General features: G+C 46.1%; 5 protein-coding genes across 5 annotated transcripts; all 5 read left to right on the top strand.

The window, feature by feature from the left end:
- Nucleotides 1-29,901: 29,901 nt before the first annotated feature.
- LOC137367110 (mucin-22-like) lies at nt 29,902-31,134 on the top strand. Its single transcript, XM_068028547.1, has 2 exons — nt 29,902-30,783; nt 30,892-31,134. Exons 1-2 carry the CDS (start codon nt 29,902-29,904, stop codon nt 31,132-31,134), a joined length of 1,125 nt encoding a protein of 374 aa, XP_067884648.1.
- A 12,936-nt stretch (nt 31,135-44,070) lies between these two features.
- Nucleotides 44,071-44,592, top strand: LOC137352343 (P-selectin glycoprotein ligand 1-like; the record flags this gene model as incomplete). Its single annotated transcript, XM_068017638.1, has 1 exon — nt 44,071-44,592. A coding segment is annotated over one exon (522 nt), but the record flags the coding sequence as incomplete, so codon positions are not given.
- Nucleotides 44,593-61,189: 16,597 nt separating this feature from the next.
- On the top strand, nt 61,190-63,078 carry LOC137367109 (mucin-22-like; the record flags this gene model as incomplete). The annotated part of the gene is made up of 2 exons (XM_068028546.1): nt 61,190-61,663; nt 62,743-63,078. Coding segments are annotated over 2 exons (810 nt in total), but the record flags the coding sequence as incomplete, so codon positions are not given.
- Nucleotides 63,079-69,546: 6,468 nt separating this feature from the next.
- On the top strand, nt 69,547-80,917 carry LOC137367108 (mucin-22-like). The gene is made up of 8 exons (XM_068028545.1): nt 69,547-69,942; nt 70,096-70,872; nt 72,205-72,681; nt 72,760-73,551; nt 75,289-75,924; nt 79,139-79,233; nt 79,504-80,069; nt 80,580-80,917. Exons 1-8 carry the CDS (start codon nt 69,547-69,549, stop codon nt 80,915-80,917), a joined length of 4,077 nt encoding a protein of 1,358 aa, XP_067884646.1.
- Nucleotides 80,918-82,670: 1,753 nt separating this feature from the next.
- On the top strand, nt 82,671-126,130 carry LOC137367107 (mucin-22-like). Its single transcript, XM_068028544.1, has 23 exons — nt 82,671-83,336; nt 83,418-83,579; nt 84,210-84,666; nt 85,707-85,750; nt 86,726-86,887; nt 87,518-87,974; nt 89,015-89,058; nt 90,034-90,195; nt 90,826-91,282; nt 92,323-92,366; nt 93,090-93,713; nt 94,237-94,428; nt 96,051-96,674; nt 97,138-97,359; nt 98,461-98,587; nt 102,989-103,587; nt 104,032-104,427; nt 111,656-112,126; nt 112,781-113,041; nt 116,495-116,860; nt 119,715-120,242; nt 122,037-122,280; nt 125,898-126,130. The coding sequence occupies exons 1-23, from the start codon at nt 82,671-82,673 to the stop codon at nt 126,128-126,130; spliced, it is 7,542 nt and encodes a 2,513-aa protein (XP_067884645.1).
- Nucleotides 126,131-144,179: the final 18,049 nt, after the last annotated feature.

Here is a 144,179-nt window from a genome sequence, read left to right as displayed (position 1 = left end):
TAAGTTATGCTGCATTGAAGATGAATATGCAAAGGCTGCAAAATTCAGCTCCTTAGCACTAGCAGTTTCGGTGTTACAGGTGCATCTATATGAGGAAAATTGTGTCCGTGCTACTCTAGCCCACTTCCAGTTGTTGAAGGCATTAGCACAAGTGTTAACATTCATGTGCCGGAATGATACAGAGTAGGCAGATGGTGACTTTAGTGAGCGACTACTGGTGAAGTGAAACCTGATCTGTCATTTTGGACCTTGCTGCTCTAGTTAACGCCCTCTCTTCAACACGGACAGCTGAATATGCATTCAGCAGCATGAGGGACCACCCCCACCCCACCCCGGCCCCCCAACAGCGACAGTAAAAGGCATCATCATTCAACTTGCAGTTCAGTTGCTTTACTTGTTTAACTGGCTCCTGCTGAGTTTGTGGAGGTACTGGCTTGTTGGAGGAGTTCAAAAAAGTTGGTAAAGTCTGCAAAGTGTGCTGCTGGATATTAGGAAGATGCTTGTCACTACTGCGAGGCTGCTGAGTAAACCACTTGCTCCCAGTCATGGGAGGTATAGTTGCAGTTCCTTTTGGACTGCAGCATCAGAGGGAGAGGGAGCAGAGGCAGCAAAGAAGACAAGCTTCTTGCACTGGGAGGAGGAGGGCTCTCAGTAGGAGGTCTTCAGGGAGCACTTCTCCTATCTGCACATCAGTCAGGAGGAAGGAATATGTTCAGCAGCTGAACTTCTCCAAGGAGGTGTTCACAGAACTGTTGGAGCCAGACATGCAGCCTCAGAGCAGAGCATGGATGGCGTTGCCATCAAGGTGACTGTGGCCCTGAACTTTGTCACCAGTGGATCTTTCCAACCTGGATTAGGCAACATAGTAAACATCTCACAGTTCACCATCCATTACTGCATCTGCGAGGTCGCACAGGCTTCATACACCAGAAGAGAGGACTTCATTGTTTTGTTTTGCAGGCCAAATGCACCTGTGGCTTTGCCAGGATCATGGGCTTCCCCATGGTGCAGGATGATATCAACTGCATACATTTGGCTTTTTGGGTATTGCACCTCAGTGAGGAGATGTACCGAAACTGCAAAGATTACAACTCATTCAATGTACAGTTGGCGGCGACCACACCTAGCACATCATGCTGGTGAATGCCCGCTATCCTGGAGGCAGTCATGATGTGTAAGTCTGCTGTTCCAGCAATCTTTCAGACACCACTTTAAGCTAGAGGGTGGCTGTTTGGTGATAGTGGTTATCCACTGTACACAAGGCTGATGACTCACTTCTGCAGCTTCACCACTTGTAGCCAGGGCTTGTACAATGAGAACTATGCTCCCCCAAGGAATGTCATTGAGCCAACCATCAGGGTGCTAAAACAACAGTACCGCTACCTGGATCACGAGGGAGGAACCCTCCATTATTCACCAGAGCAGGAGTCACAATTCTTGGTGTTCAGTTGCATCCTCCACAACTGGCTATCATGAGGGCGTAGCCCTTGCCACCAAGGATTAGACAACCACCTCAGGAGGAGGAGGAGGAGGAAGGGAGGAGGCAGCTGGCACACCCATGTTCCAGGCTGTCTGTAAACACATCATCATACTCCAGTTTCCCTGAATGAAACTCCAAATTCCCATTGTTCAACATTTCCCCACCTTACCACTCCTCTGTAAGGTCTCATCACAAGGTCCCCTTGGCCACAATCCTAGAATAAAAGACACCACAAAACAACCATTCAATACAGACATTATCCAACAGCACATCCAATACTCCATACAATACTCAAATAATCACCCTCGTGCACTTCCTTAGTGCCTGTCTTGCAGGTGCCTGTGCCTGGACAAATGTTCCTTTGCAGTGCTACCCCAGTGACTGGGGCATGGTTAGAAAAGGCTGCTGGTTTTCAGTGCGGGGAGGCTGAAGATTGCTGAGCAGAACACCCTTGAGAATCTCTGAGCCTAGAAGGCCCGGCTTTGGACTGTACTATTTAGGCATAGTGGCAGCAATCTGGGCTGGCTGACAGGCAACAGCAAGGGCACTGGCGGAGTGGCAGTGGTGGGAGTATGAATGCTACCATCCTGAGAGAGAACAGCAGGTTTGTGCACTACAGTGCCACTGTCACTCCCTGTACGATGCCTCAGCAATCCTCGTAACTGCTGGAGCCCAGTTTGCTTGACTGCTCTGAGACCCTGCAAGCCCCTTTGAGCACTGGTATCTGCCATGATAACAGCAGTCTGATGCTGCACGGCAACAAGCTGAGATTTCATGACTTCACTCTAAGCTTCCACTGCAGCACTCAGATGTTGGGTGTCTTCTGCTTGTGCTGCAATGGAAGCTGAGATATTGGTCATCAGGCATTGCATCATGGTTGGATTCTCAAGTGTTCTCCTGGAGTTGGTGTGAAGCCCTGTGCCACTTCAGAGCTGGACTCCTCCATGCTACTTGACAGTGACAAGAGGCTCTCTTGCAGGCCTGCCAGTGCACCAAGCATCTAAGTGTGAATGCCCATCAGCCTTTTACTATATGCTGCCCCATCAAAGGCCTCACCTGAATCCTCTGCAGCAGAACTCATCTGTAACCTCTCCCTCCAGTGAGCTGGCACCCACCATATCCTTTCCCCCTGCCCTGGCTGCCCAGTGACTCACAACATGCAGATCCAGACTCTATACTATCCTCTAAGGTACACGCAGTTCCAGTATCTGAGCTTAAGGCTATGACTGTCAGAACGAGTGACATGTGTTTCTTTCTCCTTGGTCTGCTCTCCCTCTAGGGTTTCAGTCTCCTGCACCACTGGCTGTCCAGGCTGCTGTTCTTGCAAATCTGAAAGCAGGGTTGAGCTGAGGGAAGTGGTGTGGGGGAGTGGTGGAGGGAAAGCAAGAGGTGCATAGTTATACCATCTGCAGCTTGAACATCATGAGAGATTGTGGGAGGAGGGCGAAGTGGGATTTAAGAAGGTGTATTAGGCAGGAACATCCTGTCATTCTCGATGGCTTCAACAGACCATAGGTCTTAGCCTCAGTGACGGCTGCTCCAATTATTTGCAGCACCGTCTCTTCCATGGGGGTGAGCACATACCGCTACTGTCAATTATAGCCACTTGGTCCTGTAAGAGAGAGGGAATGCCAATGATTGTGCTGCCATGTACTTCTTTTTTTATTAATGTGCCTGCCACAGTTGAATAGCTGGCAGTGTGTGTAAGCCATGCGATGTAAGTGTGTGGCTTGCAGCAGTGCTAAGTCTCTGAGGGTTGGGTGCAGCATATCAATGTGAGGTATAAGTCGTGCTTGGTAGAGATTGTTGGTAGGCTGGAGAAGTGGGTGTGGTGAATGAAGCAGCATGTGAGGCTGGTGGTGCATCTGTTAGAATATGGCAGCTGAAGATGCATTCAATGACCTTGACCACTTATGTGAGGTCATTAAACTTCTTACGGCACTGCAACCAGGTCCCCAATGCTAGGTTGTGGCATTGGCCATTAGGGCTACCTGCTCCCACTGCCTTCTCAGCACTTGTCTGGAGGGCCTCCTGTCCTGAAGGAATAAAACCTCTCTCCTCTTCTTGACTTCCTGCTCCAAGGATTCGAGCACAGTATCTAAAAACCTTGGGGCAAGCTCTCTATTGATTGCACCATTTCTGTTCCTTCTTCTAGGTCCTCAAATCTTTGCCAGGCAGTTTCAATCCCTGCTGTAGCCAGAATGTACCTCCCCTTTAAGAGGTGTAGTCTGGCTTTAATTAGTGCAGGCTAGTTTTAAGCGGTATTGGCCTCATACAAACTTGGATGCCCCGCTGAATTCTGCAGCCACTCAACTGCGCATTCAGCATGCTGCCTGCATCACTTTGAAAGGACGTTGGGTTAATTGCGCATTACGATCCCCGCGTCCAATTTCTGGGCCTATCCAATTTTGACCCCGAACAGTCTTAGCCATTGTAATATTTTGAATCACATTTGCCCGAGGTACAGGAAATTGGCAAAACATATTGGGTAAAATAATTTAGAGCAGTGACTTTGCTGTCTGGGAAAGAGAATATATTTTTCCAGATTCTTGAAGTCAGACTGCTTTAAACTTAATGGACTGCAAAACAAGTATATTTTTCTAGATGCTTTTGATTCAAGAGCTTCTTTGGGCAGAATTTTCTGCCTCTCCTCTGCTTTAACACCTGAAATGCAGCAGGTACAGGAGCATTGGGATTGCCTTACCAGGCCATTTACATAGCCCAGAGTCACCCATGATGAAAACCTGCTTCCTGAGAGAGTTTTGCACTGGTAGAAAGAGAGGAAATGTGTGTGTTGAGCCTTTGAGATTGTAATCTTCTGAGTGATGTGGGCAGCCTGGTTTATCCATAAATATCCTGGGGACAAGAGCTTTTTTTTTATTCATTCAGGGGGATGTGGGCATCGCTGGCCAGGCCTGCATTTATTGCCCATCCCTAATTGCCCTTGAGAAGGTGGTGGTGAGCTGCCTTCTTGAACCGCTGCAGTCCATTTGGGGTAGGTATACCCACAGTGCTGTTAGGAAGGGAGTTCCAGGATTTTGACCCAGCGACAGTGAAGGAACGGCGATATTGTTCCAAGTCAGGATGGTGTGTGACTTAGAGGGGAACTTGCAGGTGGTGGTGTTCCCATGTATTTGCTGCCCTTGTCCTTCTAGTTGGTAGAGGTTGCGGGTTTGGAAGGTGCTGTCTAAGGAGCCTTGGTGCATTGCTGCAGTGCATCTTGTAGATGGTACACACTGCTGCCACTAAGCGTCGGTGGTGGAGGGAGTGAATGTTTATAGATGGGGTGCCAATCAATCGGGCTGCTTTGTCCTGGATGGTGTCGAGCTTCTTGAATGTTGTTGGAGCTGCACCCATCCTGGCAAGTGGAGAGTATTCCATCATACTCCTGACTTGTGCCTTGTAGATGGTGGGGAGTCAGGAGGTGAGTTACTTGCCACAGGAATCCTAGCCTCTGACCTGCTCTTGTAGCCATGGTATTTATATGGCTACTCTAGTTCAGTTTCTGGTCAATGGTAGCCCCTAGGATGTTGATAGTGGGGGATTCAGCAATGGTAATGTCGTTGAATGTCAAGGGGAGATGGTTAGATTCTCTCTTGTTGGAGATGGTCATTGCCTGGCACTTGTGTGGCGCGAATGTTACTTGCCACTTATCAGCCCAAACCTGGATATTGTCCAGGTCTTGCTGCATTTCTACACGGGCTGCTTCAGTATCTGAGGAGTCACGAATGGTGCTGAACATTGTGCAATCATCAGCGAACATCCCCACTTCTGACCTTATGATTGAAGGAAAGTCATTGATGAAGCAGCTGAAGATAGTTGGGCCTAGGACAATACCCTGAGGAACTCCTGCAGTGATGTCCTGGAGCTCAGATGATTGACCTCCAACAACCACAACCATCTTCCTTTGCGCTAGGTATGACTCCAGCCAGCGGAGGGTTTTCCCCCTGATTCCCATTGACCTCAGCTTTGCTCGGGCTCCTTGATGCCATACCCGGTCAAATGCTGCCTTGATATCAAGGGCAGTCACTCTCACCTCACCTCTTGAGTTCAGCTCTTTTGTCCATGTTTGAACCAAGGCTGTAATGAGGTCAGGAGCTGAGTGGCCCTGGTGGAACCCAAACTGAGCATCACAGAGCAGGTTATTGCTAAGCAAGTGCCGCTTGATGGCACTGTTGATGACACCTTCCATCACTTTGCTGATGTTTGAGAGTAGGCTGATGGGGCGGTAATTGGCCGGGTTGGACTTGTCTTGCTAAAGCTAAAGATAAAATAAGAACACTTACCTTCCTATCTTTGGCCTGACACTGGGATTTCCGCCAATGCTCCATCATGTTTCATTGGGCACCCTTGCACTTGGATAATTTTCCAAGAAAATGAGACAAGAGGCCAGGAATGTCTACTCTGGTCCCATGATCTTAGATGCCCTCTCAGAGAAGCCATGGAAATCCCAGGGCACTTTGAAAGAAGCCAAAGCCTGGGAAAATGGATCTCTGCCTCTTCTCTTGACCTTTGCACCAAGGTGAAGCGGGTATTCCTTGGGAACAAAGGTCAGGAAAAGCAGCCTCAATTAATTTGTTTGACACATCCAATGGATTACTATTGGTAGCCAGAATTGGTTTCGGAGATATAAACAATGATTCATGAAATAATATTTAAGGAGTTGTTTATGAAATAAAAAGAGGTAAAACTTTTCTGATCCCAGAAATACAACTGATGAATTAATATTCAAAAATATAGAAATAATCTTTACTGTTGGGCTAAATTGGAAAACGTTGGGAAAAGATGAAACTTTAGATCAATTCGCAATGTCAGAGATTGAAATAAATGTGTGTTCTTTCCCTCTACCCCATCTCTCACCCTCTCTCCTCTACTATTGTTGTCCTCTGATCCCTCATGGAGGAGCCTTGATTGTCAGCTGGCTATTCACAAACATCGAAGCCAAGCTCAATTCTGTTCTCATTGAATTCCAGCTGGGGTCTCTAGATAGCAATTTGGAGTATTAATCCCATTCAATCTTCTTCCTCAGGCACTGGGTTAATCACAGCACTCAGTTAAGTCAGAACAGACTTGAGAGGCCACCCTGGTCTGACTCATTCAATTACTCACAATGTAAGGCATCAGGGGAGTCAAGCAAATAAGAACAAAAGCACAATGGGGCAAGTGGGAAGGATAAATGTAAATGGGTGAATTTTCACAGAGTTCCTCCCACCTGTTCATTGTAACTTTGGTGAAACAGCCAGGGAATCCCCAGATAAATGGTATAAATGGAGCTTACGCCATTTTTCCACGTCTTCTGCGGTTCTTTCACCACCGTTACTGCAGACAAGGGGAAACCTCCACAAAAATTCAGGCCTGCTGTCTAATGTCATCATAATTTATTTATTTTTTTAAAAGAACATAAACCATGAATGATAACTACAGTCAACTAGTGGTACATGAATATATTCTTGTGCAAGATACTCCAAAGCAGTATTTCATCCTTTAGAATGCAAACAAGTCTTTATGATGAATTTAAAGGCCAGTCTGTTCTAGCAGCTGGCAGCTGATGGAATGTAAATTCAATTAATTAATACAAATCTGGAATTGAAGTTTAGTCTGAGTAATGGTGCCATGAAACTATCATCAATTGTCGTAAAAAAAAAAATCTGGTTCATTAACGTCCTTTAGGGAAGGAAATCTGTCGTCATTACCTGGTCTGGACTATATGTGACTCCAGACCCACAGCAATGTGGTTGACTTTTAACTGCCCTGTGAAATGGCCTAACAAGCCACTCAGTTGTCAAGGGCCATTCGGGATAGGAAACAAATGCTGGCCTTGTTAGTGACACCCAAATCCCACAAAGGAATTTTTAAAAAGTATGTAATAAATCAACTTTTATAATGGAGATGAAACCTGAACTTCCCTTAGGAAAGCAATTTATTTATTTTTGGGGTAGGGTGGCAATTTGAAATCTTTATAGCATTCTCTTGATTCATAAATTGAATCTAGTATGTTTGTGCAATGGGCAATATTTCTTTCTGCCATACGTCAATCATTTTCTTTCACTAAAATGAAAATATGATGGAAAGGCATGGAGCAAAAATAAACAAAGCAGAACAGAAATGGAAAGACATAATAATGAGGAGAGGCAAAAGCACAAACAGAGCAGAAAATGAACAGGGTATATATAATTCTGACAGCTAGGAACTTTTGCTTTTGATTAATTGTTTATTGGATTATGTCAATGCTGTTCATTGTTGCAGTTTCTGTGCTTCACTAGAGGACAAGATTAACTAAACTGAAGTTTTTCTTGAGCTGCAATCTTCCACAATTAAGAGTTAGATTTTCATTCACAGCTCTTGTTAAGAGTTACTGCTGCTTATCATACATGCAGCAGATCGGGTTCACTTGCCCCATTCCTCTCCAACAACTCTGCAACCACAGCACAGTGAAATAAATGACAAAACCATTAATACAGAGCTGCTTAATTATTTTACTGTTCCAATGGTGTTCATCTGAACCATATATTGATATGATTTAATGTTGATTAAACCGCATTTACAACAATAAGGGCTTGGATTTTGATATATCAAATATAGATGGGCAAGTGAAAGGTGTCACTTAAACCTATCTGCTGCATGTGTGGTAAGTGGCATTAACTCTCAACTAGGGCTGTGAATCTATCTATATCTGGGTATTTCTGGAACAGTAGGGAGTTCTGGGAAGCCCATCACCCTTAAATCTGATCTCTGAAGTTCAGTCAATTGTCATAGATGTCAGTCGCACACCCCACCACATTTAAATGACAGAGATGGGAGTAAAACTTGGAACACCAGCTGATTTTCATGCCTTGTTGCCTCAATAGCAGTGACTCAGGGCAACATCAAAGATATTGTAGAGAGAGTGTTGCAGTGGTAAGCAGGTGAACTTGCTAGAACAAGGGAAAGGAATGTGCTTTGACCATTTCTCTCTCTTTATCTCCTATCCCACCTGAAGCTGGCTAGTTCTCTAGAAGGGCTCATTCAGAACCATCAATCATTTAATTTTGCAAAACCATTTAGGGGCTTCTGGTCCTGTTAAAAGTGGTCTCTCCATTTCCAGAGTTGCAGCAAGTGCTCTGTTGTAAGCACCACAAGATTTCCCCGCGTGGCGGTGGTGAGCAGACCCTATAGGGTGGAGATATCAATCACAGACCACCCCAGAAATGCAACTGACTCAAAATGAGAAAAATGGATAGAATGCCAGTAACAAAATTATGGGAACACTTAGTTTACAAAACATGGAGTTTTATTGTATGCAATTTTCTTAACAAAGGCAGCAAATCATGAAGCACCTATAATAATGATCTGACATCATATTTCAAATTGATAATGAGACACAAAACTTGTATAAATGATGAAATGTTAATCAATTTAAGCGGGAGCGTGCCTCTCCCTAGATGACCCCTTAACAGGCCAGCCACATTGGACGGGGCATGGCTATGAGCAGGAGTCTCACCTTGGGAGTTCTAAGAAGCAGTGTGGACCAGTATACCAGGTGAAACAAGTGTTTCTCAGCTGGACAACAGTTTCATTGATGTTTTGTAAGGACTCATGAGATGACAGGAACTGGAGGGGGTGGAGGTGATTGAGCAGAGGAATTGTCCTCTACCCACCACAGATAAAGGGGAAACGCAAAGAAACCAGGTTCTGCCTCATATTCCAGCGGCTGAATAGTAATCTGCAGAAAAGTGATAAGATGCTATATTGATGCAAGTTTCTTCTTTACATCTTTACATCAGTTTACTGCAACAAATGCAAAGTCAAAACAAACAGCAGTTGTCCATAACTGCACTACAGCATTAAAAAAGAAAAATGTTTAATGAATTCACAGTCATCAAGAATGGATGAACTCTCAGCTGAATACCAGGGAAATGCTCTGTCATGCTCATATGAAGTGCAGTGATTGAAAATACAGAACTCAAATTGAACAATTATAAAATGTTGTCTTTTCCTTTAAAAAATCGGCATTATGCTTCAAAAATGGCCACCAAAGGTCAAACTATATATTCAAACTGTCTTCCTAACTGACAAGGACAAAAAGATACATTATAAGCGAAGAGGTGTCAACTACATCATCCTGAACCCATCAAGAGACATTTTTGAACTGAATGGGTTCTTCTGAAACAAAGAAGGTGTGAAGTAGCCACATCCTGGGCCATTATTGGTCACCACTGGGAGGAAAATGTATGTCTCCCAAGAGAGGCAAGATGTGAGGCGATTTTGATCTGAAAATTAGCTCTCTGGAGAGACAGAGAGAGACCCAGGACAAACATCACGAAAGTCGGTACAGCTGAGAGCTGGGAGAAAATCTAGAAAGCCAAAAGAAAGTGCCCTGCTGTGGGTTCTACACTTCAACTTGTGTCTTCAGACTGAAATTTCAACCAACAAAGAAATCTACAAACAACCCAGGCCTACAACTTTAAAGACTTTTAAAGAAATTGACCACTGAGAAGATTCAATACATTTACCACGAAGCTCAAGACCCTACCTCACGTCAAACCACTTACCCCTTTTCCTCTCTATTTGTCTCTTTTGTGTGTGTGTGCATGTCCAAGTGAGTGCGTAAGTGGGTTCAGTTGTGACAATTTTGGGATAATGCATATTGCTCATTAAATAATTAATCTTCTATTTTAAACCTACAAGCAAACCTGTTTCTGTCTGTTTATTTGACAAATAAAACACAAAGGAGTTAAAACCCTAGTAACAGAAACATTTGCTGCGGTCAGGTGGGAGTTGAACAATGGTAACCACCCACACCCCTCACCGTGCGGCTGTAACAGCGCTGTAACAAAGAAAACTTACGGGTGTTTCATGCTCTAATATTCAAGTTGTGCCATTTCATTGTAATCTGGCATCACTCATGTCAATTGTCTCATACCTTTAATGCATGCTAGCACATTGAACTCTCAATTCCTAATTCTGTGTTCCATTTTACTTACCATTATTACTATCAATTCTACAAATCCTAGGAGATTAAACTCCTCTAAAGCTTCAGAATTGAAGCATAGCATCCTAACATGCAGCTTATGAAAATACTTGCAAAGTGCATCTGTGTTGATTCATGGTCCTGAAAATGTACCACTAGGAAGATATTGTTATCATCTTATGTTGCCTCATTAACCTGGCTTCCCTTAGAGTTCCTTCTTCCTCTGATTATATATCATAAAAAGCAGGGTTCCCTTTTTGAAACCTTCAGAAAGTTGCTCCTTAATTTTCTATAATTATAAGGCTCTCCACATACATTAGAGACTGCAAAATTCCTTGATACAATGGAGAAAACATTTTTGAAATAGTTCTGAGAAATGGCAAAAACACCCAAAAAGCAACCTCACCATTAGTAGGTTCCCTTTAAACTACTACTTCCACATTGAGGAGCAGGTCCTGATTGCTGCACCCATAATTTAGTGCCATATGATCAGAAGGATGCATGGGAAGATGTAAGTTATGGAATTTAAAATGGATGATATCATCCATCCTAACTCTTTAATTCAGATATATCTGTCACTCATTCTTTTGATCATCCTAAACCTCTGTCCTCTAGTTACAGACTCACTGACCTCTCAAAACCTCTCTTAACCATCTTTCTTTCAGCGAAAGGACATTCGTTTTTCCAGTCTTTCTTCATAACTCATTCTAGTGAATCTCTTCTGCACCTTCTCCGCCCTTCCTAAAGCATTCAATGGAATGCAAATTAGATTTATTTCAGAAAATAATATTTTGGGATCCAGTATAGGAATAGTCTAAAACATCACATGGGATAGGAATAGCATGCTTGGAAGGAGCAGCTGACTTTGGAACAGCGGTTCCTAAAGCTCAAAACTATTTGGGTTTTCCTCACATCATGCTCGTGTCTTTTTTTAAAATTCATTCATGGGATGTGGGCATCACTGGCTCGGCCAGCATTTATTGCCCATCCCTAAATGCCCTTCAGAAGGTGGTGGTGAGCTGCCTTCTTGAAACCACTGCAGTCCATGTGGGGTAGTAGGTACACCCACAGTGCTGTTAGGAAAGGAGTTCCAGAATTTTAACCGAGCGACAGTAAAGAAACGGCGATATAGTTCCAAGTCAGGATAGTGTGTGACTTAGAGGGGAACTTGCAGGTGGTGGTGTTCACATGTATTTGCTGCCCTTGTCCTTCTAGTTGGTAAAGGTCGCGGGATTGGAAGGTGCTGTCGAAGGAGCCTTGGTGCATTGCTGCAGTGCATCTTGTAGATGGTACACACTGCTGCCACTGTGTGTTGGTGGTGGAGGGAGCGAATGTTGAAGGTTGTTGATGGGATGCCAATCAAACGGGCTGCTTTGTCCTGAATGGTGTTGAACTTCTTGAGTGTTGTTGGAGCTGCACCCATCCAGGCAAGTGGAGAGTATTCCATCACACTCCTGACTTGTGCCTTGTAGATGGTGGACAGACTTTGGGGAGTCAGGAGATGAGTTACCCGCCACAGGATTCCTAGCCTCTGACCTGCTCTTGTAGCCACGGTATTTACATGGCTATTCCAGTTCAGTTTCTGGTCAATGGTAGCGCATAGGATGTTGATAGTGGGGGATTCAGCAATGGTAATGCCATTGAATGTCAAGGGGAGATGGTTAGATTCTCTCTTATTGGAGATGGTCATTGCCTGGCACTTGTGTGGCGTGAATGTTACGTGCCACTTATTAGCCCAAGCCTGGATATTGTCCAGGTCTTGCTGCATTTCTACACGGACTGCTTCAGTATCTGAGGAGTCACGAATGGTGCTGAACATTGTGCAATCATTAGCGAACATGCCACTTCTGACCTTATATTGAAGGAAGGTCATTGATGAAGCAGCTGAAGATGGTTGGGCCTAGGACACTACCCTGAGGAACTCCTGCAGTGATGTTCTGGAGCCCAGATGATTGACCTCCAACATCCACAACCATCTTCCTTTGCGCTAGGTTAGTCTCCAACCAGCAGAGGGTTTTCCCCCTGATTCCCATTGACCTCAGTTTTGCTAGGGCTCCTTGATGCCATACCCGGTCAAATGCTGCCTTGATGTCAAGGGCAGTCACTCTCACCTCACCTCTTGAGTTCAGCTCTTTTGTCCATGTTTGAACCAAGGCTGTAATCAGATCTGGAGCTGAGTGGCCCTGGTGGATCCCAAACTGAGCATCACTGAGCAGGTTATTGCTAAGCAAGTGCCGCTTGATGGCACTGTTGATGACACCTTCTATCACTTTACTGATGATTGAGAGTAGGCTGATGGGGCGGTAATTGGCCGGGTTGGAATTGTCCTGCTTTTTGTGTACAGGACATACCTGGTCAATTTTCCACATTGCAGGGTAGATGCCAGCATTGTAGCTGTACTACAACAGCTTGGCTAGGGGCGAGGCAAGTTCTGGAGCACAGGTCTTCAGTACTATTGCCGGAATAATGTCAGGGCCCATACCCTTTACAGTATCCAGTGCCTTCAATCATTTCTTGATATCACATAGAATGAATCGAATTGGCTGAAGTCTGGCATCTGTGATTCTGGGGACTTCAGGAGGAGGCCGAGATGGATCATCAACTCGGCATTTCTGGCTGAAGATTGTTGCAAATGCTTCAGCCTTATCTTTCGCACTGATGTGCTGAGCTTCCCCCCATCACTGAGGATGGGGATATTTGTGGAGCCACTTCCTCCAGTTAGTTGTTTAATTGTCCACCACCATTCACGGCTGGATGTGGCATGACTGCAGAGCTTAGATCTGATCCATTGGTTATGGGATCGCTTAGCTCTGTCTATCGTATGCTGCTTATGCAGTTTGGCATGCAGATAGTCCTGTGTTGTAGCTTCACCAGGTGGACACCTCATTTTGAGGTATGCCTGGTGCTGCTCCTGGCATGCCCTCCTGCACTCTTCATTGAAGTGGGGTTGGTCTCCTGGCTTGATGGTAATGGTAGAGTGGGGGATATGTCGGGCCATGAGGTTACAGATTGTGGTTGAGTACAATTCTGCTACTGCTGATGGCCCACAGAGCCTCATGGATGCCCAGTTTTGCATTGCTAGATCTGTTCGAAATGTATCCCATTTAGCACATTGGTAATGCCACACAGGAAGGATGGTATCCTCAATGTGAAGGCGGGACTTCGTCTCCACAATGACTGTGCGGTGGTCACTCCTACCAATACTGTCATGGACAGATGCATCTGCGGCAGGCAGATTGCTGAGGACGAGGTCAAGTATGTTTTTCCCTTTTGTTGGTTCCCTCACCACCTGCCGCACACCCAGTCTCGCAGCTATGTCCTTTAGGACTGGGCCAGCTCGGTCAGTAGTGGTGGTACCGAGCCACTCTTTGTGATGGACATTGAAGGCCCCCACCCAGAGTACATTCTGTGCCCATTCCACCCTCAGTGCTTCAACATGGATGAGTACTGACTCATTAGCTGAGGGAGGGTGGTAGGTGGTATTCCGCAGGAGGTTTCCTTGCCCATGTTTGACCTGATGCCATGAGACTTCATGGGGTCTGGAGTCGATGTTGAAGACTCCCAGGGCAACTCCCTCCCAACTGTATACCACTGTGCCGCCACCTCTGCTGGGTCTGTCTTGCTGGTGGGACAGGACATACCCCGGGGATGGTGTCTGGGACATTGTAAAGTATTATTCCGTGAGTATGACTATGTCAGGCTGTTGTTTGACTCGTCTGTGGGACAGCTCTCCCAACTTTGGCACAAACCCCCAGATGTTAGCAAGGAGGACTTTGCAGGGTCGACAGGGCTGGTTTTGCCATTGTCGTTTCCAGTGCCTAGGTCGATGCCGGGTGGTCCGTCCGGTTTCATTCCTTCTTGTTGACTTCGTAGTGGTTAGATACAACTGAGTGGCTTGCTAGACCATTTCAGAGGGCATGTAAGAGTCAACCACATTGCTGTCACATGTAGACAGACAAGGACAGCAGATTTCCTTTCCCTAAAGGACTTTAGTGAACCAGATGGGTTTTTACAACAATTGACAATGGTTTCATGGCTATCATTAGACTAGCTTTTAACACCAGATTTATTAATTGAATTCAAATTTCACCTTCTGCTGTGGTGGGATTTGAACCCATATCCCCAGAGCAATACCCTGGGTTTCTAGTCCAGTGACAATACCACTACACCACTGCCTCTCTTTAGCCCCTTGTAGGCTAAATAAAGATTCATTGATATGGTGAGTGAACAACTTCATTATCATGTCATATGACTATCAGATTTGTAGAAGGTGAACTAGACCTTGCTCTTTTCTTGACTAGCTATTCTTATGTTCCTAAGGTACAAAGCTCCACATGTACCAGGCTTGTGTTTTCAGTACCCTCCTTTAAAATAAAGAATGGTTAACTTATGAAAGCCAAGAAAAGCTGCTGAACAGTTTCCACCTCCACTGTCTCAGATGAATATTGTGCACCTTTTGGCAAGAGTGCCGAATACGGAAGTACTCCAGCATGCAGAGATTCCCAGCATGTTTGCCCTCTTGTGTCAGCGGCGACTCTGTTGGGTGGGTCGTATGCGCCGAACGGATGACAACCACATTCCCAAAGACATGCTCTATGGTGTGCTTGCTATTGGCACGAGACCAACAGATCGCTCACATCTGCAATACAAGAATGTCTGCAAGCGAGACCTCAAGCTGACTGGGATTAGAGTCGATGTATGGGAAGTCCTTGCTGCTGACCAGAGTTCCTGGAGCATGGCAGTCAGGAAGGGTGTAGAAAAAGCAGAGGACAAAAGAAACGAACAGTTGGTGGATAGGAGAGCATGGCGGAAGGCAAAATACATCAGTCAATCTCGGGCCAATGATATTCATCAGAGTCAGCTGTGGAAGGGATTGCCTCTCATGCGTCAGACTCTATAGCCACAACAGATGATGCACAACTCAAAAGTGACATACACAGTGGGTGCAGTCCATCGTCTTCCGAGACGGACATATGCCTGTTACTAAGGTGTCCAAAACTGGACGAAACATTCTAACTGCAACTTAACCAATGATTTGTATAGATTCAGTATCACAGCATCCATATGCTTTTTTATAGCTTGCCCTGTAACTATTAAAGAATTGTGTCTCTGAAGCCCACATCTCTCTGCTCCTCAACCCTTTTAAAATGTTTCTACCCATTGTACATGCTCTTTCCTTATTCTTCCTCCCTAAATGTGTCACCTCACATTTCTCTACTTAAAATTTTATCTGACAGTTAACTGTGCATTCTTCCTGCAATATTACTTGACCCTTTGGTGTGTGATCTATTGTCAGACTAACAGGACTACTAGTAATAGCCAAAGTAAATATGGGTTTTATTATACTTTAACTGGAACCTGTATATACAAACAGCTATTGCACAAACACATCTAAGCATGTCTTACTATGTTGGGCTCCACCCACAACTAACTGGTCATGTGTGACACAACATCACTTCCTCCAGTGATCTTCACTTACAGCTCCTTAAGGTGATCCACTGTTCAGGTCATTCCGCAACACTTCCAACTTGTTGATCTTTTAAATTCTCTTCATGGTTAACCATGATTTTTGCCCTTTAACCAACTTCCTATCCATGCTGCAATACTCTCTTTAATACTATATATTTTAATTTTAACAACCAGCCCCCAATGCACACCTTACCATATGCCTTAAAATCCACCTACACCATATCCACTCAATATGTATGAAACACATGTCATTTGCACATCTATGGAATAATAGTCTTTCTTATCAAGATATATACTATATGATTAATGGTGGGAACAAGAATGCTTGTATGTGTATAGTCCCTGTACTTAGGCAAGTCACCAATTTAGTATCTCTTCTGCTGGTGGCTCGTGCTGTAGCTTATGTTGCAGGGTGTTGCGTAGTATATTGATTTAGTTAATGAAGTGGCGCTTAGCAGAGCGACAGACCCTAAGATGTCTCTGGAAAGATTTTTGTCATAAACATTGAAACATTGGTTGTGCAGTGAAGCAAATAGGTCGCCCTTGAAGATTTTCTTTGATCAGGCATCACATCTTAGTCACAGGTTCCCTACTGAGCCTACTCATGTTCTGCTCCTCCATCATGCCCAGATAGCTGACTGCTACTGTGGAGCTACTGTCCAATTAATACCTTCTGTGAGTTATGTGCCTTCTATCACCTCTATGTTTCCGGGTCACTTTGTCCTTTTGCTTCTGCTGCATTGAGAATTATCCAACAGTAGCCACTATATAGTACTATGGGAAAGATTATCCTCCGTACTAGTTGTAACAACATTTCAAAATCTTGAGACAATTAATTCCAAGTCTGATCAGGTGTTAATGATCTTCAATATTCACTTTTTTATTATCTGTAATCCTATATATTTCTGTATGAGTTTTTAGAGATTAGTTAAAAAAATCAAATAAACATATAACTCATAAATAAATTGACATAACAATCACAATTATTTCAGTTACAAGACTACAGCTAGATCGTGATCTTGCAATAAAATATCCTATGGGAGTTCAAGCAGCTGGATAATTTAATCCTAAAGAAAATGTCCGTGTTTAGGACTAATCAGTTACTGCACATCTTATTACTCACAGACCATGTGTATCAGTTCTTAATAGATTATCACAGTCCCTTTACTGAGCCTTTCAGTACAAGCTCCAAATCTACACCCTCTCTACTAGAAAACCTAATCAGTTCCCCATTTCACAAAAGCATGTTCAAACATGTCCAGCATTCAGATCAAATCCACGTTATTTCTGCTTGGAGGACATAATTTGTATAGGTGAAAACTAGTGACTTTAGTAATAATGTGAATGCTAATCCATACAGAGTTAGTTTTTGTGTTTGGATGACTGAAGTTTGAGCTTTATAACATTGAACAGTTCTGTAACCATTTTATACCAGGAGTTAGGGACTTAAAATTATGGCAGCAATATTACCCCACCCCCCTCCCCGCAGCCTGGAGTGGGTTGGAGGCGGGGAGGAGGTGTAAAATTGAGTGGGAGGCGGGGGATGCTGCTTCCGCTGCAATTTTACGAGGTGCAGCAGCAGCAAGAAACGGCCTGCCCTCCCCAGGTCAATTAACTGCCACTTAAGGGCCTCTTCCCACCACAACTGATATATTACCAGCAGCGGGTGGGCGGCTCAGGATCCCCAGGAGGTCACTCAGTAAAAGCTGGCGGCCTCCCAGCGGGCTGGGGGAGGGGTCTCCTGATCAGGCACCCTGTGCCCCACGGAAGCCCCCCCACAGCACAACTGACCTCACCGAACTACATCCGACACCCCTCCCCCCCAACCCCACCCAATCCCAACCGACCCTTCTTGCCTCACTGGGGCTGACCGATTGTCCCGGCGAGGCCCCACAAACTTACCTTTTTTTCCGGGGCCGGCATCCCTCTTGCTCCTCTCAATGGCTTCAGCCCCTGCAATACCACCGTGCCTGGTGGTGCTACTGGGACTGAGAGCTGCCGGCCCACTGATTGGACGGTAGCTCTTGGAGGTGGGACTTGCTGCCTCGGTGGGGCGGAAGTTCTGCCCAAGGCCAATTAAGGGCCTGGGCCATGTAAAATCATAGCGTGGCTCCCAGGCCCCGTGGTGGCGAGCTCGCTTCTGAGTTATTGGCTGGTGGGCAGGGCCTCCTGCCCAACGTAAAATTCCGGCCTATGTGTGGGGAGCCAGCGCTCACATACTTAAATGAGTTAATGTCGCCTTGTATAAATGTTTTTTGAATTTTAATGTAATACATAACACTAAAGATTTGTGTGCACAAATCTCAGGAAATTGTTTTGTTTGATGACAGAACTTCTGCTAACTCCCATATTGGTAGATAAATTGTGGAAGGTCATGCAATGCTGTGAGCTCACAGATGATATTCAGCACCAATTGTCATTTCACTCAAGATATGGGGTTTCCTCTACAATACAAATGGTTGCTATAGCGTCCACCTGTATTATGGCACATTGAGAGTAATTCCCATCTTTTCTGAACACTGTTGAGCAGATTTTGACTGAATTAGAGCCTTAATAGCTGCTTGTGGCTTAGCCCAACAGCCATGTTTAAGCCAGGAACAGGAGAGCTGGATCCTTCAAATTCTACATTAATCCAACTATTCATTACAAAACATCACTTCAGTAGCTCTCCTCTTAGTTCACATTTCTACGACCACTGTCTTATAAAAGGACTTACTAATGCTTTAAGTGCATCTTACAGCTATGCATAAAAGCTACTAGCTGATTTTTTCAGTAATGATGCTCATGATATAATTGATTTATGCTGATATTAAAAATATTCCTGCAGCAAAAAATGTCAGTGTTGGCCTGCATTGTCTATGGCTTGCTGACATAACCCCTGCCTAGATTTCTTAGAAACCCATGGCACCTTTTTGACTTACTGTAAGCCATGTGTGACAAAACTTCTTAAATACCTGCAGTGGTCTTGTAACTGCAATGTTCAAGAATCTGTGATATATTAATGTTGTTTGGATGTACTAAGCAGGTTTATAAAGAAATGTAATTCAACATCAGGCACTCAAAGGTTAGTGTTGCAATACAGAGTCTGAATGACATGATGGTGAACTGATAAAGTCCACAACCACCAGTCATAAAATCAATTTTTCATCATTGTTTCAAAAGTCCTCACCTGCTAGTATTCATTGGATCAATCGAAGATTAAAATGTAGGAGAAGAAAAGTGGATTCAAAGAATCATCAGTCTGTGAAAGTAATTGTCTAGTAGTCAGTCCTCTGATGCTTTTCAATTTCCTGTTGCAGCACAAAATTATGTTGCACTATTATTCTTCTTTATCAAGATGCTGAATGATGCTGAAGGACTTTCTTATGGCTCAAAAACTGCCGAGTCTGGAATCCACTGAATATTTCATAGATTTCACCCTCCCCACCCTCTCCTAGCTTGCCAGATATTAACTGTTAAAACAATTATATCTAGGAAAGTGCTAAATTGCAACTGCAATTTCCTATATTCCAGGGGAGGATATTTCCCGTGGAAATTAGTCGATTTGCCGCCACCATTTCGACCACTGACGATTTTGCTCAGGAGGGGGAAGGCGACACCCAGCAAGCCGCCTGATTTGGGTAAGTGGCCAATTGGTCTTGTGAATGAGCTTGTTGTCAGCTCGCCAAGGGCCAGTTTGGAATTTTGGTAACACGATGGATCAGGAAAAGTCCAAGTAGGAGGAGGCAGCAGGCAGCACAGCAGGGAGCCAGTAATGGCTGCTCCAAGCAATTAGGCGGGCCCATAAAAGGGTGCACAGCTGTGAGGGACACTCAGCCATTGGCACATAGTTGCCATCAGGTGAGCAGGTTTAGTGGAGCAAGTGGTCTGTCCGTGCTTGAGCAGTGGAGGGGGTCGTGATCGTGGGGCCATAAGTGGGGGTTCCAGTAATCATTGTGAGTGTGGCTGACCCAAAGTGAAGGCAATAGCTGGACATGGGATTAAGGCAGTCAGAGATAGGGATAAGTAGCAATGAGGATCAACATCCTCAGGAGCAGATGCAGAGTGCAGAGCATGAGGAGGGCAGAGGAGAGGAATAAGGGGCAGGTAGGCAATGGAGGACATACCCTGTTCTGATGAAAGGTCATTGACCTGAAACATTAACTGTTTCTCTCTCCATAGATGCTGCCAGACCTGCTGAGTATTTCCAGCACTTTCTGTTTTTTTTTATCCTCCATCACCATCCCTGAGTATGTCCTGTCCCACTGGCAGAACAGATCCACTAGAGGTGGCGGCACAGTGGTTGGTATACAGTCAGGAGGAAGTGTCCCAGAGAATCTTCAACATTGACTCTGGACCCCATGAAGTCTCATGGCATCAGGTCAAACATGGTCAAAGAAACCTCCCACTGATTACCATCTACCTGCCCACGCTCGGCTGTTGAATCAATATTCCACCATGTTGAACGCTACTTGGAGAAACACTGCAGGTAGCAAGGACAAAGAATGTTCTCTGGGTGGTGACTTCAGTGTCCATCACCAAGAGTAGCTCAGTAGCGCCACTACTGACCGCGCTGGCAGAGTCCTAAAGGACATATCTGCTAGACTTGGTCTGCGGCAGGTGGTAAGAGAACCAACAAGAGGGAAAAATCTTCTTGACTTCACCCTCACCAATCTAATTGTCGCAGATGCATCTCTCCATGAAAGTATTGATAGCAGTGACCACAGCACAGTGCTTGTAGAGACAAAGTCCCTTCTACACACTGAGGATATCATCCATCTTGTTGTGTGACACTACCACCGTGCTAAATGGGATAGATTCCGAACAGAATCTAGCAACTCAAAACTGGGCATCCATGAGGTGCTGTGGGCCATCAGCAGCAGCAGAATTGTATTCAACCATAATCTGTAACCTCATGGCCCAGCATATCCCTCACTCTACCATTACCATCAAGCCAGGGCATCAACCCTGGTTTAATGAGTACAGGAGAGCATGCCAGGAGCAGCAACAGGCATACCTAAAAATAAGGTGCAAACCTGGTGAAACTACAACGCAGGACTATCTGAATGAGAAACAGCAGAAGCAGCATGCTAAGACCAGAGTTACGTGATGCCACAACCAACAGATCAGATCAAAGCTCCGCAGTCCTGCCACATCCAGTCATGAAGAGTGGTGAAGAATTAAACAACTGACAGGAGGAAGAGGCTCTACAAACATCCCCATCCTTAATGATGGGGAAGCCCAGCATGTCAGTGCAAAAGAAAAGGATGAAACGTTTGCAACCATCTTTAGACAGAAGTGCCAAGTAGATGATCCATTTCAGCTTCCTGCTAAGATCCCCAGCATCACTGATGCCAGTCTTCAGCCAGTTCGGAACACTCCACCTGATATCAAGAAATGTCTGAAGGCACTGGACACTGTAAAGGCTATGGGTCCTGACAACATCCCGGCTGTAGTAATGAAGACTTGTGCTCCAGAACTAGCTGTGCCCCTAGCCAAACTGTTTCAGTACTGATACAACACTGGCATCTACCGAACAATGCAGGAACTCATGCATTCAAAGCCCTGAGCCATGGTGATGCACATGAGCTGAAAGGACTCTCCATTCTCAGCCCATGACCCCGCTGTGCCTCAGGGAACTCTAACATTTGGTATACGTCTCACGCTGCTGGTCAGGCAGAGTCACCTTGCTTGTGACTCCCAAGGCCTTGCATCAGCACTATAAACATGGACTGCAATGATGATGTAACTGACCAATATTTGGCTGTATATAATGACTACAGTTATGCCTGCTATGCTGTGAGAATGTACGTAAGACATGATGGGATTAAGTTAAATTGGCCACTATTGAATTTGCTAGCTTGATTTTGTAGGAACACAAAGGGTTAAGGGAGTGAAAATATGGTAAGGAAAACATGGTCAATTCACTTGTGTAAGTAAACACTTAACAGAAATCAATATGGAATGTCCTGTGTGATGCATTCCTAAGACAAGATATGGACAGTAAATGACCAAAAGCTTGTAATTATGGGAAGGTAGGATATGGATAATAAAATGGAGTCTGTAATTACAACAAATTAGGTATGGGTGAGCTTGGAATGTAGAAGCAAATGGAATGTGTGTGTGGGGTCGTACAAGCAGTGGGATGGGGGGATAAGAAAAGATGTTGATCATGCACAGTGATTGATCACGCAGGGAAAGATCCTATTAATGACCCCAGTGACATTGTGCACGAGGGGAGAGTGAGGGTCATAGAGAGAGAGAGAGTTATACAACACAGAAACAGACCCTTTGGCCCATCGTGTCTGTGCCTGCCATCAAGCACCTAACTATTATATCTTGGTCAATCTTGAATATAAAGGGGTCCCTTCCCTTTATCTGGCACTGCAGTTGAGATAGCCTGGCCATCCTGAAAGAAGATCCCTCCTGAACAACTGATCTTTGATCAGTGGGAATTTGGTGAGATTAAAGACAGAGCCTAGGTGAGAGTCTTTGGGTATCATTTGTAACATTGATTTTATGGTATTATTCCCTGGGATTTCAGTTCTAATTTACTGGAATTCTATGTAACCTACATGTAATCTTTAATCTTGCAGTGCATGTTTAATTTTTGAAAGCCATATGAAGTGAAACTTAAGGTACTTCAATGGACTCACAACTCACAAGTGTTGGCATTTATTTCCTTATTGGGTCGAATCCATAGTTAAGTAGGATTAGACGTAATTCTTTGTTTACATTGCTTGTCTTACAGCACCCAGCATTGCAATCAACTTGCCAGAGTGAAGAAGGTCATTAAACCTCTTGCGGCTCTGCACCCCAGTTCCTCTGGATGACACTTCGGCTGCTGATAATTTCTGCCACCTCCAGACTGGCCTGCTTTGCTTGGCTGGGTGGCCTTCTCCCACCACCCTCCAGAAACAAGATCTCTCACCTCTCTCTCATTGCCTCCAGCAGAACCTCGTGGGCTGCATCTATTAACCATGGGGCAGGCCTGCCCTGGGTGCCAGGCCTTTGCCTCTCCACCTGCTGAGCTCAGATTTCCATGGGAAATCAAGATGGCTGTCATCATGCCTTTAAATTGGGCCCACACTTCACAAGTCCCGCCTCTATCCCGCACCCATCTCCGCCAAATCCTCCATCCAACCTATTAGCATCAGGGAAAATCCTGAGCTGTGATTACATCCCCCTTTGAGCCAGTGCAGGGTCGGGACCTGGAAATGGTTTCGACATTGGGTTCCTGGCTCTGGCAGCAAAATCCTGCCCCTCATCTCAAACAATGCAATGTAAAATCTGTTGTCACCAGTGACTCAACTGGGTGCTGGTCGCACTTGCTGTAATACTTCACACCTTGCCATCAATTTTTATTTTAAGACAGTCCTGTACTCTACTTAAAGAGGAGCCTTTCCATTCCAAAGGTGCAACAGTCCTGGTGCGAGATACTGCTGTTCCTATGCTTTCATGGTGGCATATACTTACTTAATCAGTGTGAGATTTTTAAAACTTTTACATCCCAAATAACCCAAACCCACCCATTTGAGGGTTAAAATTACCCCATTTTTATTAGCCTTTAAAAAAAAATTCTCATTTCTTTAAAGAAGACAACAACCTCCTCCATTACAGGAATAAACTAGTCAGAAGTCATGAATCCACAAATGGCACAGCAAACTGCATCCATGGTTTCCACTTTTGATTGCCATATACTGTGTTATTGTCAAATGAGGACAAATTGGGCTCAGCTGTGGATGTCAGGAATACATTGTCAAGGTTCACACATGAATAAGTAGCCAATTGGCCGGAGAACACCAGATGCCTATACCCCACTGAGGAGTGAACACATTCCTACTATTCAAGATAGAGAAGGGGGGAAGAAATTATAATAGCTTTATTATTCTAACTATACACAGCTAGGTTATGTTATTTTAACAGAATATTTAGGCAAAAATAAATGAAATAATAATCTATTTGATTGGCTATTTAAGATTTGAAAACTTCTGAAGGTTCTGAAGAGCCAAGAAACCATTTTTAATTCCATATCAAAATAAAAACATTGGGCAAGGCTCAAACAAATGTTAAATATTTCTCCCTACAACATCTTTTCCAGGAATCTGCTACAAAACTGCCTGTGTGGAGTTTGCAAGTTCTCCCTGTGTCTGCGTGGGTTTCCTCCGGGTGCTCCGGTTTCCTCCCACAGCCAAAAGACTTTCAGGTTGATAGGTGAATTGGCCATTATAAATTGCCCCTAGTATAGGTAGGTGGTAGGGGAATATAGGGACAGGTGGGGATGTGGTAGGAATATGGAATTAGTGTGGGATTAGTATAGATGGGTGGTTGATGGTCGGCACAGACTCGGTGGGCAGAAGGGCCTGTTTCAGTGCTGTATCTCTAAAAAAAAAACTGATGTTCTGTTTAAGCAACTTGGAGGATGCATATGTTTGTTATTAATAGACTTAGCTTTGTTAATCAATTGTAGTCTGAAACACAGATTTAGGGTGATTGGTAGAAGGATTAGAGGGGACATGAGGAAAATCTTTTTCATCCAGAGGATGATGGGTGTCTGGAATTCACTGCCAGGAATGGTGGTGGAGGCAGAAACCCATGATTCTTTTAGAAGATACCTGGACATGCACGTGAAGTGCTGCAACCAGCAAGGCTATGGACCAGGTGCTGGAAGGTGGGATTAGATTGGGTGGCGAGTTTTTTCGGCTGGCATGGACACGATTGGCCTTCTTTTGTGCCATAATTTTCCTATGGTTTTATGGAAACCATCAACTGAGAACTTATTGATTCTATTTGCACAATCATCACAGGTATTTCCTCATCCCATTATTTTCTGAGAGCAAAAGCATTGCCTATTTTTAATTACATTACCGAGCAAAGACATTGCTGCAACACAAGATTTCTGCTCGTTACTATGAGAGGATTTAAAAGTAATAAGCATAGAAAAGACAGAAAGAGTGTGGGGCTAACTGAAAGGGGATCAGTAAGTAAACTTGGAAGCACGGAAACCTGATTACAGTAGCCCAGGAGTCCAGTGAAATAAAAAGGAAGGTCAGCACCAATAGGAAGGATCATCCTGTCAGCACCATGTTCTGACAGCAGGGATCCCCATCTCAAACACAAGCCTGTTCTTCACCCCCTTTCTTGGAAATGCCAGCACACCCATTTTACATTATTAGAGAGATAATGGAAGCTATATATAAGGTCTGAAGTTGTTAATATCAACAATAAGGCCAGAGGGTTGCAAGGTGTTGCTATTGTTCTCCTTTATTCATGTTCTACTTTTCCATAGATCTAATATTGTTTCTATAACTGAGTACAAAAAATTGCACAAAGTGCTCCATCAAGCCATGCACAGATTCATCATCATTTCTTTGCTTTTCTATTTTATGACCCGAGATGTACAACCCAAAGTCCCCAGTGCACTTTTCATGGCTTGTGCCACCTGCAGTTCTACTTTTCAAGAAAAATACCTAATAGTAGAAATGAATCTGTGGACAAAACAGAACAATTAAAATTATAGGTATGAATCCTCTCCAAAATATTACATTTTCGGTGCTCTCCACATATGCTGACTGAACCTTTGCAAGTTATCTGAATGTTCTATTATATTATTTCAAAATTCAGGGAACATCTTTTTACCTGTTTTTAACAAAATTTGTCAATATGTAGCCCTCAAACTTTTGGTTCCTCCACACTACTGAGATTCACACCATTGAGATTCACGCCACTGAGATTCCCACCACTGAGATTCCCACCACTGAGATTCACACCACTGAGATTCACACCACTGAGATTCACACCACTGAGATTCCCACCACTGAGATTCCCGCCACTGAGATTCCCGCCACTGAGATTCACGCCACTGAGATACACGCCACTGAGATTCCCGCCACTGAGATTCCCACCACTGAGATTCACACCACTGAGATTCCCACCACTGAGATTCACACCACTGAGATTCACACTACTGAGATTTACACCACTGAGACTGAAACCACTGAAAATTAGACGACTGAGAATCTCACCACTGAGAATCACACCACTGAGATTCACACCACTGAGAATCACACCACTGAGAATCACACCACTGAGATTCACACCACTGAGATTCACATCACTGAGATTCCCACCGCTGAGATTCACACCACTGAGATTCCCGCCACTGAGATTCCCGCCACTGAGATTCACATCACTGAGATTCACATCACTGAGATTTACACCACTGAGACTGAAACCACTGAGAATTAGATGACTGAGAATCACACCACTGAGAATCACACCACTGAGATTCACACCACTGAGATTCCCGCCACTGAGATTCCCGCCACTGAGATTCCCGCCACTGAGATTTACACCACTGAGAATCTCATCACTGAGAATCACACCACTGAGAACCACACCACTGAGAACCACACCACTGAGGTTCACACCAGTGAGATTTACACCACTCAGACTGAAACCACTGAGAATAAGACGACTGAGAATCTCACCACTGAGATTCCCGCCACTGAGATTCCCGCCACTGAGATTCCCGCCACTGAGATTTACACCACTGAGAATCTAACCACTGAGAATCACACCACTGAGAACCACACCACTGAGAACCACACCACTGAGGTTCACACCAGTGAGATTTACACCACTGAGACTGAAACCACTGAGAATAAGACGACTGAGAATCTCACCACTGAGAATCAGAATACTGAGAATCTCAGCATTGAGATTCACACCACAGAGAATCTCACCAAAGAGAATCACACCACTGAGAATCACACCACTGAGAATCACAACACTGAGAATCTCACCACTGAGAATCTCACCACTGAGAATCAGAAGACTGAGAATCTCACCACTGAGATTCACACCACTGAGATACACAACACTGAGAATCACACCACTGAGATTCACATCACTGAGATTCACATCACTGAGAATCTCACCACTGAAAATCACACCACTGAGATTCACACCACAGAGAATCTCAACACAGAGAATCTCACCACAGAGAATCTCACCACTGAGATTCACGCCACTGAGATTCCCGCCACTGAGATTCCAGCCACTGAGAGTTACACCACTGAGAATCTCACCACTGAGAATCACACCACTGAGAACCACACCACTGAGATCCACACCACTGAGGTTCACACCACTGAGATTTACACCACTGAGACTGAAACCACTGAGAATAAGATGGCTGAGAATCTCACCACTGAGAATCAGAATACTGAGAACCTCAGCATTGAGATTCACACCACAGAAAATCTCACCACTGAGAATCACACCACTGAGAATCACACCACTGAGAATCTCAGCATTGCGATGCACAACACTGAGAATCTCACCACTGAGAATCTCACCACTGAGAATCTCACCACTGAGAATCAGAAGACTGAGAATCTCACCACTGAGATTCACACCACTGAGATACACAACACTGAGAATCACACCACTGAGATTCACATCACTGAGATTCACATCACAGAGAATCTCACCACAGAGAATCTCAACACTGAGAATCACACCACTGAGAATCTCACCACTGAGAATCACACCACTGAGATTCACACCACTGAGATTCACACCACTGAGATTCACACCACTGAGATTCGCACCACTGAGATTCGCACCACTGAGATTCGCACCACTGAGATTTACACCAGAGACTGAAACCACTGAGAATTAGACGACTGAGAATCTCACCAGAGAAACATAACACTGAGAATCAGAATACTGAGAATCTCAGCATTGAGATTCACACCACTGAAAATCTCACCACAGAGAATCTCACCACTGAGATTCACACCACTGAGAATCTCACCACTGAGAATCAAACCACTGAGAATCAAACCACTGAGATTCACGCCACTGAGATTCACGCCACTGAGATTCACGCCACTGAGATGCCCGCCACTGAGAATCTCACCACTGAGAAGCACACCACTGAGATTCACACCACTGAGATTCACACCACTGAGATTTACACCAATGAGATTTACACCACTGAGACTGAAACCACTGAGAATAAGACGACTGAGAATCTCACCACTGAGAATCAGAACACTGAGAATCAGAATACTGAGAATCTCAGCATTGAGATTCACACCACTGAAAATCTCAACACAGAGAATCTCACCACAGAGAATCTCACCACAGAGAATCTCACCACTGAGAATCACACCACTGAGAATCTCACCACTGAGAATCTCACCACTGAAATTCACACCACTGAGAATCACACCACTGAGAATCACACCACTGAGATTCACACCACTGAGAATCACATCACTGAGATTCCCACCACTGTGATTCACACTGCTGAGATTCACACCGCTGAGAATCTCACCACTGAGATTCAGACCACTGAGAATCACACCACTGAGACTGAAACCACTGAGAATCACACCATTGAGATTCACACCACTGAGATTCACACCACTGAGATTCACACCACTGAGAATCACACCACTGAGATTCACACCACTGAGAATCTCACCACTGAGATTCACACCACTGAGATTCACACCACTGAGAATCACACCACTGAGATTCACGCCACTGAGAATCACACCACTGAGAATCACACCACTGAGACTGAAACCACTGAGAATCACACCATTGAGATTCACACCACTGAGATTCACACGGCTGAGATTCACACCACTGAGAATCTCACTGAGATTCAGACCACTGAGAATCACACCACTGAGATTCACACCACTGAGAATCACACCACTGAGAATCACACCACTGAGAATGACACCACTGAGACTGAAACCACTGAGAATCACACGGCTGAGATTCACACCACTGTGATTCACACGGCTGAGATTCACACCACTGAGAATCTCACTGAGATTCACACCACTGAGAATGACACCACTGAGAATCACACCACTGAGATTCACACCACTGAGAATCACACCACTGAGAATCACACCACTGAGAATCACACCACTCAGACTGAAACCACTGAGAATCACACCATTGAGATTCAGACCACTGAAAATCACACCACTGAGAATCACACCACTGAGAATCACACCACTGAAAATCACAGCACTGAAAATCACAACACTGAGAATCACACCACTGAGACTGAAACCACTGAGAATCACACCATTGAGATTCACACCACTGAGATTTACACCACTGAGAATCACACCACTGAGATTCACACCACTGAGAATCATACCACTTAGATTCACACCATTGAGAATCAGACCACTGAGATTCACACCACTGAGATTCACACCACTGAGAATCACACCACTGAGATTCACACCATTGAGAATCACACCACTGAGAATCTCACCACTGAGATTCACACCACTGAGATTCACACCACTGAGAATCAGAAAACTGGGATTCACACCACTGGGAATCTCACCACTGAGGAACTCACCACTGGGAATCTCACCACTGGGAATCACACCACTGGGAATTACACCACTGGGAATCACACCACTGGGAATCACACCACTGTAAATCATATCACTGAGAATCACACCACTGGGAATAACACCACTGATAATACCACCACCGGGAATCACACCACTGGGAATCATACCACTGGGAATCACACCACTGAGAATCAGACGACTGAGAATCTCTCCACTGGGAATCACACCACTTGGAATCACACCACTGGGAATCACACCACTGATAATACCACCACTGGGAATCACAACACTGGGAATCACACCACTGAGAATCGCACCATTGGGAATCACACCACAGGGAATCACACCACTGGGAATCGCACCACTGAGATTCACACCACTGAGATTCGCACCACTGAGATTCGCACCACTGAGATTTACACCAGAGACTGAAACCACTAAGAATTAGACGACTGAGAATCTCACCAGAGAAACAGAACACTGAGAATCAGAATACTGAGAATCTCAGCATTGAGATTCACACCACTGAAAATCTCACCACAGAGAATCTCACCACAGAGAATCTCACCAGGGAGATTCTCACCAGGGAGATTCTCACCACTGAGAATCTCAGCATTGAGATGAACAACACCAAGAATCTCACCACTGAGAATCTCACCACTGAGAATCAGAACACTGAGAATCTCAGGATTGAGAATCACACCACTGAGATTCACACCACTGAGATTCCCACCACTGAGATTCACACCACTGAGATTCACACCACTGAGAATATCACCACTAAGAATCAAACCACTGAGATTCACGCCACTGAGATTCACGCCACTGAGATACACGCCACTGAGATACACGCCACTGAGATTCCCGCCACTGAGATTCCCGCCACTGAGATTCCCGCCACTGAGATTCCCGCCACTGAGATGCCCCCCATTGAGAATCTCACCACTGAGAATCACACCACTGAGATTCACACCACTGAGATTCACACCACTGAGATTTACACCACTGAGACTGAAACCACTGAGAATAAGACGACTGAGAATCTCACCACTGAGAATCAGAACACTGAGAATCAGAATACTGAGAATCTCAGCATTGAGATTCACACCACTGAAAATCTCACCACAGAGAATCTCACCACAGAGAATCTCAACACTGACAATCACACCACTGAGAATCTCACCACTGAAATTCACACCACTGAGAATCACACCACTGAGATTCACACTACTGAGATTCCCACCACTGTGATTCACACGGCTGAGATTCACACAGCTGAGAATCTCACCACTGAGACAGAAACCACTGAGAATCACACCATTGAGATTCACACCACTGAGATTCACACCACTGAGATTCACACCACTGAGATTCACACCACTGAGAATCAGATAACTGGGATTCACACCACTGGGAATCTCACCACTGAGGAACTCACCACTGGGAATCTCACCACTGGGAATCACACCACTGGGAATTACACCACTGGGAATCACACCACTGTAAATCATATCACTGAGAATCACACCACTGGGAATCACACCACTGATAATACCACCACCGGGAATCACACCACTGGGAATCACACCACTGGGAATCACACCACTTAGAATCAGACGACTGAGAATCTCTCCACTGGGAATCACACCACTGATAATACCACCACTGGGAATCACAAAACTGGGAATCACACCACTGAGAATCTCACCATTGGGAATCACACCACAGGGAATCACACCACTGGGAATCACACCACTGGGAATCGCACCACTGAGATTCGCACCACTGAGATTCGCACCACTGAGATTCGCACCACTGAGATTCGCACCACTGAGATTTACACCAGAGACTGAAACCACTGAGAATTAGACGACTGAGAATCTCACCAGAGAAACAGAACACTGAGAATCAGAATACTGAGAATCTCAGCATTGAGATTCACACCACTGAAAATCTCACCACAGAGAATCTCACCACAGAGAATCTCACCAGGGAGATTCTCACCAGGGAGATTCTCACCACTGAGAATCTCAGCATTGAGATGAACAACACCAAGAATCTCACCACTGAGAATCTCACCACTGAGAATCAGAACACTGAGAATCTCAGGATTGAGAATCACACCACTGAGATTCACACCACTGAGATTCACACCACTGAGAATATCACCACTAAGAATCAAACCACTGAGATTCACGCCACTGAGATTCACGCCACTGAGATACACGCCACTGAGATACACGCCACTGAGATTCCCGCCACTGAGATTCCCGCCACTGAGATTCCCGCCACTGAGATTCCCGCCACTGAGATGCCCGCCATTGAGAATCTCACCACTGAGAATCACACCACTGAGATTCACACCACTGAGATTCACACCACTGAGATTTACACCACTGAGACTGAAACCACTGAGAATAAGACGACTGAGAATCTCACCACTGAGAATCAGAACACTGAGAATCAGAATACTGAGAATCTCAGCATTGAGATTCACACCACTGAAAGTCTCACCACAGAGAATCTCACCACAGAGAATCTCAACACTGAGAATCACACCACTGAGAATCTCACCACTGAAATTCACACCACTGAGAATCACACCACTGAGATTCACACTACTGAGATTCCCACCACTGAGATTCACACGGCTGAGATTCACACAGCAGAGAATCTCACCACTGAGACAGAAACCACTGAGAATCACACCATTGAGATTCACGCCACTGAGATTCACACCACTGAGATTCACACCACTGAGAATCAGATAACTGGGATTCACACCACTGGGAATCTCACCACTGAGGAACTCACCACTGGGAATCTCACCACTGGGAATCACACCACTGGGAATTACACCACTGGGAATCACACCACTGTAAATCATATCACTGAGAATCACACCACTGGGAATCACACCACTGATAATACCACCACCGGGAATCACACCACTGGGAATCACACCACTGGGAATCACACCACTTAGAATCAGACGACTGAGAATCTCTCCACTGGGAATCACACCACTGATAATACCACCACAGGGAATCACACCACTGGGAATCGCACCACTGAGATTCGCACCACTGAGATTCGCACCACTGAGATTCGCACCACTGAGATTCGCACCACTGAGATTTACACCAGAGACTGAAACCACTGAGAATTAGACGACTGAGAATCTCACCAGAGAAACAGAACACTGAGAATCAGAATACTGAGAATCTCAGCATTGAGATTCACACCACTGAAAATCTCACCACAGAGAATCTCACCAGGGAGATTCTCACCACTGAGAATCTCAGCATTGAGATGAACAACACCAAGAATCTCACCACTGAGAATCTCACCACTGAGAATCAGAACACTGAGAATCTCAGGATTGAGAATCACACCACTGAGATCACACCACTGAGATTCCCACCACTGAGATTCACACCACTGAGATTCACACCACTGAGAATATCACCACTAAGAATCAAACCACTGAGATTCACGCCACTGAGATTCACGCCACTGAGATACACGCCACTGAGATACACGCCACTGAGATTCCCGCCACTGAGATTCCCGCCACTGAGATTCCCGCCACTGAGATGCCCGCCACTGTGATGCACGCCACTGAGAATCTCAACACTGAGAATCACACCACTGAGATTCACACCACTGAGATTCACACCACTGAGATTTACACCACTGAGACTGAAACCACTGAGAATAAGACGACTGAGAATCTCACCACTGAGAATCAGAACACTGAGAATCAGAATACTGAGAATCTCAGCATTGAGATTCACACCACTGAAAATCTCACCACAGAAAATCACACCACTGAGAATCTCACCAGTGAGAATCTCACCACTGAAATTCACACCACTGAGATTCACACCACTGAGAATCACACCACTGAGATTCACACGACTGAGATTCACACCACTGAGAATCACATCACTGAGATTCCCACCACTGTGAGTCACACGGCTGAGATTCACACCGCTGAGAATCTCACCACTGAGATTCAGACCACTGAGAATCACACCACTGAGACTGAAACCACTGAGAATCACACCATTGAGATTCACACCACTGAGATTCACACCACTGAGATTCACACCACTGAGAATCTCACCACTGAGATTCACACCATTGAGATTCACGCCACTGAGAATCACACCACTGAGAATCACACCACTGAGAATCACACCACTGAGAATCACACCACTGAGACTGAAACCACTGAGACTGAACCCACTGAGAATCACACCATTGAGATTCACACCACTGTGATTCACACGGCTGAGATTCACACCACTGAGAATCTCACTGAGATTCAGACCACTGAGAATCACACCACTGAGATCACACCACTGAGAATCACACCACTGAGAATCACACCACTGAGAATCACACCACTGAGATTCACACCACAGTGATTCACACGGCTGAGATTCACACGGCTGAGATTCACACCACTGAGAATCTCACTGAGATTCACACCACTGAGAATGACACCACTGAGAATCACACCACTGAGATTCACACCACTGAGAATCACACCACTGAGAATCACACCACTGAGAATCACACCACTGAGACTGAAACCACTGAGAATCACACCATTGAGATTCACACCATTGAGATTTACACCACTGAGAATCACACCACTGAGATTCACACCACTGAGAATCACACCACTGAGATTCACACCATTGAGAATCAGACCACTGAGATTCACACCACTGAGAATCACACCACTGAGATTCACACCATTGAGAATCACACCACTGAGAATCTCACCACTGAGATTCACACTACTGAGATTCACACCACTGAGATTCACACCACTGAGAATCAGATAACTGGGATTCACACCACTGGGAATCTCACCACTGGGAATTACACCACTGGGAATCATATCACTGGGAATCACACCACTGGGAATCACACCACTGATAATACCACCACCGGGAATCACACCACTGGGAATCACACCACTGGGAATCACACCACTGAGAATCAGACGACTGAGAATCACACCACTGGGAATCACACCACTGGGAATCACACCACTGGGAATCACATCACCGGGAATCTCACCACTGAGAATCTCACCATTGGGAATCACACCACAGGGAATCACACCACTGGGAATCACAGCACTGAGATTCACACCATTGAGAATCACACCACTGAGAATCGCACCACTGAGAATCGCACCACTGAGAATCAGATCACTGAGAATAACACCACTGGGAATCCCACCACTGAGAATCACACCACTGAGAATCACACCACTGAGAATCACACCACTGAGATTCACACCACTGAGAATCTCACCACTGAGAATCTCACCACAGAGATTCACACCACAGATTCACACCACTGAGAATTACACCACTGAGAATCAGACCACTGAGATTCACACCACTGAGATTCACACCACTGAGAATCACACCACTGAGATTCACACCATTGAGAATCACACCACTGAGATTCACACCACTGAGATTCACACCACTGAGATTCACACCACTGAGAATCAGATAACTGGGATTCAAACCACTGGAAATCTCACCACTGAGGAACTCACCACTGGGAATCACACCACTGCGAATCACACCACTGGGAATCACACCACTGGGAATCACACCACTGGGAATCAGATCACTGAGAATCAGATCACTGAGAATCACACCACTGGGAATCACACCACTGATAATACCACCACCGGGAATCACACCACTGAGAATCACACCACTGAGAATCACACCACTGAGAATCACACCACTGAGACTGAAACCACTGAGAATCACACCATTGAGATTCACACCATTGAGATTTACACCACTGAGAATCACACCACTGAGATTCACACCACTGAGAATCACACCACTGAGATTCACACCATTGAGAATCAGACCACTGAGATTCACACCACTGAGAATCACACCACTGAGATTCACACCATTGAGAATCACACCACTGAGAATCTCACCACTGAGATTCACACTACTGAGATTCACACCACTGAGATTCACACCACTGAGAATCAGATAACTGGGATTCACACCACTGGGAATCTCACCACTGGGAATTACACCACTGGGAATCATATCACTGGGAATCACACCACTGGGAATCACACCACTGATAATACCACCACCGGGAATCACACCACTGGGAATCACACCACTGGGAATCACACCACTGAGAATCAGACGACTGAGAATCACACCACTGGGAATCACACCACTGGGAATCACACCACTGGGAATCACATCACCGGGAATCTCACCACTGAGAATCTCACCATTGGGAATCACACCACAGGGAATCACACCACTGGGAATCACAGCACTGAGATTCACACCATTGAGAATCACACCACTGAGAATCGCACCACTGAGAATCGCACCACTGAGAATCAGATCACTGAGAATAACACCACTGGGAATCCCACCACTGAGAATCACACCACTGAGAATCACACCACTGAGAATCACACCACTGAGATTCACACCACTGAGAATCTCACCACTGAGAATCTCACCACAGAGATTCACACCACAGATTCACACCACTGAGAATTACACCACTGAGAATCAGACCACTGAGATTCACACCACTGAGATTCACACCACTGAGAATCACACCACTGAGATTCACACCATTGAGAATCACACCACTGAGATTCACACCACTGAGATTCACACCACTGAGATTCACACCACTGAGAATCAGATAACTGGGATTCAAACCACTGGAAATCTCACCACTGAGGAACTCACCACTGGGAATCACACCACTGCGAATCACACCACTGGGAATCACACCACTGGGAATCACACCACTGGGAATCAGATCACTGAGAATCAGATCACTGAGAATCACACCACTGGGAATCACACCACTGATAATACCACCACCGGGAATCACACCACTGAGAATCAGACGACTGAGAAACTCTCCACTGTGAATCACACCACTGGGAATCACACCACTGATAATACCACCACTGGGAATCACAACACTGGGAATCACAACACTGAGAATCTCACCACTGGGAATCACACCACAGGGAATCACACCACAGGGAATCACACCACTGGGAATCATACCACTGGGAATAACACCACTGGGAATAACACCACTGAGAATCTCACCACTGGGAATCACACCACTGAGAATCACACCACTGAGAATCTCAGCACTGGCAATCACACCACTGAGGATCTCACCACTGGGAATCACACCACTGGGAATCACACCACTGAGAATCACATCATTCAGAATCACAACACTGGGAATCACAGCACTGGGAATCACAGCACTGGGAATCACAGCATTGGGAAGCACACCACTCAGAATCACACCACTGAGAATCTCACCACTGGGAATCACACCAGTGAGAATCTCAGCACTGGCAATCTCAGCACTGGCAATCTCAACACTGGCAATCACACCACTGAGAATCTCTCCACTGCGAATCACACCATTGAGATTCCCGCCACTGCGAATCTCATCACTGGGAATCACACCACTGAAAAACTCACCGCTGGGAATCACACCACTGAGAATCAAACCAATGAGAATCTCACCGCTGGGAATCACACCACTGAGAATCAAACCACTGAGAATCTGACCGCTGGGAATCGCACCACTGAGAATCGCACCACTGAGAATCAGATCACTGAGAATAACACCACTGGGAATCACACCACTGAAAATCTCAACGCTGGGAATCACACCACTGAGAATCAAACCACTGAGAATCTCACCGCTGGAAATCACACCACTGAGAATCACACCACTGAGAATCTCACCGCTGGGAATCACACCACTGAGAATCAAACCACTGAGAATCTCACCACTGAGATTCACACCACTGAGAATAACACCACTGAGATTCACACCACTGAGATTCACACCACTGAGATTCACACCACTGAGAATCACACCACTGAGAATCACACCACTGAGATTCACACCACTGAGAATAACACCACTGGGAATAACACCACTGGGAATCTCACCACTGAGAATCACACCACTGAGAATCCCACCACTGAGAATCGCATCACTGAGATTCGCACCACTGAGATTCGCACCACTGAGAATCGCACCACTGAGAATCACACCACTGAGAATCACACCACTGAGAATCACACCACTGAGATTCACACCACTGAGAATCACACCACTGAGATTCACACCACTGATAATCAGATCACTGAGAATAACACCACTGGGAATCTCACCACTGAGATTCACACCATTGAGATTCAAACCACTGAGAATCAGACCACTGAGATTCACACCACTGAGAATCACACCACTGAGATTCACACCATTGAGAATCACACCACTGAGAATCTCATCACTGAGATTCACACTACTGAGATTCACACCACTGAGATTCACACCACTGAGATTCACACCACTGAGAATCAGATAACTGGGATTCACACCACTGGGAATCTCACCACTGAGGAACTCACCACTGGGAATCTCACCACTGGGAATTACACCACTGGGAATCATATCACTGGGAATCACACCACTGGGAATCACACCACTGATAATACCACCACCGGGAATCACACCACTGGGAATCACACCACTGGGAATCACACCACTGGGAATCACACCACTGGGAATCACACCACTGAGAATCAGACGACTGAGAATCACACCACTGGGAATCACACCACTGGGAATCACACCACTGGGAATCACACCACTGGGAAACTCACCACTGAGAATCTCACCATTGGGAATCACACCACAGGGAATCACACCACTGGGAATCACAGCACTGAGATTCACACCATTGAGAATCACACCACTGAGAATCGCACCACTGAGAATCGCACCACTGAGAATCAGATCACTGAGAATAACACCACTGGGAATCCCACCACTGAGAATCACACTACTGAGAATCACACCACTGAGAATCACACCACTGAGATTCACACCACTGAGAATCTCACCACTGAGAATCTCACCACAGAGATTCACACCACAGATTCACACCACTGAGAATTACACCACTGAGAATCAGACCACTGAGATTCACACCACTGAGATTCACACCACTGAGATTCACACCACTGAGAATCACACCACTGAGATTCACACCATTGAGAATCACACCACTGAGATTCACACCACTGAGATTCACACCACTGAGATTCACACCACTGAGAATCAGATAACTGGGATTCAAACCACTGGGAATCTCACCACTGAGGAACTCACCACTGGGAATCACACCACTGCGAATCACACCACTGGGAATCCCACCACTGGGAATCACACCACTGGGAATCAGATCACTGAGAATCAGATCACTGAGAATCACACCACTGGGAATCACACCACTGATAATACCACGACCGGGAATCACACCACTGAGAATCAGACGACTGAGAATCTCTCCACTGTGAATCACACCACTGGGAATCACACCACTGATAATACCACCACTGGGAATCACAACACTGGCAATCACAACACTGAGAATCTCACCACTGGGAATCACACCACACGGAATCACACCACAGGGAATCACACCACTGGGAATCACACCACTGGGAATAACACCACTGAGAATCTCACCATTGGGAATCACACCACTGAGAATCACACCACTGAGGATCTCACCACTGGGAATCACACCACTGGGAATCACACCACTGAGAATCACATCATTCAGAATCACAACACTGGGAATCACAGCACTGGGAATCACAGCACTGGGAATCACAGCATTGGGAAGCACACCACTCTGAATCACACCACTGAGAATCTCACCACTGGGAATCACACCAGTGAGAATCTCAGCACTGGCAATCTCAGCACTGGCAAGCTCAACACTGGCAATCACACCACTGAGAATCTCTCCACTGCGAATCACACCATTGAGAATCCCGCCACTGCGAATCTCATCACTGGGAATCACACCACTGAAAATCTCACCGCTGGGAATCACACCACTGAGAATCAAACCAATGAGAATCTCACCGCTGGGAATCACACCACTGAGAATCAAACCACTGAGAATCTGACCGCTGGGAATCGCACCACTGAGAATCGCACCACTGAGAATCAGATCACTGAGAATAACACCACTGGGAATCACACCACTGAAAATCTCACCGCTGGGAATCACACCACTGAGAATCAAACCACTGAGAATCTCACCGCTGGGAATCACACCATTGAGAATCACACCACTGAGAATAACACCACTGGGAATAACACCACTGGGAATCTCACCACTGGGAATCTCACCACTGAGATTCGCACCACTGAGAATCGCACCACTGAGAATCACACCACTGAGTATCACACCACTGAGATTCACACCACTGAGAATCACACCACTGGGAATCCCACCACTGAGATTCAGACCACTGAGAATCACACCACTGAGAATCACACCACTGAGATTCACACCACTGAGATTCACACCACTGAGATTCACACCACTGAGAATCAGATCACTTAGAATAACACCACTGGGAATCTCACCACTGAGATTCACACCACAGATTCACACCACTGAGAATTACACCACTGAGAATCAGACCACTGAGATTCACACCACTGAGATTCACACCACTGAGATTCACACCACTGAGAATCACACCACTGAGATTCACACCATTGAGAATCACACCACTGAGATTCACACCACTGAGATTCACACCACTGAGATTCACACCACTGAGAATCAGATAACTGGGATTCAAACCACTGGGAATCTCACCACTGAGGAACTCACCACTGGGAATCACACCACTGCGAATCACACCACTGGGAATCACACCACTGGGAATCACACCACTGGGAATCAGATCACTGAGAATCAGATCACTGAGAATCACACCACTGGGAATCACACCACTGATAATACCACGACCGGGAATCACACCACTGAGAATCAGACGACTGAGAATCTCTCCACTGTGAATCACACCACTGGGAATCACACCACTGATAATACCACCACTGGGAATCACAACACTGGCAATCACAACACTGAGAATCTCACCACTGGGAATCACACCACAGGGAATCACACCACAGGGAATCACACCACTGGGAATCACACCACTGGGAATACCACCACTGGGAATAACACCACTGAGAATCTCACCACTGGGAATCACACCACTGGGAATCACACCACTGAGAATCACATCATTCAGAATCACAACACTGGGAATCACAACACTGGGATTCACAGCAATGGGAATCACAGCACTGGGAATCACAGCATTGGGAAGCACACCACTCAGAATCACACCACTGAGAATCTCACCACTGGGAATCACACCACAGGGAATCACACCACAGGGAATCACACCACAGGGAATCACACCACTGGGAATAACACCACTGGGAATAACACCACTGAGAATCTCACCACTGGGAATCACACCACTGAGAATCTCAGCACTGGCAATCACACCACTGAGGATCTCACCACTGGGAATCACACCACTGGGAATCACAGCACTGAGAATCACATCATTCAGAATCACAACACTGGGAATCACAACACTGGGAATCACAGCACTGGGAATCACAGCACTGGGAATCACAGCATTGGGAAGCACACCACTCAGAATCACACCACTGAGAATCTCACCACTGGGAATCACACCAGTGAGAATCTCAGCACTGGCAATCTCAGCACTGGCAATCTCAACACTGGCAATCACACCACTGAGAATCTCTCCACTGGGAATCACACCACTGTGAATCAAACCAATGAGAATCTCACCGCTGGGAATCACACCACTGAGAATCAAACCACTGAGAATCTGACCGCTGGGAATCGCACCACTGAGAATCGCACCACTGAGAATCAGATCACTGGCAATAACACCACTGGGAATCACACCACTGAAAATTTCTCCGCTGGGAATCACACCACTGAGAATCAAACCACTGAGAATCTCACCGCTGGGAATCACACCACTGAGAATCACACCACTGAGAATCTCACCGCTGGGAATCACACCACTGAGAATCAAACCACAGAATCTCACCGCTGGGAATCACACCATTGAGAATCACACCATTGAGAATCACACCACTGAGACTGAAACCACTGAGAATCACACCACTGAGATTCACACCACTGAGAATAACACCACTGAGATTCACACCACTGAGATTCACACCACTGAGATTCACACCACTGAGAATCACACCACTGAGACTAAAACCACTGAGAATCACACCACTGAGATTCACACCACTGAGAATAACACCACTGGGAATAACACCACTGGGAATCTCACCACTGAGAATCACACCACTGAGAATCCCACCACTGAGAATCGCATCACTGAGATTCGCACCACTGAGATTCGCACCACTGGGAATCGCACCACTGAGAATCACACCACTGAGAATCACACCACTGAGAATCACACCACTGAGATTCACACCACTGAGAATCACACCACTGAGATTCACACCACTGAAATTCACACCACTGAGAATCAGATCACTGAGAATAACACCACTGGGAATCTCACCACTGAGATTCACACCATTGAGATTCAGACCACTGAGAATCACACCACTGAGAATCACACCACTGAGATTCACACCACTGAGATTCACACCACTGAGAATCAGATCACTGAGAATAACACCACTGGGAATCTCACCACTGAGATTCACACCACTGAGATTCAGACCATTGAGAATCACACCATTGAGAATCACACCACTGAGACTGAAAACACTGAGATTCGCACCACTGAGAATCGCACCACTAAGAATCGCACCACTGAGAATCGCACCACTGAGAATCAGATCACTGAGAATAACACCACTGGGAATCTTACCACTGAGATTCACACCACTGAGAATCACACCACTGAGATTCTCACCACTGAGATTCACACCACTGAGATTCACACCACTGAGATTCACACCACTGAGATTCACACCGAGAGTCAGATCACTGAGAATAACACCACTGGGAATCTTACCACTGAGATTCACACCACTGAGATTCGCACCACTGAGATTTACACCAGAGACTGAAACCACTGAGAATTAGACGACTGAGAATCTCACCAGAGAATCAGAACACTGAGAATCAGAATACTGAGAATCTCAGCACTAAGATTCACACCACTGAAAATCTCACCACAGAGAATCTCACCACAGAGAATCACACCAGGGAGAATCTCACCACTGAGAATCTCAGCATTGAGATGAACAACACCGAGAATCTCACCACTGAGAATCTCAGGATTGAGAATCACACCACTGAGATTCACACCACTGAGGTTCACATCACTGAGATTCCCACCACTGAGATTCACACCACTGAGAATAACACCACTGAGAATCACACGACTGAGAATCTCACCACTAAAATTCACACCACTGAGATTCACACCACTGAGAATCACACCACTGAGAATCACACCATTGAGATTCACACCACTGAGAATCTCACCACTGAGAATCAAACCACTGAGATTCCCGCCACTGAGATTCACACCACTGAGATTCACACCACTGAGAATCTCACCACAGAGAATCTCACCACTGAGAATCACACCACTGAGAATCTCACCACTGAGAATCTCACCACTGAGAATTTCACTTTTGAGAATCTCACCACTGAGAATCAGAAGACTGAGAATCTCACCACTGAGATTCACACCACTGAGATTCACACCACTGAGATTCACATCACTGAGATTCACACCACTGAGATTCACACCACTGAGAATCACACCACTGAGATTCACATCACTGAGAATCTCACCACTGAAAATCACACCACCGAGATTCACATCACTGAGATTCACAGCACTGAGAATCTCACCACTGAGAATCTCACCACTGAAATTCACACCACTGAGATTCACGCCACTGAGATTCACGCCACTGAGAATCACGCCACTGAGATTCACGCTACTGAGATTCACACCGCTGAGAATCACATGGCTGAGATTCACACCGCTGAGAAACACACCACTGAGATTCACACCATTGAGATTCACACCACTGAGAATCGCACCACTGAGAATCGCACCACTGAGAATCAGATCACTGAGAATCGCACCACTGAGAATCGCACCACTGAGAATAACACCACTGGGAATCCCACCACTGAGATTCACACCACTGAGATTCACACCACTGAGAATCACACCACTGAGAATCACAGCACTGGGAATCACAGCACTGGGAATCACAGCACCGGGAATCACAGCATTGGGAAGCACACCACTCAGAATCACACCACTGAGAATCTCACCACTGGGAATCACACCAGTGAGAATCTCAGCACTGGCAATCTCAGCACTGGCAATCTCAACACTGGCAATCACACCACTGAGAATCTCTCCACTGGGAATCACACCACTGAGAATCAAACCAATGAGAATCTCACCGCTGGGAATCACACCACTAAGAATCAAACCACTGAGAATCTGACCGCTGGGAATCGCACCACTGAGAATCGCACCAATGAGAATCAGATCACTGGCAATAACACCACTGGGAATCACACCACTGAAAATCTCTCCGCTGGGAATCACACCACTGAGAATCAAACCACTGAGAATCTCACCGCTGGGAATCACACCACTGAGAATCACACCACTGAGAATCTCACCGCTGGGAATCACACCACTGAGAATCAAACCACTGAGAATCTCACCGCTGGGAATCACACCATTGAGAATCACACCATTGAGAATCACACCACTGAGACTGAAACCACTGAGAATCACACCACTGAGATTCTCACCACTGAGAATAACACCACTGAGATTCACACCACTGAGATTCACACCACTGAGATTCACACCACTGAGAATCACACCACTGAGACTAAAACCACTGAGAATCACACCACTGAGATTCACACCACTGAGAATAACACCACTGGGAATAACACCACTGGGAATCTCACCACTGAGAATCACACCACTGAGAATCCCACCACTGAGAATCGCATCACTGAGATTCGCACCACTGAGATTCGCACCACTGGGAATCGCACCAATGAGAATCACACCACTGAGAATCACACCACTGAGAATCACACCACTGAGATTCACACCACTGAGAATCACACCACTGAGATTCACACCACTGAAATTCACACCACTGAGAATCAGATCACTGAGAATAACACCACTGGGAATCTCACCACTGAGATTCACACCATTGAGATTCAGACCACTGAGAATCACACCACTGAGAATCACACCACTGAGATTCACACCACTGAGATTCACACCACTGAGATTCACACCACTGAGAATCAGATCACTGAGAATAACACCACTGGGAATCTCACCACTGAGATTCACACCACTGAGATTCAGACCATTGAGAATCACACCATTGAGAATCACACCACTGAGAATCGCACCACTAAGAATCGCACCACTGAGAATCGCACCACTGAGAATCAGATCACTGAGAATAACACCACTGGGAATCTTACCACTGAGATTCACACCACTGAGAATCACACCACTGAGATTCTCACCACTGAGATTCACACCACTGAGAATCACACCACTGAGATTCACACCACTGAGATTTACACCAGAGACTGAAACCACTGAGAATTAGACGACTGAGAATCTCACCAGAGAATCAGAACACTGAGAATCAGAATACTGAGAATCTCAGCACAAAGATTCACACCACTGAAAATCTCACCACAGAGAATCTCACCACAGAGAATCACACCAGGGAGAATCTCACCACTGAGAATCTCAGCATTGAGATGAACAACACCGAGAATCTCACCACTGAGAATCTCAGGATTGAGAATCACACCACTGAGATTCACACCACTGAGGTTCACATCACTGAGATTCCCACCACTGAGATTCACACCACTGAGAATCACACCACTGAGAATCACACGACTGAGAATCTCACCACTAAAATTCACACCACTGAGATTCACACCACTGAGAATCACACCACTGAGAATCACACTATTGAGATTCACACCACTGAGAATCTCACCACTGAGAATCAAACCACTGAGATTCCCGCCACTGAGATTCACACCACTGAGAATCTCACTAGAGAATCTCACCACAGAGAATCTCACCACTGAGAATCACACCACTGAGAATCTCACCACTGAGAATCTCACCACTGAGAATTTCACTTTTGAGAATCTCACCACTGAGAATCAGAAGACTGAGAATCTCACCACTGAGATTCACACCACTGAGATTCACACCACTGAGATTCACATCACTGAGATTCACACCACTGAGATTCACACCACTGAGAATCACACCACTGAGATTCACATCACTGAGAATCTCACCACTGAAAATCACACCACCGAGATTCACATCACTGAGATTCACAGCACTGAGAATCTCACCACTGAGAATCTCACCACTGAAATTCACACCACTGAGATTCACGCCACTGAGATTCACGCCACTGAGAATCACGCCACTGAGATTCACGCTACTGAGATTCACACCGCTGAGAATCACACGGCTGAGATTCACACCACTGAGATTCACACCACTGAGAATCACACCACTGAGACTAAAACCACTGAGAATCACACCACTGAGAATCGCACCACTGAGAATCAGATCACTGAGAATCGCACCACTGAGAATCGCACCACTGAGAATAACACCACTGGGAATCCCACCACTGAGATTCACACCACTGAGATTCACACCACTGAGAATCACACCACTGAGAATCACACCACTGAGAATCACACCACTGAGAATCACACCACTGAGATTCACACCACTGAGAATCACACCACTGAGATTCACACCACTGAAATTCACACCACTGAGAATCAGATCACTGAGAATAACACCACTGGGAATCTCACCACTGAGATTCACACCATTGAGATTCAGACCACTGAGAATCACACCACTGAGAATCACACCACTGAGATTCACACCACTGAGATTCACACCATTGAGATTCACACCACTGAGAATCAGATCACTGAGAATAACACCACTGGGAATCTCACCACTGAGATTCACACCACTGAGATTCAGACCATTGAGAATCACACCATTGAGAATCACACCACTGAGACTGAAAACACTGAGATTCGCACCACTGAGAATCGCACCACTAAGAATCGCACCACTGAGAATCGCACCACTGAGAATCAGATCACTGAGAATAACACCACTGGGAATCTTACCACTGAGATTCACACCACTGAGAATCACACCACTGAGATTCTCACCACTGAGATTCACACCACTGAGAATCACACCACTGAGATTCACACCACTGAGATTCACACCACTGAGATTCACACCGAGAATCAGATCACTGAGAATAACACCACTGGGAATCTTACCACTGAGATTCACACCACTGAGATTCGCACCACTGAGATTTACACCAGAGACTGAAACCACTGAGAATTAGACGACTGAGAATCTCACCAGAGAATCAGAACACTGAGAATCACACCAGGGAGAATCTCACCACTGAGAATCTCAGCATTGAGATGAACAACACCGAGAATCTCACCACTGAGAATCTCACCACTGAGAATCTCAGGATTGAGAATCACACCACTGAGATTCACACCACTGAGGTTCACATCACTGAGATTCCCACCACTGAGATTCACACCACTGAGAATCTCACCGCTGGGAATCACACCACTGAAAATCTCACCACAGAGAATCTCACCACAGAGAATCACACCAGGGAGAATCTCACCACTGAGAATCTCAGCATTGAGATGAACAACACCGAGAATCTCACCACTGAGAATCTCACCACTGAGAATCTCAGGATTGAGAATCACACCACTGAGATTCACACCACTGAGGTTCACATCACTGAGATTCCCACCACTGAGATTCACACCACTGAGAATCTCACCGCTGGGAATCACACCACTGAGAATCAAACCACTGAGAATCTCACCGCTGGGAATCACACCATTGAGAATCACACCATTGAGAATCACACCACTGAGACTGAAACCACTGAGAATCACACCACTGAGATTCACACCACTGAGAATAACACCACTGAGATTCACACCACTGAGATTAACACCACTGAGATTCACACCACTGAGAATCACACCACTGAGACTAAAACCACTGAGAATCACACCACTGAGATTCACACCACTGAGAATAACACCACTGGGAATAACACCACTGGGAATCTCACCACTGAGAATCACACCACTGAGAATCCCACCACTGAGAATCGCATCACTGAGATTCGCACCACTGAGATTCGCACCACTGGGAATTGCACCACTGAGAATCACACCACTGAGAATCACACCACTGAGAATCACACCACTGAGATTCACACCACTGAGAATCACACCACTGAGATTCACACCACTGAAATTCACACCACTGAGAATCAGATCACTGAGAATAACACCACTGGGAATCTCACCACTGAGATTCACACCATTGAGATTCAGACCACTGAGAATCACACCACTGAGAATCACAACACTGAGATTCACACCACTGAGATTCACACCACTGAGATTCACACCACTGAGAATCAGATCACTGAGAATAACACCACTGGGAATCTCACCACTGAGATTCACACCACTGAGATTCAGACCATTGAGAATCACACCATTGAGAATCACACCACTGAGACTGAAAACACTGAGATTCGCACCACTGAGAATCGCACCACTAAGAATCGCACCACTGAGAATCGCACCACTGAGAATCAGATCACTGAGAATAACACCACTGGGAATCTTACCACTGAGATTCACACCACTGAGAATCACACCACTGAGATTCTCACCACTGAGATTCACACCACTGAGAATCACACCACTGAGATTCACACCACTGAGATTCACACCACTGAGATTCACACCGAGAGTCAGATCACTGAGAATAACACCACTGGGAATCTTACCACTGAGATTCACACCACTGAGATTCGCACCACTGAGATTTACACCAGAGACTGAAACCACTGAGAATTAGACGACTGAGAATCTCACCAGAGAATCAGAACACTGAGAATCAGAATACTGAGAATCTCAGCACTAAGATTCACACCACTGAAAATCTCACCACAGAGAATCTCACCACAGAGAATCACACCAGGGAGAATCTCACCACTGAGAATCTCAGCATTGAGATGAACAACACCGAGAATCTCACCACTGAGAATCTCAGGATTGAGAATCACACCACTGAGATTCACACCACTGAGGTTCACATCACTGAGATTCCCACCACTGAGATTCACACCACTGAGAATCACACCACTGAGAATCACACGACTGAGAATCTCACCACTAAAATTCACACCACTGAGATTCACACCACTGAGAATCACACCACTGAGAATCACACCATTGAGATTCACACCACTGAGAATCTCACCACTGAGAATCAAACCACTGAGATTCCCGCCACTGAGATTCACACCACTGAGAATCTCACTAGAGAATCTCACCACAGAGAATCTCACCACTGAGAATCACACCACTGAGAATCTCACCACTGAGAATCAGAAGACTGAGAATCTCACCACTGAGATTCACACCACTGAGATTCACACCACTGAGATTCACATCACTGAGATTCACACCACTGAGATTCACACCACTGAGAATCACACCACTGAGATTCACATCACTGAGAATCTCACCACTGAAAATCACACCACCGAGATACACATCACTGAGATTCACAGCACTGAGAATCTCACCACTGAGAATCTCACCACTGAAATTCACACCACTGAGATTCACGCCACTGAGATTCACGCCACTGAGAATCACGCCACTGAGATTCACGCTACTGAGATTCACACCGCTGAGAATCATACGGCTGAGATTCACACCGCTGAGAATCACACCACTGAGATTCACACCATTGAGATTCACAGCACTGAGAATCGCACCACTGAGAATCAGATCACTGAGAATAACACCACTGGGAATCCCACCACTAAGAATCACACCACTGAGAATCACACCACCGAGATTCACACCACTGAGAATCTCACCACTGAGATTCACACCACAGATTCACACCACTGAGAATTACACCACTGAGAATCAGACCACTGAGATTCACACCACTGAGATTCACACCACTGAGATTCACACCAATGAGAATCACACCACTGAGAATCACACCACTGAGATTCACACCACTGAGATTCACACCACTGAGAATCAGATAACTGGGATTCGCACCACTGGGAATCTCACCACTGAGGAACTCACCACTGGAAATCTCACCACTGGGAATCACACCACTGGGAATCACACCACTGGGAATCAGATCACTGAGAATCACACCACTGGGAATCACACCACTGATAATACCACCATCGGGAATCACACCACTGTGAATCAGATGACTGAGAATCTCTCCACTGTGAATCACACCACTGGGAATCACACCACTGATAATACCACCACTGGGAATCACAACACTGGGAATCACACCACTGAGAATCTCACCATTGGGAATCACACCACTGGGAATCACACCACTGGGAATCACACCACTGGGAATCACACCACTGAGAATCTCACCAGTGGGAATCACACCACTGAGCATCACACCACTGAGAATCTCAGCACTGGCAATCACACCACTGAGAATCTCACCGCTGGGAATCACACAGCTGGGAATCACACCACTGTCAATCACACCACTGAGAATCACAACACTCAGAATCACAACACTCAGAATCACAACACTCAGAATCACAACACTCAGAATCACAACACTCAGAATCACAACACTGGGAATCACAGCACTGGGAATCACAGCATTAGGAAGCACACCACTGAGAATCACACCACTGAGAATCTCACCGCTGAGAATCACACCACTGAGATTCACACCATTGAGATTCACAGCACTGAGAATCGCACCACTGAGAATCAGATCACTGAGAATAACACCACTGGGAATCCCACCACTAAGAATCACACCACTGAGAATCACACCACCGAGATTCACACCACTGAGAATCTCACCACTGAGATTCACACCACAGATTCACACCACTGAGAATTACACCACTGAGAATCAGACCACTGAGATTCACACCACTGAGATTCACACCACTGAGAATCACACCACTGAGAATCACACCACTGAGATTCACACCACTGAGATTCACACCACTGAGAATCAGATAACTGGGATTCGCACCACTGGGAATCTCACCACTGAGGAACTCACCACTGGAAATCTCACCACTGGGAATCACACCACTGGGAATCACACCACTGGGAATCAGATCACTGAGAATCACACCACTGGGAATCACACCACTGATAATACCACCACCGGGAATCACACCACTGTGAATCAGATGACTGAGAATCTCTCCACTGTGAATCACACCACTGGGAATCACACCACTGATAATACCACCACTGGGAATCACAACACTGGGAATCACACCACTGACAATCTCACCATTGGGAATCACACCACTGGGAATCACACCACTGGGAATCACACCACTGGGAATCACACCACTGAGAATCTCACCAGTGGGAATCACACCACTGAGCATCACACCACTGAGAATCTCAGCACTGGCAATCACACCACTGAGAATCTCACCACTGGGAATCACACAACTGGGAATCACACCACTGTCAATCACACCACTGAGAATCACACCACTCAGAATCACAACACTCAGAATCACAACACTCAGAATCACAACACTCAGAATCACAACACTGGGAATCACAGCACTGGGAATCACAGCATTGGGAAGCACAACAGTGAGAATCTCAGCACTGGCAATCTCAGCACTGGCAATCTCAACACTGGCAATCACACCACTGAGAATCTCTCCACTGCGAATCACACCATTGAGAAACCCGCCACTGCGAATCTCATCACTGGGAATCACACCACTGAAAATCTCACCGCTGGGAATCACACCACTGAGAATCAAACCAATGAGAATCTCACCGCTGGGAATCACAACACTGAGATTCACACCACTGAGAATCACACCACTGAGAGTCACACCATTGAGAATCACACCACTGAGATTCACACCACTGAGATTCACACCACTGAGAATCAGATAACTGGGATTCAAACCACTGGGAATCTCACCACTGAGGAACTCACCACTGGAAATCTCACCACTGGGAATCACACCACTGGGAATCACACCACTGTAAATCAGATCACTGAGAATCACACCACTGGGAATCACACTACTGATAATACCACCACCGGGAATCACACCACTGAGAATCAGACGACTGAGAATCTCTCCACTGTGAATCACACCACTGGGAATCACACCACTGATAATACCTCCACTGGGAATCACACCACAGGGAATCACACCACTGGGAATCACACCACTGGGAATCACACCACTGGGAATAACACCACTGAGAATCTCACCACTGGGAATCACACCACTGAGAATCACACCACTGAGAATCTCAGCACTGGCAATCACACCACTGAGAATCTCACCATTGGGAATCACACCACTGGGAATCACACCACTGAGAATCACATCACTCAGAATCACAACACTGGGAATCACAGCACTGGGAATCACAGCATTGGGAAGCACACCACTGAGAATCACACCACAGAGAATCTCACCACTGGGAATCACACCAGTGAGAATCTCAACACTCGCAATCACACCACTGAGAATCTCTCCACTGCGAATCACACCATTGAGAATCCCGCCACTGCAAATCTCATCACTGGGAATCACACCACTGAAAATCTCACCACTGGGAATCACACCACTGAGAACCAGATCACTGAGAATAACACCACTGGGAATCATACCACTGAAAATCTCACCGCTGGGAATCACACCACTGAGAATCTCACCGCTGGGAATCACACCACTGAGAATCAAACCACTGAGAATCTCAGCGCCGGGAATCACACCACTGACAATCAAACCACTGAGAATCTCACCGCTGGGAATCACACCATTGAGAATCACACCACTGAGACTGAAACCACTGAGAATCACACCACTGAGATTCACACCACTGAGAATCGCACCACTGAGAATCGCACCACTGAGAATTGCACCACTGAGAATCAGATCACTGAGAATAACACCACTGGGAATCCCACCACTGAGAATCACACCACTGAGAATCACACCACTGAGAATCTCACCACTGAGATTCACACCACTGAGATTCACACCACTGAGACTGAAACCACTGAGAATCACACCACTGAGAATCACACCACTGAGATTCACACCACTGAGATTCACACCACTGGGAATAACACCACTGAGAATCGCACCACTGAGAATCGCATCACTGAGATTCGCACCACTGAGATTCGCACCACTGAGATTCGCACCACTGAGAATCGCACCACTGAGAATCACACCACTGAGAATCACACCACTGAGATTCACACCACTGAGATTCAAACCACTGAGATTCACACCACTGAGAATAACACCACTGCGAATCTCACCACTGAGAATCACACCACTGAGATTCAGTCCACTGAGAATCACACCATTGAGAATCACACCACTGTGACTGAAAACACTGAGAATCACACCACTGAGATTCACACCACTGAGATTCACACCACTGAGAATCACACCACTGAGATTCACACCACTGAGATTCACACCACTGAGAATCAGATCACTGAGAATAACACCACTAGGAATCTCACCACTGAGATTCACACCACTGAGATTCAGACCACTGAGAATCACACCATTGAAAATCACACCACTGAGACTGAAAACACTGAGATTCGCACCACTGAGAATCGCACCACTGAGAATCTCACCTCTGAGATTCACACCACTGAGAATCGCACCAATGAGAATCGCACCACTGAGAATCACACCACTGAGAATCGCACCACTGAGAATAACACCACTGAGAATAACACCGCTGAGAATAACACCACTGGGAATCCCACCACTGAGATTCACACCACTGAGATTCACACCACTGAGATTCACACTGAGAATCAGATCACTGAGAATGACACCACTGGGAATCTTACCACTGAGATTCACACCACTGAGAATCACACCACTGAGATTCACACCACTGAGATTCACACCACTGAGAATCACACCACTGAGAATCACACCACTGAGATTCACACCACTGAGAATCACACCACTGAGAATCACACCACTGAGATTCACACCACTGAGATTCACACCACTGAGAATCAGATAACTGGGATTCGCACCACTGGGAATCTCACCACTGAGGAACTCACCACTGGAAATCTCACCACTGGGAATCACACCACTGTGAATCACACCACTGGGAATCAGATCACTGAGAATCACACCACTGGGAATCACACCACTGATAATACCACCACCGGGAATCACACCACTGTGAATCAGATGACTGAGAATCTCTCCACTGTGAATCACACCACTGGGAATCACACCACTGATAATACCACCACTGGGAATCACAACACTGGGAATCACACCACTGAGAATCTCACCATTGGGAATCACACCACTGGGAATCACACCACTGGGAATCACACCACTGGGAATCACACCACTGAGAATCTCACCAGTGGGAATCACACCACTGAGCATCACACCACTGAGAATCTCAGCACTGGCAATCACACCACTGAGAATCTCACCGCTGGGAATCACACAGCTGGGAATCACACCACTGTCAATCACACCACTGAGAATCACACCACTCAGAATCACAACACTCAGAATCACAACACTCAGAATCACAACACTCAGAATCACAACACTGGGAATCACAGCACTGGGAATCACAGCATTGGGAAGCACACCACTGAGAATCACACCACTGAGAATCTCACCGCTGAGAAGCACACCACTGAGATTCACACCATTGAGATTCACAGCACTGAGAATCGCACCACTGAGAATCAGATCACTGAGAATAACACCACTGGGAATCCCACCACTAAGAATCACACCACTGAGAATCACACCACCGAGATTCACACCACTGAGAATCTCACCACTGAGATTCACACCACAGATTCACACCACTGAGAATTACACCACTGAGAATCAGACCACTGAGATTCACACCACTGAGATTCACACCACTGAGAATCACACCACTGAGAATCACACCACTGAGATTCACACCACTGAGATTCACACCACTGAGAATCAGATAACTGGGATTCGCACCACTGGGAATCTCACCACTGAGGAACTCACCACTGGAAATCTCACCACTGGGAATCACACCACTGGGAATCACACCACTGGGAATCAGATCACTGAGAATCACACCACTGGGAATCACACCACTGATAATACCACCACCGGGAATCACACCACTGTGAATCAGATGACTGAGAATCTCTCCACTGTGAATCACACCACTGGGAATCACACCACTGATAATACCACCACTGGGAATCACAACACTGGGAATCACACCACTGAGAATCTCACCATTGGGAATCACACCACTGGGAATCACACCACTGGGAATCACACCACTGGGAATCACACCACTGAGAATCTCACCAGTGGGAATCACACCACTGAGCATCACACCACTGAGAATCTCAGCACTGGCAATCACACCACTGAGAATCTCACCACTGGGAATCACACAACTGGGAATCACACCACTGTCAATCACACCACTGAGAATCACACCACTCAGAATCACAACACTCAGAATCACAACACTCAGAATCACAACACTCAGAATCACAACACTGGGAATCACAGCACTGGGAATCACAGCATTGGGAAGCACAACAGTGAGAATCTCAGCACTGGCAATCTCAGCACTGGCAATCTCAACACTGGCAATCACACCACTGAGAATCTCTCCACTGCGAATCACACCATTGAGAAACCCGCCACTGCGAATCTCATCACTGGGAATCACACCTCTGAAAATCTCACCGCTGGGAATCACACCACTGAGAATCAAACCAATGAGAATCTCACCGCTGGGAATCACAACACTGAGATTCACACCACTGAGAATCACACCACTGAGAGTCACACCATTGAGAATCACACCACTGAGATTCACACCACTGAGATTCACACCACTGAGAATCAGATAACTGGGATTCAAACCACTGGGAATCTCACCACTGAGGAACTCACCACTGGAAATCTCACCACTGGGAATCACACCACTGGGAATCACACCACTGTAAATCAGATCACTGAGAATCACACCACTGGGAATCACACTACTGATAATACCACCACCGGGAATCACACCACTGAGAATCAGACGACTGAGAATCTCTCCACTGTGAATCACACCACTGGGAATCACACCACTGATAATACCTCCACTGGGAATCACACCACAGGGAATCACACCACTGGGAATCACACCACTGGGAATCACACCACTGGGAATAACACCACTGAGAATCTCACCACTGGGAATCACACCACTGAGAATCACACCACTGAGAATCTCAGCACTGGCAATCACACCACTGAGAATCTCACCATTGGGAATCACACCACTGGGAATCACACCACTGAGAATCACATCACTCAGAATCACAACACTGGGAATCACAGCACTGGGAATCACAGCATTGGGAAGCACACCACTGAGAATCACACCACAGAGAATCTCACCACTGGGAATCACACCAGTGAGAATCTCAACACTCGCAATCACACCACTGAGAATCTCTGCACTGCGAATCACACCATTGAGAATCCCGCCACTGCAAATCTCATCACTGGGAATCACACCACTGAAAATCTCACCACTGGGAATCACACCACTGAGAACCAGATCACTGAGAATAACACCACTGGGAATCATACCACTGAAAATCTCACCGCTGGGAATCACACCACTGAGAATCTCACCGCTGGGAATCACACCACTGAGAATCAAACCACTGAGAATCTCAGCGCCGGGAATCACACCACTGACAATCAAACCACTGAGAATCTCACCGCTGGGAATCACACCATTGAGAATCACACCACTGAGACTGAAACCACTGAGAATCACACCACTGAGATTCACACCACTGAGAATCGCACCACTGAGAATCGCACCACTGAGAATTGCACCACTGAGAATCAGATCACTGAGAATAACACCACTGGGAATCCCACCACTGAGAATCACACCACTGAGAATCACACCACTGAGAATCTCACCACTGAGATTCACACCACTGAGATTCACACCACTGAGACTGAAACCACTGAGAATCACACCACTGAGAATCACACCACTGAGATTCACACCACTGAGATTCACACCACTGAGAATCAGATAACTGGGATTCAAACCACTGGGAATCTCACCACTGAGGAACTCACCACTGGAAATCTCACCACTGGGAATCACACCACTGGGAATCACACCACTGTAAATCAGATCACTGAGAATCACACCACTGGGAATCACACTACTGATAATACCACCACCGGGAATCACACCACTGAGAATCAGACGACTGAGAATCTCTCCACTGTGAATCACACCACTGATAATACCTCCACTGGGAATCACACCACAGGGAATCACACCACTGGGAATCACACCACTGGGAATCACACCACTGGGAATAACACCACTGAGAATCTCACCACTGGGAATCACACCACTGAGATTCACACCACTGAGAATCTCAGCACTGGCAATCACACCACTGAGAATCTCACCATTGGGAATTACACCACTGGGAATCACACCACTGAGAATCACATCACTCAGAATCACAACACTGGGAATCACAGCACTGGGAATCACAGCATTGGGAAGCACACCACTGAGAATCACACCACAGAGAATCTCAACACTGGGAATCACACCAGTGAGAATCTCAACACTCGCAATCACACCACTGAGAATCTCTCCACTGCGAATCACACCATTGAGAATCCCGCCACTGCAAATCTCATCACTGGGAATCACACCACTGAAAATCTCACCACTGGGAATCACACCACTGAGAACCAGATCACTGAGAATAACACCACTGGGAATCATACCACTGAAAATCTCACCGCTGGGAATCACACCACTGAGAATCTCACCGCTGGGAATCACACCACTGAGAATCAAACCACTGAGAATCTCAGCGCCGGGAATCACACCACTGACAATCAAACCACTGAGAATCTCACCGCTGGGAATCACACCATTGAGAATCACACCACTGAGACTGAAACCACTGAGAATCACACCACTGAGATTCACACCACTGAGAATCGCACCACTGAGAATCGCACCACTGAGAATTGCACCACTGAGAATCAGATCACTGAGAATAACACCACTGGGAATCCCACCACTGAGAATCACACCACTGAGAATCACACCACTGAGAATCTCACCACTGAGATTCACACCACTGAGATTCACACCACTGAGACTGAAACCACTGAGAATCACACCACTGAGAATCACACCACTGAGATTCACACCACTGAGATTCACACCACTGGGAATAACACCACTGAGAATCGCACCACTGAGAATCGCATCACTGAGATTCGCACCACTGAGATTCGCACCACTGAGATTCGCAACACTGAGAATCGCACCACTGAGAATCACACCACTGAGAATCACACCACTGAGATTCACACCACTGAGATTCAAACCACTGAGATTCACACCACTGAGAATAACACCACTGGGAATCTCACCACTGAGAATCACACCACTGAGATTCAGTCCACTGAGAATCACACCATTGAGAATCACACCACTGTGACTGAAAACACTGAGAATCACACCACTGAGATTCACACCACTGAGATTCACACCACTGAGAATCACACCACTGAGATTCACACCACTGAGATTCACACCACTGAGAATCAGATCACTGAGAATAACACCACTAGGAATCTCACCACTGAGATTCACACCACTGAGATTCAGACCACTGAGAATCACACCATTGAGAATCACACCACTGAGACTGAAAACACTGAGATTCGCACCACTGAGAATCGCACCACTGAGACTCTCACCTCTGAGATTCACACCACTGAGAATCGCACCAATGAGAATCGCACCACTGAGAATCACACCACTGAGAATCGCACCACTGAGAATAACACCACTGAGAATAACACCGCTGAGAATAACACCACTGGGAATCCCACCACTGAGATTCACACCACTGAGATTCACACCACTGAGATTCACACTGAGAATCAGATCACTGAGAATGACACCACTGGGAATCTTACCACTGAGATTCACACCACTGAGAATCACACCACTGAGATTCACACCACTGAGATTCACACCACTGAGAATCACACCACTGAGAATCACACCACTGAGATTCACACCGAGAATCAGATCACTGAGAATAACACCACTGGGAATCTTACCACTGAGATTCACACCACTGAGATTCGCACCACTGAGATTTACACCAGAGACTGAAACCACTGAGAATTAGACGACTGAGAATCTCACCAGAGAATCAGAACACTGAGAATCAGAATACTGAGAATCTCAGCACTAAGATTCACACCACTGAAAATCTCACCACAGAGAATCTCAGCATTGAGATGAACAACACCGAGAATCTCACCACTGAGAATCTCACCACTGAGAATCAGAACACTGAGAATCTCATGATTGAGAATCACACCTCTGAGATTCACACCACTGAGGTTCACATCACTGAGATTCCCACCACTGAGATTCACACCACTGAGAATCACACCACTGAGAATCACACCACTGAGAATCACACGACTGAGAATCTCACCACTGAAATTCACACCACTGAGATTCACACCACTGAGAATCACACCACTGAGAATCACACCACTGAGAATCACACCACTGAGATTCACAACACTGAGATTCATTCCACTGAGATACACGCCACTGAGATTCCCGCCACTGAGATTCTCACCACTGAGACTAAGACTACTGAGAATCTCACCACTAAGAATCAGAATACTGAGAATCTCAGCATTGAGATTCACACCACAGAGAATCTCACCAGAGAATCTCACCACAGAGAATCTCAAGACTGAGAATCACACCACTGAGAATCTCACCACTGAGTATCTCACCACTGAGAATCAGAAGACTGAGAATCTCACCACTGAGATTCACACCACTGAGATTCACACCACTGAGAATCACACCACTGAGATTCACATCACTGAGAATCTCACCACTGAAATTCACACCACTGAGATTCACACCACTGAGAATCACACCACTGAGATTCACGCTACTGAGATTCACACCACTGAGAATCACACGGCTGAGATTCACACCGCTGAGAATGTCACCACTGAGATTCAGACCACTGAGAATCGCACCACTGAGACTGAAACCACTGAGAATCACACCACTGAGATTCACACCACTGAGATTCACACCACTGAGAATCACACCACTGAAATTCACACCACTGAGATTCACACCACTGAGAATCACACCACTGAGATTCACACCACTGGGAATAACACCACTGAAAATCGCACCACTGAGAATCGCATCACTGAGATTCGCACCACTGGGATTCGCACCACTGAGATTCGCACCACTGAGAATCGCACCACTGAGAATCGCACCACGAGAATCACACCACTGAGAATCACACCACTGAGATGCACACCACTGAGATTCAAACCACTGAGATTCACACCACTGAGAATAACACCACTGGGAATCTCACCACTGAGATTCACACCACTGAGATTCAGACCACTGAGAATCACACCATTGAGAATCACACCACTGAGACTGAAAACACTGAGATTCGCACCACTGAGAATCGCACCACTGAGAATCTCACCTCTGAGATTCACACCACTGAGAATCGCACCGATGAGAATCGCACCACTGAGAATCGCACCACTGAGAATAACACCACTGAGAATAACACCACTGAGAATAACACCACTGGGAATCCCACCACTGAGATTCACACCACTGAGATTCACACCACTGAGATTCACACCGAGAATCAGATCACTGAGAATAACACCACTGGGAATCTTACCACTGAGATTCACACCACTGAGAATCACACCACTGAGATTCACACCACTGAGATTCACACCACTGAGAATCACACCACTGAGAATCACACCACTGAGATTCACACCGAGAATCAGATCACTGAGAATAACACCACTGGGAATCTTACCACTGAGATTCACACCACTGAGATTCGCACCACTGAGATTTACACCAGAGACTGAAACCACTGAGAATTAGACGACTGAGAATCTCACCAGAGAATCAGAACACTGAGAATCAGAATACTGAGAATCTCAGCACTAAGATTCACACCACTGAAAATCTCACCACAGAGAATCTCAGCATTGAGATGAACAACACCGAGAATCTCATCACTGAGAATCTCACCACTGAGAATCAGAACACTGAGAATCTCATGATTGAGAATCACACCTCTGAGATTCACACCACTGAGGTTCACATCACTGAGATTCCCACCACTGAGATTCACACCACTGAGAATCACACCACTGAGAATCACACGACTGAGAATCACACCACTGAAATTCACACCACTGAGATTCACACCACTGAGAATCACACCACTGAGAATCACACCACTGAGAATCACACCACTGAGATTCACAACACTGAGATTTATTCCACTGAGATACACGCCACTGAGATTCCCGCCACTGAGATTCTCACCACTGAGACTAAGACTACTGAGAATCTCACCACTGAGAATCAGAATACTGAGAATCTCAGCATTGAGATTCACACCACAGAGATTCTCACCAGAGAATCTCACCACAGAGAATCTCAAGACTGAGAATCACACCACTGAGATTCACACCACTGACATTCACACCACTGAGAATCACACCACTGAGAATCACACCACTGAGATTCACATCACTGAGAATCTCACCACTGAAATTCACACCACTGAGATTCACACCACTGAGAATCACACCACTGAGATTCACGCTACTGAGATTCACACCACTGAGAATCACACGGCTGAGATTCACACCGCTGAGAATCTCACCACTGAGATTCAGACCACTGAGAATCGCACCACTGAGACTGAAACCATTGAGAATCACACCACTGAGATTCACACCACTGAGATTCACACCACTGAGAATCACACCACTGAAATTCACACCACTGAGATTCACACCACTGAGAATCACACCACTGAGATTCACGCTACTGAGATTCACACCACTGAGAATCACACGGCTGAGATTCACACCGCTGAGAATCTCACCACTGAGATTCAGACCACTGAGAATCACACCACTGAGACTGAAACCACTGAGAATCACACCATTGAGATTCACACCACTGAGATACACACCACTGAGATTCACACCACTGGGAATCTCACCACTGGGAATCTCACCACTGAGATTCACACCACTGAGATTCACACCACTGAGAATCACGCCACTGAGAATCAAGCCACTGAGAATCACACCACTGAGAATCACACCACTGAGAATCATACCACTGAGACTGAAACCACTGAGAATCACACCATTGAGATTCACACCACTCTGATTCACACGGCTGTGATTCACACCACTGAGAATCTCACTGAGATTCAGACCACTGAGAATCACACCACTGAGAATCACACCACTGAGAATCACACCACTGAGACTGAAACCACTGAGAATCACACCATTGAGTTTCACACTACTGAGATTCACATCACTGAGATTTACACCACTGAGGGCGGCACAGTGGCGCAGTGGTTAGCACCGCTGCCTCACAGCTCCAGCAACCCGGGTTCAATTCTGGGTACTGCCTCTGTGGAGTTTACAAGTTCACCCTGTGTCTGCGTGGGTTTCCTCCGGGTGCTCCGGTTTCCTCCCACAGCCAAAAAGACTTGCAAGTTGTTAGGTAAATTGGCCATTATAAATTATCCCTAGTAAAGGTAGGTGGTAGGGGAATATAGGGACAGGTGAGGATGTGGTAAGAATATGGGATTAGTGTAGGATTAGTATAAATGGGTGGTTAATGGTCGGCACAGACTCGGTGGGCCGAAGGGCCTGTTTCAGTGCTGTATCTCTAAATCTAAAATCTAAATCTAAATCTGAGAATCTCACTGAGATTCAGACCACTGAGAATCACACCACTGAGAATGAGATCACTGAGAATAACACAACTGGGAATCTTACCACTGGGAATCTTACCACTGAGAATCACATTACTGAGATTCACACCACTGAGAATCTCACCACTGAGATTCACACCACAGATTCACACCACTGAGATTTACACCACTGAGATTTACACCATTGAGAATCACACCACTGAGATTCACACTACTGAGATTCACACCACTGAGATTCACACCACTGAGAATCACACCACTGAGATTCACACCACTGAGAATCACACCATTGAGAACCACACCACTGAGATTCACACCACTGAGAATCAGATAACTGGGATTCACACCACTGGGAATCTCACCACTGAGGAACTCACTACTGGGAATCTAACCACTGGGAATCACACCACTGGGAATCACACCACTGGGAATCACACCACTGATAATACCACCACTGATAATACCACCAATGATAATACCACCACCGGGAATCACACCACTGGGAATCACACCAGTGGGAATCACACCACTGAGAATGAGATCACTGAGAATAACACAACTGGGAATCTTACCACTGGGAATCTTACCACTGAGAATCACATTACTGAGATTCACACCATAGAGAAACTCACCACTGAGATTCACACCACAGATTCACACCACTGAGATTTACATCACTGTGAATCATACCATTGAGAATCACACCACTGAGATTCACAACACTGAGAATCACACCACTGAGATTCACACCATTGAGAATCACACCACTGAGATTCACAACACTGAGAATCTCACCACTGAGATTCACACCACTGAGATTCACACCACTGAGAATCTCACCACTGAGAAACTCACCACTGAGAATCTCACCACTGAGAATCTCACCACTGAGATTCACACCACTGAGATTCACACCACTGTGATTCACTCCACTGAGAATCACACCACTGAGATTCCCACCAAGGTGATTCACACGGCTGAGATTCACACCACTGAGAATCTCACTGAGATTCAGACCACTGAGAATCACACCACTGAGATTCACACCACTGAGAATCACACCACTGTGACTGAAACCACTGAGAATGACACCATTGAGATTCACACCACTGAAATTCACATCACTGAGAATCACACCACTGAAATTCACATCACTGAGAATCACACCACTGAGAATCACACCACTGAGACTGAAACCACTGAGACTGACACCGTTGAGATTCACACCACTGAGATTCACATCACTGAGATTAACACCACAGAGATTCGCACCACTGAGATTCGCACCACTGAGATTCGCACCACTGAGATTTACACCACTGAGACTGAAACCACTGAGAATTAGACGACTGAGAATCTCAACACTGAGAATCAGAACACTGAGAATCAGAATACTGAGAATCTCAGCATTGAGATTCACACCACTGAAAATCTCACCACAGAGAATCTCACCACTGAGAATCAGAACACTGAGAATCAGAATACTGAGAATCTCAGCATTGAGATTCACACCACTGAAAATCTCACCACAGAGAATCTCACCACTGAGAATCACACCACTGAGAATCTCAGCATTGAGATTAACAACACAGAGAACCTCACCACTGAGAATCTCACCACTGAGAATCAGAACACTGAGAATCTCAGGATTGAGAATGACACCACTGAGATTCACATCACTGAGATTCACACCACTGAGATTCACACCACTGAGAATCTCACCACTGAGAATCTCACCACTGAGATTCACACCACTGAGATTCACACCACTGAGAATCACATCACTGAGATTCCCACCACTGTGATTCCCACGGCTGAGATTCACACCACGGATAATCACACCACTGAGAATCACACCACTGAGAATCACACCACTGAGATTCACACCACTGAGATTCACACCACTGAGATTGACACCACTGAGAATCACACCACTGAGAATCACACCACTGAGACTGAAACCACTGAGAATGAAACCACTGAGAATCACACCATTGAGATTCACACCATTGAGATTTACACCACTGAGAATCACACCACTGAGATTCACACCACTGAGAATCACACCACTGAGATTCACACCATTGAGAATCAGACCACTGAGATTCACACCACTGAGATTCACACCACTGAGAATCTCACTGAGATTCAGACCACTGAGAATCACACCACTGAGATTCACACCACTGAGATTCACACCACTGAGAAACTCACCACTGAGAATCAAACTACTGAGATTCACACCACTGAGATTCACACCACTGAGAATCACACCACTGAGACTGAAACCACTGAGAATGACACCATTGAGATTCACACCACTGAAATTCACATCACTGAGAATCACACCACTGAAATTCACATCACTGAGAATCACACCACTGAGAATCACACCACTGAGACTGAAACCACTGAGACTGACACCGTTGAGATTCACACCACTGAGATTCACATCACTGAGATTAACACCACAGAGATTCGCACCACTGAGATTCGCACCACTGAGATTCGCACCACTGAGATTTACACCACTGAGACTGAAACCACTGAGAATTAGACGACTGAGAATCTCAACACTGAGAATCAGAACACTGAGAATCAGAATACTGAGAATCTCAGCATTGAGATTCACACCACTGAAAATCTCACCACAGAGAATCTCACCACTGAGAATCAGAACACTGAGAATCAGAATACTGAGAATCTCAGCATTGAGATTCACACCACTGAAAATCTCACCACAGAGAATCTCACCACTGAGAATCACACCACTGAGAATCTCAGCATTGAGATTAACAACACAGAGAACCTCACCACTGAGAATCTCACCACTGAGAATCAGAACACTGAGAATCTCAGGATTGAGAATGACACCACTGAGATTCACATCACTGAGATTCACACCACTGAGATTCACACCACTGAGATTCACACCACTGAGAATCTCACCACTGAGAATCTCACCACTGAGAATCTCACCACTGAGATTCACACCACTGAGATTCACACCACTGAGAATCACATCACTGAGATTCCCACCACTGTGATTCCCACGGCTGAGATTCACACCACAGATAATCACACCACTGAGAATCACACCACTGAGAATCACACCACTGAGATTCACACCACTGAGATTCACACCACTGAGATTCACACCACTGAGATTCACACCACTGAGAATCACACCACTGAGAATCACACCACTGAGACTGAAACCACTGAGACTGAAACCACTGAGAATCACACCATTGAGATTCACACCATTGAGATTCACACCAGTGAGATTTACACCACTGAGAATCACACCACTGAGAATCACACCACTGAGACTGAAACCACTGAGACTGAAACCACTGAGAATCACACCATTGAGATTCACACCATTGAGATTTACACCACTGAGAATCACACCACTGAGATTCACACCACTGACAATCACACCACTGAGATTCACACCATTGAGAATCAGACCACTGAGATTCACACCACTGAGATTCACACCACTGAGAATCTCACTGAGATTCAGACCACTGAGAATCACACCACTGAGATTCACACCACTGAGATTCACACCACTGAGAAACTCACCACTGAGAATCAAACTACTGAGATTCACACCACTGAGATTCACACCACTGAGAATCAGATCACTGAGAATAACACAACTGGGAATCTCACCACTGAGAATAACACCATTGAGAATCACACCACTGAGATTCAAACCACTGAGATTCACACCACTGAGATTCACACCACTGAGAATCACACCACTGGGAATCACATCACTGAGAATCACATCACTGAGAATCTCTCCACTGGGAATCACATCACTGGGAATCACACCACTGGGAAACAACAACACTGAGAATCACACCACTGAGAATCTCACCACTGAGAATCTCACCACTGAGAATCTCACCACTGAGAATCGCACCACTGAGAATCTCAAAACTGGCAATCACACCACTGAGAATCTCACCACTGGGAATCACACCACTGAGACTGAAACCACTGAGAATGAAACCACTGAGAATCACACCATTGAGATTCACACCACTGAGATTCACACCACTGAGAATCTCACTGAGATTCAGACCACTGAGAATCACACCACTGAGAATCTCACCACTGAGATTCAGACAACTGAGATGCACACCACTGAGATTCACACCACTGAGATTCACACCACTGAGAATCTCACCACTGAGAATCTCACCACTGGGAATCTCACCACTGGGAATCTCACCACTGGGAATCTCACCACTGAGAAGCTCTCCACTGGGAATCAGAACACTGAGAATCAGAATACTGAGAATATCAGCATTGAGATTCACACCACTGAAAATCTCACCACAGAGAATCTCACCACTGAGAATCTCAGCATTGAGATGAACAACACAGAGAACCTCACCACTGAGAATCTCACCACTGAGAATCAGAACACTGAGAATCTCAGGATTGAGAATGACACCACTGAGATTCACACCACTGAGATTCACACCACTGAGATTCACACCACTGAGAATCTCACCACTGAGAATCTCACCACTGAGAATCTCACCACTGAGATTCACACCACTGAGATTCACACCACTGGGAATCTCACCACTGGGAATCTCACCACTGGGAATCTCACCACTGAGAAGCTCTCCACTGGGAATCAGAACACTGAGAATCAGAATACTGAGAATATCAGCATTGAGATTCACACCACTGAAAATCTCACCACAGAGAATCTCACCACTGAGAATCTCAGCATTGAGATGAACAACACAGAGAACCTCACCACTGAGAATCTCACCACTGAGAATCAGAACACTGAGAATCTCAGGATTGAGAATGACACCACTGAGATTCACACCACTGAGATTCACACCACTGAGAATCTCACCACTGAGAATCTCACCACTGAGAATCTCACCACTGAGATTCACACCACTGAGATTCACACCACTGAGATTCACATCACTGAGAATCAAATCACTGAGATTCCCACCACTGTGATTCCCACGGCTGAGATTCACACCACGGAGAATATCACTGAGATTCAGACCACTGAGAATCACACCACTGAGAATCACACCACTGAGATTCACACCACTGAGATTCACACCACTGAGAATCACACCACTGAGAATCACACCACTGAGACTGAAACCACTGAGAATCAAACCATTGAGCTTCACACCACTGCGATTCACACCACTGAGAATCTCACTGAGATTCAGACCACTGAGAATCACACCACTGAGAATCTCACCACTGCGATTCAGACCACTGAGATGCACACCACTGAGATTCACACCACTGAGAATCTCACCACTGAGAATCAAACTACTGAGATTCACACCACTGAGAATCAGATCACTGAGAATAACACAACTGGGAATATCACCACTGAGAATCACATTACTTAGATTTACACCACTGAGATTCACACCACTGCGATTCACACCACTGCGATTCACACCACTGCGATACACACCACTGCGATTCACGCCACTGAGATTCACGCCACTGAGATTCACGCCACTGCGATTCACACCACTGAGAATCACATCACTGAGAATCTCTCCACTGGGAATCACGCCACTGGGAATCACACTACTGGTAATACCACCACTGGGAATCACAACACTGGGAATCACACCACTGAGAATCTCACCATTGGGAATCACACCACAGGGAATCACACTACTGGGAATCACAACACTGGGAATCACACAATTGAGAATCTCTCCACTGGGAATCTCACCACTGGGAATCTCACCACTGGGAATCTCACCACTGAGAATCTCAAGACTGAGAATCACACCACTGAGAATCTCACCACTGAGTATCTCACCACTGAGAATCAGAAGACTGAGAACCTCACCACTGAGATTCACACCACTGAGATTCACACCACTGAGAATCACACCACTGAGATTCACATCACTGAGAATCTCACCACTGAAATTCACACCACTGAGATTCACACCACTGAGAATCACACCACTGAGATTCACGCTACTGAGATTCACACCACTGAGAATCACACGGCTGAGATTCACACCGCTGAGAATCTCACCACTGAGATTCAGACCACTGAGAATCGCACCACTGAGACTGAAACCACTGAGAATCACACCACTGAGATTCACACCACTGAGATTCACACCACTGAGAATCACACCACTGAAATTCACACCACTGAGATTCACACCACTGAGAATCACACCACTGAGATTCACACCACTGGGAATAACACCACTGAAAATCGCACCACTGAGAATCGCATCACTGAGAATCGCACCACTGGGATTCGCACCACTGAGATTCGCACCACTGAGAATCGCACCACTGAGAATCGCACCACGAGAATCACACCACTGAGAATCACACCACTGAGATTCACACCACTGAGATTCAAACCACTGAGATTCACACCACTGAGAATAACACCACTGGGAATCTCACCACTGAGATTCACACCACTGAGATTCAGACCACTGAGAATCACACCATTGAGAATCACACCACTGAGACTGAAAACACTGAGATTCGCACCACTTAGAATCGCACCACTGAGAATCTCACCTCTGAGATTCACACCACTGAGAATCGCACCGATGAGAATCGCACCACTGAGAATCGCACCACTGAGAATAACACCACTGAGAATAACACCACTGAGAATAACACCACTGAGAATAACACCACTGGGAATCCCACCACTGAGATTCACACCACTGAGAGTCACACCACTGAGATTCACACCGAGAATCAGATCACTGAGAATAACACCACTGGGAATCTTACCACTGAGATTCACACCACTGAGAATCACACCACTGAGATTCACACCACTGAGATTCACACCACTGAGAATCACACCACTGAGAATCACACCACTGAGATTCACACCGAGAATCAGATCACTGAGAATAACACCACTGGGAATCTTACCACTGAGATTCACACCACTGAGATTCGCACCACTGAGATTTACACCAGAGACTGAAACCACTGAGAATTCGACGACTGAGAATCTCACCAGAGAATCAGAACACTGAGAATCAGAATACTGAGAATCTCAGCACTAAGATTCACACCACTGAAAATCTCACCACAGAGAATCTCAGCATTGAGATGAACAACACCGAGAATCTCACCACTGAGAATCTCACCACTGAGAATCAGAACACTGAGAATCTCATGATTGAGAATCACACCTCTGAGATTCACACCACTGAGGTTCACATCACTGAGATTCCCACCACTGTGATTCCCACGGCTGAGATTCACACCACGGAGAATATCACTGAGATTCAGACCACTGAGAATCACACCACTGAGAATCACACCACTGAGATTCACACCACTGAGATTCACACCACTGAGAATCACACCACTGAGAATCACACCACTGAGACTGAAACCACTGAGAATCAAACCATTGAGCTTCACACCACTGCGATTCACACCACTGAGAATCTCACTGAGATTCAGACCACTGAGAATCACACCACTGAGAATCTCACCACTGCGATTCAGACCACTGAGATGCACACCACTGAGATTCACACCACTGAGAATCTCACCACTGAGAATCAAACTACTGAGATTCACACCACTGAGAATCAGATCACTGAGAATAACACAACTGGGAATCTCACCACTGAGAATCACATTACTTAGATTTACACCACTGAGATTCACACCACTGCGATTCACACCACTGTGATACACACCACTGCGATTCATGCCACTGAGATTCACGCCACTGAGATTCACGCCACTGCGATTCACACCACTGAGAATCACATCACTGAGAATCTCTCCACTGGGAATCACGCCACTGGGAATCACACTACTGGTAATACCACCACTGGGAATCACAACACTGGGAATCACACCACTGAGAATCTCACCATTGGGAATCACACCACAGGGAATCACACTACTGGGAATCACAACACTGGGAATCACACAATTGAGAATCTCTCCACTGGGAATCTCACCACTGGGAATCTCACCACTGGGAATCTCACCACTGAGAATCACACCACTGAGAATCTCAAAACTGGCAATCACACCACTGAGAATCTCACCACTGGGAATCACACCACTGACAATCTCACAACTGAGAATATCACCACTGAGATTCACACCACTGAGAATCTCACCACTGGGAATCTCACCACTGGGAATCTCACCACTGGGAATCTCAGCACTGGGAATCTCAGCACTGGGAATTTCAGCACTGGCAATCACACCACTGAGAATCTCACCAGTGAGAATCTCAGCACTGGCAATCTCAACACTGGCAATCTCAACACTGGCAATGACGCCACTGAGAAGCTCTCCACTGGGAATCACATCACTGAGAACCACACCACTGGGAATCGCACCACTGGGCATCTCACCACTGCGAATCTCACCACTGGGAATCACAACACTGAGAATCACACCACTGTGAATATGCCACTGAGAATCAAACCACTGAGAATCTCACCACTGAGAATCACACCACTGAGATTCACACCACTGAGATTCACACCACTGAGAATCACACCACTGAGAATCACACCACTGAGATTCACACCACAGTGATTCACACCACAGAGATTCACACCACTGAGATTCACACCACTGAGATTCACACCACTGAGAACCACACCACTGAGAACCACACCACTGAGAATCTCACCGCTGAGAATCTCACCGCTGGGAATCACACCACTGAGAATCACAGCACTGAGAATCTCACCGATGGGCATCACACCACTGAGAATCAAACCACTGAGAATCTCACCGCTGGGAATCACTCCACTGAGATTCACACCACTGAGAATCTCACCACTGGGAATCTCACCACTGAGAATCTCACCACTGAGATTCACAACACTGAGATTCACACCACTGAGAATCTCACCACTGAGAATCTCACCAGAGATTCACACCACTGAGAATCACACCATTGAGAAACTCACCACTGAGAATCAGACCACTGAGAATCGCAACACTGAGAATCAGATCACTGCGAATCACACCACTGGGAATCACACCACTAAGGATCACACCACTGAGGATCTCACCACTGAGGATCTCACCACTGAGAATCAGATAACTGGGATTCACACCACTGGGAATCTCACCACTGGGAATCACACCACTGGGAATCACACCACTGGGAATCACACCACTGGGAATCACACCACTGATAATACCACCACTGGGAATCACACCACTGAGAATCTCACCACTGCGATTCACACCATTGAGATTCACACCACTGATAATCTCACCACTGAGAATCTCACCACTGAGAATATCACCACTGAGATTCACACCACTGAGATTCACACCACTGAGAATCACACCACTGAGAATCACACCACTGAGATTCTCACGGCGGAGATTCACTTCACGGATAATCACACCACTGAGAATCACACCACTGAGATTCACACCACTGAGAATCACACCACTGAGAATCACACCACTGAGACTGAAACCACTGAGAATCACACCATTGAGATTCACACCACTGAGATTCACACCACTGAGAATCTCACTGAGATTCAGACCACTGAGAATCTCACCACTGGGAATCTCACCACTGAGAATCTCACCACTGAGATGCACACCACTGAGATTCACACCACTGAGAATCTCACCACTGAGAATCAAACTACTGAGATTCACACCACTGAGATTCACACCACTGAGATTCACACCACTGAGAATCAGATCACTGAGAATAACACAACTGGGAATCTCACCACTGAGAATCACATTACTTAGATTTACACCACTGAGAATCACAACACTGAGAATAACACCATTGAGAATCACACCACTGAGATTCACACCACTGCGATTCACACCACTGCGATTCACACCACTGCGATTCACACCACTGCGATTCACACCACTGAGAATCTCTCCACTGGGAATCACGCCACTGGGAATCACACTACTGGTAATACCACCACTGGGAATCACAACACTGGGAATCATACCACTGAGAATCTCACCATTGAGAATCACACCACTGAGATTCACACCACTGCGATTCACACCACTGCGATTCACACCACTGCGAATCACACCACTGCGAATCACACCACTGAGATTCACACCACTGAGAATCACATCACTGAGAATCACATCACTGAGAATCTCTCCACTGGGAATCACACTACTGGTAATACCACCACTGGGAATCACAACACAGGGAATCACACCACTGGGAATCACATCACTGGGAATAACACCACTGTAAATCAGATCACTGAGAATCTCACCACTGGGAATCAAACCACTGATAATACCACCACTGGGAATCACACCACTGAGAATCACACGATTGAGAATCTCTCCTCTGGGAATCACACCACTGAGAATCTCACCACTGAGAATCTCACCACTGGGAATCACACCACTGAGAATCACGCCACTGAGATTCACGCCACTGCGATTCACACCACTGAGAATCACATCACTGAGAATCTCTCCACTGGGAATCACGCCACTGGGAATCACACTACTGGTAATACCACCACTGGGAATCACAACACTGGGAATCACACCACTGAGAATCTCACCATTGGGAATCACACCACAGGGAATCACACTACTGGGAATCACAACACTGGGAATCACACAATTGAGAATCTCTCCACTGGGAATCTCACCACTGGGAATCTCACCACTGGGAATCTCACCACTGAGAATCACACCACTGAGAATCTCAAAACTGGCAATCACACCACTGAGAATCTCACCACTGGGAATCACACCACTGACAATCTCACAACTGAGAATATCACCACTGAGATTCACACCACTGAGAATCTCACCACTGGGAATCTCACCACTGGGAATCTCACCACTGGGAATCTCAGCGCTGGGAATCTCAGCACTGGGAATTTCAGCACTGGCAATCACACCACTGAGAATCTCACCAGTGAGAATCTCAGCACTGGCAATCTCAACACTGGCAATCTCAACACTGGCAATGACGCCACTGAGAAGCTCTCCACTGGGAATCACATCACTGAGAACCACACCACTGGGAATCGCACCACTGGGCATCTCACCACTGCGAATCTCACCACTGGGAATCACAACACTGAGAATCACACCACTGTGAATATGCCACTGAGAATCAAACCACTGAGAATCTCACCACTGAGAATCACACCACTGAGATTCACACCACTGAGATTCACACCACTGAGAATCACACCACTGAGAATCACACCACTGAGATTCACACCACAGTGATTCACACCACAGAGATTCACACCACTGAGATTCACACCACTGAGATTCACACCACTGAGAACCACACCACTGAGAACCACACCACTGAGAATCTCACCGCTGAGAATCTCACCGCTGGGAATCACACCACTGAGAATCACAGCACTGAGAATCTCACCGATGGGAATCACTCCACTGAGATTCACACCACTGAGAATCTCACCACTGGGAATCTCACCACTGAGAATCTCACCACTGAGATTCACAACACTGAGATTCACACCACTGAGAATCTCACCACTGAGAATCTCACCAGAGATTCACACCACTGAGAATCACACCATTGAGAAACTCACCACTGAGAATCAGACCACTGAGAATCGCAACACTGAGAATCAGATCACTGCGAATCACACCACTGGGAATCACACCACTAAGGATCACACCACTGAGGATCTCACCACTGAGAATCAGATAACTGGGATTCACACCACTGGGAATCTCACCACTGGGAATCACACCACTGGGAATCACACCACTGGGAATCACACCACTGGGAATCACACCACTGATAATACCACCACTGGGAATCACACCACTGAGAATCTCACCACTGCGATTCACACCATTGAGATTCACACCACTGAGAATCTCACCACTGAGAATCTCACCACTGAGAATCTCACCACTGAGATTCACACCACTGAGATTCACACCACTGAGAATCACACCACTGAGAATCACACCACTGAGATTCTCACGGCTGAGATTCACACCACGGATAATCACACCACTGAGAATCACACCACTGAGATTCACACCACTGAGAATCACACCACTGAGAATCACACCACTGAGACTGAAACCACTGAGAATCACACCATTGAGATTCACACCACTGAGATTCACACCACTGAGAATCTCACTGAGATTCAGACCACTGAGAATCTCACCACTGAGATTCAGACCACTGAGATGCACACCACTGAGATTCACACCACTGAGAATCTCACCACTGAGAATCAAACTACTGAGATTCACACCACTGAGATTCACACCACTGAGATTCACACCACTGAGAATCAGATCACTGAGAATAACACAACTGGGAATCTCACCACTGAGAATCACATTACTTAGATTTACACCACTGAGAATCACAACACTGAGAATAACACCATTGAGAATCACACCACTGAGATTCACACCACTGCGATTCACACCACTGCGATTCACACCACTGCGATTCACACCACTGCGATTCACACCACTGAGAATCTCTCCACTGGGAATCACGCCACTGGGAATCACACTACTGGTAATACCACCACTGGGAATCACAACACTGGGAATCATACCACTGAGAATCTCACCATTGAGAATCACACCACTGAGATTCACACCACTGCGATTCACACCACTGCGATTCACACCACTGCGAATCACACCACTGAGATTCACACCACTGAGAATCACATCACTGAGAATCACATCACTGAGAATCTCTCCACTGGGAATCACACTACTGGTAATACCACCACTGGGAATCACAACACAGGGAATCACACCACTGGGAATCACATCACTGGGAATAACACCACTGTAAATCAGATCACTGAGAATCTCACCACTGGGAATCAAACCACTGATAATACCACCACTGGGAATCACACCACTGAGAATCACACGATTGAGAATCTCTCCTCTGGGAATCACACCACTGAGAATCTCACCACTGAGAATCTCACCACTGGGAATCACACCACTGAGAATCACACGACTGAGAATCTGAAAACTGGCAATCACACCACTGGGAATCACACCACTGAGAATCACACCAGTGAGATTCACACCAGTGAGAATCTCACCACTGAGAATCTCACCACTGAGAATCTCACCACTGAGATTCACACCACTGAGATTCACACCACTGAGAATCACGCCACTGAGAATCAAGCCACTGAGAATCACACCACTGAGAATCACACCACTGAGAATCATCCCACTGAGACTGAAACCACTGAGAATCACACCATTGAGATTCACACCACTCTGATTCACACGGCTGTGATTCACACCACTGAGAATCTCACTGAGATTCAGACCACTGAGAATCACACCACTGAGAATCACACCACTGAGAATCACACCACTGAGACTGAAACCACTGAGAATCACACCATTGAGTTTCACACTACTGAGATTCACATCACTGAGATTCACACCACTGAGATTTACACCACTGAGGGCGGCACAGTGGCGCAGTGGTTAGCACCGCTGCCTCACAGCTCCAGCAACCCGGGTTCAATTCTGGGTACTGCCTCTGTGGAGTTTACAAGTTCACCCTGTGTCTGCGTGGGTTTCCTCCGGGTGCTCCGGTTTCCTCCCACAGCCAAAAAGACTTGCAAGTTGTTAGGTAAATTGGCCATTATAAATTATCCCTAGTAAATGTAGGTGGTAGGGGAATATAGGGACAGGTGAGGATGTGGTAAGAATATGGGATTAGTGTAGGATTAGTATAAATGGGTGGTTAATGGTCGGCACAGACTCGGTGGGCCGAAGGGCCTGTTTCAGTGCTGTATCTCTAAATCTAAAATCTAAATCTAAATCTGAGAATCTCACTGAGATTCAGACCACTGAGAATCACACCACTGAGAATGAGATCACTGAGAATAACACAACTGGGAATCTTACCACTGGGAATCTTACCACTGAGAATCACATTACTGAGATTCACACCACTGAGAATCTCACCACTGAGATTCACACCACAGATTCACACCACTGAGATTTACACCACTGAGATTTACACCATTGAGAATCACACCACTGAGATTCACACTACTGAGATTCACACCACTGAGATTCACACCACTGAGAATCACACCACTGAGATTCACACCACTGAGAATCACACCATTGAGAACCACACCACTGAGATTCACACCACTGAGAATCAGATAACTGGGATTCACACCACTGGGAATCTCACCACTGAGGAACTCACCACTGGGAATCTAACCACTGGGAATCACACCACTGGGAATCACACCACTGGGAATCACACCACTGGGAATCACACCACTGGGAATCACACCACTGATAATACCACCACTGATAATACCACCAATGATAATACCACCACCGGGAATCACACCACTGGGAATCACACCAGTGGGAATCACACCACTGAGAATGAGATCACTGAGAATAACACAACTGGGAATCTTACCACTGGGAATCTTACCACTGAGAATCACATTACTGAGATTCACACCACTGAGAAACTCACCACTGAGATTCACACCACAGATTCACACCACTGAGATTTACACCACTGAGAATCATACCATTGAGAATCACACCACTGAGATTCACAACACTGAGAATCACACCACTGAGATTCACACCATTGAGAATCACACCACTGAGATTCACAACACTGAGAATCTCACCACTGAGATTCACACCACTGAGATTCACACCACTGAGAATCTCACCACTGAGAATCTCGCCACTGAGATTCACACCACTGAGATTCACACCACTGAGAATCTCACCACTGAGAAACTCACCACTGAGAATCTCACCACTGAGAATCTCACCACTGAGATTCACACCACTGAGATTCACTCCACTGAGAATCACACCACTGAGATTCCCACCAAGGTGATTCACACGGCTGAGATTCACACCACTGAGAATCTCACTGAGATTCAGACCACTGAGAATCACACCACTGAGATTCACACCACTGAGAATCACACCACTGAGACTGAAACCACTGAGAATGACACCATTGAGATTCACACCACTGAAATTCACATCACTGAGAATCACACCACTGAAATTCACATCACTGAGAATCACACCACTGAGAATCACACCACTGAGACTGAAACCACTGAGACTGACACCGTTGAGATTCACACCACTGAGATTCACATCACTGAGATTAACACCACTGAGATTCGCACCACTGAGATTCGCACCACTGAGATTTACACCACTGAGACTGAAACCACTGAGAATTAGACGACTGAGAATCTCAACACTGAGAATCAGAACACTGAAAATCAGAATACTGAGAATCTCAGCATTGAGATTCACACCACTGAAAATCTCACCACAGAGAATCTCACCACTGAGAATCAGAACACTGAGAATCAGAATACTGAGAATCTCAGCATTGAGATTCACACCACTGAAAATCTCACCACAGAGAATCTCACCACTGAGAATCACACCACTGAGAATCTCAGCATTGAGATTAACAACACAGAGAACCTCACCACTGAGAATCTCACCACTGAGAATCAGAACACTGAGAATCTCAGGATTGAGAATGACACCACTGAGATTCACATCACTGAGATTCACACCACTGAGATTCACACCACTGAGATTCACACCACTGAGAATCTCACCACTGAGAATCTCACCACTGAGAATCTCACCACTGAGATTCACACCACTGAGATTCACACCACTGAGAATCACATCACTGAGATTCCCACCACTGTGATTCCCACGGCTGAGATTCACACCACGGATAATCACACCACTGAGAATCACACCACTGAGAATCACACCACTGAGATTCACACCACTGAGATTCACACCACTGAGATTCACACCACTGAGATTCACACCACTGAGAATCACACCACTGAGAATCACACCACTGAGACTGAAACCACTGAGACTGAAACCACTGAGAATCACACCATTGAGATTCACACCATTGAGATTTACACCACTGAGAATCACACCACTGAGATTCACACCACTGAGAATCACACCACTGAGATTCACACCATTGAGAATCAGACCACTGAGATTCACACCACTGAGATTCACACCACTGAGAATCTCACTGAGATTCAGACCACTGAGAATCACACCACTGAGATTCACACCACTGAGAAACTCACCACTGAGAATCAAACTACTGAGATTCACACCACTGAGATTCACACCACTGAGAATCAGATCACTGAGAATAACACAACTGGGAATCTCACCACTGAGAATAACACCATTGAGAATCACACCACTGAGATTCAAACCACTGAGATTCACACCACTGAGATTCACACCACTGAGAATCACACCACTGGGAATCACATCACTGAGAATCACATCACTGAGAATCTCTCCACTGGGAATCACATCACTGGGAATCACACCACTGGAAAACAACAACACTGAGAATCACACGATTGAGAATCTCTCCACTGGGAATCACACCACTGAGAATCTCACCACTGAGAATCTCACCACTGAGAATCTCACCACTGAGAATCGCACCACTGAGAATCTCAAAACTGGCAATCACACCACTGAGAATCTCACCACTGGGAATCACACCACTGAGACTGAAACCACTGAGAATGAAACCACTGAGAATCACACCATTGAGATTCACACCACTGAGATTCACACCACTGAGAATCTCACTGAGATTCAGACCACTGAGAATCACACCACTGAGAATCTCACCACTGAGATTCAGACAACTGAGATGCACACCACTGAGATTCACACCACTGAGATTCACACCACTGAGAATCTCACCACTGAGAATCTTACCACTGGGAATCTCACCACTGGGAATCTCACCACTGGGAATCTCACCACTGAGAAGCTCTCCACTGGGAATCAGAACACTGAGAATCAGAATACTGAGAATCTCAGCATTGAGATTCACACCACTGAAAATCTCACCACAGAGAATCTCACCACTGAGAATCTCAGCATTGAGATGAACAACACAGAGAACCTCACCACTGAGAATCTCACCACTGAGAATCAGAACACTGAGAATCTCAGGATTGAGAATGACACCACTGAGATTCACACCACTGAGATTCACACCACTGAGATTCACACCACTGAGAATGTCACCACTGAGAATATCACCACTGAGAATCTCACCACTGAGATTCACACCACTGAGATTCACACCACTGAGATTCACATCACTGAGAATCAAATCACTGAGATTCCCACCACTGTGATTCCCACGGCTGAGATTCACACCACGGAGAATATCACTGAGATTCAGACCACTGAGAATCACACCACTGAGAATCACACCACTGAGATTCACACCACTGAGATTCACACCACTGAGAATCACACCACTGAGAATCACACCACTGAGACTGAAACCACTGAGAATCAAACCATTGAGATTCACACCACTGCGATTCACACCACTGAGAATCTCACTGAGATTCAGACCACTGAGAATCACACCACTGAGAATCTCACCACTGCGATTCAGACCACTGAGCTGCACACCACTGAGATTCACACCACTGAGAATCTCACCACTGAGAATCAAACTACTGAGATTCACACCACTGAGAATCAGATCACTGAGAATAACACAACTGGTAATCTCACCACTGAGAATCACATTACTTAGATTTACACCACTGAGATTCACACCACTGCGATTCACACCACTGCAATTCACACCACTGCGATACACACCACTGCGATTCACGCCACTGAGATTCACGCCACTGAGATTCACGCCACTGCGATTCACACCACTGAGAATCACATCACTGAGAATCTCTCCACTGGGAATCACGCCACTGGGAATCACACTACTGGTAATACCACCACTGGGAATCACAACACTGGGAATCACGCCACTGGGAATCACGCCACTGGGAATCACACTACTGCTAATACCACCACTGGGAATCACAACACTGAGAATCATACCACTGAGAATCTCACCATTGAGAATCACACCACTGAGATTCACACCACTGCGATTCACACCACTGCGATTCACACCACTGAGATTCACACCACTGAGAATCACATCACTGAGAATCTCTCCACTGGGAATCACACTACTGGTAATACCACCACTGGGAATCACAACACAGGGAATCACACCTCTGGGAGTCACATCACTGGGAATAGCACCACTGTAAATCAGATCACTGAGAATCTCACCACTGGGAATCACACCACTGATAATCACACCACTGAGAATCTGAAAACTGGTTATCACACCACTGGGAATCACACCACTGAGAATCACACCAGTGAGATTCACACCAGTGAGAATCTCACCACTGAGAATCTCACCACTGAGAATCGCACCACTGAGATTCACACCACTGAGATTCACACCACTGAGAATCTCACCACGGGGAATCTCACCACTGGGAATCTCACCACTGAGAAGCTCTCCACTGAGAAGCTCTCCACTGGGAATTAGAACACTGAGAATCAGAATACTGAGAATCTCAGCATTGAGATTCACACCACTGAAAATCTCACCACAGAGAATCTCACCACTGAGAATCTCAGCATTGAGATGAACAACACAGAGAACCTCACCACTGAGAATCAGAACACTGAGAATCTCAGGATTGAGAATGACACCACTGAGATTCACACCACTGAGATTCACATCACTGAGATTCACACCACTGAGAATCTCACCACTGAGAATCTCACCACTGAGAATCTCACCACTGAGATTCACACCACTGAGATTCACACCACTGAGAATCACACCACTGTGAATCACACCACTGAGAATCACACCACTGAGAATCACACCACTGAGATTCCCACCACTGTGATTCCCACGGCTGAGATTCACACCACGGAGAATCTCACTGAGATTCAGACCACTGAGAATCACACCACTGAGATTCACACCACTGAGAATCACACCACTGAGAATCACACCACTGAGAATCACACCACTGCGATTCACACCACTGCGATTCACACCACTGCGATTCACACCACTGAGAATCACACCACTGGGAATCATGCCACTGGGAATCACACTACTGGTAATACCACCACTGGGAATCACAACACTGGGAATCACGCCACTGAGAATCTCATCATTGGGAATCACACCACTGGGAATCACACTACTGGGAATCACATCACTGGGAATAACACCACTGTAAATCAGATCACTGAGAATCTCACCACTGGGAATCACACCACTGATAATACCACCACAGAGAATCTCACCACTCAGAATCTCAGCATTGAGATGAACAACACAGAGAACCTCACCACTGAGAATCTCACCACTGAGAATCAGAACAATGAGTATCTCAGGATTGAGAATGACACCACTGAGATTCACACCACTGAGATTCACACCACTGAGAATCTCACCACTGAGAATCTCACCACTGAGATTCACACCACTGAGATTCACACCACTGAGAATCACACCACTGAGAATCACATCACTGAGATTCCCACCACTGTGATTGCCACGGCTGAGATTCACACCACGGAGAATCTCAGAGATTCAGACCACTGAGAATCACACCACTGAGATTCACACCACTGAGAATCACACCACTGAGACTGAAACCACTGAGAATCACACCATTGAGATTCACACCACTGAGATTCACACCACTGAGAATCTCACTGAGATTCAGACCACTGAGAATCACACCACTGAGAATCTCACCACTGAGATTCAGACCACTGAGATGCACACCACTGAGATTCACACCACTGAGATTCACACCACTGAGAATCTCACCACTGAGAATCTCACCACTGAGAATTAAACTACTGAGAATCACACCACTGAGAATCAGATCACTGAGAATAACACAAATGGGAATCTCACCACTGAGAATCACATTACTTAGATTTACACCACTGAGAATCACACCAGTGAGATTCACACCAGTGAGAATCTCACCACTGAGAATCTCACCACTGAGAATCGCACCACTGAGATTCACACCACTGAGATTCACACCACTGAGAATCTCACCACTGGGAATCTCACCACTGGGAATCTCACCACTGGGAATCTCACCACTGAGAAGCTCTCGACTGAGAAGCTCTCCACTGGGAATTAGAACACTGAGAATCAGAATACTGAGAATCTCAGCATTGAGATTCACACCACTGAAAATCTCACCACAGAGAATCTCACCACTGAGAATCTCACCACTGAGAATCTCAGCATTGAGATGAACAACACAGAGAACCTCACCACTGAGAATCAGAACACTGAGAATCTCAGGATTGAGAATGACACCACTGAGAATCTCACCACTGAGATTCACACCACTGAGATTCACATCACTGAGATTCACACCACTGAGAATCTCACCACTGAGAATCTCACCACTGAGAATCTCACCACTGAGATTCACACCACTGAGATTCACATCACTGAGATTCACACCACTGAGAATCTCACCACTGAGAATCTCACCACTGAGAATCTCACCACTGAGATTCACACCACTGAGATTCACACCACTGAGAATCTCACCACTGAGATTCACACCACTGAGATTCACATCACTGAGATTCACACCACTGAGAATCTCACCACTGAGAATCTCACCACTGAGATTCACACCACTGAGATTCACATCACTGAGATTCACACCACTGAGAATCTCACCACTGAGAATCTCACCACTGAGAATCTCACCACTGAGATTCACACCACTGAGATTCACACCACTGAGAATCACACCACTGAGAATCACACCACTGAGATTCCCACCACTGTGATTCCCACGGCTGAGATTCACACCACGGAGAATCACACTGAGATTCAGACTACTGAGAATCACACCACTGAGATTCACACCACTGAGAATCACACCACTGAGAATCACACCACTGAGAATCACACCACTGCGATTCACACCACTGCGATTCACACCACTGCGCTTCACACCACTGCGATTCACACCACTGAGAATCACACCACTGGGAATCATGCCACTGGGAATCACACTACTGGTAATACCACCACTGGGAATCACAACACTGGGAATCACGCCACTGAGAATCTCATCATTGGGAATCACACCACAGGGAATCACACTACTGGGAATCACATCACTGGGAATAACACCACTGTAAATCAGATCACTGAGAATCTCACCACTGGGAATCACACCACTGATAATACCACCACAGAGAATCTCACCACTGAGAATCTCAGCATTGAGATGAACAACACAGAGAACCTCACCACTGAGAATCTCACCACTGAGAATCAGAACAATGAGTATCTCAGGATTGAGAATGACACCACTGAGATTCACACCACTGAGATTCACACCACTGAGAATCTCACCACTGAGAATCTCACCACTGAGATTCACACCACTGAGATTCACACCACTGAGAATCACACCACTGAGATTCACACCACTGAGAATCACACCACTGAGACTGAAACCACTGAGAATCACACCATTGAGATTCACACCACTGAGATTCACACCACTGAGATTCACACCACTGAGAATCTCACTGAGATTCAGACCACTGAGAATCACACCACTGAGAATCTCACCACTGAGATTCAGACCACTGAGATGCACACCACTGAGATTCACACCACTGAGATTCACACCACTGAGAATCTCACCACTGAGAATCTCACCACTGAGAATTAAACTACTGAGAATCACACCACTGAGAATCAGATCACTGAGAATAACACAACTGGGAATCTCACCACTGAGAATCACATTACTTAGATTTACACCACTGAGAATCACACCACTGAGAATCACACCACTGAGAATCACACCACTGAGAATCACACCACTGCGATTCACACCACTGCGATTCACACCACTGCAATTCACACCACTGAGAATCACATCACTGAGAATCTCTCCACTGGGAATCACGCCACTGGGAATCACACTACTGGTAATACCACCACTGGGAATCACACCACTGAGAATCTCACCATTGGGAATCACACCACAGGGAATCACACTACTGGGAATCACATCACTGGGAATAACACCACTGTAAATCAGATCACTGAGAATCTCACCACTGGGAATCACACCACTGATAATACCACCACTGGGAATCACACCACTGAGAATCACACGATTGAGAATCTCTCCAATGGGAATCTCACCACTGGGAATCTCACCACTGGGAAGCTCACCACTGGGAATCTCACCACTGGGAATCTCAGCACTGGCAATCTCAGCACTGGCAATCTCAGCACTGGCAATCACACTACTGAGAATCACACCACTGAGAATCTCAGCACTGGCAATCTCAGCACTGGCAATCTCAACACTGGCAATCACGCCACTGAGCAGCTCTCCACTGGGAATCACATCACTGAGAACCACACCACTGTGAATATGCCACTGAGAATCTCACCGCTGGGAATCACACCACTGAGAATGACACCACTGAGATTCACACCACTGAGAATCACACCACTGGGAATCACGCCACTGGGAATCACACTACTGGTAATACCACCACTGGGAATCACAACACTGGGAATCACACCACTGAGAATCACACCACTGAGAATCACACCACTGCGATTCACACCACTGCGATTCACTACATTGCGATTCACACCACTGAGAATCACACCACTGGGAATCACGCCACTGGGAATCACACTACTGGTAATACCACCACTGGGAATCACAACACTGGGAATCACACCACTGAGAATCTCACCACTGAGATTCAGACCACTGAGATGCACACCACTGAGATTCACACCACTGAGAATCTCACCACTGAGAATCAAACTACTGAGATTCACACCACTGAGATTCACACCACTGAGATTCACACCACTGAGAATCAGATCACTGAGAATAACACAACTGGGAATCTCACCACTGAGAATCACATTACTTAGATTTACACCACTGAGAATCACAACACTGAGAATAACACCATTGAGAATCACACCACTGAGATTCACACCACTGCGATTCACACCACTGCGATTCACACCACTGAGAATCTCTCCACTGGGAATCACACTACTGGTAATACCACCACTGGGAATCACAACACTGGGAATCATACCACTGAGAATCTCACCATTGAGAATCACACCACTGAGATTCACACCACTGCGATTCACACCACTGCGATTCACACCACTGAGATTCACACCACTGAGAATCACATCACTGAGAATATCTCCACTGGGAATCACACTACTGGTAATACCACCACTGGGAATCACAACACAGGGAATCACACCACTGGGAATCACATCACTGGGAATAACACCACTGTAAATCAGATCACTGAGAATCTCACCACTGGGAATCACACCACTGATAATACCACCGCTGGGAATCACACCACTGAGAATCACACGATTGAGAATCTCTCCACTGGGAATCACACCACTGAGAATCTCACCACTGAGAATCTCACCACTGGGAATCACACCACTGAGAATCACACCACTGAGAATCTGAAAACTGGCAATCACACCACTGGGAATCACACCACTGAGAATCACACCAGTGAGATTCACACCAGTGAGAATATCACCACTGAGAATCTCACCACTGAGAATCTCACCACTTTGATTCACACCACTGAGATTCACACCACTGAGAATCTCACCACTGAGAATCTCACCACTGGGAATCTCACCACTGGGAATCTCACCACTGGGAATCTCACCACTGAGAAGCTCTCCACTGAGAAGCTCTCCAATGGGAATTAGAACACTGAGAATCAGAACACTGAGAATCTCAGCATTGAGATTCACACCACTGAAAATCTCACCACAGAGAATCTCACCAATGAGAATCTCAGCATTGAGATGAACAACACCGAGAACCTCACCACTGAGAATCAGAACTCTGAGAATCTCAGGATTGAGAATGACACCACTGAGATTCACACCACTGAGATTCACATCACTGAGATTCACACCACTGAGATTCACATAACTGAGAATCTCACCACTGAGAATCTCACCACTGAGAATCTCACCACTGAGATTCACACCACTGAGAATCACACCACTGAGAATCACACCACTGAGATTCCCACCACTGTGATTCCCACGGCTGAGATTCACACCACGGAGAATCACACTGAGATTCAGACTACTGAGAATCACACCACTGAGATTCACACCACTGAGAATCACACCACTGAGAATCACACCACTGAGAATCACACCACTGCGATTCACACCACTGCGATTCACACCACTGCGCTTCACACCACTGCGATTCACACCACTGAGAATCACACCACTGGGAATCATGCCACTGGGAATCACACTACTGGTAATACCACCACTGGGAATCACAACACTGGGAATCACGCCACTGAGAATCTCATCATTGGGAATCACACCACAGGGAATCACACTACTGGGAATCACATCACTGGGAATAACACCACTGTAAATCAGATCACTGAGAATCTCACCACTGGGAATCACACCACTGATAATACCACCACAGAGAATCTCACCACTGAGAATCTCAGCATTGAGATGAACAACACAGAGAACCTCACCACTGAGAATCTCACCACTGAGAATCAGAACAATGAGTATCTCAGGATTGAGAATGACACCACTGAGATTCACACCACTGAGATTCACACCACTGAGAATCTCACCACTGAGAATCTCACCACTGAGATTCACACCACTGAGATTCACACCACTGAGAATCACACCACTGAGATTCACACCACTGAGAATCACACCACTGAGACTGAAACCACTGAGAATCACACCATTGAGATTCACACCACTGAGATTCACACCACTGAGATTCACACCACTGAGAATCTCACTGAGATTCAGACCACTGAGAATCACACCACTGAGAATCTCACCACTGAGATTCAGACCACTGAGATGCACACCACTGAGATTCACACCACTGAGATTCACACCACTGAGAATCTCACCACTGAGAATCTCACCACTGAGAATTAAACTACTGAGAATCACACCACTGAGAATCAGATCACTGAGAATAACACAACTGGGAATCTCACCACTGAGAATCACATTACTTAGATTTACACCACTGAGAATCACACCACTGAGAATCACACCACTGAGAATCACACCACTGAGAATCACACCACTGCGATTCACACCACTGCGATTCACACCACTGCAATTCACACCACTGAGAATCACATCACTGAGAATCTCTCCACTGGGAATCACGCCACTGGGAATCACACTACTGGTAATACCACCACTGGGAATCACACCACTGAGAATCTCACCATTGGGAATCACACCACAGGGAATCACACTACTGGGAATCACATCACTGGGAATAACACCACTGTAAATCAGATCACTGAGAATCTCACCACTGGGAATCACACCACTGATAATACCACCACTGGGAATCACACCACTGAGAATCACACGATTGAGAATCTCTCCAATGGGAATCTCACCACTGGGAATCTCACCACTGGGAAGCTCACCACTGGGAATCTCACCACTGGGAATCTCAGCACTGGCAATCTCAGCACTGGCAATCTCAGCACTGGCAATCACACTACTGAGAATCACACCACTGAGAATCTCAGCACTGGCAATCTCAGCACTGGCAATCTCAACACTGGCAATCACGCCACTGAGCAGCTCTCCACTGGGAATCACATCACTGAGAACCACACCACTGTGAATATGCCACTGAGAATCTCACCGCTGGGAATCACACCACTGAGAATGACACCACTGAGATTCACACCACTGAGAATCACACCACTGGGAATCACGCCACTGGGAATCACACTACTGGTAATACCACCACTGGGAATCACAACACTGGGAATCACACCACTGAGAATCACACCACTGAGAATCACACCACTGCGATTCACACCACTGCGATTCACTACATTGCGATTCACACCACTGAGAATCACACCACTGGGAATCACGCCACTGGGAATCACACTACTGGTAATACCACCACTGGGAATCACAACACTGGGAATCACACCACTGAGAATCTCACCACTGAGATTCAGACCACTGAGATGCACACCACTGAGATTCACACCACTGAGAATCTCACCACTGAGAATCAAACTACTGAGATTCACACCACTGAGATTCACACCACTGAGATTCACACCACTGAGAATCAGATCACTGAGAATAACACAACTGGGAATCTCACCACTGAGAATCACATTACTTAGATTTACACCACTGAGAATCACAACACTGAGAATAACACCATTGAGAATCACACCACTGAGATTCACACCACTGCGATTCACACCACTGCGATTCACACCACTGAGAATCTCTCCACTGGGAATCACACTACTGGTAATACCACCACTGGGAATCACAACACTGGGAATCATACCACTGAGAATCTCACCATTGAGAATCACACCACTGAGATTCACACCACTGCGATTCACACCACTGCGATTCACACCACTGAGATTCACACCACTGAGAATCACATCACTGAGAATATCTCCACTGGGAATCACACTACTGGTAATACCACCACTGGGAATCACAACACAGGGAATCACACCACTGGGAATCACATCACTGGGAATAACACCACTGTAAATCAGATCACTGAGAATCTCACCACTGGGAATCACACCACTGATAATACCACCGCTGGGAATCACACCACTGAGAATCACACGATTGAGAATCTCTCCACTGGGAATCACACCACTGAGAATCTCACCACTGAGAATCTCACCACTGGGAATCACACCACTGAGAATCACACCACTGAGAATCTGAAAACTGGCAATCACACCACTGGGAATCACACCACTGAGAATCACACCAGTGAGATTCACACCAGTGAGAATATCACCACTGAGAATCTCACCACTGAGAATCTCACCACTTTGATTCACACCACTGAGATTCACACCACTGAGAATCTCACCACTGAGAATCTCATCACTGGGAATCTCACCACTGGGAATCTCACCACTGGGAATCTCACCACTGAGAAGCTCTCCACTGAGAAGCTCTCCAATGGGAATTAGAACACTGAGAATCAGAACACTGAGAATCTCAGCATTGAGATTCACACCACTGAAAATCTCACCACAGAGAATCTCACCAATGAGAATCTCAGCATTGAGATGAACAACACCGAGAACCTCACCACTGAGAATCAGAACTCTGAGAATCTCAGGATTGAGAATGACACCACTGAGATTCACACCACTGAGATTCACATCACTGAGATTCACACCACTGAGATTCACATAACTGAGAATCTCACCACTGAGAATCTCACCACTGAGAATCTCACCACTGAGATTCACACCACTGAGAATCACACCACTGAGAATCACACCACTGAGATTCCCACCACTGTGATTCCCACGGCTGAGATTCACACCACGGAGAATCACACTGAGATTCAGACTACTGAGAATCACACCACTGAGATTCACACCACTGAGAATCACACCACTGAGAATCACACCACTGAGAATCACACCACTGCGATTCACACCACTGCGATTCACACCACTGCGCTTCACACCACTGCGATTCACACCACTGAGAATCACACCACTGGGAATCATGCCACTGGGAATCACACTACTGGTAATACCACCACTGGGAATCACAACACTGGGAATCACGCCACTGAGAATCTCATCATTGGGAATCACACCACAGGGAATCACACTACTGGGAATCACATCACTGGGAATAACACCACTGTAAATCAGATCACTGAGAATCTCACCACTGGGAATCACACCACTGATAATACCACCACAGAGAATCTCACCACTGAGAATCTCAGCATTGAGATGAACAACACAGAGAACCTCACCACTGAGAATCTCACCACTGAGAATCAGAACAATGAGTATCTCAGGATTGAGAATGACACCACTGAGATTCACACCACTGAGATTCACACCACTGAGAATCTCACCACTGAGAATCTCACCACTGAGATTCACACCACTGAGATTCACACCACTGAGAATCACACCACTGAGATTCACACCACTGAGAATCACACCACTGAGACTGAAACCACTGAGAATCACACCATTGAGATTCACACCACTGAGATTCACACCACTGAGATTCACACCACTGAGAATCTCACTGAGATTCAGACCACTGAGAATCACACCACTGAGAATCTCACCACTGAGATTCAGACCACTGAGATGCACACCACTGAGATTCACACCACTGAGATTCACACCACTGAGAATCTCACCACTGAGAATCTCACCACTGAGAATTAAACTACTGAGAATCACACCACTGAGAATCAGATCACTGAGAATAACACAACTGGGAATCTCACCACTGAGAATCACATTACTTAGATTTACACCACTGAGAATCACACCACTGAGAATCACACCACTGAGAATCACACCACTGAGAATCACACCACTGCGATTCACACCACTGCGATTCACACCACTGCAATTCACACCACTGAGAATCACATCACTGAGAATCTCTCCACTGGGAATCACGCCACTGGGAATCACACTACTGGTAATACCACCACTGGGAATCACACCACTGAGAATCTCACCATTGGGAATCACACCACAGGGAATCACACTACTGGGAATCACATCACTGGGAATAACACCACTGTAAATCAGATCACTGAGAATCTCACCACTGGGAATCACACCACTGATAATACCACCACTGGGAATCACACCACTGAGAATCACACGATTGAGAATCTCTCCAATGGGAATCTCACCACTGGGAATCTCACCACTGGGAAGCTCACCACTGGGAATCTCACCACTGGGAATCTCAGCACTGGCAATCTCAGCACTGGCAATCTCAGCACTGGCAATCACACTACTGAGAATCACACCACTGAGAATCTCAGCACTGGCAATCTCAGCACTGGCAATCTCAACACTGGCAATCACGCCACTGAGCAGCTCTCCACTGGGAATCACATCACTGAGAACCACACCACTGTGAATATGCCACTGAGAATCTCACCGCTGGGAATCACACCACTGAGAATGACACCACTGAGATTCACACCACTGAGAATCACACCACTGGGAATCACGCCACTGGGAATCACACTACTGGTAATACCACCACTGGGAATCACAACACTGGGAATCACACCACTGAGAATCACACCACTGAGAATCACACCACTGCGATTCACACCACTGCGATTCACTACATTGCGATTCACACCACTGAGAATCACACCACTGGGAATCACGCCACTGGGAATCACACTACTGGTAATACCACCACTGGGAATCACAACACTGGGAATCACACCACTGAGAATCTCACCACTGAGATTCAGACCACTGAGATGCACACCACTGAGATTCACACCACTGAGAATCTCACCACTGAGAATCAAACTACTGAGATTCACACCACTGAGATTCACACCACTGAGATTCACACCACTGAGAATCAGATCACTGAGAATAACACAACTGGGAATCTCACCACTGAGAATCACATTACTTAGATTTACACCACTGAGAATCACAACACTGAGAATAACACCATTGAGAATCACACCACTGAGATTCACACCACTGCGATTCACACCACTGCGATTCACACCACTGAGAATCTCTCCACTGGGAATCACACTACTGGTAATACCACCACTGGGAATCACAACACTGGGAATCATACCACTGAGAATCTCACCATTGAGAATCACACCACTGAGATTCACACCACTGCGATTCACACCACTGCGATTCACACCACTGAGATTCACACCACTGAGAATCACATCACTGAGAATATCTCCACTGGGAATCACACTACTGGTAATACCACCACTGGGAATCACAACACAGGGAATCACACCACTGGGAATCACATCACTGGGAATAACACCACTGTAAATCAGATCACTGAGAATCTCACCACTGGGAATCACACCACTGATAATACCACCGCTGGGAATCACACCACTGAGAATCACACGATTGAGAATCTCTCCACTGGGAATCACACCACTGAGAATCTCACCACTGAGAATCTCACCACTGGGAATCACACCACTGAGAATCACACCACTGAGAATCTGAAAACTGGCAATCACACCACTGGGAATCACACCACTGAGAATCACACCAGTGAGATTCACACCAGTGAGAATATCACCACTGAGAATCTCACCACTGAGAATCTCACCACTTTGATTCACACCACTGAGATTCACACCACTGAGAATCTCACCACTGAGAATCTCACCACTGGGAATCTCACCACTGGGAATCTCACCACTGGGAATCTCACCACTGAGAAGCTCTCCACTGAGAAGCTCTCCAATGGGAATTAGAACACTGAGAATCAGAACACTGAGAATCTCAGCATTGAGATTCACACCACTGAAAATCTCACCACAGAGAATCTCACCAATGAGAATCTCAGCATTGAGATGAACAACACAGAGAACCTCACCACTGAGAATCAGAACTCTGAGAATCTCAGGATTGAGAATGACACCACTGAGATTCACACCACTGAGATTCACATCACTGAGATTCACACCACTGAGATTCACATAACTGAGAATCTCACCACTGAGAATCTCACCACTGAGAATCTCACCACTGAGATTCACACCACTGAGAATCACACCACTGAGAATCACACCACTGAGATTCCCACCACTGTGATTCCCACGGCTGAGATTCACACCACGGAGAATCTCACTGAGATTCAGACCACTGAGAATCACACCACTGAGATTCACACCACTGGGAATCATGCCACTGGGAATCACACTACTGATAATACCACCACTGGGAATCACAACACTGGGAATCACACCACTGAGAATCTCACCATTGGGAATCACACCACAGGGAATCACACTACTGGGAATCACATCACTGGATATAACACCACTGTAAATCAGATCACTGAGAATCTCACCACTGGGAATCACACCACTGATAATACCACCACAGAGAATCTCACCACTGAGAATCTCAGCATTGAGATGAACAACACAGAGAACCTCACCACTGAGAATCTCACCACTGAGAATCAGAACACTGAGAATCTCAGGATTGAGAATGACACCACTGAGATTCACACCACTGATATTCACACCACTGAGAATCTCACCACTGAGAATCTCACCACTGAGATTCACACCACTGAGATTCACACAACTGAGATTCACACCACTGAGAATCACACCACTGAGAATCACATCACTGAGATTCCCACCACTGTGATTCCCACGGCTGAGATTCACACCACGGAGAATCTCAGAGATTCAGACCACTGAGAATCACACCACTGAGATTCACACCACTGAGAATCACACCACTGAGACTGAAACCACTGAGAATCACACCATTGAGATTCACACCACTGAGATTCAGACCACTGAGAATCACACCACTGAGAATCTCACCACTGAGATTCAGACCACTGAGATGCACATCACTGAGATTCACACCACTGAGATTCACACCACTGAGAATCTCACCACTGAGAATCTCACCACTGAGAATCAAACTACTGAGAATCACACCACTGAGAATCAGATCACTGAGAATAACACAACTGGGAATCTCCCCACTGAGAATCACATTACTTAGATTTACACCACTGAGAATCTCACCACTGAGAATCTCACCACTGAGAATCAAACTACTGAGAATCACACCACTGAGAATCACACCACTGAGAATCACACCACTGCGATTCACACCACTGCGATTCACACCACTGCGATTCACACCACTGAGAATCACATCACTGAGAATCTCTCCACTGGGAATCACGCCACTGGGAATCACACTACTGGTAATACCACCACTGGGAATCACACCACTGAGAATCTCAGCACTGGCAATCTCAGCACTGGCAATCTCAACACTGGCAATCACGCCACTGAGCAGCTCTCCACTGGGAATCACATCACTGAGAACCACACCACTGTGAATATGCCACTGAGAATCTCACCGCTGGGAATCACACCACTGAGAATGACACCACTGAGATTCACACCACTGAGAATCACACCACTGGGAATCACGCCACTGGGAATCACACTACTGGTAATACCACCACTGGGAATCACAACACTGGGAATCACACCACTGAGAATCACACCACTGAGAATCACACCACTGCGATTCACACCACTGCGATTCACTACATTGCGATTCACACCACTGAGAATCACACCACTGGGAATCACGCCACTGGGAATCACACTACTGGTAATACCACCACTGGGAATCACAACACTGGGAATCACACCACTGAGAATCTCACCACTGAGATTCAGACCACTGAGATGCACACCACTGAGATTCACACCACTGAGAATCTCACCACTGAGAATCAAACTACTGAGATTCACACCACTGAGATTCACACCACTGAGATTCACACCACTGAGAATCAGATCACTGAGAATAACACAACTGGGAATCTCACCACTGAGAATCACATTACTTAGATTTACACCACTGAGAATCACAACACTGAGAATAACACCATTGAGAATCACACCACTGAGATTCACACCACTGCGATTCACACCACTGCGATTCACACCACTGAGAATCTCTCCACTGGGAATCACACTACTGGTAATACCACCACTGGGAATCACAACACTGGGAATCATACCACTGAGAATCTCACCATTGAGAATCACACCACTGAGATTCACACCACTGCGATTCACACCACTGCGATTCACACCACTGAGATTCACACCACTGAGAATCACATCACTGAGAATATCTCCACTGGGAATCACACTACTGGTAATACCACCACTGGGAATCACAACACAGGGAATCACACCACTGGGAATCACATCACTGGGAATAACACCACTGTAAATCAGATCACTGAGAATCTCACCACTGGGAATCACACCACTGATAATACCACCGCTGGGAATCACACCACTGAGAATCACACGATTGAGAATCTCTCCACTGGGAATCACACCACTGAGAATCTCACCACTGAGAATCTCACCACTGGGAATCACACCACTGAGAATCACACCACTGAGAATCTGAAAACTGGCAATCACACCACTGGGAATCACACCACTGAGAATCACACCAGTGAGATTCACACCAGTGAGAATATCACCACTGAGAATCTCACCACTGAGAATCTCACCACTTTGATTCACACCACTGAGATTCACACCACTGAGAATCTCACCACTGAGAATCTCACCACTGGGAATCTCACCACTGGGAATCTCACCACTGGGAATCTCACCACTGAGAAGCTCTCCACTGAGAAGCTCTCCAATGGGAATTAGAACACTGAGAATCAGAACACTGAGAATCTCAGCATTGAGATTCACACCACTGAAAATCTCACCACAGAGAATCTCACCAATGAGAATCTCAGCATTGAGATGAACAACACAGAGAACCTCACCACTGAGAATCAGAACTCTGAGAATCTCAGGATTGAGAATGACACCACTGAGATTCACACCACTGAGATTCACATCACTGAGATTCACACCACTGAGATTCACATAACTGAGAATCTCACCACTGAGAATCTCACCACTGAGATTCACACCACTGAGAATCACACCACTGAGAATCACACCACTGAGATTCCCACCACTGTGATTCCCACGGCTGAGATTCACACCACGGAGAATCTCACTGAGATTCAGACCACTGAGAATCACACCACTGAGATTCACACCACTGGGAATCATGCCACTGGGAATCACACTACTGATAATACCACCACTGGGAATCACAACACTGGGAATCACACCACTGAGAATCTCACCATTGGGAATCACACCACAGGGAATCACACTACTGGGAATCACATCACTGGATATAACACCACTGTAAATCAGATCACTGAGAATCTCACCACTGGGAATCACACCACTGATAATACCACCACAGAGAATCTCACCACTGAGAATCTCAGCATTGAGATGAACAACACAGAGAACCTCACCACTGAGAATCTCACCACTGAGAATCAGAACACTGAGAATCTCAGGATTGAGAATGACACCACTGAGATTCACACCACTGAGATTCACACCACTGAGAATCTCACCACTGAGAATCTCACCACTGAGATTCACACCACTGAGATTCACACAACTGAGATTCACACCACTGAGAATCACACCACTGAGAATCACATCACTGAGATTCCCACCACTGTGATTCCCACGGCTGAGATTCACACCACGGAGAATCTCAGAGATTCAGACCACTGAGAATCACACCACTGAGATTCACACCACTGAGAATCACACCACTGAGACTGAAACCACTGAGAATCACACCATTGAGATTCACACCACTGAGATTCAGACCACTGAGAATCACACCACTGAGAATCTCACCACTGAGATTCAGACCACTGAGATGCACATCACTGAGATTCACACCACTGAGATTCACACCACTGAGAATCTCACCACTGAGAATCTCACCACTGAGAATCAAACTACTGAGAATCACACCACTGAGAATCAGATCACTGAGAATAACACAACTGGGAATCTCCCCACTGAGAATCACATTACTTAGATTTACACCACTGAGAATCTCACCACTGAGAATCTCACCACTGAGAATCAAACTACTGAGAATCACACCACTGAGAATCACACCACTGAGAATCACACCACTGCGATTCACACCACTGCGATTCACACCACTGCGATTCACACCACTGAGAATCACATCACTGAGAATCTCTCCACTGGGAATCACGCCACTGGGAATCACACTACTGGTAATACCACCACTGGGAATCACACCACTGAGAATCTCACCATTGGGAATCCCACCACAGGGAATCACACTACTGGGAATCACATCACTGGGAATAACACCACTGTAAATCAGATCACTGAGAATCTCACCACTGGGAATCACACCACTGATAATACCACCACTGGGAATCACACCACTGAGAATCACACGATTGAGAATCTCTCCACTGGGAATCTCACCACTGCGAATCTCACCACTGGGAATCTCACCACTGGGAATCTCACCACTGGGAATCTCAGCACTGGCAATCTCAGCACTGGCAATCACACTACTGAGAATCACACCACTGAGAATCTCAGCACTGGCAATCTCAGCACTGGCAATCTCAGCACTGGCAATCACACTACTGAGAATCACACCACTGAGAATCTCAGCACTGGCAATCTCAGCACTGGCAATCTCAACACTGGCAATCACGCCACTGAGAAGCTCTCCACTGGGAATCACATCACAGAGAACCACACCACTGTGAATATGCCACTGAGAATGACACCACTGAGATTCACACCACTGAGATTCACACCACTGAGATTCACACCACTGAGAATCTCACCACTGAGAATCACACCACTGAGATTCATACCACTGAGATTCAGACCACTGAGAATCACACCACTGAGATTCACACCACAGAGATTCACACCACAGAGATTCACACCACAGAGATTCACACCACTGAGATTCACACCACTGAGATTCACACCACTGAGAATCTCACCACTGTGAATCTCACCACTGAGAACCACACCACTGAGAAACTCACCGCTGGGAATCACACCACTGAGAATCTCACCGATGGGCATCACACCACTGAGAATCAAACCACTGAGAATCTCACCGCTGGGAATCACACCACTGAGAATCTCACCAGAGATTCACACCACTGAGAATCACACCATTGAGAAACTCACCACTGAGAATCTCACCACTGAGGATCTCACCACTGAGGATCTCACCACTGAGAATCAGATAACTGGGATTCACACCACTGGGAATCTCACCACTGGGAATCTCACCACTGGGAATCTCACCACTTGGAATCACACCACTGATAATACCACCACTGATAACACCACCACTGGGAATCACACCACTGGGAATCACACCACTGGGAATCACACCACTGGGAATCACACAACTGAGGATCTCACCACTGAGGATCAGATAACTGGAATTCACACCACTGGTAATCTCACCACTGGGAATCACACCACTGGGAATCTCAGCACTGGCAATCACACCACTGAGAAGCTCACTACTGGGAATCACACCACTGGGAATCTCAGCACTGGCAATCACACCACTGAGATTCGCACCACTGGGAATCGCACCACTGGGCATCTCACCACTGAGGATCTCACCACTGAGGATCTCACCACTGAGAATCAGATAACTGGGATTCACACCACTGGGAATCTCACCACTGGGAATCTCACCACTGGGAATCTCACCACTGGGAATCACACCACTGATAATACCACCACTGATAATACCACCACTGGGAATCACACCACTGGGAATCTCAGCACTGGCAATCACACCACTGAGATTCGCACCACTGGGAATCGCACCACTGGGCATCTCACCACTGCGAATCTCACCACTGAGAATCACACCACTGTGAATATGCCACTGAGAATCTCACCGCTGGGAATCACACCACTGAGAATGACACCACTGAGATTCACACCACTGAGATTCACACCACTGAGAATCTCACCACTGAGAATCACACCACTGAGATTCACACCACTGAGAATCACACCACTGAGAATCACAACACTGAGATTCACACCACAGAGATTCACACCACAGAGATTCACACCACTGAGATTCACACCACTGAGATTCACACCACTGAGAACCACACCACTGAGAATCTCACCGCTGGGAATCACACCACTGAGAATCTCACCGATGGGCATCACACCACTGAGAATCAAACCACTGAGAATCTCACCGCTGAGAATCACACCACTGAGATTCACACCACTGAGAATCTCACCACTGAGAATCTCACCACTGAGATTCACACCACTGAGATTCACACCACTGAGAATCACACCATTGAGAAACTCACCACTGAGAATCAGACCACTGAGAATCGCAACACTGAGAAACAGATCACTGCGAATCTCACCACTGAGAATATCACCACTGAGGATCTCACCACTGAGGATCTCACCACTGAGAATCAGATAACTGGGATTCACACCACTGGGAATCTCACCACTGGGAATCTCACCACTGGGAATCTCACCACTGGGAATCACACCACTGGGAATCACACCACTGATAATACCACCACTGATAATATCACCACTGGGAATCACACCACTGGGAATCACACCACTGGGAATCACACCACTGGGAATCACACCACTGAGGATCTCACCACTGTGGATCTCTCCACTGAGGATCAGATAACTGGGATTCACACCACTGGGAATCTCACCACTGGGAATCACACCACTGGGAATCACACCACTGATAATACCACCACTGATAATACCACCACTGATAATACCACCACTGGGAATCACACCACTGATAATACCACCACTGATAATACCACCACTGGGAATCACACCACTGAGAATCTCACCACTGCGAATCACACCACTGAGAATCTCACCACTGAGAATCTCACCACTGGGAATCTCACCACTGGGAATCTCACCGCTGAGAATCTCACCGCTGAGAATCTCATCGCTGAGAATCTCACCGCTGAGAATCTCACCGCTGGGCATCACACCACTGAGAATCAAACCACTGAGAATCTCACCGCTGGGAATCACACCACTGAGATTCACAGCACTGAGAATCTCACTACTGAGATTCACACCACTGAGATTGACACCACTGAGAATCTCACCGAGATTCACAACACTGAGGTTCACACCACTGAGAATCTCACCACTGAGATTCACACCACTGAGAATCACACCACTGAGAATCACACCATTGAGAAACTCACCACTGAGAATCAGACCACTGAGAATCGCAACACTGAGAATCAGATCACTGCGACTCACACCACTGGGAATCACACCACTGAGGATCTCACCACTGAGGATCAGATAACTGGGATTCACACCACTGGGAATCTCACCACTGAGGATCTCACCACTGGGAATCACACCACTGAGAATCAGATCACTGGGAATCACACCACTGGGAATCACACCACTGGGAATCAAACCACTGGGAATCAAACCACTGGGAATCTCACCACTGGGAATAACACCACTGGGAATAACACCACTGGGAATAACACCACTGAGAATCTCACCACTGAGAATCTCACCACTGGGAATCTCACCACAGGGAATCTCACCACTGGGAATCTCACCACTGGGAATCACACCACTGGGAATCACACCACTGAGAATCACACCACTGAGAATCACTCTGCTGTGAATAACACCACTGATAATACCACCACTGATAATACCACCACTGGGAATCACACCACTGGGAATCACACCACTGGGAATCACACCACTGGGAATCACACCACTGAGGATCTCACCACTGTGGATCTCACCACTGAGGATCAGATAACTGGGATTCACACCACTGGGAATCTCACCACTGGGAATCACACCACTGGGAATCACACCACTGATAATACCACCACTGATAATACCACCACTGATAATACCACCACTGGGAATCACACCACTGATAATACCACCACTGATAATACCACCACTGGGAATCACACCACTGAGAATCTCACCACTGCGAATCACACCACTGAGAATCTCACCACTGAGAATCTCACCACTGGGAATCTCACCACTGGGAATCTCACCGCTGAGAATCTCACCGCTGAGAATCTCATCGCTGAGAATCTCACCGCTGAGAATCTCACCGCTGGGCATCACACCACTGAGAATCAAACCACTGAGAATCTCACCGCTGGGAATCACACCACTGAGATTCACAGCACTGAGAATCTCACTACTGAGAGTCACACCACTGAGATTCACACCACTGAGAATCTCACCGAGATTCACAACACTGAGATTCACACCACTGAGAATCTCACCACTGAGATTCACACCACTGAGAATCACACCACTGAGAATCACACCATTGAGAAACTCACCACTGAGAATCAGACCACTGAGAATCGCAACACTGAGAATCAGATCACTGCGACTCACACCACTGGGAATCACACCACTGAGGATCTCACCACTGAGGATCAGATAACTGGGATTCACACCACTGGGAATCTCACCACTGAGGATCTCACCACTGGGAATCACACCACTGAGAATCAGATCACTGGGAATCACACCACTGGGAATCACACCACTGGGAATCAAACCACTGGGAATCAAACCACTGGGAATCTCACCACTGGGAATAACACCACTGGGAATAACACCACTGGGAATAACACCACTGGGAATCTCACCACTGAGAATCTCACCACTGGGAATCTCACCACTGGGAATCTCACTACTGGGAATCACACCACTGGGAATCACACCACTGAGAATCACACCACTGAGAATCACTCTGCTGTGAATAACACCACTGAGAATCCCACCACTGAGAAGCTCACCACTGAGAATCACAACACTGAGAATCACACCACTGGGAATCACACCACTGGGAATCACACCACTGGGAATCACAACACTGAGAATGTCACCACTGAGAATCAAACCACTGAGAATCTCACCGCTGGGAATCACACCACTGAGAATCACATCACTGAGAATCACACCACTGAGAATCACACCACTGAGAATCTCACCACTGAGAATCTCACCACTGAGAACCACAACACTGAGAATCTCACCACTGAGAACTACACCTCTGAGAATCACAACACTGAGAATCTCACCACTGAGAACCACACCACTGAGAATCTCACCACTGGAATCACACCACGGAGAATCTCACCGCTGGGAATCACCCCACTGAGAATCAAACCACTGAGAATCTCACCACTGGGAATCACACCACTGAGAATGACACCACTGAGAATCTCACCACTGAGAATCTCACCGCTGTGTATCTCACCACTGGGAATCACACTGCTGGGAATCTCAGCACTGGCAATCACACCACTGGGAATCACACCACTGGGAATCACACCACTGAGAATCTCACCACTGGGAATCACACCACTGAGAATCTCAGTATTGGCAATCACACCACTGAGAATCACACCACTGAGAATCTCAGCACTGAGAATCTCAGCACTGAGAATCACACTACTGAGAATCACACCACTGAGAATCTCACCACTGAGAATCACACCACTGAGAATCTCAGTACTGGCAATCACACCACTGAGAATCTCAGCACTGGCAATCACACCACTGAGAATCTCACTACTGAGAATCTCACCATTGGGAATCACACCACTGGGAATCACACCACTGGGAATCACAACACTGGGAATCACACCACTGAGAATCTCACCTCTGGGAATCACACCTCTGGGAATCACACCACTGAGAATCACACCACTGGGAATCACACCACTGGGAATCACACCACTGAGAATCTCACCACTGAGAATCTCACCACTGAGAATCTCACCACTGGGGATCACACCACTGAGAATCACACCACCGAGAATCACACCACCGAGAATCACACCACCGAGAATCACACCACAGAGAATCTCACCACGGAGAATCACACCACTGAGAATCACGCACAGAGAATCAGACCACTGACAATCTCACCATTGGGAATCACACCACTGGGGATCTCACCATTGGGAATCACACCACTGGGAATCTCACCATTGAGAATCGCAGCAATGAGAATCTCACCAATGAGAATCACACCACTGGGAACCTCACCTCTGAGAATCAAACTACTGAGATTCACACCACTGAGAATCACACCACTGAGAATAACACCATTGAGAATCACACCACTGAGATTCACACCACTGAGAATCACATCACTGAGAATCTCTCCACGGGGAATCACGCCACTGGGAATCACGCCACTGGGAATCACAACACTGGGAATCATACCACTGAGAATCTCACCATTGAGAATCACACCACTGAGATTCACACCACTGCGATTCACACCACTGCGATTCACACCACTGCGATTCACACCACTGAGATTCACACCACTGAGATTCACACCACTGAGAATCACATCACTGAGAATCTCTCCACTGGGAATCACGCCACTGGGAATCACACTACTGGTAATACCACCACTGGGAATCACAACACAGGGAATCACAACACAGGGAATCACACCACTGGGAATCACATCACTGGGAATAACACCACTGTAAATCAGATCACTGAGACTCTCACCTCTGGGAATCACTCCACTGATAATACCACCACTGGGAATCACACCACTGAGAATCACACGATTGAGAATCTCTCCACTGGGAATCACACCACTGAGAATCTCACCACTGAGAATCTCACCACTGGGAATCACACCACTGAGAATCACACCACTGAGAATCTCAAAACTGGCAATCCCACCACTGGGAATCACACCACTGAGAATCACACCACTGAGAATCACACCAGTGAGATTCACACCACTGAGAATCTCACCACTGAGAATCTCACCACTGAGAATCACACCACTGAGATTCACACCACTGAGAATCTCACCACTGGGAATCTCACCACTGGGAATCTCACCACTGGGAATCTCACCACTGGGAATCTCACCACTGAGAAGCTCTCCACTGAGAAGCTCTCCACTGGGAATTAGAACACTGAGAATCAGAATACTGAGAATCTCAGCATTGAGATTCACACCACTGAAAATCTCACCACAGAGAATCTCACCACTGAGAATCTCAGCATTGAGATGAACAACACAGAGAACCTCACCACTGAGAATCTCACCACTGAGAATCAGAACACTGAGAATCTCAGGATTGAGAATGACACCACTGAGATTCACACCACTCAGCACTGGCAATCTCAGCACTGGCAATCTCAGCACTGGCAATCTGAGAAGCTCTCCACTGGGAATCACATCACTGAGAACCACACCACTGTGAATCACACCACTGGGAATCACACCACTGGGAATCTCAGCACTGGCAATCACACCACTGAGATTCGCACCACTGGGAATCGCACCACTGAGAATCACACCACTGTGAATATGCCACTGAGAATCAAACCACTGAGAATCTCACCGCTGGGAATCACACCACTGAGAATGACACCACTGAGATTCACACCACTGAGATTCACACCACTGAGATTCACACCACTGAGAATCACACCACTGAGATTCACACCACTGAGAATCACACCACTGAGATTCACACCACAGAGATTCAAACCACAGAGATTCACACCACTGAGATTCACACCACTGAGATTCACACCACTGAGATTCACACCCCTGAGAATCTCACCACTGAGAATCTCACCACTGAGAATCTCACCGCTGAGAACCACACCGCTGAGAATCTCACCGCTGGGAATCTCACCGCTGGGAATCACACCACTGAGAATCTCACCGATGGGCATCACACCACTGAGAATCAAACCACTGAGAATCTCACCACTGAGAATCTCACCAGAGATTCACACCACTGAGAATCACACCATTGAAAAACTCACCACTGAGAATCAGACCACTGCGAATCGCAACACTGAGAATCAGATCACTGCGAATCTCACCACTGAGAATCTCACCACTGAGGATCTCACCACTGAGAATCAGATAACTGGGAATCTCACCACTGGGAATCACACCACTGGGAATCACACCACTGGGAATCACACCACTGATAATACCACCACTGATAATACCACCACTGGGAATCACACCACTGGGAATAACACCACTGGGAATCACACCACTGGGAATCACACCACTGGGCATCACACCACTGAGGATCTCACCACTGAGGATCTCACCACTGAGAATCAGATAACTGGGATTCACACCACTGGGAATCACACCACTGGGAATCACACCACTGGGAATCACACCACTGGGAATCACACCACTGATAATACCACCACTGATAATACCACCACTGATAATACCACCACTGGGAATCACACCACTGAGAATCTCACCACTGCGAATCACACCACTGCGAATAACACCACTGGGAATCTCACCACTGGGAATCTCACCACTGGGAATGTCACCGCTGAGAATCTCACCGCTGAGAATCTCACCGCTGAGAATCTCACCGCTGGGCATCACACCACAGGGCATCACACCACTGGGCATCACACCACTGGGCATCACACCACTGAGAATCTCATCGCTGGGAATCACACCACTGAGATTCACAGCACTGTGATTCACAGCACTGAGAATCTCACTACTGAGATTCAGACCACTGAGATTCACACCACTGAGAATCTCACCACTGAGATTCAGAACACTGAGATTCACACCACTGAGAATCTCACCACTGAGATTCACACCACTGAGAATCACACCACTGAGAATCACACCATTGAGAATCACACCATTGAGAACCTCACCACTGAGAATCAGACCACTGAGAATCGCAACACTGAGAATCAGGTCACTGCGACTCACACCACTGGGAATCACACCACTGGGAATCACACCACTGGGAATCACACCACTGAGGATCTCACCACTGAGGATCTCACCACTGAGGATCTCACCACTGAGGATCAGATAACTGGGATTCACACCACTGAGGATCTCACCACTGAGGATCACACCACTGGGAATCACACCACTGAGAATCAGATCACTGAGAATCACACCACTGGGAATCACACCACTGGGAATCAAACCACTGGGAATCACACCACTGATAATACCACCACTGGGAATCACACCACTGGGAATCTCACCACTGGGAATCTCACCACTGGGAATCTCACCACTGAGAATCTCACCACTGAGAATCTCACCACTGGGAATAACACCACTGGGAATAACACCACTGGGAATAACACCACTGAAAATCTCACCACTGAAAATCTCACCATTGGGAATCTCACCACTGGGAATCTCACCACTGGGAATCACACCACTGAGAATCACACCACTGAGAATCACACCACTGAGAATCACTCTGCTGTGAATAACACCACTGAGAATCCCACCACTGAGAAGCTCACCACTGAGAATCACAACACTGAGAATCACACCACTGGGAATCCCACCACTGGGAATCACACCGCTGGGAATCACAACACTGAGAATCTCACCGCTGGGAATCACACCACTGAGAATCAAAGCACTGAGAATCTCACCGCTGGGATTCACACCACTGAGAATCACACCACTGAGAATCACACCACTGAGAATCACACCACTGAGAATCACAGCACTGAGAATCTCACCGCTGGGAATCTCATCGCTGGGAATCTCACCGCTGGGAATCTCAGTACTGGCAATCAAACCACTGAGAATCAAACCACTGAGAATCTCACCACTGAGAATCTCACCACTGAGAACCACAACACTGAGAATCTCACCACTGAGAACCACACCTCTGAGAATTACAACACTGAGAATCTCACCACTGAGAACCACACCACTGAGAATCTCACCACTGGAATCACACCACGGAGAATCTCACTGCTGGGAATCACACCACTGAGAATCAAACCACTGAGAATCTCACCACTGGGAATCACACCACTGAGAATGACACCACTGAGAATCTCACCACTGAGAATCTCACCACTGAGAATCTCACCGCTGGGAATCACACCACTGAGAATCTCAGCACTGGCAATCACACCACTGGGAATCACACCACTGAGAATCATACCACTGAGAATCTCACCACCTAGAATCTCACCACTGAGAATCTCACCATTGAGAATCTCACTACTGGGAATCACACCACTGAGAGTCTCAGTACTGGCAATCACACCACTGAGAATCTCAGCACTGGCAACCACACCACTGAGAATCTCACCACAGAGAATCTCACCACTGAGAATCTCACCACTGAGAATCTCACCACTGAGAATCTCACCACTGGGAATCTCACCACTGGGAATCTCAGTACTGGCAATCACACCACTGAGAATCTCAGCACTGGCAATCACACCACTGAGAATCTCACTACTGAGAATCTCACCATTGGGAATCACACCACTGGGAATCACACCACTGGGAATCACACCACTGGGAATTACACCACTGAGAATCTCACCTCTGAGAATCTCACCACTGAGAATCTCACCGATGGGCATCACACCACTGAGAATCAAACCACTGAGAATCTCACCACTGAGAATCTCACCAGAGATTCACACCACTGAGAATCACACCATTGAAAAACTCACCACTGAGAATCAGACCACTGCGAATCGCAACACTGAGAATCAGATCACTGCGAATCTCACCACTGAGAATCTCACCACTGAGGATCTCACCACTGAGAATCAGATAACTGGGAATCTCACCACTGGGAATCACACCACTGGGAATCACACCACTGGGAATCACACCACTGATAATACCACCACTGATAATACCACCACTGGGAATCACACCACTGGGAATAACACCACTGGGAATCACACCACTGGGAATCACACCACTGGGCATCACACCACTGAGGATCTCACCACTGAGGATCTCACCACTGAGAATCAGATAACTGGGATTCACACCACTGGGAATCACACCACTGGGAATCACACCACTGGGAATCACACCACTGGGAATCACACCACTGATAATACCACCACTGATAATACCACCACTGATAATACCACCACTGGGAATCACACCACTGAGAATCTCACCACTGCGAATCACACCACTGCGAATAACACCACTGGGAATCTCACCACTGGGAATCTCACCACTGGGAATGTCACCGCTGAGAATCTCACCGCTGAGAATCTCACCGCTGAGAATCTCACCGCTGGGCATCACACCACTGGGCATCACACCACTGGGCATCACACCACTGAGAATCAAAGCACTGAGAATCTCACCGCTGGGATTCACACCACTGAGAATCACACCACTGAGAATCACACCACTGAGAATCACACCACTGAGAATCACAGCACTGAGAATCTCACCGCTGGGAATCTCATCGCTGGGAATCTCACCGCTGGGAATCTCAGTACTGGCAATCAAACCACTGAGAATCAATCCACTGAGAATCTCACCACTGAGAATCTCACCACTGAGAACCACAACACTGAGAATCTCACCACTGAGAACCACACCTCTGAGAATTACAACACTGAGAATCTCACCACTGAGAACCACACCACTGAGAATCTCACCACTGGAATCACACCACGGAGAATCTCACTGCTGGGAATCACACCACTGAGAATCAAACCACTGAGAATCTCACCACTGGGAATCACACCACTGAGAATGACACCACTGAGAATCTCACCACTGAGAATCTCACCACTGAGAATCTCACCGCTGGGAATCACACCACTGAGAATCTCAGCACTGGCAATCACACCACTGGGAATCACACCACTGAGAATCATACCACTGAGAATCTCACCACCTAGAATCTCACCACTGAGAATCTCACCATTGAGAATCTCACTACTGGGAATCACACCACTGAGAGTCTCAGTACTGGCAATCACACCACTGAGAATCTCAGCACTGGCAACCACACCACTGAGAATCTCACCACAGAGAATCTCACCACTGAGAATCTCACCACTGAGAATCTCACCACTGAGAATCTCACCACTGGGAATCTCACCACTGGGAATCTCAGTACTGGCAATCACACCACTGAGAATCTCAGCACTGGCAATCACACCACTGAGAATCTCACTACTGAGAATCTCACCATTGGGAATCACACCACTGGGAATCACACCACTGGGAATCACACCACTGGGAATTACACCACTGAGAATCTCACCTCTGAGAATCTCACCACTGAGAATCTCACCGATGGGCATCACACCACTGAGAATCAAACCACTGAGAATCTCACCACTGAGAATCTCACCAGAGATTCACACCACTGAGAATCACACCATTGAAAAACTCACCACTGAGAATCAGACCACTGCGAATCGCAACACTGAGAATCAGATCACTGCGAATCTCACCACTGAGAATCTCACCACTGAGGATCTCACCACTGAGAATCAGATAACTGGGAATCTCACCACTGGGAATCACACCACTGGGAATCACACCACTGGGAATCACACCACTGATAATACCACCACTGATAATACCACCACTGGGAATCACACCACTGGGAATAACACCACTGGGAATCACACCACTGGGAATCACACCACTGGGCATCACACCACTGAGGATCTCACCACTGAGGATCTCACCACTGAGAATCAGATAACTGGGATTCACACCACTGGGAATCACACCACTGGGAATCACACCACTGGGAATCACACCACTGGGAATCACACCACTGATAATACCACCACTGATAATACCACCACTGATAATACCACCACTGGGAATCACACCACTGAGAATCTCACCACTGCGAATCACACCACTGCGAATAACACCACTGGGAATCTCACCACTGGGAATCTCACCACTGGGAATGTCACCGCTGAGAATCTCACCGCTGAGAATCTCACCGCTGAGAATCTCACCGCTGGGCATCACACCACTGGGCATCACACCACTGGGCATCACACCACTGGGCATCACACCACTGAGAATCTCACCGCTGGGAATCACACCACTGAGATTCACAGCACTGTGATTCACAGCACTGAGAATCTCACTACTGAGATTCAGACCACTGAGATTCACACCACTGAGAATCTCACCACTGAGATTCAGAACACTGAGATTCACACCACTGAGAATCTCACCACTGAGATTCACACCACTGAGAATCACACCACTGAGAATCACACCATTGAGAATCACACCATTGAGAACCTCACCACTGAGAATCAGACCACTGAGAATCGCAACACTGAGAATCAGGTCACTGCGACTCACACCACTGGGAATCACACCACTGGGAATCACACCACTGGGAATCACACCACTGAGGATCTCACCACTGAGGATCTCACCACTGAGGATCTCACCACTGAGGATCAGATAACTGGGATTCACACCACTGAGGATCTCACCACTGAGGATCACACCACTGGGAATCACACCACTGAGAATCAGATCACTGAGAATCACACCACTGGGAATCACACCACTGGGAATCAAACCACTGGGAATCACACCACTGATAATACCACCACTGGGAATCACACCACTGGGAATCTCACCACTGGGAATCTCACCACTGGGATTCTCACCACTGGGAATCTCACCACTGAGAATCTCACCACTGAGAATCTCACCACTGGGAATAACACCACTGGGAATAACACCACTGGGAATAACACCACTGAGAATAACACCACTGAAAATCTCACCACTGAAAATCTCACCATTGGGAATCTCACCACTGGGAATCTCACCACTGGGAATCACACCACTGAGAATCACACCACTGAGAATCTCAGCACTGGCAATCACACCACTGGGAATCACACCACTAAGAATCATACCACTGAGAATCTCACCACCTAGAATCTCACCACTGAGAATCTCACCATTGAGAATCTCACTACTGGGAATCACACCACTGAGAATCTCAGTACTGGCAATCACACCACTGAGAATCACACCACTGAGAATCTCAGCACTGGCAACCACACCACTGAGAATCTCACCACAGAGAATCTCACCACTGAGAATCTCACCACTGAGAATCTCACCACTGGGAATCTCACCACTGGGAATCTCACCACTGGGAATCTCAGTACTGGCAATCACACCACTGAGAATCTCAGCACTGGCAATCACACCACTGAGAATCTCACTACTGAGAATCTCACCATTGGGAATCACACCACTGGGAATCACACCACTGGGAATCACACCACTGGGAATTACACCACTGAGAATCTCACCTCTGAGAATCTCACCACTGAGAATCTCACCGATGGGCATCACACCACTGAGAATCAAACCACTGAGAATCTCACCACTGAGAATCTCACCAGAGATTCACACCACTGAGAATCACACCATTGAAAAACTCACCACTGAGAATCAGACCACTGCGAATCGCAACACTGACAATCAGATCACTGCGAATCTCACCACTGAGAATCTCACCACTGAGGATCTCACCACTGAGAATCAGATAACTGGGAATCTCACCACTGGGAATCACACCACTGGGAATCACACCACTGGGAATCACACCACTGATAATACCACCACTGATAATACCACCACTGGGAATCACACCACTGGGAATAACACCACTGGAAATCACACCACTGGGAATCACACCACTGGGCATCACACCACTGAGGATCTCACCACTGAGGATCTCACCACTGAGAATCAGATAACTGGGATTCACACCACTGGGAATCACACCACTGGGAATCACACCACTGGGAATCACACCACTGATAATACCACCACTGATAATACCACCACTGATAATACCACCACTGGGAATCACACCACTGAGAATCTCACCACTGCGAATCACACCACTGCGAATAACACCACTGGGAATCTCACCACTGGGAATCTCACCACTGGGAATGTCACCGCTGAGAATCTCACCGCTGAGAATCTCACCGCTGAGAATCTCACCGCTGGGCATCACACCACTGGGCATCACACCACTGGGCATCACACCACTGAGATTCACACCACTGAGAATCACATCACTGAGAATCTCTCCACTGGGAATCACGCCACTGGGAATCACACTACTGGTAATACCACCACTGGGAATCACAACACAGGGAATCACAACACAGGGAATCACACCACTGGGAATCACATCACTGGGAATAACACCACTGTAAATCAGATCACTGAGACTCTCACCTCTGGGAATCACTCCACTGATAATACCACCACTGGGAATCACACCACTGAGAATCACACGATTGAGAATCTCTCCACTGGGAATCACACCACTGAGAATCTCACCACTGAGAATCTCACCACTGGGAATCACACCACTGAGAATCACACCACTGAGAATCTCAAAACTGGCAATCCCACCACTGGGAATCACACCACTGAGAATCACACCACTGAGAATCACACCAGTGAGATTCACACCACTGAGAATCTCACCACTGAGAATCTCACCACTGAGAATCACACCACTGAGATTCACACCACTGAGAATCTCACCACTGGGAATCTCACCACTGGGAATCTCACCACTGGGAATCTCACCACTGGGAATCTCACCACTGAGAAGCTCTCCACTGAGAAGCTCTCCACTGGGAATTAGAACACTGAGAATCAGAATACTGAGAATCTCAGCATTGAGATTCACACCACTGAAAATCTCACCACAGAGAATCTCACCACTGAGAATCTCAGCATTGAGATGAACAACACAGAGAACCTCACCACTGAGAATCTCACCACTGGGAATCTCACCACTGGGAATCTCACCACTGAGAAGCTCTCCACTGAGAAGCTCTCCACTGGGAATTAGAACACTGAGAATCAGAACACTGAGAATCTCAGGATTGAGAATGACACCACTGAGATTCACACCACTCAGCACTGGCAATCTCAGCACTGGCAATCTCAGCACTGGCAATCTGAGAAGCTCTCCACTGGGAATCACATCACTGAGAACCACACCACTGTGAATCACACCACTGGGAATCACACCACTGGGAATCTCAGCACTGGCAATCACACCACTGAGATTCGCACCACTGGGAATCGCACCACTGAGAATCACACCACTGTGAATATGCCACTGAGAATCAAACCACTGAGAATCTCACCGCTGGGAATCACACCACTGAGAATGACACCACTGAGATTCACACCACTGAGATTCACACCACTGAGATTCACACCACTGAGAATCACACCACTGAGATTCACACCACTGAGAATCACACCACTGAGATTCACACCACAGAGATTCAAACCACAGAGATTCACACCACTGAGATTCACACCACTGAGATTCACACCACTGAGATTCACACCCCTGAGAATCTCACCACTGAGAATCTCACCACTGAGAATCTCACCGCTGAGAACCACACCGCTGAGAATCTCACCGCTGGGAATCTCACCGCTGGGAATCACACCACTGAGAATCTCACCGATGGGCATCACACCACTGAGAATCAAACCACTGAGAATCTCACCACTGAGAATCTCACCAGAGATTCACACCACTGAGAATCACACCATTGAAAAACTCACCACTGAGAATCAGACCACTGCGAATCGCAACACTGAGAATCAGATCACTGCGAATCTCACCACTGAGAATCTCACCACTGAGGATCTCACCACTGAGAATCAGATAACTGGGAATCTCACCACTGGGAATCACACCACTGGGAATCACACCACTGGGAATCACACCACTGATAATACCACCACTGATAATACCACCACTGGGAATCACACCACTGGGAATAACACCACTGGGAATCACACCACTGGGAATCACACCACTGGGCATCACACCACTGAGGATCTCACCACTGAGGATCTCACCACTGAGAATCAGATAACTGGGATTCACACCACTGGGAATCACACCACTGGGAATCACACCACTGGGAATCACACCACTGGGAATCACACCACTGATAATACCACCACTGATAATACCACCACTGATAATACCACCACTGGGAATCACACCACTGAGAATCTCACCACTGCGAATCACACCACTGCGAATAACACCACTGGGAATCTCACCACTGGGAATCTCACCACTGGGAATGTCACCGCTGAGAATCTCACCGCTGAGAATCTCACCGCTGAGAATCTCACCGCTGGGCATCACACCACTGGGCATCACACCACTGGGCATCACACCACTGAGAATCTCACCGCTGGGAATCACACCACTGAGATTCACAGCACTGTGATTCACAGCACTGAGAATCTCACTACTGAGATTCAGACCACTGAGATTCACACCACTGAGAATCTCACCACTGAGATTCAGAACACTGAGATTCACACCACTGAGAATCTCACCACTGAGATTCACACCACTGAGAATCACACCACTGAGAATCACACCATTGAGAATCACACCATTGAGAACCTCACCACTGAGAATCAGACCACTGAGAATCGCAACACTGAGAATCAGGTCACTGCGACTCACACCACTGGGAATCACACCACTGGGAATCACACCACTGGGAATCACACCACTGAGGATCTCACCACTGAGGATCTCACCACTGAGGATCTCACCACTGAGGATCAGATAACTGGGATTCACACCACTGAGGATCTCACCACTGAGGATCACACCACTGGGAATCACACCACTGAGAATCAGATCACTGAGAATCACACCACTGGGAATCACACCACTGGGAATCAAACCACTGGGAATCACACCACTGATAATACCACCACTGGGAATCACACCACTGGGAATCTCACCACTGGGAATCTCACCACTGGGAATCTCACCACTGAGAATCTCACCACTGGGAATAACACCACTGGGAATAACACCACTGGGAATAACACCACTGAGAATAACACCACTGAAAATCTCACCACTGAAAATCTCACCATTGGGAATCTCACCACTGGGAATCTCACCACTGGGAATCACACCACTGAGAATCACACCACTGAGAATCACACCACTGAGAATCACTCTGCTGTGAATAACACCACTGAGAATCCCACCACTGAGAAGCTCACCACTGAGAATCACAACACTGAGAATCACACCACTGGGAATCCCACCACTGGGAATCACACCGCTGGGAATCACAACACTGAGAATCTCACCGCTGGGAATCACACCACTGAGAATCAAAGCACTGAGAATCTCACCGCTGGGATTCACACCACTGAGAATCACACCACTGAGAATCACACCACTGAGAATCACACCACTGAGAATCACAGCACTGAGAATCTCACCGCTGGGAATCTCATCGCTGGGAATCTCACCGCTGGGAATCTCAGTACTGGCAATCAAACCACTGAGAATCAAACCACTGAGAATCTCACCACTGAGAATCTCACCACTGAGAACCACAACACTGAGAATCTCACCACTGAGAACCACACCTCTGAGAATTACAACACTGAGAATCTCACCACTGAGAACCACACCACTGAGAATCTCACCACTGGAATCACACCACGGAGAATCTCACTGCTGGGAATCACACCACTGAGAATCAAACCACTGAGAATCTCACCACTGGGAATCACACCACTGAGAATGACACCACTGAGAATCTCACCACTGAGAATCTCACCACTGAGAATCTCACCGCTGGGAATCACACCACTGAGAATCTCAGCACTGGCAATCACACCACTGGGAATCACACCACTGAGAATCATACCACTGAGAATCTCACCACCTAGAATCTCACCACTGAGAATCTCACCATTGAGAATCTCACTACTGGGAATCACACCACTGAGAGTCTCAGTACTGGCAATCACACCACTGAGAATCACACCACTGAGAATCTCAGCACTGGCAACCACACCACTGAGAATCTCACCACAGAGAATCTCACCACTGAGAATCTCACCACTGAGAATCTCACCACTGAGAATCTCACCACTGGGAATCTCACCACTGGGAATCTCAGTACTGGCAATCACACCACTGAGAATCTCAGCACTGGCAATCACACCACTGAGAATCTCACTACTGAGAATCTCACCATTGGGAATCACACCACTGGGAATCACACCACTGGGAATCACACCTCTGGGAATTACACCACTGAGAATCTCACCTCTGAGAATCTCACCACTGAGAATCTCACCGATGGGCATCACACCACTGAGAATCAAACCACTGAGAATCTCACCACTGAGAATCTCACCAGAGATTCACACCACTGAGAATCACACCATTGAAAAACTCACCACTGAGAATCAGACCACTGCGAATCGCAACACTGAGAATCAGATCACTGCGAATCTCACCACTGAGAATCTCACCACTGAGAATCATATAACTGGGAATCTCACCACTGGGAATCACACCACTGGGAATCACACCACTGGGAATCACACCACTGATAATACCACCACTGATAATACCACCACTGGGAATCACACCACTGGGAATAACACCACTGGGAATCACACCACTGGGAATCACACCACTGGGCATCACACCACTGAGGATCTCACCACTGAGGATCTCACCACTGAGAATCAGATAACTGGGATTCACACCACTGGGAATCACACCACTGGGAATCACACCACTGGGAATCACACCACTGATAATACCACCACTGATAATACCACCACTGATAATACCACCACTGGGAATCACACCACTGAGAATCTCACCACTGCGAATCACACCACTGCGAATAACACCTCTGGGAATCTCACCACTGGGAATCTCACCACTGGGAATGTCACCGTTGAGAATCTCACCGCTGAGAATCTCACCGCTGAGAATCTCACCGCTGGGCATCACACCACTGGGCATCACACCACTGGGCATCACACCACTGGGCATCACACCACTGAGAATCTCACCGCTGGGAATCACACCACTGAGATTCACAGCACTGTGATTCACAGCACTGAGAATCTCACTACTGAGATTCAGACCACTGAGATTCACACCACTGAGAATCTCACCACTGAGATTCAGAACACTGAGATTCACACCACTGAGAATCTCACCACTGAGATTCACACCACTGAGAATCACACCACTGAGAATCACACCATTGAGAATCACACCATTGAGAACCTCACCACTGAGAATCAGACCACTGAGAATCGCAACACTGAGAATCAGGTCACTGCGACTCACACCACTGGGAATCACACCACTGGGAATCACACCACTGGGAATCACACCACTGAGGATCTCACCACTGAGGATCTCACCACTGAGGATCTCACCACTGAGGATCAGATAACTGGGATTCACACCACTGAGGATCTCACCACTGAGGATCACACCACTGGGAATCACACCACTGAGAATCAGATCACTGAGAATCACACCACTGGGAATCACACCACTGGGAATCAAACCACTGGGAATCACACCACTGATAATACCACCACTGGGAATCACACCACTGGGAATCTCACCACTGGGAATCTCACCACTGGGATTCTCACCACTGGGAATCTCACCACTGAGAATCTCACCACTGGGAATAACACCACTGGGAATAACACCACTGGGAATAACACCACTGAGAATAACACCACTGAAAATCTCACCACTGAAAATCTCACCATTGGGAATCTCACCACTGGGAATCTCACCACTGGGAATCACACCACTGAGAATCACACCACTGAGAATCTCAGCACTGGCAATCACACCACTGGGAATCACACCACTGAGAATCATACCACTGAGAATCTCACCACCTAGAATCTCACCACTGAGAATCTCACCATTGAGAATCTCACTACTGGGAATCACACCACTGAGAATCTCAGTACTGGCAATCACACCACTGAGAATCACACCACTGAGAATCTCAGCACTGGCAACCACACCACAGAGAATCTCACCACAGAGAATCTCACCACTGAGAATCTCACCACTGAGAATCTCACCACTGGGAATCTCACCACTGGGAATCTCACCACTGGGAATCTCAGTACTGGCAATCACACCACTGAGAATCTCAGCACTGGCAATCACACCACTGAGAATCTCACTACTGAGAATCTCACCATTGGGAATCACACCACTGGGAATCACACCACTGGGAATCACACCACTGGGAATTACACCACTGAGAATCTCACCTCTGAGAATCTCACCACTGAGAATCTCACCGATGGGCATCACACCACTGAGAATCAAACCACTGAGAATCTCACCACTGAGAATCTCACCAGAGATTCACACCACTGAGAATCACACCATTGAAAAACTCACCACTGAGAATCAGACCACTGCGAATCGCAACACTGACAATCAGATCACTGCGAATCTCACCACTGAGAATCTCACCACTGAGGATCTCACCACTGAGAATCAGATAACTGGGAATCTCACCACTGGGAATCACACCACTGGGAATCACACCACTGGGAATCACACCACTGATAATACCACCACTGATAATACCACCACTGGGAATCACACCACTGGGAATAACACCACTGGAAATCACACCACTGGGAATCACACCACTGGGCATCACACCACTGAGGATCTCACCACTGAGGATCTCACCACTGCGAATCAGATAACTGGGATTCACACCACTGGGAATCACACCACTGGGAATCACACCACTGGGAATCACACCACTGGGAATCACACCACTGATAATACCACCACTGATAATACCACCACTGATAATACCACCACTGGGAATCACACCACTGAGAATCTCACCACTGCGAATCACACCACTGCGAATAACACCACTGGGAATCTCACCACTGGGAATCTCACCACTGGGAATGTCACCGCTGAGAATCTCACCGCTGAGAATCTCACCGCTGAGAATCTCACCGCTGGGCATCACACCACTGGGCATCACACCACTGGGCATCACACCACTGGGCATCACACCACTGAGAATCTCACCGCTGGGAATCACACCACTGAGATTCACAGCACTGTGATTCACAGCACTGAGAATCTCACTACTGAGATTCAGACCACTGAGATTCACACCACTGAGAATCTCACCACTGAGATTCAGAACACTGAGATTCACACCACTGAGAATCTCACCACTGAGATTCACACCACTGAGAATCACACCACTGAGAATCACACCATTGAGAATCACACCATTGAGAACCTCACCACTGAGAATCAGACCACTGAGAATCGCAACACTGAGAATCAGGTCACTGCGACTCACACCACTGGGAATCACACCACTGGGAATCACACCACTGGGAATCACACCACTGAGGATCTCACCACTGAGGATCTCACCACTGAGGATCTCACCACTGAGGATCGGATAACTGGGATTCACACCACTGAGGATCTCACCACTGAGGATCACACCACTGGGAATCACACCACTGAGAATCAGATCACTGAGAATCACACCACTGGGAATCACACCACTGGGAATCAAACCACTGGGAATCACACCACTGATAATACCACCACTGGGAATCACACCACTGGGAATCTCACCACTGGGAATCTCACCACTGGGATTCTCACCACTGGGAATCTCACCACTGAGAATCTCACCACTGAGAATCTCACCACTGGGAATAACACCACTGGGAATAACACCACTGGGAATAACACCACTGAGAATAACACCACTGAAAATCTCACCACTGAAAATCTCACCATTGGGAATCTCACCACTGGGAATCTCACCACTGGGAATCACACCACTGAGAATCACACCACTGAGAATCACTCTGCTGTGAATAACACCACTGAGAATCCCACCACTGAGAAGCTCACCACTGAGAATCACAACACTGAGAATCACACCACTGGGAATCCCACCACTGGGAATCACACCGCTGGGAATCACAACACTGAGAATCTCACCGCTGGGAATCACACCACTGAGAATCAAAGCACTGAGAATCTCACCGCTGGGATTCACACCACTGAGAATCACACCACTGAGAATCACACCACTGAGAATCACACCACTGAGAATCTCACCGCTGGGAATCTCATCGCTGGGAATCTCACCGCTGGGAATCTCAGTACTGGCAATCAAACCACTGAGAATCAAACCACTGAGAATCTCACCACTGAGAATCTCACCACTGAGAACCACAACACTGAGAATCTCACCACTGAGAACCACACCTCTGAGAATTACAACACTGAGAATCTCACCACTGAGAACCACACCACTGAGAATCTCACCACTGGAATCACACCACGGAGAATCTCACTGCTGGGAATCACACCACTGAGAATCACACCACTGGGAATCTCACCACTGGGAATCTCACCACTGGGAATCTCAGTACTGGCAATCACACCACTGAGAATCTCAGCACTGGCAATCACACCACTGAGAATCTCACTACTGAGAATCTCACCATTGGGAATCACACCACTGGGAATCACACCACTGGGAATCACACCACTGGGAATTACACCACTGAGAATCTCACCTCTGAGAATCTCACCACTGAGAATCTCACCGATGGGCATCACACCACTGAGAATCAAACCACTGAGAATCTCACCACTGAGAATCTCACCAGAGATTCACACCACTGAGAATCACACCATTGAAAAACTCACCACTGAGAATCAGACCACTGCGAATCGCAACACTGAGAATCAGATCACTGCGAATCTCACCACTGAGAATCTCACCACTGAGGATCTCACCACTGAGAATCAGATAACTGGGAATCTCACCACTGGGAATCACACCACTGGGAATCACACCACTGGGAATCACACCACTGATAATACCACCACTGATAATACCACCACTGGGAATCACACCACTGGGAATAACACCACTGGGAATCACACCACTGGGAATCACACCACTGGGCATCACACCACTGAGGATCTCACCACTGAGGATCTCACCACTGAGAATCAGATAACTGGGATTCACACCACTGGGAATCACACCACTGGGAATCACACCACTGGGAATCACACCACTGGGAATCACACCACTGATAATACCACCACTGATAATACCACCACTGATAATACCACCACTGGGAATCACACCACTGAGAATCTCACCACTGCGAATCACACCACTGCGAATAACACCACTGGGAATCTCACCACTGGGAATCTCACCACTGGGAATGTCACCGCTGAGAATCTCACCGCTGAGAATCTCACCGCTGAGAATCTCACCGCTGGGCATCACACCACTGGGCATCACACCACTGGGCATCACACCACTGGGCATCACACCACTGAGAATCTCACCGCTGGGAATCACACCACTGAGATTCACAGCACTGTGATTCACAGCACTGAGAATCTCACTACTGAGATTCAGACCACTGAGATTCACACCACTGAGAATCTCACCACTGAGATTCAGAACACTGAGATTCACACCACTGAGAATCTCACCACTGAGATTCACACCACTGAGAATCACACCACTGAGAATCACACCATTGAGAATCACACCATTGAGAACCTCACCACTGAGAATCAGACCACTGAGAATCGCAACACTGAGAATCAGGTCACTGCGACTCACACCACTGGGAATCACACCACTGGGAATCACACCACTGGGAATCACACCACTGAGGATCTCACCACTGAGGATCTCACCACTGAGGATCTCACCACTGAGGATCGGATAACTGGGATTCACACCACTGAGGATCTCACCACTGAGGATCACACCACTGGGAATCACACCACTGAGAATCAGATCACTGAGAATCACACCACTGGGAATCACACCACTGGGAATCAAACCACTGGGAATCACACCACTGATAATACCACCACTGGGAATCACACCACTGGGAATCTCACCACTGGGAATCTCACCACTGGGATTCTCACCACTGGGAATCTCACCACTGAGAATCTCACCACTGAGAATCTCACCACTGGGAATAACACCACTGGGAATAACACCACTGGGAATAACACCACTGAGAATAACACCACTGAAAATCTCACCACTGAAAATCTCACCATTGGGAATCTCACCACTGGGAATCTCACCACTGGGAATCACACCACTGAGAATCACACCACTGAGAATCACTCTGCTGTGAATAACACCACTGAGAATCCCACCACTGAGAAGCTCACCACTGAGAATCACAACACTGAGAATCACACCACTGGGAATCCCACCACTGGGAATCACACCGCTGGGAATCACAACACTGAGAATCTCACCGCTGGGAATCACACCACTGAGAATCAAAGCACTGAGAATCTCACCGCTGGGATTCACACCACTGAGAATCACACCACTGAGAATCACACCACTGAGAATCTCACCGCTGGGAATCTCATCGCTGGGAATCTCACCGCTGGGAATCTCAGTACTGGCAATCAAACCACTGAGAATCAAACCACTGAGAATCTCACCACTGAGAATCTCACCACTGAGAACCACAACACTGAGAATCTCACCACTGAGAACCACACCTCTGAGAATTACAACACTGAGAATCTCACCACTGAGAACCACACCACTGAGAATCTCACCACTGGAATCACACCACGGAGAATCTCACTGCTGGGAATCACACCACTGAGAATCAAACCACTGAGAATCTCACCACTGGGAATCACACCACTGAGAATGACACCACTGAGAATCTCACCACTGAGAATCTCACCACTGAGAATCTCACCGCTGGGAATCACACCACTGAGAATCTCAGCACTGGCAATCACACCACTGGGAATCACACCACTGAGAATCATACCACTGAGAATCTCACCACCTAGAATCTCACCACTGAGAATCTCACCATTGAGAATCTCACTACTGGGAATCACACCACTGAGAATCTCAGTACTGGCAATCACACCACTGAGAATCACACCACTGAGAATCTCAGCACTGGCAACCACACCACTGAGAATCTCACCACAGAGAATCTCACCACTGAGAATCTCACCACTGAGAATCTCACCACTGGGAATCTCACCACTGGGAATCTCACCACTGGGAATCTCAGTACTGGCAATCACACCACTGAGAATCACACCATTGAAAAACTCACCACTGAGAATCAGACCACTGCGAATCGCAACACTGACAATCAGATCACTGCGAATCTCACCACTGAGAATCTCACCACTGAGGATCTCACCACTGAGAATCAGATAACTGGGAATCTCACCACTGGGAATCACACCACTGGGAATCACACCACTGGGAATCACACCACTGATAATACCACCACTGATAATACCACCACTGGGAATCACACCACTGGGAATAACACCACTTGAAATCACACCACTGGGAATCACACCACTGGGCATCACACCACTGAGGATCTCACCACTGAGGATCTCACCACTGAGAATCAGATAACTGGGATTCACACCACTGGGAATCACACCACTGGGAATCACACCACTGGGAATCACACCACTGGGAATCACACCACTGATAATACCACCACTGATAATACCACCACTGATAATACCACCACTGGGAATCACACCACTGAGAATCTCACCACTGCGAATCACACCACTGCGAATAACACCACTGGGAATCTCACCACTGGGAATCTCACCACTGGGAATGTCACCGCTGAGAATCTCACCGCTGAGAATCTCACCGCTGAGAATCTCACCGCTGGGCATCACACCACTGGGCATCACACCACTGGGCATCACACCACTGGGCATCACACCACTGAGAATCTCACCGCTGGGAATCACACCACTGAGATTCACAGCACTGTGATTCACAGCACTGAGAATCTCACTACTGAGATTCAGACCACTGAGATTCACACCACTGAGAATCTCACCACTGAGATTCAGAACACTGAGATTCACACCACTGAGAATCTCACCACTGAGATTCACACCACTGAGAATCACACCACTGAGAATCACACCATTGAGAATCACACCATTGAGAACCTCACCACTGAGAATCAGACCACTGAGAATCGCAACACTGAGAATCAGGTCACTGCGACTCACACCACTGGGAATCACACCACTGGGAATCACACCACTGGGAATCACACCACTGAGGATCTCACCACTGAGGATCTCACCACTGAGGATCTCACCACTGAGGATCGGATAACTGGGATTCACACCACTGAGGATCTCACCACTGAGGATCACACCACTGGGAATCACACCACTGAGAATCAGATCACTGAGAATCACACCACTGGGAATCACACCACTGGGAATCAAACCACTGGGAATCACACCACTGATAATACCACCACTGGGAATCACACCACTGGGAATCTCACCACTGGGAATCTCACCACTGGGATTCTCACCACTGGGAATCTCACCACTGAGAATCTCACCACTGAGAATCTCACCACTGGGAATAACACCACTGGGAATAACACCACTGGGAATAACACCACTGAGAATAACACCACTGAAAATCTCACCACTGAAAATCTCACCATTGGGAATCTCACCACTGGGAATCTCACCACTGGGAATCACACCACTGAGAATCACACCACTGAGAATCACTCTGCTGTGAATAACACCACTGAGAATCCCACCACTGAGAAGCTCACCACTGAGAATCACAACACTGAGAATCACACCACTGGGAATCCCACCACTGGGAATCACACCGCTGGGAATCACAACACTGAGAATCTCACCGCTGGGAATCACACCACTGAGAATCAAAGCACTGAGAATCTCACCGCTGGGATTCACACCACTGAGAATCACACCACTGAGAATCACACCACTGAGAATCACACCACTGAGAATCTCACCGCTGGGAATCTCATCGCTGGGAATCTCACCGCTGGGAATCTCAGTACTGGCAATCAAACCACTGAGAATCAAACCACTGAGAATCTCACCACTGAGAATCTCACCACTGAGAACCACAACACTGAGAATCTCACCACTGAGAACCACACCTCTGAGAATTACAACACTGAGAATCTCACCACTGAGAACCACACCACTGAGAATCTCACCACTGGAATCACACCACGGAGAATCTCACTGCTGGGAATCACACCACTGAGAATCAAACCACTGAGAATCTCACCACTGGGAATCACACCACTGAGAATGACACCACTGAGAATCTCACCACTGAGAATCTCACCACTGAGAATCTCACCGCTGGGAATCACACCACTGAGAATCTCAGCACTGGCAATCACACCACTGGGAATCACACCACTGAGAATCATACCACTGAGAATCTCACCACCTAGAATCTCACCACTGAGAATCTCACCATTGAGAATCTCACTACTGGGAATCACACCACTGAGAATCTCAGTACTGGCAATCACACCACTGAGAATCACACCACTGAGAATCTCAGCACTGGCAACCACACCACTGAGAATCTCACCACAGAGAATCTCACCACTGAGAATCTCACCACTGAGAATCTCACCACTGGGAATCTCACCACTGGGAATCTCACCACTGGGAATCTCAGTACTGGCAATCACACCACTGAGAATCTCAGCACTGGCAATCACACCACTGAGAATCTCACTACTGAGAATCTCACCATTGGGAATCACACCACTGGGAATCACACCACTGGGAATCACACCACTGGGAATTACACCACTGAGAATCTCACCTCTGAGAATCTCACCTCTGAGAATCTCACCTCTGGGAATCACACCTCTGGGAATCACACCTCTGGGAATCACACCACTGGGAATCACACCACTGAGAATCTCACCACTGAGAATCTCACCACTGGGAATCTCACCACTGGGAATCACACCACTGAGAATCACACCACTGAGAATCACACCACCGAGAATCACACCACCGACAATCACACCACTGAGAATCACACCACAGAGATTCTCACCACGGAGAACCACACCACTGAGAATCACGCACAGAGAATCAGACCACTGACAATCTCACCATTGGGAATCACACCACTGGGGATCTCACCTTTGGGAATCACACCACTGGGAATCACGCACAGAGAATCAGACCACTGACAATCTCACCATTGGGAATCACACCACTGGGGATCTCACCATTGGGAATCACACCACTGGGAATCTCACCATTGAGAATCGCAGCAATGAGAATCTCACCAATGAGAATCACACCACTGGGAACCTCACCTCTGAGAATCAGACCACTTGGTGTTTTTGTCCATTCACTGTTCATTCAGGTCATCCCAAAGCTTTACAGCTGAAGAAATTCTTTTGAAATGTAGTCACTGTTGCAATGTAGGGCATCTAATATATTGTTTGTGTATGATAGTATACGGCAAAATTTCCTCAGGAGTTCTGTCTGTTGGCTGCTGTAAATTCAGCGGAATTGACACACAAACGTAGTTTTCATTTAACTAATGCTGAAGTTATAGTGGACTATTAGGAACCCCTGAGAAGATTCCAACAATACTTGTGGGTATCTCATTATAGAAAGGGTCCAAAAACAATTGGAGAGGTACATTTACCAATATTATGAGGACAGACTTGAGATCATCAGGCAATTTTATATGGCGCTGAAATTTTAAGCAGTAATCTGAAAAGTCTTCAAGATTATGAAGCATTATATTATGATTAATATTGTTTTCACTAATTGTTTACATAATAACCAGAGGCTTCAGTTTTAAGAATAATCACAAAAAGAATTAAAGTGGAGGTTAGAGAAATGTCATTGCACAAGACATAACTAGAATGTGGAATTCACTGCCACAAACTGTTGTTAACGGAAAGTGCATAAAAACATTTGCAGGAGAATTAGATCATTGTTTGAACACGAGGAATATTAAAGTGAAGAAGTATACACAGGAAAATGAGATTAAACTAAATGGGCTGGAGTTCCCTCTGGGGTGGCTTCACTGCTGATACTGGGTCAAGGTATGACTTCTGCCCATTACACCGACCCTCCATTGACTGACCTATTTTCGTATGTTGGAAAGCATTAAAGATATAAGGCACAACTGTTGTCACTCATAGGGAGGGAGTTTGGCACTGGTAGGCAACAAAATTCAGGGCCTTGCATTACAATAAGGAGGAGCAGCCAGCATGAAAATGGATTGAAGGTCCCCAAATATTTTTGTAACAATTCCGCCAAGAGGCTCGGATTTAATTTACACATCCTTTACTCCTGTGACAGGGCAGAGAAAAGGAAGAGGTGATCTCTATCCACCCTGTCCTTCCAATAGGCAATCCCAATATTGTCCCAGCATGTACTGTCACCCATCATCCGTTGGGACCTGGGGTAACTGGTGCTTCAGCTGGGAGCTAAGAAAATTGTCCAATTTCACTTGGCTCATTCATCATCTTCATTTAAGTACAGCAGAGCGGTCAGGATTCAGGCTATGAATTTTTCCTGGAGGAATGTTTGCAATACCCAGGTCAGCGACAGGAATCCAGTGGTAGGCTATTATGTCCCATTTTCCCTCATCCTCTGTCATTATACCATCCAATATTTAGATTGCATAGCAGAGGGAAGTGTAGGACCATGGTGCACGTGAAGAAAAACACCAGCAAAAGCGTCACTGACCCGAAACGTTAACTCTGCTTCTCTTTCCACAGATGCTGCCAGACCTGCTGAGTAAATCCAGCATTTCTTGTTTTTGTACCAGCAAAAGCTTGATGGACCAAATAATCTGTTTCTGTGCTTTCACATTCTGTAATTCTATGGGGCAGTTCTTCCTGTTCCTGCGGCTAGTTCATCTGGTTGGAGTTTATACAGGAATGTTGAATAGGGAGGATTGCTTGCCCTTAAGTGAGATCACCAGCTTTTGATCCATTACTTTAAGTAGATGGAAAATTAGACCAACTCCAATAAGGGTATGCCACTGTTCATGCCTCTACTTCCCTGTAATTTGAGGAAAGTCTGACCCTTTGATCTATTTTATATGTGGGCATATATATTTGAAATGTTGTGCTAACCCAGTCTATTGTTCAAATACAATATGCAGGTTAATTGGTGGAATGATTTCGGGTATATGTGCCCTCCTTGACAAATTAAAATCTTTTGGTTGGCCATGTCATTGATCTGCTTGGTGTGAGTATGAATAATAAGGTACCCCCAGCTAATCACCTGTTGCACAGTATGTTGCGGTGAAATCAAATTAAAATGGGATAGGGTTTAATTACCTCTAAGGCTTGCAAATCATGAACTCCAGGACCCTCTACTCCCAAAACACATACAGCTTCAAAGCTGACAAATTGCAGTTTTCATAAAATATAAAAGTATGATCAATATTCTTCAAAGTGATATTTGTAGTTTTGCAACCAGATGGGCATTATTACGATTAGGGAAAAAATGGCTAGTATTTAAGATTGACAGGCATGTTTCCATATAATAAGAATTGTCATATATTTCTATTGATTGTGTTTAACTTTGATACCTTGGATCTGACATATGATCAGTTTGCATTGATTTTACCAGTGCAATTCATCTGAAATCAGCCAAACCAGCGTAAAAGATAATGGAATTTATACACAAGTTACATCGAGGGTAAATCTAGTTCCTATGATCTTTAACGCTGGTTTAAAAAAACATTGTGCTCGAAACCAGCTGCACCCACAGAACTGGTTGCGCCCTATTGCCATGCTGAATTTCTGCCAAGTGCACCTGTTTGTGACTGTTTCAGAAGTCTCTTCAAATTAAGCTTTTTTTTTTAGGCACAAAGGCACCAGTAGGTATGTTTTTAAATATTAAAAAATATTTAATTTATATTGACACTGACTATTGCACACCAATGAAACTAGTAAATGGTTCAGTACTTTTTTAAAGTAATTTTCAGTGATTTAAAATTGGGTTACTCACAGGTGGAGGAATAGACACTTAGTAAAAATGTTTATATTTGTGAAAGACCCATTTTCAGCAGCATTAATAAAACTCCACCAGGTTACCATGCTTAAATAAATTGATGATTTTTTTTTAATGCAATGGAAACAATAAACAGTTAGCTTCTAACATGTTACCCAATTACATTGGCTTGTGGAAGATTTTGGGGTGGATTTTACATCGGGTGGATGGGAGCTGGCCACCAACGTAAAAGTTGGTGGCGAGCCCGCTTCCGCCTAGCCCGGGGATCCGTCTCGCATTTTACAGGTACCTGCGCTTTAATTGTTCCGAGGCAGGTCTTCCACCTGCTTGAGGGAGGAAGTCCAACCATATTGAGCTGTCGGCCAATCATCGGGCCAGCAGCTCTTAGTCTCAGCAGCGCCACTGCGGGTGGTGGCCACTACTGGGACTGCAGCCCAGCCGAGGACATGGAGCCCGCTTGCCACAGGTAAAATCCCCATGGAGGCGGGCAAAGGCCCTTAAGTGGCCATTAATTGGGGCAGAGGCGGGAGCGGGTCGGGAAGGCCTCCCGGAGCCTCCCGCTCCATTTTACGCCACCACCTCCCCCCGCCCCCCCCCCCCCCCCCCCACCCCAGCCCCCTGCGACCATCCGGCTCGCTGGGGTAGCGTAAAAATGTGGCCTTTATGTTTGTAATTATACAACTAAGTTTTGGCAGCAATCTGAACCATAACATCACTTTGGACAAGCAGCGCAATTTGCACCCAGATTTCCAATTGTGCCCAAGGTGGAAACTCCACCCCATATGTATATTTTAAAAATGAGGAATTTCAGAATATGTATTTTTTTTGAAAATATGCTACTGTCATCTCTTCGAGAAATAACAATACATTACTCACGTATTATAAATTATGGCCTGAAATTACTCGGGTACATATCCCAATGGTTAAAATGAGATCCTGCCCGCCACACTGATTCTGTTGGAATCTGTGTGCTCAGTGGGAGGGTGCATCATTCGCATTGGGCAGATGGACCAAATCATTACTTTGGGTGCATCTCTCACCCCCAGCTGCTCCATGCCTGCCAAAACGTTGTTGAGGGGTAGCTTTGGACCATCCCTCCCCGCTCCCCCCCTGCCCCTTCATTTCCAACACTGACCCAATCAAAGGATGATGGTTCAATTCACATTTTGAAGAGAAAAATTGGCACCTTCATGGGTCCTGACCTGGTCACTTGCCTGGGCTGGGACCAAAGCAATGGGCCACATGCACCCTTGTGAAGAACAGTATGCCTCTACTCAATCGCCATGCCGGCTGCCACATAAACATCTGTCCTGACATCCCTGGCCAGTCATTTAACTTATAAGCAGCAGAGGGCGGCACAGTGGCGCAGTGGTTAGCACCGCAGCCTCACAGCTCCAGGGACCCGGGTTCGATTCCAGGTACTGCCTGTGTGGAGTTTGCAAGTTCTCCCTGTGACTGCGTGGGTTTTCTCCGGGTGCTCCGGTTTCCTCCCACAAGCCAAAAGACTTGCAGGTTGATAGGTAAATTGGCCATTATAAATTGTCACTTATGTAGGTAGGTGGTAGGGAAATATAGGGACAGGTGGGGATGTTTGGTAGCAATATGGGATTAGTGTAGGATTAGTATAAATGGGTGGTTTATGTTCGGCACAGACTCGGTGGGCCGAAGGGCCTGTTTCAGTGCTGTATCTCTAATCTAAAAAAAAAGATGCAAAAATCAATGGGAAAACTCCCAGAAAAGGAGTTTCCCACCAGAATTCCAGCAGGAGACCGGCAGAAACCCCACAGATATTACCAGCAATGTAAACAAGAATTTGCATGGAAGTAACTTGCAGTCTCAATTCCTTTTTTATGATTACTTATGGCTATGCAGTTTTCATTTGGGTTGGCAGAGAGGCCTAAGTTTCCCTTGTGGGGCCTGAAGGAAAATAAAGAAAAGTTAATTTTTTTTGGCTTCTTCTGCTTCTTTGCTGTCTTCACCTGGCAGGAAACTAATTGCAGCCTCCTGCTCAGGCCAGCATGTTAAAATTGCAGTTGATCCCAATGATGTCATCGGTACCCGACATGCATCTGTAAAAAAGGACTCCACTGGATTTAAGCAGGGTTCCTTGCTGCCTGCTCAATTGAGTAGGAACAAAATTAGAACCTTCATCACCTAAAACTAAATTAAACATCAATGAGACAACATCTCTCACAGTGAGGCACTCCCTCAGTACTGCACCGGATCGCCAGCCTTGATTTTTGTGCTCAAGTCCTGGAGTGGTACTTGAATTCATAACATTTGGCAGGTGGGAGAGCTACTAACTGAACCAAGGCTAACACTGATAGTTGCGCATTTCCAGTGCCTTAGGAGGCACAATACAGTCTAAATCATGGCACGGGGTCTTCAGATAGATCTGCCATGTGGAATCATTCTTGTAAGCTTCACCTCACAGATTAGACCACAACCGAGCTGGTGAAAGTGCCTCTGGAAGGAATCTCTGTTTGAGTCAGAAAGGGTGACAACCAAAAGGGACCAGCAGCAAAAGAATGGAGAAAGATCACAGAGAGAATGAATGCCATGTCCAGCACTCCCCAGATGTGAAAATAGGTCAGTAAGAAGTTTAATGAGCACAATAACATGCCGATTGAAAAAAAAAGCAAACTGAATAAAGCATCAACGTGCTGAGGTGATTTATGTTTTTAACCCCTTATAGGGACTAAATCAAATCAGAAGTACATCCCTATGAATCTCCCTTAATTAAATTCAAACCAGACAAATTCTTATAGACACTTATTTGGGTCCAAAGAATTGAAATAGCTTTCCCTCAAAGAAAGGAAACTAACAGAGAATATTACCATCTTTTGGATAGCCTATTTTTAATAATTATAGCTAAGTCATAAATATCCCTAAGGATCTGGGAAACTCACTCCACCTAAAGAGACACAGAGAGGGGGTTCTTGTAACTGTATACAGAATGCTACATGAGGCGATTTATTAACTTTTATATATTTATTAAATAATTTAACATGCAATACACTTTTAAGTGGATAAGTATATCACAATATCAAATATTACTAAGAGATGTAACATATAATCTTATCTCGAATATAGAATCCAAAAGTTTAACCTTGCTAATGTTACAGCAAAATATCTTAGAATATCCATCAAAATTTAAAGTAAACTTTTACCTTAAATTTCCCAAGTAAACCATGGGGTGAGAAATATTGTTTGAGGAATTCAATACTTCTAAATTTTTTACTTCAGATAGCCTCATGTTTGTACTGTTTCTAAGGTGTCATATGGCCTTTTAGAATATAGGTGTTACCTTTTGTGTGTGTGTTTTTCTTGGTTTCAAGATCCAAGATTTGGTAGTATCATTAACTAACATTTCCACTTAATGTTTTACTGGAATTTCCCTGTTCTTGAAATTTTGAGCATTTATTTGATCGAAATGTTTATAATTGAGTTTACTTGACTTCTCGTTCCTGTAAGTCCATTTTATTGTTTTATTATGTAGAATTGTGTTTTATGATAGGTTGAACCCTCTTTGTGAGTCAACCTGCCTACATTTACCAATACCATCAACTAATTAGATTTTTGGCTACCTTTTACTGATGTCACACAGGATATTTCAATGTGTGTGTTTATCTTCCAATTCCCTGGCAACACAAATTCTATTCTAACAGGGACCTTGAAATTTTTTAACTCTACCTTCTTAAAGGGGAATGTCAGTGAGTCTTGAAAACGGACCATTTATTCAATCTTTAATTCTAAAAGATATAATATATTAATGATATCTAAATGCTACCTAATTAAGCCTTTTATGCCTATATTCCATCGCAGTGCTTCCGTAGGACGTGTAAGGAATCAAACAAATGTGCACACTTGTAAAAAATACATTTGCCACCCAAATGTTGACACATAGTGAAGCTTTGTATAATATGTTTTCTCTTACAAAATGGAGTCATAGAGATATAACAACACACAAAGAGGCCATTCAGCCCATTGAGTCTATGCTGGCTTTCTGTAGAGCAATTCAATTAGTCCCATTCCCCCACTCTATCCCCATAGCCCTGCAAGTTTATTTCCCTCAAGTGCTCATCCAATTTCCATTTGCAATTATCCATCATCTCCGCTTCTGCCACCAATGTAGACAACGATTTCCAGGTCATTACCACTCACTGCGTTAAAAAGTTCTTCCTCACATTCCCCTCTGCAACTCTTGCCCAAAACCTGCAATCTGTGTCTCATAGTCCTTATACAGTCAGCTAATGGGAATAGTTTTTCTTTGTCTACCTTATCGAAGCCTGTCATAATCTTGTAGCTCGGTAGCTGGCGTTATATCTCTCCTCTGCGCTGTGGTGAGGTCTCTCACTGGTGTTGGGAGCCATGTCTGCAAGGGATAGCCCTTGTCTCCAAGAAGCCACCCCTCGATCTGAGCCAGTTCAGTGAACAGCGGTGGCAGCTGGGACTGGTGCAAGACCCAGGTATCATGTCAGCTGCCTGAGAAGCGGGCACAGATTTGCATGAAGCATCTCCGCTGATCACATACCAGCTTCACCTGGATTGAGAAGATTCCTTTAATGGTGATGTTTGCAGGTGGCAGCCTGGCGGGAGGTCTGATGGCCACATGGGTGCAGGCTATGAACCCTAAAACCTTTGGTTATCCAGCAACGGTGCCGAAACTGGGCCTGGCTGTTAGGGTCCATCCTGAAGCAGATATACTCACTGGCAGGGCATTGGCAACCTCCCTGATGCAGGGGTGTACTGCTGACTGTGTGACTCCACAAAGATCTCCAATGGGCCCCTGAAATGCTGCATAGGCGTCAAGCTTAAGAACCGCTGCCACTATGAGGACCGCAGGCAAAGGATATTCACCGAAGCCCATGGGCTGCAGGTCATCGTTGAGCAGGGCACAGTGACATGTCGACATCCTCTCTACATGCGCAATTGCCTCTGACACTGGTGCTCTGACATCCACTGGCATGTCATGTGGGGCCTGTAGATGCATGGCAAACATAATGGCGAGCTCCCCTTGGGGGCTGCTGCTCACAACCAAGGGCTTCTACGTGGATCACACCTGCCTGTTGATTTTGCCTCCGGCGCATATGGATCCTCAGGAGAAGCGGATCACACAATCTAGGATGAGACATATCCATTTCCATGTGATAATATTTGCCAGTTCTGATGAAGGGTCACTGACCTGAAATGTTAACTCTGCTTCTCTCTCCATAGATGCTGCCAGACCTGCTGAGTATTTCCAACATTTCTTGTTTGTATTTCAGATTTCCAGCATCTGCAGTATTTTGCTTTTATGATAAATAAAGTTGTTTTCTTCACTTAATTGAAAGCTCCTAACAGGGCAGGCATTGTCGTTGACAGGTACTTCAGGTGCAACTATGTGGCATGGCGTGGCATCACCCATCTTTGCTCTTAAGAGTGGCACAGCATGACCACATGAAGATTCTACCAACTGCATTGATTGCCCCCAATAGACATGTAACCTTTACACTCCTGCCGGTTCTGGCACCCTCCCAAAACACAGGGTGACGAGAGTGCCATTTCTCCTTCACACACACAAATGTACAATGGCGCAAAGAGGACACCATTGCCGGAGGGAAAGTACGCAATACCTCCCTTCATGCCAACAGAGCTTTTCCTCCAGTCATCCCACCACCCCCCCTCCCATCTCCCTTCAAGTATGCAGAGTTCTGGATATCTGGATATCTGGACTTACCTTCACTGTCGAGTACTCCTGCTTTCAACGTCCCGTCATCTTCTCAGATTCGTGAATGGGACGTCAAAATGCGGAAGTCTGGATCAAGAGGCAGCGGGATGTGTAATCAGGAGAGGTAAGTAACACTTTACATATGGTAATTGAGGTGCCGCCGCCAAGCGGCGAGAGGGGCTGCACCAAGGTCCCGCCGCCACTGGTAATATGCGACGGGACCTTCTCGGCGTCATGCGTCGAGGTGGGCCTCTTCCGCAAGTATTTTACAAGCCTCCCTGCCACAATCCATGACACTGAGGGCCTGGTAAAATCCTGCCACCTTCAAAGATCTATGAACATTAAGCCCAAGGTCCCTCTGTCCCTGTACACTCTTAGAACTGCGCCATTCAGTCTATATTGTCTTTCCTTATCCCTTTTGCTAAAATGCAACACCTCATTGGTCCATCTGCCACTTGTCTGCCCATTTTTTTAGCCTGTCTAGATCCTGTTGCAGTCGATTTATATCATCCTCACTGTCTGCCACAACTTCAAATTTGATATCATTAGTAAATTTTGAAATTTTGCTCTGTATTCCAATATCCAAGTCATTTATAGATATCAAAAAAGCAGTGGTCCTAGCACTGAACCTTGGGAAACACCACTGTCTACCATCCTCCAGTCTGAAAAGCAATCATTTATCGTGACTCAAATAAAAGAAAACTGTGGATGCTGGAACTCTGAAATAAAAACAGAAAGTGCTGGAACTACTCAGCAGAATGGTTCTGAAAAGTCAACAACCTAAAATGTTGGGCTGGGTTTTAACAACCCACCGTCGCTTCCAGCGGTGAGCTCAAAAAATGACGGCCTGCACACGCTGAAGAACCGCTGTGATCTCCTGCATGACAGCTCATTTAAATAGTTGGGGTGACCCACCCTGCCCGATCACGTGGAGGGGAGGTGGCTGTCCGACGCCAGCAATGGTGCAGCTGCCTATGTGCAGGCGCTGGTGCCATTTTCAAACGGCAGCCAGCCCTGCCAGCATATTTACATTTTTAGAGATACACCCCCCAAATTTTATCAAATAAAATTCTAATGCCCTTTTCCCAACCCCCAATAACCATGAGCCTCAATTTTGTTAACCAGCCTTTTATGTGGTACTTTGCCAAATGCTTTATAAAATCCACTGCTTTCCCTTCATTTACCTCTCTGTTATTTCATCAAAAAATGCAATTCAATTAGTCAAGCATGATCTGCTATTACAAATCCATGCTGGCTTTCCTTAATTAACTCAAACCTCTCCAAGTGTCTGTTGATTTTTGTCCCTGATTATTTTTTCTAAAACCTTACCCACCACTGATGTTAAACTGACCAGCATATAGTTACTAGGAATGTCCTTACACACTTTCTTGAATAATGGGTGTCACATTTGCCACTCCGATCCTCTGCCACCTCCCCCACTATCAAAGGAAGATTGGAAGATTATGGCAAGCCCTTTCACTATCTCCACTCCCACTTTCTTGAGCAACCTGGGATGCAAGCCATCCAGATCAAGTAATCCAAGCGAAGCATAGCCAACCTTTCCAATACATTGTTTCTATCAAATTTCACCCCATCCATTACCTCTATCATATGCGCTTCTACCAGTATTTTATCAGCATCCTTTTCCTTAGTTAACACAGATACAAAGTACTTATTAAGTATTTTAGCCTTGCCCTGCACCTCGAAGCATAGCTTCAGCCCAACTCTTACTGCCCACTTAGTATTTACAAACCGGTCGAAGATTTTTGTATTCCCTTTTATGTTAACTGCCATTCTATTCTCATATTCTCTCTTTGCCATTTTTATTTTCACCTTCACTTGCCTGCTTAACTTATTGCACTTGGCCTGGTTCTTGCTTGGAGAATTCACCCTTGTTGGAATGTACCTAGCCTGTACCTGAAACTTCTCTTCCTTAAAAATCACCCATTGTTCCGTTACAGCCTTTCCTGTCAATCTTTGGTTCCATTTTACCGTAGCCAAAATCCCTCTCATCCCATTGAAGTTAGCCGTGTTCCAATTTAGAAGTTCTACTTTAGGTTGTTCGTTGTTCTTCTCCATTACCAATCTAAACCATTTGATACAACGATCACTCTTACCCAACTGTTCCCCCACAGACACTTGGTCCACCTCATTCCCAAATACCAGACCCAGCAATGCCTCCTTCCCAGTTGGACTGAGAACATACTGGTTGATGAAGTTCTCCTGAACACATTTCATAAATTCCTCCCCCTCCTTATCCTTTACTCTAATATTGATATTTGGGTAATTAAATTCTCCCGATATCACCACTTCTTGCACATCTCTGTGATTTTCATGCAGTTTTGCTCCTCTATCTCTCTCTCTCACCATTTAGAGGCCTATAGAATATTCCCAGTAATGTGATCATATCCTTTTTGCTTCTCAACCAAATAGGTTCTGCCTTTGCCCCTCAAGGACATCCTCTCCTTCCGACACTACAATGTCTTCCAACATCTGTACTGTCGCCTCACCTCCCTTTTTTCCTTCCCTATCTTTTCTGAACACTTTGTACCCTTGAATATTAAGCACCTAGTCCTCACCATTTTTAACCACATTTCCATTATTGCCACTACATCATATTTCCAAAGGTTATTTGTGCTTGTAGCTCACCAACATTATTCACCACACTTTGCATTCCTCGTAGTTCTTTCTTAGACTGTTTCTACCTAATATGGTACTACTTCTTTCTCTAGTACTATCCAACTGTCTCACTCCTTTATGCACTTTTTTCCTCTTTTCCACTTCTATATGCTGGTGCCCATTCCCCTGCCAATTTAGTTTATACCCTCCCAAACCACACTAGTCAAATTCCCTGCGAGTACATTGGTCCCAGTCCTGTTTAGGTGCAACCTGTCCCTTTTGAATAGGTGCCTCCTGCCCCAGAACTGGCCCTAATGTCCAAAGAATCTGAAACCCTTCCTCCTGCACCATGTCTCAAGCCATGCATTGATCCTCCCTATCTTCCTATTTCTATTCTCGCACTAGGAGGCACTAGGGGTAATTCAAAGATTACTACCTTTGGGGTCCTGCCTTTTAACTTTCTTCCTAGCTCCTGAAAATCTGACTGTAGGACTTCAATACCTGCTCCTCTGTGTTGTTGGTACCGACTTTGAACTAAAGAAATATCTATTAGTGGAAAGATAGATTGAATTCATTTACTTGACTTTTCTATCAACTTGAGGATCTTTATTTCATCAGTACCCAAATCAATAGTTCCACAAGGGCTGAATTTTCCTCCCAGGTGGATTCAATATCAGAGGTTGGTCACAATGGGGCTTTCTCTTATCACCCCACTGTGAATCTAACCCTGCTATGAACCCAACCCATTTTCTCCGTACAGGTCTAAGTCTTTATACATGGCAGACTCCCAGTGGGAAGATCACCACGTAGAGGGTGTCTGACACATAAAGAAAGGTCGATAGCGCCCCAGAGTTACATGCGCTGTAATGCAGGACGGAACAGCAGTACGGCTTAAAGGAGCAAAAGCATCCCACAGATTTTTTGTAAAATTTAAAGGAGAGATTCGCCATCAGTGATAGGCTCTCCAGGATAAGGCAGAGAGGGAGAAATGCCCTCTTCCTCAGAACATCGGCATTTGTAGACTTTTAAAAATACAGCTAAAAAATACAAAGCCAATCTTTTAAGTTACAGAAAAGTGACCTTACTGGGGCATTTTTAAATTGCATTACAGACCTCACGTTGTAGTATCCAATGATAACTGTACTCTCAACTGATTACTATTGGTTGCAGGCAGTGGTTAAAATGCTTAAAAACAATGTATGCTACAAAGACAGTTTTCAAATATTTCAATTATATTTAATTAATTAGTTATCGGTCTAGGTTTTCGACTTCATATTTATGTCAGCATGGCCATCACTGGTTTTAGACAGATTCAGATGGAGATGTGTTTCCTAGACCCAAGCTAGCATTGCTTTGGATGCCCATTCTGACTAATGTCTGGTGCTTACCCCTGCTTGAAATAAAAATCAATGGGCGCAATTTTATCTTCACCACCTGGGTGTTAATCAGGCTGAGCAGATGGCCTACTTGTTGTAGAACCCACATGATTTTCATTCCATTGGATTAAAAGAAAATAGTAAAGTACTGTCCTGAACTTAACTTGCACAGAGATGGTCTGTCTCATTTTAGTATTTAGGGTGGGCTCCAGCTTTTAGGAATGCCATTGCCTGGGAGCCTGCACCCCAACTGTATCTAATCTCACAGAATCACAGAATTGTTACAATGCAGAAGCAGGCCATTCAGTCCATCGTGTCTGCATCATGTCTCTGAATGAGCAATTCACCTAATGCCATTTCCCCGCCTTCTCCCTGTAACCCTGCACATTCTTCCTTTTCGGATAACAGTCTAATTCCCTTTTGAATGCCTCGATAGAATCTGCCTCCACCACACTCTCAGGCAGTGCATTCCAGATCCTAACCACTCACTGCATGAAAACGTTTTTCCTCCTGTCACTTTTGCTTTTTTTGCCAATCACTTTAAATCTGTGCCCTCTTGCTCTCGATCCTTTCACGAGTGGGAACAGTTTCTCCCTATCCACTCTGTCCAGATCCCTCATGATTTTGAATACCTCTATTAAATCATCTCTCAGCCTTTTCTTCTACAAGGAAAACTGTCCTAACTTCGCCAATCTATCTTCATAACTGAAGTTCCTCATCCCTGGAATCATTCTCATGAATCGTATCTGTACTCTCTCCAATGCCTTCACATCTTCCCAAGGCAAAGTTTCAGAAGGTAGTATCTCCCTTTTAACATAGAAATTGAGTGGTGGCAGCTGCCAGACAAATGTAGGTACAGCTTGTAGGGAGATCTTCAGCTATGATGCAAGCCTATTGCCAATTGCATCCTGCCATTACAGACAGCCTTTGGCAACAATTACAACTCCATCACTCACTTGTACTGAGAACTCCTCCATATGACTGCTATTTGGAGATTGTTATGCTACACCTTTTGCAAGCATTCCCCCACTTCCTATAAATTATTTCACACATCTAATCAGTGACAAAAAGTCTGACTGTAAACAAATCGGATGAGCTTCCTGCTGTCAGAGTACTGTCCCTCATCTTAGTACCCATTCTTGTCTATCCTTTCAAGACTTCTCCCTGCTTCTGAGTAGCTGGCTGATGATTTGCGGGAGGAGCCTTGAGGCCTCAAAATGGTACTTCCTTAGCTTTGGTTGTGGTCAATTCCTCCTTTATGAAGGATGGGGAAAGAGTGAAGGCATTCTGTGTACCATCGTATGGAATGCAACCCATGCTTCAGAAGAGATTCCTTAATAAGAGTGAAACTAGCTAGCGGCAATGAAATACTTATGCATGTCTTCCACTGCTTCCTTATGTGTTTAAGTGTGAGTATAGAAACACTTCTAGGAGGAGGAAACAAGGCTGATGATGAAGGGCATTGTAGTATCTCTAGCATATAAGTGGCAAGTTGCAGATGGTGCTTGATACAATGAGGGCAAAGTAGCTGCAACTGAAAAAACACGCATATTACAGTGCAGCTTTGCAAGGTTTAAGTGTCTCCTGTTACCTTGGCTGTCCAGTTAAGGTCAGTGAACTTCTTCCAGCATCGAATAGCCATGTAGACCAGGATCATGCCCTTTTATAAGCCTTCTTCCCTTGACGTCTAAAAGTTAATTTTCCTTTCCCAGATTAGTGTAATTAATATATTAGAAGGATTTAAAATTGATAAAGCACCAGGGCTGGATGAGATGCATACTGAGTGGAAGCAGCAGAGACAGGCCATAATTTTCCAGTCTTCCTTAGACTCGGGTGGTGCCAGAGGACTGGAGAATTGCAAATGTTACACCCTTGTTCAAAAAAGGATGCAAAGATAAGCCCAGCAACTACAGACCAGCCAGTTTAACCTCGGTGGTGGGGAAACTTCTAGAAACAATAATTCAGGACCGAATTAATAGTCACATGGACAAATGCTGGTTAACGAAGGAAAGCCAGCATAGATTTGTTAAGGGAAAATCATGTTTAATCATGAAGACGTAACTGAGAGGGTTGATGAGGGCAATGCTGTTGATGTGGTGTACATGGATTTCCAAAAGGCATTTTATATACAGTGCCACACAATAGACTTGTGAGCAAAATTATAGCTCATTGAATAAAATGGACAGTAGCAACATGGATACGAAATTGTCAGAGTGACAGGAAACAGACAGTATTGTTAATGGACGTTCTTTGTGCTTGAAGAAGGTTTGTAGTGGAGTTTCCCAGGGGTCAGTGTAGAGTACAAGCGCAAGGAGCTTATGTTGAACTTGTATAAGACACGGGTTCGGCCTCAGCTGGAGTATTGCGTCCAGTTCTCGGCACTGCACTTTAGGAAAGATCCATAACAATCTCCAAATAGCAGTCATACGGAGGAGTTCTCAGTACAAGTGAGTGAAGGAGTTGGAATTGTTGCCAAAGGCTGTCTGTAATGGCAGGACTCAATTGGCAATAGGCTTGCATCATAGCTGAAGATCTCCCTACTAGCTGTGCCTACATTTGTCTGGCAGCTGCCACCACTCAGTTTCCATGTTATGAGAGAGGTAACTCTGAAAAGTTGCCAAGAGTCACAGAGAAAAAGCACTGTCTGGATCTGCCTAAAGGGAAATGTGGATACCAACTGGCAGGGGCTGAAGTCTGCCTGTAGTACCTATTCTGTCTGGTATCTTTCCAGTGGTTCTTTTGATCCTGCTCTTCTTCCTTATCATACCGGAGAATAGAAAGTCATCTCAAAGAAAATATCCAATTGGTTCCTGAAGTCCAGTCTGCAACATTAAACGTGATGACCTAAGTGGCAGTGTGGAAGGTGCCATCAACTAGCACATGGCCTTAGAAAATTGGGGCTTCTGATTTCTGAACTGTGGAAATGTTGTGCTATCACTAGCAACCAAACACAAATGAATAATATGAGTTGGAATTTCCAATAGATACTGTCAAGTTTTGCTCAATTATCTTTCACAGAACTGTCTTTGTGAGTAAATTGGATACAACCCATGATGAACAAATTGTGCACAACCTAGGAGACATTAAGACTTGATGAATTCAATGGGCTTTTCTCATTCCATGCTTTCTTAGGTTCCACAGAATGGTAATGTCCATTGTGCAGTCTTCCTTCTGCTCTTTTGAGTATAAGAAACAGTCATAAGTTGAATGAGAGCCCAACTGGTTTTAAAACCAATATTTGCACATATAGCACATGGAGGGTGATAGTATATTCTCACATTTGGGAGTTATAAATTTGCAATAAGAAAGGAAATCAGATTCTAATAGAACTGCCACATGTGCAAGTATAATGGTGCAATAATAACATCATTCTCATTTCAGCTGTTTAAAAGAGACTTGTGCTTGGATCCTATTCTCCCTATTGTGTTGTCCATTTTTCTACATTGCTAAAGGGCATCTGTCATCACAGATTCTTCATTGTATATCTTATCAATCTGTTTGTCATACAACAGGCAACAGTTGCTTTTTTGTCTGGGGGGGGTCAGGTTATCCTATTTTCTCACATGCTCACAGTCACAAAATATTGAAGAGCTCAAACAAATATACTTGCATTCAAATATTACATGACAGATGTCAAAAATTATTTAGAAATTCTGACACATGGTTAGCTATTAAGCAAATGTCAAATGATAAAATATTTTCTATATTTCCATTTTAAAAAATGAAACATGCTTCTAAACGGTGCCTGCACTGCACTGGGACTGCAGTAATAGCTGATGTCTTGATTTTTTTTAAACAAGAGCAGTCTGATCCAGTTTCTAGATGCATCGTTTAAGTGGTAGGAAAATGAAGCAGCTGTTTCCTTCCACATGGTATATGTGGTGTAACACTTCAATCTCATCTTGCCTTACATGGTGTAAATTAACAAGCGAATAAAAAAGCGATTTTTCTAAACAGGATACAAAGATGTGGTACAAATGTCATGAGTGGGAATTTATGATATGGTCCGTTAACATTGCAATTGCATTCCGAGTGACTCAGAATGAATGAAACCAAGTCTGATTTCTCTCGAGTTTATACAACCCCAAGAGAGTTAATGTGGTAGGAGATGCTAAATTGATTGCCCAGTTCCTGAGTCAACATTGTGTCTTTGTTAAATGCAATCTGAGATTTGCATTAGGCTTTTTCTGTCAGTCCATGTCTGCTTGAAAGCCAGTAGGTGGGAGGTTTTTCTCAGATGTGTAACTGAAGTAAATGACTTCACACTGTTTATATTTGGATATTGCAGCTACTTACCTTCTTAAATGTGAACATTTTGCCAACAAAGCCAGTAATTGAGATGTATTTCAAAAACAACCAATTTCAAGTTGAAACTATTTTTATAACTCTTTTTAATACATTGAAGCCCTAGCAAAATTGAAGTCAATGGGAATCAGAGGGAAAACGCTCCACTGCTTGGAGTCATACCTAGCACAAAGGCAGATGGTTGTGGAAGTTGGAGGCCAATCATCTCAGTCGCTGGACATTGCTGCAGGAGTTATTCAGCTGCTTCATCAATGAATGACCTTCTCTCCATTATAAGGTCAGAAGTAGGGATGTTTGCTGATGATTGCAGTGTTCAATAACATTTGCAACTCTAATTGAAAGATGGAACAGGCTCAAGGGGCTAAATAACCTACTCCAATGTTCCCACACCCTGGGTCCCACTAAAGGCACAGACTATGATAAAAAAATCCTTCACCCTGCCTTTTTCCCCTCCTATGTTATGCCATGATTAGGATGGGGGACAATCCTCCCCATCACACCACCTCCACAACTGGGCATTGCTGAATGGTCACCATAATACCATGAATGGGCATATTCAGATTCCAGGGGCCTAAATCTTTTGTGTAGAGTAAGTACATGTGGAAGCAGTTATCATCAAAAAGTCTTAACACATTATTTTAGCTCCTTTTTAAAAACATAGTTAATTGACAATGTCAGGTTGCATAAGTGATGAAAGAATAAATGGACAAGTACAGATATAGAAAAGTGATCAGATACTCAATGGAATATTTTGACAGCAACTCTGCTGGGACCATAGTAATGTCATTTGTGAAATGCAATTAATCAGGGTTAATAACCAAATGAACAATCATTCTGGATTCATCCCTGGAGTAGATGTGTAATGATTTTTGGAAGGCTGGTCCCTGAAGTTTTACTTATTATCTATTATTTACCTCAGGGATTAAATTATTTCTATACAGTCCCAATAATGTTGCAGATAAACTGTTCAGTTGAGTATCTTATCCCCTTCTATCCCTATATGTAGCCCTATATCCATTGATCCCTTTTGTACAAGACCCATTGAAAGGAGGCAACTCGATAGAGTAAACAGTCTTGTTCTTGTTTCAAAATGTTTCTTATGTTTATATTAGCAATCAATTTGCAGCCTTTTTATCAATATGAAAGAGACTATGGAAAGAGTTCTACCTTTCCTAAGATATGATGTATTATCCATAAAATACTATGGGCAGGATTTTCACCCCCTTTGTGGGTGAATAGGGAGGCAGGCGAGCATTAAAGTTTGCTCTGCCAGCTGGTGTGCCAGTTTGCCAGCACCATGCTGCCCCTGACCATTTTCCCAGAGGCAAGATTGGCAGCCGAAGGGCTTCTTGCCCGCAAGCAGTGGGTGGTCAATAAAGGGAGCTAATGACCTATTGTAAGAGGTTGACTGGAATTTTCCAGTTGGCCTGCAAGCTCCTGCGAGGTGCTGGGGAAC

Source organism: Heterodontus francisci, chromosome 3 (assembly GCF_036365525.1).
Source record: "Heterodontus francisci isolate sHetFra1 chromosome 3, sHetFra1.hap1, whole genome shotgun sequence".
NCBI lineage: Eukaryota > Metazoa > Chordata > Chondrichthyes > Heterodontiformes > Heterodontidae > Heterodontus > Heterodontus francisci.
Note: the sequence above shows the minus strand (reverse complement) of the source record. Positions and strands in the feature narration are given on the sequence as shown.

Excerpts from the sequence above, each read along its gene's own strand:
- LOC137367108 (XM_068028545.1), top strand. The coding sequence starts at position 69,547 with ATGAACAACACCGAGAATCTCACCACTGAGAATCTCACCACTGAGAAT. Across the intron at positions 70,873-72,204 it reads ACACTGAGAATCACACCACT|ATTTACACCACTGAGAATCA; the intron begins GTGAATATGCCA and ends CACATTACTTAG. Across the intron at positions 73,552-75,288 it reads ACACTGAGAATCACACCACT|AATCTCACCACTGGGAATCA; the intron begins GTGAATATGCCA and ends CAGATCACTGAG.
- LOC137367110 (XM_068028547.1), top strand. The coding sequence starts at position 29,902 with ATGAACAACACCAAGAATCTCACCACTGAGAATCTCACCACTGAGAAT. Across the intron at positions 30,784-30,891 it reads CCACTGGGAATCACACCACT|AATCAGACGACTGAGAATCT; the intron begins GTAAATCATATC and ends CACACCACTTAG.
- LOC137367107 (XM_068028544.1), top strand. The coding sequence starts at position 82,671 with ATGAACAACACAGAGAACCTCACCACTGAGAATCAGAACACTGAGAAT. Across the intron at positions 83,337-83,417 it reads ACACCACTGAGAATCACACC|AATCACACCACTGGGAATCA; the intron begins ACTGAGAATCAC and ends CACACCACTGAG. Across the intron at positions 87,975-89,014 it reads TCTCACCACTGGGAATCTCA|GGAATCACACCACTGGGAAT; the intron begins GCACTGGCAATC and ends ATCACAACACAG.